Below are 144,179 nucleotides of genomic sequence, written 5' to 3' on the forward strand. Positions count from 1 at the left end.
TTTTGGATTTGAAGCAACACACAAAGAGAAACCATAGCCCTAAGTCGATCCAAGATCTCAGAGGCCCAAATTAGGCTCTGACACGTGTACCGACATCTCGGATTTTTGTCAGACATAAAAAAAATCATAAAAATCTGAGAAAATCATATTAAAAACTAGACATTCTCCCGAGTTCAAAACATCTTTCGGATCGAAAATCGGATCTCCCATGAGGGATATCTCGATTTTACAAGTCGGAAAATGATTTTCAAAACGTATCCCGGGTAACAAAACCCGACTTGCCATTTTGAATGTTTACCGCAGTAAACAAATTCAAATGCCTCCTAATTTTTGGCAACATTTCAGGGACACCTAAGGGCGCATTCCGTGATTTTTTTGGGATTTTTAATAAAAAACAAATGCATGAAATGACGTGTGGACTGACTGACAAAAACAGAGACTTACTGAAAATAAGCAGAATTGAAATAAAGGCTAAATTAATCCTAATTAATTCATGAAATGTACTAAATGAATGAAATAAAATGCAAATTAAACCTAGCTAACTATATGAATGTTAAAATCATCAAGGAAGCATAATGAAACATTTTTATGTATGTCGTTTTATGAGAATAGCTCAATCCATCCCTCGGATGAGCTCTTTCTTCAAACGACCCCCGATTCGAATTATGGAATCCAATCAATGGGAAAAGAAGTGCACCTTGCTTCGTTACGCAGCGTAGGAGCTCTTGAAAGGGGCAGCTATCACGAGCTTCCTTCGTCCTTCGCTCCGAGCTTCGGATGGTCCACCAAAATCGACCTCTGTTGGAATTGAATTGGCCACAGCACGAGCTCTACTCCACCTTCTTCAATGCGCCAAAGGGGGCACGATTTCCAAGGTTCAAAATCTGATTCTAGGAAGGCTAGGTCGGATTTTCCAAGTTCACAAGAGCTAAAAAAAAAATGATCCCCCTTAGGCTGGACATGGAGCCTTGTTTTTATAGATTTTCTGAAAAAAATTTGAATTTCAAACAGGCTGGATCTGAGCCCTCCATGTGGCGCCATCTCAGGGGGTGCCATCTGAGGGGTTTGAAATTCGAATTTGTCTTCTGCAGGGAGCCCTCAGGTGGCGCCACCTCAAAAGGCTATTTTGATTTTTTGAGAAAAATAAAAAAATGGAAATTTGTGGGTGAGACACCTCAGCAGGGGGAATTTGGAATTTTTCAAAAGTTTGCTTGATTCTCTCTGCAGGGAGCTCCCAGAAGGCGCCACTTGAGGACTCCCTACAAAAGGTGAGTTTGAATTTCAAATTCCAAGAGAGCTATATATATATATATATATATATATATATAGAGAGAGAGAGAGAGAGAGAGAGGATGGCCAGCCTGTGTAAATGGGACTTAGGCCCGGCAAGTCAAATCATTCAACTGGCATGCTGCACCACCAATCGCTGAAAAAATAAAACTAAAGAGCTTCGCATGATATTCAAAATCAAACTAAGAAGATTCACGTGATATTTGTGCAAACTTGTTGATAGTCGCACAAATATCTTGCAAACCTCTAAAAGATTAAATTAAAATTAAGAAAATTCACGACATGACTGACATTCACACAAATATCTTGCGAACCTACAAATGATAAAAAACAGACTTAGGCGACTCGGCATGATATCTGCATAGACCTATTGATATTGGTATAAATATCTTGTGAACTTTCAAAATTGTCAAAATTGCAAACTAAAGAAATTTACAAAATATTTGTGCAAATCTTTTTTTATGCTAGTCTTACCGGAGGTTTGCAAGTATTTTGTTTGAATGTTAGCAAGTCTGCTCACATGTCATGCAAATCTCTTTAATTTGATTTTCATCGTTCGAAGGTTTGCAAGATATTTTGTATGAATGTCAATAAGTTCCTACATATCATGCAAATCTCGTTTCTTTGATTTTAATCTTTTGAAGGTTTGAAAGATATTTGTGTAAATGTCAACAGGGTTACACATATCAAGCCAATCTCTTTAGTTTAATTTTAATCTCCAGAGTTTGAAAAATAAATCACCAAATAGGTGAGAGAATTTCAAAAGGACAATTTCTTCAAGATTTTCAAATTTTTTAATTTCAAAAATGAGATTTTCTGACTTTCTTTCAAGGGTTTTCTTTTGCAAAAAAACATTTTTCCCAAGGAGTAAGGAGGCACACAATTAAAACAAAGGGATCCACGATGAAATCGTGAAGAATCAAGAGCAAGCGATCTCAAAAAGGTATGTAACAAGCAAAACTCTCAAAAAGGGAAAAAATAAGATTTATTTTCATAAAATTCACCTTGTTCCTCTTAAATTCTCAAAATAAATGCCAATTTTCCAAATCACCCAAACTTTTTCAAAAAGCCTAACATCTTTAAAGGGGTTTGGCTAACGCCCCCGCTATTATTTCCAAAACTCGTCAATTTGATGGTTATCAAAAACCTTTGGTCCAATATTTAAAAAAAATAGATTTCCAAATATCCCAAAAGTTTTTCAAAAATCATGAAAGTTTTCCATATATTCCAGGAGTTTGGAAATCCCTCCGAACAATTTCATCCTTTTATTCATGGTTCCAATGAATATAAAGGAAAATCATTTAAATCAAATCATCAAAAATTGGCTCTCAAATGTCTGCCGGCGTCATGGTTTTCGGAAAAACACTCCGACACCCAGTGACACCCATCTCCCAAACATAAGCTTAGTTTCATGGAAAAGACATTTCAAATGGAGTTTTGTTAAACCATGAAATAACAAGGGATCTCGAGGTCAAGACCCATGAACGGTTTGAGCTTGACAAGAAAGACAATATATTCACGCTGTTAGGGAGGCAAAGGCCAAGAATAGCCTGATGCCTTCTCTCTCTCTCTCTACCGTGATTTTGTAAGTTGGGAGCATCAAACTGGTTTTCTATTTACAACCACTTATCATCCCCCCAGTAACCCAAACGGAAAATTTACAAAAAGGCACAGAAATAAAAAAAAATATAAAGAATAAAAAGAATACAGATTCCTGAAAATTTTCGTTTATATACCAAGAAGACTGACTGAATAAATTGAGGGATCACCGGTGCACATCTTTGTGACTTTCTCTTCCTCCCTTGAGATCTTTTCCTTCAAGCTGAGGGCAGTGCCTGGGCATAGACAACCCCTTTTTAATTGCTTGTGGTATTTCAAAAGATATTTTTAGTCAAAGTTTCCTGTGGACTCACTTGCAGACTTTTTTAGTCTTTGCTTCCGACTGCATACACGAGTATAATGAAAATGCTGTAAGTTAGCAAAGGAATCAGGTATCAGTCCAAGATACAGAAAAAAGCTTCAAATATAGTTCTTTTCAGAAGGCTTATTAAGGCAACCTATTCTGGTTCGTCAATGCAGCTTCTTAGCATTCTTTAGGAGCCATGATCGTTTCATTATAGCCAGAGATTCCTCTCTCTCTCTTTCTCCCCAAAACACTAGCTTCACACACATTTCTAATGTTATTTGGAAGATATAGTATTATTTAACTCAAAAGACCATATGAATTCAGGGATACTTCCATTAAGTGCTGGAAGATCCATGACTTCCTTTTCTCTTTCTTCTGAACTTTTTTCAACAAGTGCACTTTTTAAGCTCTAGTTGGGAGCCAGGGTTTGGAGGGAGTTGGGGCACTGGGAAAATAGAATCCCACTGATTCTGACATCTACGTATACCATCTCTATGAGATGGTACTTGCCAACTCAGACTTTTGTGCACAAAGGAGTAAACGCCACACCTACCACCTCAATCACAAACATCTCGTCTTTTTTCTAAACGACCACTGTCGAGTTTGACCCAACTCTAACAAAAAATCGGAGTCCTGCCTGAACTACCAGCAACTAAAAAAGCATGAGAGAAAAAAAGAGGCAGATTCAAAAGGTAAAAGGAAAGAAGGGAATTTGGGCTATTACGATTAGATTTAACGAATTCAACTAACACGCAGTAGAAATACCAGAAAATCCAATAAAAAAGAAAAAGGAAAAAAATACCAGAGCATGAGCTCCATCCTTTCGCATGCGATGACTCATCTCAGATGAATGGCCCATATGGACAGGATAGGACAACCGTGCAAGAAATTCCAACAGATGATTGTAGATGCTGCCAATTTTCATGACATGATAAAGCATCAGTTAATAACAAACATGCAGTTCGTCATACCTTGTATGGTAAATGGTATTTCAAATTAATCACATTCAAACAAAAGAAAACAACAAGGATCCATTTGCACATAGTAAAATGAAAAAAGTCATTAACGAATGTCAGCATCTTTACCACAGAATTAGTTAGACAATACTTGCTATGTAAGAACCATTTTTCACTAGCTATGTTGGCGCTGAGGTTTTATTTTACTTCCATTGGCACCTTGGAATAATCAAACTAAAAACTTAAAAAGATTCAAACTCAAATATCTTGTAAGATGCATATAATTTTAACAGGAAGAACAATTATTACAAGATGCCACCTTTTAACTTACCAAAAAATGCAACCATATATGCATGCTACGGTACTAAATAATCAGCATTATGCCTCACTTATATAATGATGATGAAGCCCACAATATCCTGAAATGGATTTTATTTAGTCCAAATCTCCAACTCAATCTGCATCCGAGTAGCCAATGATATGGTGGCTAGATAATATTTTTTGAATCATTTTTACAATAACCATGGTCTAAAGTCCCTTTAACATACCTCAATCAATTTCAAGGCCTCCAGATGGACTTCAATTGCAGAATGCATGAATTGGCAAAACTGATAAACTGCATATAAGATATCTGGCCTAGTTATCATCAGGTACTATGATGCACCTGCCACGCTTAGAGACTTCTTTGGTTCAGTCAATAACATTCCTTCATTCATCAATAACTTCTTATTTATGCAAAATGGAGTATCCATGGTCTTGCAGCCATGTATATTAGATTTGTGCAGTATATCATAGACATACTTTTGCTGAGATAACCTTGGCTGCTCCCTAATCTTGTACACTTCTATTCCCTTGAAAATTTTCAATGTCCAAGATTCATTCTAATCCACCATGTAGAAAATTCCTTATATCTTCAATTAAAAACTTCTGAATTTCCTGCAATGATATATCATCCTCATATAGAAGAATAACCATCACACCATTAGTGTGTCATATAACCAAAGAATTGTCAATAGCAACCTTAACAAATCATCTTCCCTCAATAGCACTATAAAACAAGGTTGTAAGTATCGTATTGTTACCCGTATCGGTCGGGCCAAAAGTAATACCGTATCATATCGTATTGTATCGTATCATAAAATATCATAAATTTTTAATACAATTTTTTGAAAAATTCAAAAAAAAAATAAAAAAATCAGAAAAAATAGCAAAAATTATAAAAAAATCATTTCATATGAAACAATGATGAATTGCACAAAATACAACCATAAAATCACATATGAAGCATTTATGTCTCCATGAGCTGCCATAAATGGCATGCATATCTCATAAGAAAAATGTAAATTGTGAAATAATAAACAACACTAAGCTAACAAGTCATAAGATCCATAACAGTGCATGTTTACATAAACAAAAACAAAATCCCCAAGTGTTTCTCAATACTTAAAAATTTCACATAACGAAATTCTTTTAAGTTCAAACAAAAATGAGGACTTTTTCTTCTTGCAAGAAATCAAGCCCTAAATCACTCTCAAGTTCTTTAGAAGTGGACACAAACTCACCTTAAGGAGTCTTCTTATATATTTCAAAAAAAAAAAAATGAATTGAGTGCAACATAAAATGCACTAATTGTGTATCGTAAGATACACCTTGTATCGGGATGTATCATACGATACACCTGATACAAGTACGATACACACCCGTATCTCGTATCAATTAGGCCCAAAGTAACGATACTTACAACACTACTATAGAAGATTTCAAACCATGTTTTTGACATCTACTCAAGTTCATAAATTGAACGGTTAAGCTTGCATACATACCTCTTTGGATGTGCCTGTAAAAAACTTTCAAACCACATTTTCTATATCTGCTTAGGTCCATAAATTAAACATTTAACCTTGGATACATACCTCTTTGGATATGCCGGAAATGCCAACCAAAAGACAAAGTGATAAAATTGTTAAAATGTAAAACTGTACATATATGTATATATAATAATATTATATTATTATATATATATATATAAATACATTTTTAATTTCTTTCTTTTCTGTATTTTTTTTCCTTTATTTTTATTTTTTGTCTTTATGTCATCTAGTTCAGTTTGAACTAGAATGACTGTTGCTAGTCAAGTCCTGTCCAGACTTGACTAGCAATAGAGCTGTTGGACTGACACAGTCCAACAGCTCTTAATAGAGCTGTTGGACTGACACATTCCAACAGCTCTAAATAGAGCTGTTGGACTGTGCCCAACAGCTCTATTGAGTCCTCTTTCAGCTATGTATATAAAGGGGTGCAGCCCCTCTTGTATTTTTCTCCAATGCTTCTTAAGCAATTGGTTTTTCATATCAATAAAGAATACATTTTTATTTTTATTTTGTTTCCAGTTATACCCTTTTTAAGGGTTATGCTTTAGTGTCATTCTTGACACTTGCTCTTGTTAATCAAAGCTCGTGTTTCGAAGATCCCCATTTCATTTCATGGTATCAGAGCCGCGGAAGTACTAAATCTTGAGGAAAAGCTGCCTCGGTTTCCGTGCCCGTTTGCAAAAGTGTTCGCCACTTGAAGAGAAGTGTTTTATCACTTCATTGGAGAAGATTTCACATCTTGTTGTATTGTTTTTTTTTCTTTCTTTCTCATTTTCCTTCTTGTTTCTCTTCTATCCCTATTCTTTCTCTCCTTGTAATCGATGGATGACAATGATAAAGTCACCATCATGCCTATGAAACTAAGCGATACGAACTATGTAACATGGGCTTCAATCATGAAGCACCATATATGGGGAAAAGGCTTATGGGGGATTGTGGATGGTTCCGATTCGGAACCTAAGCTATCTCTTACTAAAAAGGAGGGAGATAAAGACGTCCCTCTATCGGAAGAAGAGAAAATCAAGGCTATTGCCTCATACGAGAAGAAATGGAAAGAATGGAGAATATCTCATGCGAAGATAATGTCATGGCTTATCAATAGCGTTGACATTAAAAAATGCTCAAGTCTTGCCAAATTTGATCATGCCGATAAGGCATGGGAATACCTTAAGAATATGTATTCCCTTAAAGATATTGCACACGTGTGCAACCTCCAAGAAAAAGTTCGAATGATGACACAAGGAGACAAAACTATTCGTGAATATTACAATGGGTTGTCCGAACTTTGGGAAGAACTTTCCCTTTTAGAACCAAAGTGGCATTGTGCCGAAGACATCGAGCTTCGTCAGAAACAACTCGATGTTGAACATTTTTACCAGTTTATCACTGGATTAAGGCCGGAATTTGAAACCACTAAATCGGCCCTACTTCACCGGGGAAAAATTCCTTCTATTGTTGAAACTATTGAAGAGTTAACAATGGAAGAAAATCGTCTCCAGAAAGGTTCTTTAAAAATTGAAGATGATTCCATTTTAGCCGTGTCTAGACCAGGGAATCATGTTCGATCATATAGGCCTCCTCACTTTAACCGACAAAATGGTGACTATGATAAGAAGAAAGTTATTTGTCATCACTGTCATGAACCGGGACACTATAGGCCACAATGTCCCAAACTTAAGGAGCTGAGAGAAAAAAGAGCTGCAATTGCTGGATCAGAGCCTAAAGATCAGGATGCAACAGTTTCCCTGGCCCAACTAATGGAGATCCTTCAGCCCCTCATCAAAGGTGCCTCTTCCTCATCTGAAGCTTCAACCGGCGCAGCAGCCTCATCTTTTTCTGATTTAGGTAAAATTTCTTGGCTTCTTGACTCTGGTGCATCTTTTCATATGACCCCAAATAATCAAAGTCTATCCAAATGTGTTAAAAATAAAACAAGTGTGTCAAAGGTCTTTACTGCTGATGGGACTTCTCTTGAAATAGAAGGAATAGGAGATTTTGAAAAAATTTATAAAACAAAAAAATTTTTTATTCCAGAAATTAGACATGTTCCCAAATTAAATTTAAATCTTTTATCTGTATCTCAAATTTCTGATTATGGGTGTAATATTTCTTTTTCTTCTCATGGTTGTTGGGTACAGGATCGCCAGTCAGGCAAGCTGATTGGGGAAGGCCATAGAGAAGGAGGACTCTATTACATGGATTTTTTGGAAATGCCGAAGAAAGCTTTTTGTTATAATATTCAAAAAATAGAGTTGGAACTGTGGCATAAGAGACTTGGTCACCCACATATAGCCAAAATCCAACATTTTCCAAATCTAGGGAAATTTTGTAACTCTGAATCATTTGATTGTAAAGATTGTATTCTCGGCAAAATGAAAAGATTACCATTTCAGAACAGAACCTTTTTCTCTTCAAGACCACTTGAATTAATACACTCGGATGTTTGGGGTCCTGCACCAGTAATTTCTAAAGGAGGATTTGTTTACTATGTTATTTTTGTCGATGATTTCTCCCGACATACGTGGATGTACTTTCTCAAACATAAGTCTGAAGTATTTTCATACTTTCAAACTTTTCATAATATGGTTAAAAACAAATTTCAAAATGATATTACTATTTTTCGCACAGATTCAGGGGGAGAGTTTTTATCCACAGATTTTCAAAATTATCTTAAATTGCATGGCATCACACATCAAAGATCTTGTCCTTATACACCTCAACAAAATGGACTGGCAGAACGAAAACATCGCCATATTATAGAAACCACTAGAACTTTATTAATAGCAAATCAAGTCCCTAAAGACTTTTGGGCAGAAGCTGCCTTAACTGCCACCTATCTCATTAATAGGATGCCATCTTCTTCGTTACAAAATATCACTCCCATTGAAAAACTTATGAACATTTCTCCAGACTACTCTAGATTAAGAATATTTGGGTGCAAATGTTTCATATTTACTGACAAAAATGATAAACTTTCCCCTCGTGCGATTCCCTGTGCCTTTTTAGGATATGCTGAAAACCAGAAAGGTTATAGATGTTTTGACTTCAAAAATAATAAACTATATGTGTCTAGAAATGTTTCCTTTCTTGAAAAGGAGAGCTTCTTTGATTTTAGAAAATTAAAAGACGTCACTGAGTACTCCTTTTTGCTAGATCTAACATCAACATCTGATGAATATGACCTTGATTGTAACTTTGATGATGATCCAAGAATTATTGATCTTAATGTTGAAAATGAAGAAGTTCATAGAGATACTAGTATTCAATATTCCAGGCGACAAGAGTCTAATACTCCATGTGCACTTGAGAAATATTCTAACATTCCTACTAGACAATCATCCCGAATCTCGAGGCCTCCAGAAAAGTTTGTATCATACGAGTCTTTCTCACCCACATATAGGGCAGTTATTGCATTAATTCACTCATATGAAGAACCATCCACATATTTTCAAGCAAAAAATGATATCAAATGGATAGAAGCCATGAAAGTTGAATTAGATGCACTTGAAAAGGCTTCTACATGGAATATTCAAGATCTTCCTCTAGGGAAGAAAACTATAGGATGTCGATGGGTTTATAAAATTAAAACCAAGAGTGATGGTACTTTTGAAAGATATAAAGCCCGTTTAGTAGCCAAAGGTTATGCTCAAGAATATGGGATTGATTATGAAGAAACCTTTGCTCCGGTGGCTCGTATGACTACTGTCCGAACCTTAATTGCCTTAGCTTCTATCAAAAAATGGTCTATTTTTCAAATGGATGTCAAAAATGCTTTTTTAAATGGAAAGCTAGTTGAAGAAGTATATATGGAACCCCCTCCTGGTCTAAGTATTCCTAAGGGTAAAGTCCTTCGCTTAGAAAAAGCTCTTTATGGACTTAAACAAGCACCAAAAGCTTGGTATGATAGGTTTAGTCGTGTTATGATTGATATTGGTTTTCAATTCTGTTTAACTGACACTGCTTTGTTTATTAATAATTCTGATGCAGGGATCATTGTGCTTCTTCTCTATGTGGATGATATGATCATCACCGGAAGCGATAAACAGGGAGTTGAAACAATCAAAACACTTCTTAAATCTCATTTTGAAATGACTGATTTGGGCTTGTTGAGATATTTTTTAGGCATTGAAGTTGCTTATTCTCCTAGAGGATATTTATTATCTCAGACTAAATTTGCTTTTGATATTGTTTTCAGGTCTGGTATTACTGATGATAAGAAAGTTGACACTCCAGAAGTTGTTAATGTTAAAATGAAGATCGATGATGGAGAACTTCTTGCAGACCCTACTCCTTACAGACAGCTTGTCGGGGCACTTTCCTATCTATCCATTACCAGACCAGATATAGCACATGCTGTTCATACAGCAAGTCAATTTCAACATGCTCCTACTTCTGTTCATATGGGAGCAGTCATGCGTATTATCAGATACATCAAGTCCTCTCTTTCACGAGGACTTTTCTTATCTTCCTCCTCTTCTCTTGATTTAATTGCATATACTGATGCTGATTGGGGAGGTGATCCCAATAACAGACACTCAACCACTGGCTTTTGTGTCTTTTTAGGGGAATCATTAATCTCGTGGAGGTGTAAAAAGCAGCAGAAGGTATCTCTCTCATCCACCGAAGCTGAATACAGAGCCATGGCAACCACGACCATGGAAGTAGTTTGGCTCCGACGACTGCTTGCTGACATGGGAGTTGAAGCAACAAAGGCTTCACAAATATGTTGTGACAACAAAAGTGCGATCTACATTGCCAGTAACAGAACATTCCACGAACGCACCAAACACATCGAAATGGATTGTCACTACGTCAGAGAGGAATATCTACACGGGATAATTGATCTGCCATATGTCACTTCAGAATATCAGTTAGCAGACCTCTTTACAAAGCCTCTCGCTGCTCCCCGATTTCACTTTCTCTTAGACAAACTTTCGCTCATTGTACCGTAAGTTTGAGGGGGAGTGTTAAAATGTAAAACTGTACATATATGTATATATAATAATATTATATTATTATATATATATATATAAATATATTTTTAATTTCTTTCTTTTCTGTATTTTTTTTCCTTTATTTTTATTTTTTGTCTTTATGTCATCTAGTTCAGTTTGAACTAGAATGACTGTTGCTAGTCAAGTCCTGTCCAGACTTGACTAGCAATAGAGCTGTTGGACTGACACAGTCCAACAGCTCTTAATAGAGCTGTTGGACTGACACATTCCAACAGCTCTAAATAGAGCTGTTGGACTGTGCCCAACAGCTCTATTGAGTCCTCTTTCAGCTGTGTATATAAAGGGGTGCAGCCCCTCTTGTATTTTTCTCCAATGCTTCTTAAGCAATTGGTTTTTCATATCAATAAAGAATACATTTTTATTTTTATTTTGTTTCCAGTTATACCCTTTTTAAGGGTTATGCTTTAGTGTCATTCTTGACACTTGCTCTTGTTAATCAAAGCTCGTGTTTCGAAGATCCCCATTTCATTTCAAAAATAATTCTAACAATTATAATTTCGCGATGAGGTTGCATGTCCTCATAATCAAATTGATGTTGCTGATTGTAATCTTTTGCAACTAATTATACTTTAAACCTCTCAATACTCCTACCTGACTTATATTCCACTTTCTACACCCACACTGTATTTATTGGATAGACTTTCTAAAGGGTTCAGGCATCATCCTAATATATTGCTTCAGTCTCATCTCTCATAGCTTTTGTCCATCTCTTGTCCTTCACTACTGGGTTAATTTTGAAGACTACTAACGAATACCTGAAAATCAGATGTAAAATTTTCATATAAAACAACCCTCTCAATGGGATTATAATCGATCTTCTTAGTCCTATGTCTTGCTGATTATCATGCTGCAAAAAAACAGATTTGAAGCTGAAGCTTCCTCATTATATGGCTGAAATTCTATGTACAAGGGCACTATCATTTGCATTAAGTTTTCTCCTTTTGTAGACATTAATACCTTCCCATCGCTGTTTATTGTCATTTTGTGTTGCAGATTCATTCACTTGTATTATTTGTGTATGTTCAGCTGGATGACCTCCTTTCTTATGCTGCACATTGGTTTGTGTACCATCCAGTTGATTGCTACTACTATTACCATAATCGAAAATTTGCAAGAACTCACCACCAGGGCGATTTGGCTCATAAACAACAGCATTTCTACTGTTCAGTATCAAAGCACTAGAGTTCCAACAATGAGATATAGCAAAGAAGATGAGAAGAGAAACTTCATTAGCCTCCAAAATGAATAGAATACAATCATAAAAGGGGACTTCCCTTCAGCCTCACTACATGACAAAAATAGTTTACTTTAACCTACATTAAAAAGTTCTAAAATACCCAAAGAAAGAATGACATATACATGCATGTACATAGAGGGAAATCACACTAAAAGGTAATATACATATGATACAATTTTTAACACTCACCCTCAAACTTGAGATGATGCAAGAGGAATCATCCCAAGTTTGAAAATGAATGAACTGAAATGTAAAGGAGCAAAACTCTTAGTAAACAAATCTGCAATCTGATCCTTGGAGTCCACATGCTCAAGAGATATGACTCTTCTATCTCAATATGCTTTGTTTTTTCGTAAAACACTGAATTCTTTGCAATATGAATAGTGTTGTCACAATACAAGGAAGTCCGACCATCAATAGGCATCTCATAGAGCTATTGGAGGCCACTTTATGACCGTTGGGGAGCTCCCAACAGCTCTATGGGATCTCCCCCTTGGTCTCTCTTTGTGTATAAATAGAGGGTATTAGACCCCCTTCTATTCTATGCTTTTTAGCTCTCTCTCTTTCTTAATAAATACATTATTTATTTTTATGTCCTGTGTTATGATCGTGCTTAAGCCCTTAGTTGGTTCTTTGTATTTTTCCCATTAGTGGCTTTACATTTGTGTAATTGTGCACTCTTCGTAGCCCTTTGTGGCATCTCCCTTGTGCACTTAAGGTTTCATTACAGGGTCATCCTTGAACCAACAATTCGCTTTGATATAGTTTGGTTTCTTGCATATGAAGCAAGTAGGAATAGGGTGTTGCCCCTGAGCAACACTATTAGGAGTGGCAACAGTATTATGAGAGATATTTGGAGTTGGTAGAATACCTCGGCCTCCCTTATTGCCTCTACGACCACGTCCCTTACCTCCTCTAAATTATTCATCTCTTTCACGGCCTCGTGAGACATTAGTGACCAGAACTTCTTGGGTATCATTGGAAGCATCAGCATTAGCAGTAAGGGTCATCTCATAATGTAACAATTTGGCCCTTAAATTTTCGAATGTGGGAAGCAAATCTGAGTATTATAACGTGGTAGTCAAGGTCGAAACCGTTGAGAGCCTGTTGAACCATATCCTTACCTGAAACTTCATAGCCCACCATAACAAGCTGATCAGTGATGTTCTTCATCTTATTAAGATATTCCATGATCGACATGGAACCTTTGTTCAAATTCTGAAACTCTTTCTTCAAAAACATCACCCTGGATTCTAAAATCGAAGAATATGTTTGGACTAATCTAGTCCAGAGTTGGAGAGCTCAGACACCCCAATGAGAACCTCCTGTGACAAGGTGGAGATGATGTAGGCAACCAATGCTTGATCTCTCTTCATCCATTAAACGAAATATGGATTTCTGACATGAACAAAAGAAATTACAACCCTTTTGTCATCCTTTTCGTCTTTGATGACATACTTTGGTGGAGGGACGATGGACCCATCAAGGTGTTCAGAGACTTCTTGACTCCTAATAAAAGAAATTATTTGCCTCTTCCAGGTCAAAAAATTGGAATTATTTAATTTTTAATAAACTAATTGGGGCAAAAAAGTAAAAGACAGGGACAACTGAGGGTTTGAATCCATGAATAAGAAGGTTAACAAGAATAATAGAAATAATGGAATAAATTGTAAACAGGGATATTAAGCCTATCATGTCAATATAAAAAACACAAGCTTAAATTTTTGCCGACCTTTGTTTTCTTTTTTTTTTGGTCGGTATACCACACAATTAAGCACAAAAATACGAAAAGAGAACTGATCAGAAACTTGTAGTTTCTTACCTAATAAAATATTTTGATATGATATCAAAATAGGTGACATGATGTAGAGAAATAATAAAGAAAATTTCTACAAAGTTGAGTGTGCAGATAAAGAAGGCTGAATAATAATTGTTAGATTTTAGATTTTAACAGGGTGAAAACAAAAGGATATTTGACGTTAAGATCAAGAAAGAAAGAAGAAGAAAAAGAAAGTTTTGGAATTGACGTCAAGTGTGAAAAGAGGGAGAAAAATAGCAAAACAACAAAACACATTATGTTGTGATATTTCTTTGAGAGAAAAAAACGGTACTAGCAAAAACACAATATGTAGGGATTTTCTCTTTAGATGAATCAGACCACAACAGCAAGGATTGCGAACAACGACAAAGAGGATGTTGGAACTGATTTTTCAAAGAAGAAAAGAGGAAGAAGAAGAAGAAGATGAGGAGAATCAATGAATAGAGGTTAAAGAGTCCTGAAAAGAGGCAACTAGGTAAGATAAAAATCCAAGATCTCTTAGAACTTACCTCGACAGATGCAACCAGACGCATTCCTGCTCTGATACCATGTAAGAACAGGTACCTATGTATGTGAATTCAAAGCAGTTATGATGGATAGACGATGTTTCTGTAGCTGTATTCCTTCAATTCCTACGATTCCCAATGGGGATATCGTGTGTGGTGTTTCATTATTTATAGAACATGTACAATCCTTCCCAAATACAACAACCCTCTTAATAAGATAGACATACACAAATAAGAAACCATACAAATAGAAACACATACATAAATAGGACACCAAGTTGTTAAAAGGTGAACTCCAGATTTACCTGCGCAAGGAGGAAAACGAGTGATAGAGAAAGAGGGTTGCAGAAGGTCACGGCTGAAATCATTCATACGTGACTGATCTATTCAGTAATACGTATATAAGAGATTACAAAAATTAGGGTACAAAAATACCCTTTAATGAACAGTTATAATTACAACATAACATGGCTTTTATATGGATCCGTAAACGAGTTCTTTTCACCCTCCCTCAAGTTGTACATGATCTTGGATCATGAACAACTTGCCTTTTAACATCCAAAACATGTCCTTTGTTAATCCTTTTGTGAATATGTCTGCAACTTGCTCTTCTGTTCGGACAAAATTGGGCTCAATTTCTTTTTATTCGACCTTTTTCCTTACAAAGTGTTGGTCTATTTCAATGTGTCTTGCTCGACTATGATAAATAGGATTGAAGGACATATTGATGGCACTTTGGTTGTCACATAGTAAGAGTGATCGAGCAATCGATTCTCCTATCTCTGTGAGGAGATGTCTTATCCATGTAGCCTCTGCAGTCACGGGAGCCATCGATCTGTATTCAGCCTCTGTGATCGATCTAGCTATGGCTTTCTGCTTTCTACTGCTCCAGGAAACTAGGTTTGACCCAAGAAAACTGCAATAACCAGATACCGATCGGTGTTCATCTGGATCCCCTACCCAATCAGCGTCAACATAGATAATGATCTCATGTGCGCCTTGATTCAGCCCACTTTTTTTGTACACAAGTCCATCGCCGACAGTGCCTTTTAGATATCTTAGTATTCTCTTAACTGCCTCCATATGTGATGTACGAGGTTCATGCATAAATTGAGATACCTGATTGACAGAATACACTATGTCAAGTCGAGTGAATGTTAGGTATTGTAACATACCTACTATGTTGTGGTATCTAGTAGGATCTTCATACAAGTCTCCCTCTTTAGAGCTTAGTTTTTTATGTATGACACTTGGGGTTGCCAAGGGTTTGCAATTCATCATACCCGCTCTATTGAGAATATCCATTGTGTACTTGTGTTGAGTGAGAGTAAGAGTATTGCATGTCTTGTCGACTTCCACCCCAAGGAAATATCGTAGATCTCTCAGAACCTTCATTTTAAATCTCTGATTCAATAATTTCTTTATTTCCTCAATATGAGTTTCGCAGTTACTTGTAATGATGATGTCATCTACATATATCAGTAAGAGTGTGGTCACACTCTGCTTCTTGTAGATGAATAATGAATGATCAAGAAGAGACCTAGAGAAGCCATGTCTCTGTATTTCAAGTGAAACCAAGAACGAGATGCCTGCTTCAAACCATATATTGCTCGTTTTAATTTACACACGTATTGATTAGCATATTGTTCTGCATATCCTGCGGGCTGCTCCATATAAACTCCCTCCTTTAGATCTCCATGCAGGAAGGCATTCTTAACATTTAGCTGACTTAATGTCCATCCATGTTCAACAGCTAGACCTAACACAATTCGAATAGTCCCCATTTTCACAACAGAACTAAAAGTTTCATCAAAATCCTGCCCTTACTCTTGTGTGAATCCTTTGGCAATGAGTCTAGCTTTGTACCTTTCAATACTCCCATCAGGTTTATATTTAATCTTGTACACCCATTTCGATCCAACTACATTTCTATTGGGTGGTCGGGGAACAACCTCCCAAGTACCACATTCATGTAGGGCTTCCATTTCTTCATTCATCGCTTCAATCCACTTCTTTGAGTTGGCAGCTTGATAAAATGTGAGAGGTTCATCTTCTTTGTTTATGACTGTCAAAAACAATTGAAAATCCAGTGAAATTTTTTTGTAGCTGACCCATTTGTCAAGCGGGTGTCGAGCCCGAGTAGACCTCCTGACACCCAACGTCTGTGAGGAAGTAGGAGGCACATTAAGGTCCGAACAGGAAGTAAAGACAGGTGGAAGTTCCTTTTCACGTCAAGTGTAGACGATGCCCTTATACCTTCATGTTTCCAAGGGTTGTCCAACAACCTCTTCTGATTGTGATGCATCTTCTGACTCCTCACATGCTTCCTTCTGACTACAGTTCAGAGGGCATTCATTATTAATGTTGGAAAAGAGTTCGGAGCTTAGCTATGGATAATATACCTCAACATTGGATCCTGAGCTGGAGGAGTTAGTTGGTTGATTATCAAAGTTCATCTCATCAAAAATAACATTTCTCGACACTTTGATGCGTTTACTCGAAGGATCATAGCACCTGTACCCCTTATAGTCATTCGCATACCCCACAAATCTACACTTCAAGGCTTTGTCTTGAAACTTATGCCTCAATGAGTTGTCAATGTGCACATAACAATCAGATCCAAAAACACGTAATTCATGGTAATCAGGATGAATGCCAAAAAGTGTAAAGTATGGTGATTTGTTTTCCAACAGTACCATAGGCAGGCGGTTTATCGCATGCACTGTAGAGTGAAAAGCCTTTGTCCATAAAGTAATAGGGAGATTACTATCATGCATCATGCTCATTGCACTCTCAACAATATGTCGATGCTTCCTCTCAGCAATCTCATTTTGCTGAGGTGTGTGTGGGCAAGACACTCTCCTCCTTATTCCATTATGCTGGAGAAATTCAATAAAATCACTAGAGGAGAACTCTCCCCTTCCATCACATTGAAAATGTAGAATGTTTTCAGAGAAATGGTTTTTGATAAAGGAATAGAACTTTCGAAATAATCCAAAGACTTTTGATTTATGCTTCATGAAGAATATCCAAGTATAACGTGAATTCAACAAAGATAAGATAATATCTACTTCCAGAACCAGAAGCAATTGAGGCAGGGACCCAGACATCAGAACATATGATCTCAAAAGGTCTTGAAGCTCTTTTATTGATTGAATTGAAGGGTAAAGCATGACTCTTACATAAATGACAACTCGAACATTTTATTTCATTTGCATCTGAACCCAGACTAGACTTAAGAATCAAATTATTTGAGACAAGTTTTTCAATAAAATGGCGACCACAATGACCCAATCGACTGTGCCAAAGAATTGGCTTATTATATTCAGAAATAACGAACACAGACTCAGAAGAAACTAATGATGGATGCTAATAGAGCTTCAAGGATGAACAAGTGGAATGAACTATGAAGGAGGGATCTTCTTGAAAAATGTACATATTGCCTCGCCTTTTCCTTCAGCGAATGTCGCCCTCGTGCAAAGATCCTTGACATAGACAAAAGAGGGAGTAAATTCAACTGAGGCATTAATATCATCAACAAGTTTTGAGACGGAAACAATATTTTTCTGAATATTTGGTGCATGAAGAACATTTGAAAGTTCGAGGGAAGACTTAGACATGGGTATAACAACATTTCCAATGTGTGAGATGGAGTGGTGAGTTTCATCTCCTGTGACTATACTATTTCTAACAACATAAGGAATAAGGTTTAGGAGTTTACCCGCATCACCTGAAACGTGAGTTGCTGCCCCTTAGTCAACATACCAAGTGTCCTTATCATTTTGCTTCATATTCAGTGCTGCCAATAGTAACTCCTTTATTTCTTCTCCAGCCTTTAAGTTTTCTGTGTCTTTCTTGGCTTCTGGTTGCAAAGATTTCCCTTTATTTTGGGGATTGAACCAACAATTTGCTTTAATATGTCCCCTTTTGTTACATAAAAAACATGTAAGAATGGGCCTTTGACCTTGCTGATTGGAAGAAAGATTGGGCGTTGGAAGTAGCCCACGATCCCCAAAGCCAGGTCTTCCCTGTCCACTCCTGCCTAGAAAGGCACCACCTCCTCTTCCTCTGCCATAAGTCAGCCATGTAGCAAGAACTTCTTGAGTCCCAGATTGCACATGATTTTCTTCAGAGAAACCCTTCAGACTCATTTCATATTCTAACAATTTTGCACGTAGATCTTCGAACTTAGGAAGCTCTGGGAGACACAATAAAAATGTTGTTAGAACATGATAATCTGGCCTCAGCCCGCTTAGAATTTGTTGTACTTTATCTTTATCATTAACCACACATCCCACGACAGCCAGCTGATCCGTGATGCTCTTCATTCTATTTAAGTATTCCATGATAGATATGGAATCTTTCCTCAATATCTGGAATTCTCGCTTAAGAAACACAACTCTAGCCTCGGATATTTGTGAATATGTCTGAAGTAACTTGTCCCACAACTCCCTGGCTGAACAATCATCAGGAATGGCTATAAGAACCTCTTGCGACAATATAGAGGTGATGTATGCCACCAATGCTTGGTCTCTCTTCATCCAAGCGATGTAATCCGGATTTCTGAGAAGCACAATAGAAGATGCCCCTTTATCATCTTCCTTTTCCTGTGAGATAAACTCTGGAGGGGTTGGAATTGACCCATCCAGATGTCCACAGAGATCTTGACTCCTTATAAAAGGAACGGCCTGTCTTTTCCAAGTCAAGAAATTGGTATTATTTAACTTCTCAGAGATGAGTTGACTAAGAAAATTAGAAGAAAGAGCCGTTTGTGAGAATGAGGAATCCATTGAGGAAAACACAGGAAATTGGTGTTAAAAGGAAAAGGAGAATTTCTGGACCAGATTCAGTCGATTGATAAAAAATCAGCCACTTTTAATATTCTGCCTCTTTTTTTTTCAGAAGTTTAACCAGGAAAATTATATCCTGTCGTGGCCAGCGAACATGACAGGTCTGATGGTGTCAATGCTGAATCGGTTCCAGATCGATAAAAGTCCCTTGTTAAAAGAATATAACTAGTCTCCAACAGATTCTGTAGTCTCCAATAATAAGAATGATATATATAAAGCAAAAATATTTCAAATAAACCAGATTAGCAGAGAGGATCCTGTCGATGATCCCTTTTTAAAAAAGCGAAGATTGTTGGCAACAGAAGGAGATAAGAGTCGATATTTCGACGTGGAGAGACGTTCCTGATTTTAGAGAAAGGAGTTTCAGAAGTGGGCGATTGAAGGAACAGAAAGACGCTGATTAACGAACACAAAAACCTTATAGGTCGAAACACAAATTTTAAGAAGGATGCATGAATTCAGAAAAGACGCAGATATAAGTTTAGAAAAGACGTTGATTGGAAGAACGCAGATTTAAGGAAAGAAGGAAGAAGACGCTGATTTAAAGAAAAGAACGCAAATTTAAAAGAAGGGAGAAGACGCTGATTTAAAGAAAAGAAGAACTAACGCAGATTACCAGGGTTTAGAAAAGAGAACGCAGATTGAAGAAAAACGCAGTTTTGGATTTAGAGAAGACGTAGATTGAAACTCACAGATTTCTCGGCTTGGAACTTAAGATCTCTTTGGACAATCCCTTTGGAGAAGCAATCCCAGGCCCAGCTTTCTACTGCTCTGATACCATGTTAAAAGGTGAACTCCAGATTTATCTGCGCAAGGAGGAAAACGAGTGATAGAGAAAGAGGGCTGCAGAAGGTCACGACTGAAATCATTCATACGTGACTGATCTATTCAGTAATACGTATATAAGAGATTACAAAAATTAGGGTACAGAAATACCCTTTAATGAACAGTTATAATTACAACATAACATGGCTTTTACATGGATATGGGTCTGGATTGAATCCAAATCCATAAACGACTTCTTTTCACAAGTAACGTCAGTTCCTTGATGCTGGATCTGGATCCAATTAACATTAGCTCTTAATAATGTGATCTGTAGCCCTAGAATCTATGATTCAAGGAGCAACAGTATCAATACTTGTGTGTGATTTGACCATAGAGTTAGATCCAACATCTTTTGTAGGCTCAGTGGGTTTCACTTGTAGCTCCTCAATCATCTTATTCAACCTAGCAATTTCACAATCCTTGGGATCTTCTCGTTTTCTCATTTGCAGCCACATGAGCTTGATTCTCATGACATAATGGTCTCCCAACAAGGTCTCAATATTGCTTCTTTGTGTATCCAAATTTTCTACAATGAGTACACTGAAGTCTATCTTTATCATTGCCACTATGTTGGAGGCCTCTCCCACGACCCCGTGAATATGTACTTGATTTTCCTCTACCCTGAACGCTTCCATATCTTGGTAAATGATTTTCTCCAAGGCAGACCTCTTTATATGTAACGACCCCAACTGACTCTCGAAAATAGTGATTTTTTTTTAAACAATCGAGGAAACTCCCAAGGATCCGGAGTACATCACATATTTAATATAACAAAACCACAAACCATTCCATGCATTGAATCAACTTGAAGTAATCGAATAAACTTCGTTAATTTAACCAATAAGTCAAAATGTCTAAGAACGCAAAAATTGACTATAGAAAATTCATATCATCTGTCAGAACCCAAAATACCATCACAAGTCTCGTAGCCTCCAGCTAGCTGGTCCAAGACATCATTGAGCATTTGTACCTGTAAAACAGTTTGAAGAAAACGGGTAAGAACCGAAGTCCTCGTACGAATTCCTCTAAAAAATCAAATAGTAAAGAAAATAGCATAAACCAATTCATGCATAAATTTCAGAGGAATATCATAAGAAATAACTTACCACAAGTACTTTATCATTCAGGCATTCAACCAAATATCATATAGAATCAAATAAGTTAAGATGCATGAACTAATGTTAAATAGTAAAATATGCATGATTCAATGCACACACATGAATGACTTATTAAGTTATTTATCAGAGTTGTTTTTGCGTGCATGTCCATATTAAATACACACAAGTTTAATTTTCACTTTTCCTTAAACCCGCGGATACTCTAAACGGGCATTATTCCCGAAATTCAAGTTAGGTTCTCAGTCATAACTTAACACACAATTTGTATTTTATTACTCGGTTTCACACTTGTTTCTCGACCGAAATCAGGAATCATCACCTTCTATCGAAACATTAGGAATCATCACCTAATGTCGGAACATCAATAAAAATCTCCAACCATTGATGTCATTTTCTTTGTATACCAATAACTACAGTTGAGTCAACAACAACACCCCCTTGGCAAAGTGGCTAAAAGCTCCTTAAAACCGTGGTTGTGAGGTAAACCACCACATCGGGTTTTAGAGCACGATCGCACACAGAGTTTTAGTATCTTCACGGTCTCTCACGATCGTCATCCAAGATTCTCATACTATGGAAGGGACATCAAGAGATTAATTACAATATTTGGTCTATTTTACCAATTTCAAATCAATTTCAAGTTCTTTATGCAAGAACCGTTTTGCAAATCCATATGCAAAAACAAATTTAGGCTTTGATCCTCACAATTTAACAATGTAATTAAATTTGAAAAACCAATAATTTTTAAAAATAAATTTTGCAATGCATAAATAAAAGCAACAATATTTGAGCAACACATGATCCTGGCCTACACGGCTAGCAGTGGTTCACATCTGACCACCAACATATCTCAAAAGTGATTTATGCAAATTGCAAAATTTCAGTGAACATGCAACATACACAGTTTTCAAACATGTTTACAATGCACATTCAAGACACAGAAGAATAAGCCAAGTATGTACGAATGTGAATACAATGCTTGCAGGCGATACCATTCATGATCAATTCCATACATGTAATCAACCAAGCATGCATGTGATCAAAGTCATGCAAACATCAAATTATTTTTAGATTCATGTGTATGATATGCACAATTGCAAACTGATCAATTTAGGATCAGATTTATATATCAACTCAGAAAAAACATATTTCATTCAGAATCCTGTACGGAAATCGGCTATGCAAAAAAATTTCAAATGTCGATCAGATTTGTGTACATCCTCAAATCATGTGCAGAAATCGGCAACACAGAAATTATCAATATGCTGGTCAGATTCATGTACATGATCAAATTCATGTACATGTATCGACCATCAGAAAACTAGCCACAACTAGTCTAATTCATATACATGATCAGAATCATGTACATGTATCGACCAGTCCCAAATATCATTTCATATACATAAACAAGTTCATGTACATGAATCGGCTAGCTATGCATTTACAGCAACCGGTCTAATCCATATACATGATCAGACTCATGTATATGGATCGGCCAGACAAGAAATAAACATGAAAACAACATACTGGTTGGGCTGGCCATACCTAAAATAAACATGTATACAACATGCTGGCTGATCCATGTACATGATCAGAATCATGTACATGGGTCAGACAGGCCTGAAATAAACATGTATACAACATGTTGGATGATCCATGTACATGATCAAACTCATGTAAATGGTGTTAGAAAGTGACTTTGTATATATTAGGTTCAATAATGAACCCATACACATGCACATGAATTGCGAATAAACCCACTCAATGGAACAACACAAGCACATCATGTGCTAATACATAAACCCATAAAAGGGGTAAATATGACTTAAAGTCATAAGTTGAATATTATTGAGGAAAAAGGAAGAAGAAGAGTAAAAACCCTATACAATGGAGCAAATGCTCCTACAAGGAGTACCAAACACAAGGGGGAAAGACCCCTATTTATAAGCCTTAAAGAGACCACCTTGGGGGATCCCAAAGGAGACGTTGGAGAGCTCCCAACGGTCACATTTGTGACCGTTGGGGGCTCCCAACGTCTCTATTGGGAGGCCCCCAATATGGTACGAAAATGAAAAAATAAAAAAAGAAAAAAAAATATTACAATGCATATTCCAATTGGAATATGTGTAAAATGACAAATTACAGAAATACCCTTGAGGGTATTTTAGGAAGAAAAAATATATATATTAATATATATATATATATAAATAGAGATACGTATACATATATATATGTATACGTATCTTTATATATATATATATAAATATATATATGTACATTTAAGGATTATATTTCAACATACATATATTTGTACTCATACACATATTTTAACACCCCCCCTCAAACTTTGCGGGGAAACGAAAAGGTTGAAAAAGGCGCAAGACTCCAAGAGGCTTCGGTAAGGATGCTATTGAAACTTGTAAATGCCTTTCTTCAATTGCCTTCTAATGGTGAACATATGTCCCGATCCATCCGAGGTACTTCCTTTTATCCTATCTCCAAGATCCTGTGGAATAACAACAAAGAAACAAGTAAAAATATCTTTGCACGTTACTCAAATGGAACATTTCTAACAAGATTAATTGAAACCATATCGGATGACACATCCGCAAAACAATGGTGCAAAAATATAACTTATGCATAGAAATATGATAGGATAATTATTTTAGCATGAAAGGTAAATTTAGAAAACCAAAGTTTCAAAATCATACATCATATTAAAGAGTGAGCGGAAGCAAATTATGCGAAAATGAATTGCAAGAATGCATAATGCATTCATAAGGTCCAACATTGGACAAACATAACCCCATAATGGGGAATAACACAATGGTCCCCTAAGAGACACCACAGTAAGCCTACGAAGAGGCATAAATTACATATGCTTTATTGAATGAAAGCCTAAAAGGCCATAAAGAGCATATGCATATATTATCATGAAATGAATTAATACTTAAAGGAATCATTAATGAACATGCTCCAAACATGTAATGAAGTGTCAAACAAGAGAAACGAAGTCTCCAAGCATACTTTAGACAAAATAAACACAAGAGTTCACAAGGTTTTAAATCTATTTACGAGGCAAAACGAAGTGTGTTATTTGAGTAGAGAATCTTACCCATTTAGGAAAATCTCACTCAATTGACAAAAAACACATTTTGCATACAAAAGTGGCCAAAAAACCATAAGCACTTAATATATAGATTAAATACCAAAAAATCAATTTGATTTTAAAATATGCATATCAAAGATATGATTCATTTGAATATCTTAAAACACAAGTCATGAATGAAATTTTGCAAATTTCAACAATAGTTTATCCATTACAAGCAACTACCTTATTAATCCTCCAAAACCCATAAATCAAGTGTATAAGCTACTAGATCAAGAATATAAATATAATGTCATTAAAGGCCCAAGACACACATAAAGATGTACAAAAGAACCTCTTGTCTACATATAATAATACTTAAAATGAGTGCATCTACGACAAGAACAAGAGAATACACGCCAACATGGACCAAAAGCATCTCTTGTCTACGTAAAAATACACTCAAAACCAAGTATGTTCAGCTACTAGAACAAGAGTAACAAGTCAACCATGGGTTAAAACACAATGCATCTCTTGTCTACATAAGATGACACTTGAAATGAGTGAAATAAGCCAACCATGAGCATACATCTCAGCCACTAGAACAAGGACACAAATGCCAACATAGGCAAAAATCACACACCATGGTGTGAATCAACGTGCCTTGTCTACATATAAAAACACTTAAGACAAGTGTGTTCAACTACTAGACCAAGAGAGCAAAAGCCAACAAAGGGTTACCAACACACGAAGGTGTAATAAAATTCTTGTCTACATATGATGACACTTAGATAAGGGGAATAAAAAGAGAAGACTTTTGAGGCAATAAAACTTGTAATGACAAACATATAAATAAAACCTTGAAACAATATTCTTCAAAAAGAATACTCATAACAATATTATTTTGGAATAAATGTGTGAATATACACACACCAAGAACACTTGTGCACAAAAGCACAAAACATAAATGTGCAAATGCACTCATATGATTCATAAACAATAAAAGGTTGGGCAATAATCCCCAAAACCTTGATTTTAATATACCTTAAAACATTTAAGGTTTCAAACACCATATATCCATCACATTTACATGTAAATGAGAGCATCCATTAGATCAATGGCCAAAAGAGAAAAAATGAGTGACACACTCATAATTAGAGATCATATAACAAATCATTTTAGAGTCCCAAGGTGCCCATAACTCACCTCAACAACCATCTATAATATGGCAAGTGGACAATCTAGAATGATATAACACGAGGTGCCCATAACTCACCTCAACAAACATCTCTAATATAACAATAATAAGGCCAAACAAATGATGCATTAAATAACATGTGATTGGACAAATATAAATGCCACAAAAAGGCAATAAACACTTTAGGAATTAAAAAAGAGGACCGATTAAAAATTGAATCAAAGGTCCAATATAATCAATCACAATAATATGCTTTATAACAACAATTTTGCATAAACACGAATTATGCTTAATCTTCAAAAGAAGTCATTTATACAAAAAAAGACTTATTATGCAACTAACACAATTATGAAATATTAAGCAACATCATGTGTAAGAACCGATTTTGAATAATCAAAAAGTCAAAAAAAAACAAGCCTCAACTATGATAGATATAAAGTTCAATTTCATGCACACCAAATGATAATAGATGCACTTTTATGCAATGCAAGATTTTTAAATGATAATAATCTTGAATGAGCAAATAACAAACTTAGGCCAATATAGGCTTTCATAAAGATGGTGAAGTTTGAAAATCTTATGAAATCCACTTAAAAATGATGCTCACAACCAATCTCAAAAGATCCACAAAGGGTTATAAGTACTAATGAATCTTTGAAGGATATTATGCAAGAGAAAAGATACTCACAAACAATCTTCTCACAACAACCATGAAATCTTCATAAAAGAGTATATACTCACAAGAAGATTATAAGGACCGAAAGGCTCCTTAAAGAGAGTTCAAAAAACACACAAAATTCCCAAAGAAGGGGGAAACTCCACTAAAGTGGGAGAAATCCCAACAAAGAAGAATAATAGATTTATTAAAAAACCTTATGATAAAGTAAGATTGTACTATGGCATAAATCTATAAAATTAAACATTTATTGAGGAAAAATTCAAAAAACTCTTAAGTTTTATCAAAAAACATGACTTAATAGATTATTACCAACTCCTAATGCAATAAGTACACAACAAACATTCGTGAAGACCATAAATTTTATAATGAGACAAGCTCTTTAAATCAAATTGAAAAATCTTTTAAGAGTATAAAGATGCAAAGAAAATCACCATATTCCATAAGACTATTTTAAAACTTAATTCAACCGGAATTATAAAAAAAAACCTTCTTAATTAAATGTTGCTTATATAAAAAGGACACATTAGGTAAGTGAATCAAAACTTATTAAAGAATTTTTCATATATGTCAAGCATTTTTCAAAAAAACTACATCTCACAAACATTTTAATCTTAACATAGCTTTCTTTAAAGACTTACGATTCATATAAAAGGTATTCTTATAAACAAAGTTAGGTTTAAAATATAAATTCAAGGCTCCAATGGTCATAAATTTTTACCGACCCATTAAGTTTTGAGCAATCATATATCTAATTTTTCGCCAAACAAGTTATCATTTAAAAAGAAAAACATACGAAAAAGTATGTATACGAAAAAAGATTCAATAGAGTATCAAGTAACTCAAATTTTTATAAAAAGACATAATGACAAAGAGTGCACATAAAAAAGAACATATTAAATTCTTCATACAATACTTAAAGAAATAGAATGCATACCGAATATTCTTTAAGAAAGAAAAGAGAGAGAAATGAATACTTCACCATTTTTCTTTAAAAATTTCTTGAATACCACGCTTCCCGATGCACCAAAGAGCAACTTGATCTCAACCGAGCTCTGATACCATGTTAGAAAGTGACTTTGAATATATTAGGTTCAATAATGAACCCATACACATGCAAATGAAGTGCGAATAAACCCACTCAATGGAACAACACAAGTACATCATGTGCTAATACATAAACCCATAAAAGGGGTAAATATGACTTAAAGTCATAAGTTGAATATTATTGAGAAAAAAGGAAGAAGAAGGGTAAAAACCCTATACAATGGAGCAAATGCTCCTACAAGGAGTACCAAACACAAGGGGGAAAGACCCCTATTTATAAGCCTTAAAGGGACCACCTTGGGGGCTCCCAAAGGAGACGTTGGAAAGCCCCCAACGGTCACATTTGTGACCGTTGGGGGCTCCCAACGTCTTTATTGGGAGGCCCCCAATATGGTACGAAAATGAAAAAATAAAAAAATAAAAAAAAAATATTACAATGCATATTCCAATTGGAATATGCGTAAAATGACAAATTACAGAAATACCCTTGAGGGTATTTTAGGAAGAAAAAATATATATATTTATATATATATATATAAATAGAGATACGTATACATATATATATGTATACTTATCTTTATATATATATATATATAAATATATATGTACATTTAAGGATTATATTTCAACATACATATATGTGTACTCATACACATATTTTAACAAATGGGTCGGCCAGACTTGAAATAAACATGTATACAACATGTTGGCTGATCCATGTACATGATCAGACTCATGTACATGGGTCACCCAGGCCTAAAATAAACATTAATACAACATGCTGGTTCATCCATGTACATGATCAGAATCATGTACATGGGTCGGCCAGGCTGAATGCAAATGTATAGTATGTTGGCTGGTCCATGTACATGATCAGAATCATGTACATGAGTCGGTCAGGCTGAAATAAACATATATACAATATATTGGTTGATCCATGTACATGATCAGAATCATGTACATGGGTCGGTGAGGCTGAATTAAACATATATATAACAGCTGCATACATGATTCAAAAATCAGTCTAAGGTATAATCAGTAGGCTGAAAACACATATTTTGTTGAACAATGAAAACGACGATCAGAACCACATTTATTTTCAGAAACAAGCTTAAAGAAATCGATGAACATAAACTAAGTGCATATATTCAGATGCATGATCAAGAAAATCGATAATCTGATTTACATGTTTATTCTCAAATGCATGAGCATGAAAAAAATCGATAAACCTGAACTGCATGAAATTATTCAGATGTATGATCAAGAAAGTCGACAGATCTGAGTATATATATATATATATATATATATATATATTCAGTATGCATGAGCAATAAAAATCGATAATCTGACTACATGCATATTCTCATATGTAAATCAATAAAATCAACAAATCTGAATATGTATATGCCTATATGTATTCAGATGCATGAACAATAAAAGTCGGCAAATCTGAAATAAATGAACCTACTCAGATGCATGAACAGGGAAAATCGACAAATTTGAATATATTTCAGATTGTATGCACAGGGAAAATCGACAGTCAAATAAAATAAATCTATATATATAATCGGCATTATATATATATATATATATATATATATATATATATATATATATTTGAAATCAGATTTCCTTTTTTTCCTCTAAACCTATGCCCAAATCAGTTTATAAATATTACTTCCCGTGCGAATTGATAGAGGAACCCGTACCTTGAATCAAAGTTCGAAAAGGTTAAAAAAATCGATGGATGTATATTTTTTTCTTGTTCTCTTCTCCCTCTTCTTTCTTTTTTTCTCCTTTTTCTCTTTTTCTTTCTTTTTCCTTTCTCTGTAGCCCACATGACTCTCTCTCTCTAGAACACAAGTTCTTGAGAGGGAAAGGCTCTAACCCCCGTTTTATATTTTGTTTAAACCTTCTAGAGAGGGGGTGGCATCCCCTCTAGATGATCTCTATAATTGGGTAGAGTTCAATTAAATGTAGAACTCTACTCTCTTATGTTTCTAGATTTTATTTATTTTTAATATTTATTTTTAATATATTATCTAATATTCTCAAAGAATATTTCATGGGGGTGATGCCCCTTCTGGAAGGTCTCATGGGCCTCCTCCTTAGTCTATTTTAAAGTTGTTTTTAAAACTTTAAATTCAAAGTAGCTTTAAAATTGCCATGGATGGATTATAGATCCAGATTTGGATCCAGGATCCAAATCCATATGGATCCCAACCTGAACCAGATCCTATTCAATATGGATCCTGAATTGGGTCCAGATCCATACTAACTTGGATCAAACAGAGTGGATCCAGTCTGATCCAACCTAGAAAAAACTCAAAAAATAGAGGTCGGTCATTTTTTAAAAATGCATTTTTCGAGCCAACAGTAATCAGATTTCGAGAAAATAGATCTCCTATGAGATCTACATTCCGAGACAGATCTAATAGTGGTCATACCTCAATTTCGCTTCCAAATTTTGCCTAAATTTAACCTGAATTTTGCTCGAATTTTACTCGCATTTAAAGGTTAAAAACTAAAAATTTATCAAATTATACTTTGTAAGAAAGTGGTGGTGTTCCACCAAAGCACTTGAACCAACCAAACAAGTGTCTAGAAAGACACTTCACACAAAACCCGTAAAAGGGTAAAAATGGAAAACACAAAAATAAAAAAGGAATTTTTATTAAAATGTGAAATGCTTAAAAAGCATTTTCTACCGGTGTTGTACAATGGGGAATGCACCCCTATTTATATAATAGAGAGGAGAGGAGAGCTCATAAGGAGCTCTCCCTCTAGCCGTCGAAGCTAATCCAACGGCTAGAGTTTGGTCAAGTTCCAACCAGAACTTGACCAAAACCCTAACTATCTAGTTCCATTTGAACTAGATAGTTAAAATACAAAAAATAAGAAAAAAATAAAAAAATACAAAAAAAATATTTTACATTTTAACACTCCCCCTCAAACTTACGGTACAATGAGCGAAAGTTTGTTTAAGAGAAGTGAAATCGAGGTGTTGCAAGAGGCTTGGTGAAGAAGTCTGCTAACTGTTATTCTGATATAACATATGGCAGATCAATGGTTTCATTCAAGTACACCTTTCTGACATAGTGACAATCCATTTCAATCTATGTCACACGGACTCGGCTAGGGAGGTGCCGCACCCGAGTCGACACGCCCCGACACGGGTGCGGCTTCGGACTCTGTCAACGCCGAGTCGGACTCGGTCAACGAGTCAAGGCCGAGTCCGTCCACATTTTGGACTCGGTCAACTTTGACCGAGTCCAAAAATGTCCATTTTTAAGACAAAAAAAAACATTTTTTATATATCTTTTTTTTAATATATAACCAGACTGTGCAATGCAGTTGCACAGTCACAGACTGTGCAACTGCAACTGCACAGTCACTGCACACAGTCTGTGACTGTGCACAGTCTGTGTGACTGTGCACAGTCTGCACAGTCACAGACTGCATTGCACAGACTGTGTGCACAGTCTGTGTGACTGTTTCACAACTTATGTAAAAATATGTATAAAACACGATAAAAGGTAACCCAACCATTTGAGGTAGCTAAATAAATGCTTTTCCAGTTTAAAAAAATACTAGTTTCACAAGTATTAGAAAAGCTAGCTTAAGAACTACCATAAAGAAATGGGAGTGCCAAATTGAAACTTTCGAAAAAATTAAAGGTGCAACTAGTGCAATGGTAAGTTTGGGATTCAGACAAAGTTACTATGAGCCAAATTGCTACTTAATTTTACATTAGAGTATAGAACATACATGATCCATAAAGAAATGGGAGTGCCAAATTGCTACTTAATTTTAATTGTTTACTAGAATTATTGTTATATATATATATATATATAGCCGAGTCCCCGTGTCCAAAAATTTTGAAATTGCGCCGCACCCGTGTCGCACCCGCACCCATGTGACATAGATTTCAATGTGTTTGGTACGTTCATGGAACGTCCAGTTGCTTGCAATGTAGATTGCACTCTTGTTGTCACAACACATTCGTGAAGCATGTGTTGCTGCAGCTCCCATGTCCGCAAGCAGACGACGGAGCCATACAACCTCCATTGTGGTGGTTGCCATGGATCGATATTCGGCCTCAGTGGAGGATAGAGAAACCTTCTGCTGCTTCTTGCACCTCCACGATATGAGAGATTCACCTAAAAACATACAGAAACCAGTGGTTGAGTGCCTATTATTAGGATCACCTCCCCGGTCAGCATCAGTATAAGCAATTAAATTCAGTGATGATGAAGCAGACAAGAAGAGTCCTCGTGAAAGAGAACTTTTTAAAATCTAATAATACGTAAAACTGCTCCCATGTGAACAGAGGTGGGAGCATGCTGAAACTGGCTAGCTGTGTGTACGACATACGCAATGTCTGGCCTAGTGATGGAAAGATAAAAGAGTGCTCTAACAAACTGTCTGAAGGGGGTACGATCATCGAGACACTCTCCATCATCAATTTTCATTTTAGCATTGACTACTTCAGGAGTGTCCACCGTCTTTTCATCTATAATGCCAGACCTGAAAACAATATCAGAAACAAATTTAGATTGAGATATCAGATATCCCCGAGGAGAATAAGCAACTTTTATTCCTAAAAAATATCTCAAAAATCCTAAATCAGACATTTCAAAATGAGTTTTAAGAAGAGTTTTGATATCTGTCACTCCTTGTTTGTCGTCACCAATGATGATCATATCGTCCACATAGAGAAGAAGAATGATGATACCTGCATCAGATTTCTTAACAAACAAAGCAGTGTCAGTTAAATAAGAATGAAATCCAATATCTGTCATAACATGACTAAACATGTCATACCAGGCTTTCGATGCTTGTTTGAGACCATAGAGAGCCTTCTCAAGACGAAGAGTTTTACCCGTGGGAATACAAATACCAGGTGGAGGATCCATGTATACTTCTTCAACAAGCCTCCCATTTAAGAAAGTGTTTTTGACATCCATTTGAAAAATATGCCACATTTTAACAGAGGCCAAGGCGATCAGGGTTCTGACAGTAGTCATATGGGCTACAGGAGCGAAAGTTTCTTCATAGTCAATGTCATACTCTTGAGCATAACCTTTGGCTACGAGTCGTGCTTTATATATTTCTAGGGTCTCATCACTTTTGGTTTTGACTTTATAAACTCATCTACAGCCTATAGGTTTCTTTCCAAGAGAAAGGTCTTGAATGGACCAAGTCCTGGCCTTTTCTGAAGCATCCAAATTTCATTGGTTTCCAAATATTCTTAAAATTCATTTGACAGATATTCTCCATCGGAATCGGATCGAAGAATAGAGATATTAGTTGAAAATTGATTTTTGACAATCATATGAAATTTTTTAAAGAAATTAAAAACTTCGGATTTTAGATTGAAAAAATAGATCCACACATATCGAGTGAAATCATCAATGAAAGTAACATAATATGAGTATCCTCCTTTTGATATGACCGGAGAAGGACCCCAAACATCTGAATGAACTAATTCAAAGGGTCTTTTGGACACAAATGTTCTCTTTGGAAAGGGGGTGGATTTCATTTTTCCAAAAATACAACTCTTGCAAACAAAATGTTTCTCATTACAAAATTTCTTTCCAAAAGGAAAGGAGTACATTTTTGAGAAGCTTGGATGTCCAAGTCTTTGATGCCAAGTTTCTATATTTTTATCTTGGACATGATTACAAAATGAGTTAGTGGGAAGTTTCAAATTGTTCATGTAGTAGAGATCTCCCCTCCTATGGCCTTGCTCAATCCGCTTCCCGAACTGGAGATCCTGTATAGAGCAATCCTTGGTTGAGAAGGAGATTTCACATCCATGATCACATATTTGAGAGACAGATAAAAGATTTAAATTAAGTTGAGGTACTACTCTTACATTTGGCACAAAAAAATCTTTTGAAAAGTCTAAGGTTCCAAAACTTTTAACTTGTAAAGAGGTACCATCGGCGGTGGAAACAAAAGAATTTTTGGAGTTGCTACATACATTGGATGGTCCATTTTCAATAGGGGTCATATGAAAAGATGCTATAGAATCAAGAATCCAAGAAGGCGTACCTGGAGGAGAAGAAGAGGCAATGGCGGCTCCCGAAGTTGACGGCGATTTGAGTAGAATTTGAAGTGCTTCGGATAGTTGAGCAAGGGAAAATGACTCTTTCCCTTTCATTGGCTCCTCCTTCTTTTGTGGGATTTCTTCAATAATAGCAACTTTACCTTTTGGAGGTTCATTTATCTTTGGACAATTAGGTCTTATATGACCCGGTTCTTGACAATGATGGCAAATGGCTTTCCTATAATTGCCATTATAGTTATTTTGCCTCCCAAAGTGTGGAGGCTTATATGCTTTCATATGATTGCCGGGTTTAGCCACGGCAAGAACTTCATCTCCTCCTTTAATCATGTCAAGACGCGTTTCTTCTTGGCATATTTCGGCTATGGCATCTTCCAATGGAAGCGGTTTTGATCTATGAAGAAGGGAGGACCTAACTTGTTCATATTCGGGCCTAAGCCCATGTAAAAATTGGAAAAAGTGTTCTTTCTCCATTTGTTCTCTTCTCATTTCCACATCTTCACTTGATACCCATTTGGGTTCAAGAAGGGATAGCTCATCCCATAAAGGTCCAAGAGTGCTATAGTAATCTCTTACACTCATTTCACCTTGCTTAATGGTACGGATTTTTTCTTGGATAAAAAATTGACGAGCAAGGTCTTTTTGGGTATACATACCTTTCATAAAGAACCATGCTTCATTTGCTAGGCGGAATTTAGCAATGTTGGCGCAAATCTTTAGCTCCACGTTGTTCATGAACCATGCAAGAATTTTTGCATGCTTACTTTCCCAATCTTCTACCTTGGATTGGTGATCTTCAATAGCCTTCATGCGAGCATTTCCTTCTAGAGCTTTTTATTGATCACCATCAATTTTCGTAAGTTGAAGTTGAGGTTCCCTAATGGTGCCCATAACATATCCCCAAAGCTTTTTACCTTTGAGGTTGTTCTCCATGGCGGCGGCCCACATCATGTAGTTAGTACCATTAAGCTTGAAGGAGAGATCAATCTTTTGTTCTCCTTCTATTATATAATCAAGAATGGAGGACAAACAAACAGAGAGATAAAACTAGACAACTAGCTATATGAATCAAGAGCACAACCAAGGCTCTGATACCATGTAATGAAATATGCGGAAAAGAAATGTATGTCCTACAATGGACATTCACACATAGAAATCAAAGAACAAGTCCAAAAGAGGACATACACAAAAGCCAATAATGGCGAGAAAGCATAAAATCTTATAAAGGCACTAAAGGGCTTGAAGAAGCCACACATTACAAAGGGGGAGACCCCACTTATTTATAGGCAAGAGAGGAGTGAGGGAGAGTTAGAGAAAAGCAAGAGAGAGGGACCATTGGGAGTCCCAACAAGGAGTCGTTGGGCTCCCAATGGCTGTGCATTAAATGCACAAAAGAAACAAAAAAGACAAAAAAAGAAATAAGAAAAAATAGAAAAAGAAAAAGGAAAAAGGAAGAAAAGGAAAAAGTCTAAAATGCCCCTATTGGGCGAGTTTACAAAACTATCCCTTATCGGGTAGTGACTGATAAATATATTTATGTATATATATATATATATATATATATATATTACATATATTTTAACAATAACAACCAAGCCATGACTAGATAGCTCTCATTTTCCCATTCTGCCTAGTTTGGATCCCCTTCTTTTGCCTTAGTAATCTCCAAGTGTTTCCCTAGCTCCTCAGGTCAATCACTCTTTAGCCGGCTGATGTTATCATCCTCAGAGCTAGAGATTTTTCCAAGTATCTAAAGTCAAGCTCTGATACCATGGCCCAAGTTCACATCACCCTTTATTAAGGAAGAAGGAAAAAGATAAAAGATAGAATGAGAGAGAGAGAGAAGAAAGAAATGAGATAGGGAAGAATGAGACGGGGTCACCATTTGGCCCCTTATCTTTTCTATTCTCTTCAAAGTGGGTACAAGACAAATTACTCCTGTATCAAAAAATACACCACTCGTGTACATTGATAGTCAAACATATAGAAGTATGTATAAGGAAAAAAGAATAGACTGAATAGAACTTCTATATCATAACAGTCATCTTAATTTGCTTCTTCTGCACTAAATCTCCAGCAGTATGATGGAACTTATAATTGACTGATGTTGTAGAAAATATGATCATGATGAACATACTTTCTATTTTTTGGATTGGTTGCACATACATTTTATTTAGTTAGAAGAACTAATGGTTTCCAAGGCTAGAGCCTAGATCAAATGGTGGAGATTTGAAGATATGAACCTTTTCATGGTGGTTGGAGTACTTGATATACTGACCACTGTGACTATTCTGAACTTCAGGTCTACAAGGTCATATAAATGAATGACAGTGAGAAATTTAGAAACAAATCCTGAAGAATAATTTATGATCCCTGTGTTGGTAGCCAAAATCTTAATGAACCACTGTCTTCACTTTTTCACCAATAAAGGATTTAATTGCCAAGTCTTTAAATTGTTGGTGAAGCTTAATAGCATAAAAAACGACTGATCCTTTCCACTAATCTTTTGATATTCATGGAATAAATCAAATTTTAGTATGCATCCATCATCAATAGACAGTATCAAACTACATAATCTAATATAAGTGCAAGTAAGGAGTTAGAACTCCCTAATAAACATGAAACCAAGAATTTACCTTAAACGATGTCTATTACAGAGTGTACAGAAGGCCATAAAAACTTTCAATATGCTTTGGATTGCGCGAAAAACCTGGAAGTAGTACAAGTTACATTGGTGAAGGAAATATATGTAATACAAGTCAATATCCTACCCTTACAAACCTGTGAGAAAAGGTCATTCCACATTGAACGCAATATTGAAATGTCAGACCCTCTTGGTGTTTGTTGCAGAGTTGAAGTAACATGGAGGATTCTTCTTGTTGCTACCCAACACTCTCGAAGGAAACTAAAAATGTTGTAGCATAGCAGAGATATAAAGCTTGACAATGCAATAATCATGCGTAAGGGAGCAAATAGTACAAACCACAGTGTCCAAAATATAGGGTATATTACACATGTTGCTGCAAAGAAGAAGAAAAATACAATATCACTTTCAGAACAAGTAGATTAGTAGAAAGTATATTCCATAATGTATAAATATATGTGAAGAAATAGTTTGTTACACTCATACCAGTGTACCAGATAGTAGAAAGTATGAAATGCATGGGCCACAGTAAAAATTGCACAATATTCAAGGTGGTGCTGCAAGTTGACTCTAGAATAGTCCAAATGGCAAAGCAGACGCTCCATATTGTTTGGAAGCACACATTCCATATGGGAAGAATAAATCCAAATAGTTCAACAAGTGGATCTACAATTGGAGTGACCAGAACAGAAAACAGTGATCTGATAGCACGTGCAAGCAGAAGAAGCCATCTGACAACCTTCTCAAAGTTGTGTAAGAAAAGCATGGTACCCAAGTACTTAATCCTGGATACCATTTCCAAGGATTCTATCCAGTCAAAAAATGGCCCACATAACCGTGATGCAGCCAACTTCAGAACTGGTACATTCTTGTATAAATCATAAAATCCAACCAGGACTGTAATAATAGAAATCATAATATAAAAAGTTCTTGCTAATGGTCTCATCCATGGGCGATAGAACTGGCAAAATACTGGATATGACTGAAGAAATATAGCCCAAGATGGAAGGCCCGACTCCAATAAAGTAAGAAGCCGTAAATCAGACATAATTATTTGGCGCAGACTGAATGGAAGATTGCAATCATTAAACCTGAATAAAATGAAAGTATCCTTATATAGAGTAGCATCGAAAGCTAAAAAAAATTCATTCTCATGGCTAGTAGAATTAGTAAATTCATCAGATTTCCACAATGGGTCGCCAAGCATATCTTCAGTACCATAGTTTGCACTTTTTGTTATTTTTCTTCTTTTGCAAGGACTTGAAGAAGGCGTCATGAACAGATTATTACTATATGCCAACCCAACATTGTCGTCTCTGACACCACCAAAAAGATTTTCCACCACAGAGTCTTGTCCATCATAAGAGGTTTCATCATCATTGCTAGAACTTCCAACTGGAAGAACATCATGAGCATCATAAAAAACCTCTTTTTCAAAAGCCTCAATTAATAACTCATCCTGAAAAGTTGATTCATGGCTCAAACTAGGAGTTTCATGATCAGTAATAATATGTAAATTCAACATATCATTCAGATAATTTTTCAAAAGAATGATCTCAAATAATGTGCCAGAGAACCAGGAAGAAATGAAGTTACAAGCTTGTTCCACACTATCAAATTCCCACTTCTTCATGTAGCAAACCTCCAAAGCAAGAGATGTATTAGTCTGGATAGAAAAGAATATCACTTAGAATAATTGTAAAGCCACATATGATGAAAGATGTAGATTTGTTAAGGATGAGAAAAACCTGAAGCTCATTCAAATAGTTAATGCCACGCACATTCTTCCATTCTACTTCAAATAATATAAAGCCATAAAGTGTTTGGTGCAACTGATTCACTGGAAGCAAGGTATTTTTATGATTAACTGCAGCATAAATTAGAGAAAACCATCTTTTCAATTTCACTTCCTTGCTAGAGCTGGGTTTGGAGCTACCCCTCAAGTGAGGCTTTCTTCCAAAATCCTTCCTCTCCCTCCTTGCTCGGGTATTAGCAAAGGGAGATGACCTTGACTGTACATTAATGTTTAATAAAAATTGACATTCAGTGTCGTGATAACCAAAAGCATTGTATGCTTAAAAGTTTGATTTACCTTTGTAACCATTAATTGCCATAATTGTGCATGTTTTGGATGCTTTTTCATCAACCATGGCCGATTGTCCACTAGGATAAAAAGCTTTTCACTTTCAGGTGCTAAGAACAAAGTGAGAGTCGAAAGGTAAGACTGTAAATCCCTGGAAAATACAACACATATTCAGGGAATAAATCATCTTCGCCTCAGATGTTCAATTTTCTGATGATATAACTGATGCATCTGATATCGCAAATGACATAAAATATCATGTCTCGGTATGTGTCTAGATCTCTGTATAGATGAAGCAAAAGCTTAGCCAGTGGAAGAAGAATGGAACGGAACAAGCACTTTAAAAGCATGAAGGGTGAAAATCCAAGCACTCAGTAATGAGGAACTATTTCCAACTCATATTTCAACTAGAACACAAGCTTACAAGTAATACATTGCTAATGCCTAAAAGATAAGTTCAAGAATCATACATTGGTAAGTGATACTCAAAGTTCTTTCATAATGTGGTATCATCCAGGAAAAAGTGTAACAAGATCCAGTGCCTAACGTATATTGGCTCTCCATGTTCAGCATAACCTAAAAGTGGCAAACTTGAAGCACCATGAACATTTTGAAGTTTGGCAAGGGACAAAAACCAGTCATAATGAGCTATTTTACTTCTTTTAACAATTCAGCCTTATGGATGAAGAGGAAAGTAAATTGCATTTAAATAACTCAAAGAGAATAAGGCTTTCAAGTTTTACAAATTGTACTTAATAATCTCTTGGTATTATGATCCACAAAGAATTCAATGCTAGGGAAATTGCTCCATTCATGTGATTTCCGTTAGCCATTCTGCACAAGGTTATTACAAAAGTACTAGCTGAAAGACCAAAGAGAGCTCCAACAAAAATAATCTTTAGGCAGCATTTGATACACTGAACACATGGGATGGGACACACTCGTTTGAACAAGTATCTCGAACAAATGAGTCGCAACACCTAGGGGTACGACTCTATTGTCCCGAACAGCAAGGAGTCAAGTACGGCAGAAGAGGCCTAATAGTCCCTTCCATTTTTGTGAAGTATTTGCTCCCACCAAGGAGCCCACATGGAAAGGGACGCAACAGTCTGCACTGACTGTTGCTTCCTTTGATTCAAATGTCCCTTAATGAACAAGGTGCTTTTCTTGATGGATGAAACATTATGGAGGATATGGTGGCACTACTCAAAACCTTGTAAAATAAACAGAAATAAGAATCCTTCAATCGATATTAAAAAATCAGTGGAGAGACACATAATTAGCAGGATTTTTTCACGTCAATATGATGTGTTTGAAGTGGCAAGGTGTTCCACTCTTGCCTGCCTATTATAAAAAGATGATCTTCTTGCTTCCCCAATGGAATTACATTGTGGCTTGCTCTCTCCCACCGATACAGGGTTTTTCCCAGCATGTTGACCTGGAAAATCCAAGTTGGTGGTGGTTATTCCTGTCAGATTGACTGCTCCATGTGCTACCTACTTTGTAGTTGGGACAAGTAGTCTATCTTTGTGGTTGAAAGAGTCACTCGCCTCTTGATGGATCTCAGTTTGTTCCTACAATGTCAGTAATGGAGGGGTCAGAAATAGAAGTGTGCCGCTGATGGTGGTGCAGTTGGTACCAGCACTGCTGATCATGGAAGCAATGATACTGAGACTACTTGGTATTGGGCACAGACCATGGGCTGTCCCATATTGTCTGTTGCAAATCCAGATTTTCCTCCTCTGGACGATAACGGGAGAAAGTCCATCTTTATTCCTAAGCAGTTTTATGAAGAGAGGATGAAACGTTTTTCTCATTCTCTGGTGTGCAAATTGGATACAAGGCCCATGGAAGGGATTAGTATGTTAGTAAACTTATCAAATATTGGAAGATTGCTTGTAAGCCTAATTTTGCTACTTTAATCAACAGTGATTTCTTGGTGAGATCCTTACTTGTGGACAGAGACTTTCCATACTGCGGTGTATGTGATAAATAGGCTGCCTATGTGTATTCTTCGGAACAAGTCTCCCTATTATGTGTTGTTTGGAGAGCGTCCTGATTATGATGCTTTAAAGGCATATGGGTGTACAAGTTATGTCAACGTGGATAAGAGTCTTAGAAGTAAATTTGATGATAAAGCCATAGCATGCAGATTTGTTGGATATGCTGATAGTTATGATGGTTATAGATGTAATGATCCCTTAAAGAGATGCATTTGTATTTCTAGAAATGTAGTGTTTGATGAAAATTTTTTCCAGAATGTTTCTTTGGATACAATGCAGGAAAAATGACTGACAGGATCGAAGTTTACCAACCATGGCTGAGTGTTGAGTTGTTTCCTAGCATTCCTTCTTCATATGATGTTCGAGACTTCACCCATAATCAGCATGTTCCTTCAGTGGAACAACTAAGGCAAGATGAAGTCACAGCCTCTATTGTGGGGCACAGAGATATACTAATTAGGGAGGCTCCAGGGATGTGACAACAACATTCATGATGGACAACAACAAAATAAAGATTTGAATGAACAATCAGATGTTGATGGACAGATTTTGAGAAAGACCACAAGAATCCATCATCCGATTGACAGATGGGTCAGTTATGAGAGTTTAGTCGAGATCACGGAGTCTTTATTGTGGAAATTGAGAAGCATCAAGAACCGAGATCTTTTGTAGACGCATGTAAAAATAATAGATGGGTAGAGGCCATGAATGAGGAAATGAAAGCTTTGAATGAGTGTCAAACATGGGAAATTGTGAAGAGATCAAAGGATAAAAATGTTGTCGGATCGAAATGGGTATTCAAGATTAAATACAAACCAGATTGAAGCATTAAAAGATATAAGGCACGACTCGTAGCAAAAAGCTTCACTCAGGAGTATGGATTGGATTTTAAGAAAATCTTTAGCCCTATAGTGAAGATGAAAACCATAAGAACCATATTGTCTATTGCCCCTAAATTATGACCGGTCGTTGAATCAACTAGATGTGAAGAATGTTTTTCTTCATGGTCTTCTTAAATAAGTGTATATGGAGTGGCCACCCAGTTTCAATGAAAAGGATCCTGCATCACACTTATACAAGCTAAAACAAGCACCAAGGTTTTTGTTTGAAAGTTTCTTTGATGCAATTTAAAGGCATGGTTTTAAAAGGTCAGCGTTGGATGACTCATTATTTATATACAGAGATGTGGACAGGATTACTTTGTTGTTTATTTATGTGGATGATCATAGTCACATGGAGTTGTGAAAAGCATATTTAGGAAATCAAACTTCTTGGCCGAAGGTTTCAAATGAACTATTTAGGCAGATTGAAGTATTTTATTGGTATAGAGGTTAATCATAGAGGAAACACGCTTATTCTGACACAGCATAAATATACTAGATTTATTGACTAAGACAAGAATAAAGGAGTGTAAGCCTTCACCAACTCTTACCTCTTAACTGAAAGTTAAGCACAAATATGGAGAGATTTTATGAGGATACCTCTAGATACAAGCATATAGTAGGTATACTGCAATATCTCACTTTTACCAGTCTTACTACTGTTTATGCAGTAAATCAGGTTTCCCAATTTATGCAAGAACCTCGAACGGAACACATGGAAACAGTCAAAAGGGATCCTTAAGTATTTGAAAGGAACAGTTGGAGATAGGTTGGTATATATTAAAAAGTCTCAAAATAAATATGTGCTTTCTGTTATGGAATTTTCTAATGCAAATTGGGTAGGAGATTTTAATGAAAGAAAATTAGTTTTAGGCTATTGTGTGTATATTGGTGAAAATGTGGTCTTGAGCAGTAAAAAAAACAAAAGGTTGTAGCTAGATCTGTAATGAAATATGCAAAAATACAAAATAAGGGCTTACAATATCATAAGCACAAAGTGCACATGCACCTACATAAGTCCAACTAAGGGACAATACAAGAGCACAAAGGCAATACACAAGCACTAAGTGCATTCAAGACAACAAAAAATTTAAAAGAGAAACACAAGAACATAAAAGATATATATTTTATTAAGCATAAATGCTTAAGAGAAGCATTAAAGAACAAGAGAGGGGTTCACCCCTTATTTATACACAAGAGGTAGTCTCAAATAGAGTTGTTGGACTGTTCCAACAACTATAAATATAGTTGTCGGACTGTTTCCAACAGCTCTATTGACTAGTCCAAAAAGAACCCAACAACTCTATTTGGTCAAAGACCAAATAGTCCCTATAAAAATAGAAAAGGGCAGAAAGAACAAAATAAAGTAAAAGTACTAATGAGCACAACCTATTATAAGGACTGAAATAACCAAAATATCCCTAATGGGTATTTACCTATTGTTAAATTATGTAATCAACCATGTAATCTAATATATATATATTTGATATATATAAGGTAATACATATACATATATTAATATATATGTATATGTATCTACTTATTATATATATCAAATATATATTTTTTCATATTGTTTAGCCGTAGGGGTAGTTTAGTCTTTTTACACATTCGTTTTGGAATATGTTTTGTAATTATTTTTTTCTTTTTCTTTTTAATTTATTTATTATTTCTTTTATTATTTCTTTTTGTAAAAGGTAGGATGTACCTTGGAGGGGCCCACCATCTAGTCGTTGGGCCCCTTCCAACGGTCACATTTGTGACCATTGGAGGGGCTCCAACGACTAGAAGTGGAGCCCCTCCAAGGCCTCCACCTCCTCTATTTAAAGGAGCTCTCCCCTTGTGTATTCTTAAGGCTTTGGGAATATTGCCCAAGCTTATTTTCTTAATGCTTATGATTCTTGTGTATGCATTTGCGCATTTGTGAGTTTGTATTGTGCTTGTGTGCACAAGTGTCTCAAGTGTTCTTATTGTGCTTATGTGCACGTATTTATTTCCAAGAATATTGTAATATTGATCCTCGTATCTTGTTGGAGATACTTTTACATGATATCAGAGCCTCGTTGAAGAAGGAGAATCGTGTGTATCCTCATTTTTTAGTGTCTCGGAAATCGTGCCTTCAAGATTTTGAAGATTGAAGTAAATCATCCTTCTTGGGCAATATTTTAGAAGCTTCTCTTGTCAAGAAAGACGTGAAAAACTTTTGAGGTACGTGGTTTTTCCTCATCTTCTATCCTCTCTAATGGGCGAAAAAGACTCACTTCTCCCTTGGTTTTAAACTTAGTGGTTCGAACTATCATGTTTCGGCCGGCAATATGAAAGCTCGTATCAAAGGAAAGGGCCTTTGGGGTTATGTTCAAGGTTCAATACCGGAACCTGAACCCAAACTTACAATCATTGAAAAAGGGGATATTAAGATTCTTGAAGGGGAAGATAGACAAAAAACCCTAGAAGATTATTCAAAAAAGCATGATGAGTGGGAGATGAAGAACTTCAAAATCTTGTCTTGGATTTTTTCATCCGTAGAAACCAAGATCAACGCCAACATCATTAAGTTTAAAAAGGCCTCTGAAGCTTGGTTGTACCTTGAAAAAATTTATACTTCAAGGGATTTATCACACAAGTATTACCTTCAAAAGAGAGCATTGACCCTTCAACAAAACGATATATCTATTCAGGAATATTTTGTCGAACTACCTTCTATTTGGGACGAGCTAGCTATGCTCGAACCAAAATAGAGCGGAGAAGCAATCGAATTAAGACACAAACAACTAGAAGAAGATCGATTCTTCAATTTTCTAAATGGACTTAGACCCGAATTTGAACAAATTCAGTCCTCTCTTCTATCCGCCTTCACATCTACATCTCCCTCTATTGAAAATATAATCACTAAGCTAAGTGGTAAGGAAACCCGTATGGGGATTAGTAAGAACAATCCTAGCATCCTTGCTACCTCTTCTTCTCAAGATGATTGTGAAGGGGTAAATGTCGTGTCAAGACCTGAGAATAATATGAAGGCCTACAAACCTCCTCATTTCAAAAATCAAGGTCAAGGAGGAAATGATCGATATGGCAAAAGAGACTATAGCAAATTAACTTGTCATTTTTGTAAAGAACCCGGGCATATCAAACCCATTTGCCCCAAATGGAAGAAAATACTTGCTGCAGCTATGGCATCCCAACCAGAGGAACGACCATCTTCATCAAATGGGCCTCTTTCCCTTCAACAAATTGTGGATGCTCTACAAACTCTTCTCAAGGCAGGCATTTCCGGAGCCGCTATGTCATCCTCTTCATCTCCCGGTAAGACATCTTGGCTCCTAGATTCTGGTGCATCTTTTCACATGACTCCAAGTGTTTGTTCCCTTTCCGATTTTTCTAAAAATTCTCTTCCATCTTTTGTCTCAACGGCGGATGGAACACCTCTTGAAATTAAAGGAATAGGCAATTTTGAAAAACAAGATTTCTTTGTTCCAAAAATTCGTCTTATACCAAAACTAAACTTAAATTTACTTTCGGTCTCTCAACTCTCGGACTATGGTTGCGATATAAAATTCTCTTCTAATAAATGTTGGATACAGGATCGTCAGTCCGAGAAGTTGATTGGGGAAGGCTCTAGGAGAGGAGACCTCTACTATGTTGATTTTCTCCAAATTCCCAAGAACCAATTGTGTAATGTTGCTCAAAACAAAGATATTCATGTATGGCATAAGAGACTGGGGCATCCCAACATTGTTAAAATCTCTTATTTGCCTTTTATTAAGCATCTTTGTAATGAGAATTTTGTATGTAATGAATGTATTCTTGGGAAAATGAAAAGTCTACCGTTTACTCAAAGATCCATGTTTACAACAAAATCTTTTGAAATTGTTCACTCCGATGTATGGGGACCGGATCCTGTGATATCTAAAGGAAGATTCTCATACTATGTTATTTTTGTGGACGATTACACTAGATTTTGTTGGATATATTTTCTTAAATATAAACATGAAGTTTTTTCAATTTTTAAAACATTTCATATACAACAACAACAACAACAACTACTACGCCTTCATCCCAAAACAATTGGGGTCAGCGATATGAACCAAAAAAGAAATTCATTTTGGGTCTTCCACATGAATCCTTTTCCTCCAATCATTTCTATCCAACGCCATGTCCTCGGTGAGGTTCAAAGCATTCATATCCTTTCCTATCATCTCCATCCAAGTCTTCCTAGGCCTACCCCGACCTCTTTTAACTAATATATTTTCCCATTTCTCCATCCTTCTAACTGGAGCATCATTAGGCCTTCGCCGAATATGTCCAAACCACCGTAAACGATTCTCTCGCATCTTATTTTCAATGGGTGCAACACCTACCTTCTTACGTATCTCTTCGTTCCGAATCTTATCTTTTATTGTATTTCCACACATCCATCTAAGCATCCGCATCTCAGCTACACTCATTTTTTGAATATGATGTCTCTTGGCAGCCCAACATTCCGTACCATATAGTAAAGCGGGTCTAATAGTCGTCCTATAAAACTTTCCCTTCAACCGCAATGGCATTCTACGATCGCACAGCACTCCAGTAGCACTTTTCCATTTCATCCACCCAACCTTTATCCTATGATTTACATCTCCATCAATTTCTCCATACTTTTGAATGATGGATCCCAAATATTTGAAATAATCATTCACCGGTATATCTTGCTCACCAAGCTTCACTACACTCCCATCACTACTTCGTTGCTTACTAAACCGACATTCCATATATTCAGTCTTACTCTTACTCAACTTAAAACCTCTAGCTTCCAATGTCTGTCTCCATAATTCTAACTTAGCATTAACCCCAGCTCTAGACTCATCAATCAAAACAATATCATCAGCAAACAACATACACCACGGTACATTTTCTTGAATTGATCTCGTAAGCTCATCCATCACTATTGCAAATAGGAAAGGGCTTAAAGCAGATCCTTGATGTAACCCAACCGTTATCGGGAAATTGGTTGTCACCCCTCCACAAGTGCGGACATTGGTTACTACTCCTTCATACATATCTTTAATTATACTAATGTACTTGAGAGAAACACCTTTCTTCATCATTGTCCACCAGAGAACGTCCCTAGGTACTCTATCGTATGCCTTCTCTAAATCAATAAAAACCATATGCAAATCTTTGTTCCTCTCTCTATATCTTTCAATAAGTTGTCTAAGAAGATGTATAGCTTCCATAGTTGATCTTCCAGGCATAAAACCAAATTGATTCTCCGATATCATGACAACCTTCCTCAACCTAGACTCAATCACCCTCTCCCAAAGTTTCATAGTATGACTCATGAGTTTTATACCACGATAGTTTGTGCAATCTTGTATATCACCCTTATTCTTATATAAAGGCACCAAAGTACTCTTCCTCCACTCATTAGGCATCTTATTTGTTCGCCAAATCAAGTTAAAAAGATTTGTCAACCATTCTAAACCTTTCTCTCCCAAGCATTTCCAAGCCTCGATAGGTATACCATCTGGGCCAACTGCCCTTCTTGATTTCATTTTCTTCAAAGCCTCTGCAATTTCTTTCTTTTGAATCTTGCGCATGAAGTCACGATTTATCTCATGAAAAGGAATGGAGAAGTCTCCAAGATCTTGAGCATGACTATCATTAAATAGCTTATCAAAATAATCTTTCCATCTCTCCTTAATCTCCTCATCTTTGACTAAAACCCTTTGCGTTTCATCTTTGATACATCTAACCATACCCAAATCCTTCGATTTCCTATCTCTCATCTTTGCAAGCCTATAAATATCCTTCTCGCCTTCTTTGGTATCCAACTTGTCATAAACCTCCTTATATACCTTAGCCCTCGCGTTTCGAACAACGTTTTTAGCTTCCTTCTTTGCTATCATATACTTCTCCAAATTCTCATTATCACGACTCTTACTTAGATTTCTATAACACTCTCTTTTAACCTTAATAGCTAATTTGACATCCTCGTTCCACCATGATGTATCCTTACCTAGTGGTGCACCGCCTTTAGACTCACCCAATACCTCCTTAGCTACTTTTCTCATACCACCCGCTATCTTATTCCACATTGATTCTGAATCCTCCTCGAGACACCAATCAACTTCCTTAACTACCTGCTCTACAAACATTCCTTGTTTAGCTCCTTTCAGTGCCCACCACTTAATTCTAGGATCTATCCTATGTCTATCCCTTTTGCGGCATTGTCTAATTCTAAGATCTAAAATTAAGACTCTATGTTGTGTAGCTACACTTTCTCCTGGTATAACCTTACAATCGATGCAACAACCCCTATCTCTCTTTCTAAGTAGGAAAAAATCTATCTGACTCGTATTAACCCCACTTTTAAATGTTACTAGGTGAGACTCCCTCTTCCTAAACCAAGTGTTTGCTAAGATCATATCATAGGACAAACAAAAATCTAAAATCCTTTCTCCACTTTCATTTCTTTCTCCTATACCATAGCCTCCATGGATATTCTCAAATCCATCCCTACTAATGCCTACATGTCCATTAAGGTCACCGCCGATGAAAAGTTTTTCTCCATAAGATGTCTCTTGTACTACTCCATCTAAATCTTCCCAAAATTGATGCTTAAAGGAATCATCTAAACCTACTTGAGGTGCATAAACACTAATAATATTAATAATATCCGTACCTAATACTAATTTAATAAGTAAAATTCTATCACCCTTCCTACGGACCTCAACTACATTATCTATAAACTGACGACTCATAACAATCCCTACTCCATTCCTATTCCTATTTATTCCTGTATACCAAATCTTATATCCCCAAGGTTCTATCACTTTAGCTTTCTCACCTACCCATTTGGTCTCTTGAAGACATAAAATATCAATCTTTCTCCTACACATAACATCTACTAACTCTACCAACTTACCAGTTAAAGACCCTATGTTCCAAGTGGCTAACCTAATTTTATGGTCTTGGACTAACTTCTTTACCCCCACCCGTCCAACAAAGTGAGGGAACCCTTGCCTATTTGACACCACACCCGGGCGCCGGTGTGACGCGTCGCTTCTGGGCGACGACCTAGCAACCCTTGCACATTTATCACTGCCTCCGGGCCTAGAGAGTACAGCGCGTCGCTCAGTAGGGAACGCCCCAACGAAATTCTCATATTGGTTCATTTTCATAGGATATGACAAAGTTTTTATGCTGGCTGTCACAGGCCTACCGCAACCCTCCTCCTTTATCCGGGCTTGGGACCGGCAGTGTATAACTACACAGGCGGAGTTTTTAAAAAACATTTCATATAATGGTTTTAAATCAATTCAATGGAAGTTTAAAAATTCTTAGAACTGACTCCGGTGGCGAATATCTTTCAAATGAATTCAAAAGTCATCTTGAAAGTCATGGTATTCTTCATAAAAAATCTTGTCCAAAAACCCCATAACAGAATGGGTTGGCTGAGCGAAAGCACAGGCATATCATTGAAACAACTAGAACCTTGCTCATTTCGCAGAATATTCCAAAAAGACTCTGGGTTGAGGCGGCCCTTACATCGGTCTATCTCATAAATAGACTCCCGTCAAAAAATTTGAACAAGATTTCCCCATTTGAACGATTGTATGAGAAAGAACCTGATTATAGCAGGTTAAGGGTCTTTGGATGTAAATGTTTTGTCCTTACTGATGAAAATGGCAAACTCTCTACAAAGGCCATTTCTTGTGCCTTTCTTGGTTATTCTGAAACTCAAAAGGGTTTTCGATGTTATGACATTAAAAATGATAAACTATATGTTTCCAGAAATGTAAGATTTTTGGAAAATCTCAGTGGTTTTGAAAATCTTAAATCTATTAACGAGAATATAGACTATTCTTTTCTATTTGATCTTTTAACTGAAAGTGATGAGTCAAATCAGAATGACTCAAGTGATAATGAAACCAGGGAAATCAGTTTTGTGTCCTCTCCTTTTCATCAACCTGTCGATGAGAAACCGCATAGAGATCCTATAACCTATACTTATAGAGATAAAAATACTTTCAGAAGTGCCCTTGAAAGATATGATGATGCTGGTGGGACTGCTCCTCAAAGTGAGGAGAACCTTCGTAGGACCGAAAGACATAGGAAAACTCCTTCTAGGTTCATCTCATGAGTCTTTTTCACCTAAACATAGAGCATGTCTAAGCGTCATCATTCATTCTTACGTAGAACCTAGAAACTTCGAGGAAGCACGGAAATGTCCTGAATGGATAGCCGCAATGGATAATGAACTCGGAGCTCTGAGAAGAGCCAAGACATGGGAATTTCAAGACCTTCCTAAAGGTAAGAAAGCAATAGGGTGTAGATGGGTATTTAAGGTGAAAACTAAGAGTGATGGGTCCCTCGAGAGATATAAGGCCCGTCTGGTTGCAAAGGGGTATAGTCAAGAATATGGGATTGATTATGAAGAGACCTTTGCCCCGGTGGCTCGAATGGTCATTGTTTGATGTCTTATAATTGTTGCCTCAATCAACAAGTAGACCATCTATCAAATAGATGTTAAGAATGCATTTCTAAACGGAGATCTAAATGAAGAAGTGTATATGGATGCTCCTCCTGGAATGGAGACTCCTAAAGGAAAGGTGCTTCGCCTTCGAAAAGCACTTTATGGTTTAAAACAAGCCCCCAAGGCTTGGCATGATAGGTTTAATTCCGTAATGATAGAAAATGGTTTTTCATCCTGTTTTACTGATACTACTTTGTTTGTTAGAAAATCCAATGCAAGAATTGTCATCTTACTGTTGTATGTGGATGATATGCTCATAACTGGCAGTGACTCTAAAGGGGTTAAGAGCATAAAATCAATTTTAAAGGATAAGTTTGAAATGTCTGATCTGGGTTTTCTAACTTATTTTTTGGGTATTAAAGTTGCATACTCTCATAGAGGATATTTCTTATCTCAAACTAAGCTTGCTTCTGAGATCATTGACAGGTCAGGTATTACAGATGAAAAGGTTTGTGAAACTCCTGCTATAGTAGGAGCTAAAATGAAGATTGATGATGATGTTCCCCTTTTGGACCCAACTCCCTACAGACAGCTTGTCCGATCATTGATGTATCTGAGTATCACCAGACCAGATATCTCTCATGCAGTCCATACTGCAAGCCAGTTTCAGCATACACCAACATCGGTCCACATGAGTGTCATCTTACGAGTCGTAAGATACATAAAGGGTACTCTAAATAAGGGAGTTTTTCTGTCATCTTCTTCTAATTTAAAATTAATTGTTTATACTGACTCTGATTGGGGAGGTGACCCAAATAACCGTCACTCCACCACTGGTCTTTGTGTGTTCTTAGGAGACTCACTAATTTCGTGGAGATGTAAGAAGCAACAAAAAAGTTTCTTTATCCTCGACTGAAACTGAATATCGTGTCATGGCAACTACTACCATGGAAATTGTATGGATTCATCAGTTGCTAGAAGACGTGGGGATCACAATAGAAGGGTCCACCAAGTTGTGCTGTGACAACAAAAGTGCAATTTATATTGCGAAAAATCACACTTTTAATATGCGGACTAAACACATCGAGATGGACTGTCACTATGTTCGTGAGGTGTATCTCAAATGAGTCATTGACCTTCCATATGTCACGTCAGAATATCAGTTGGCAGATTTCTTCACTAAAGCTTTGTGTGCTCCGCACTTCAACTTCCTCCTTAGCAAACTCTCGGTCATCCTGCCCTAAGTTTGAGGGGGGGGGGGTTAAATTATGTAATCAACCATGTAATCTAATATATATATATATATTTGATATAAATAAGGTAATATATATACATATATTAATATATATGTATATGTATCTACTTATTATATATATCAAATATATATTTTTTCATATTGTTTAGCCGTATGGGTAGTTTAGTCTTTTTACACATTCTTTTTGGAATATGTTTTGTAATTATTTTTTCTTTTTCTTTTTAATTTATTTATTATTTCTTTTTATAAAAGGTAGGATGTACCTTGGAGGGGCCCACCATCTAGTCGTTGGGCCCCTTCCAACGGTCACATTTATGACCGTTGGAGGGGCTCCAACGACTAGAAGTGGAGCCCCTCCAAGGCCTCCACCTCCTCTATTTAAAGGGGCTCTCCCCTTGTGTATTCTTAAGGCTTTGGGAATATTGCCCAAGCTTATTTTCTTAATGCTTATGATTCTTGTGTATGCATTTGCGCATTTGTGAGTTTGTATTGTGCTTGTGTGCACAAGTGTCTCAAGTGTTCTTGTTGTGCTTATGTGCACGTATTTATTTCCAAGAATATTGTAATCTTGTTGGAGATACTTTTACACCTATATATATATATACAACTTAACACTCCCTCTCAAATTTATGGTGTGATATGCCGAAAGTTTAGAAATACAAAAAAAAATCAATGGGAAGGATCCAAGTCTTTAAGTGTCTTCAATGAAAATCTTCATCTTTATGAGATATAAGAGAATTTTGCAAATACAGGTCTTCAAATGTCTTTATTGATAATCATCCTCAAACGCCTTCATCGGCTATCTTCATCTTCATGATGCATCAAAGATATTTCTTTCTCAATCTATTGCATCTTTAAGAACTTGTAAAGAGAACAAAACAAAGGCCCCAACAATACAAAAGAATATATTTTAACCAAATAGTTGTGAAGTTTCAAAACAAATATATATATATTTTGAACAAGAATAACACTAAGTAGAATTTTTCTAAACAAAGTAGCAATAATTTTTAAACAACCATTAAGAAAGATAAGATGAGCATACCTCAAAGAGAAATTTTTATTAAATCAATTTTAGACAATCATAAACCCAAAATCAACATATTTTTTAAGAAAACATAAATATTGATCATAAAGGAATTTAATCACTAAAGAACGTATAAATTATCAAGAAGAGATAAACAATCATATATTAATAATATACCAATTTTTTAGAAAAACAATTCAAATAAAACAAATCATCAATTTATACTAAAAAAACGTGCATATAAAGTATAACATTTCAAAAAAAAAACTCAAAAAATAGGAGTTAATTAAATTTATGTATACAACAATGTGAACAAGATAATCGATATGAAACATATATATACGCAATATTTTGAATGCACATAATAATGAATGAGAGCAATCTCATAAATCACAACCCATTAGAAGTTACTCACACAACCAAGAATGGGTTTAAATACAAGGAACGAAATAATAATCTTTAAAACATATATATATATATATGTTATCAATGAAATGCATGAAATTTTATCAATAAACATTTTTTCATACAAGAAAAAAACAAGTAGTAAAAGTTTAGAAATTATATAAAGAAATTTTTAAAATCCCACAAATATCAAGAAATGATATTTTACAAATCTCAACAATAGTTCGACCACCACACGCAATAACCTCACAAGACCTCCAAATCTCAAAATTCAAGTGTATCAGCTACTAAAACAAGAGCACCATCAAAATGCCACTTATAGGCTTAACACAAAAAAATGTAAATAACCAATGAATACACATAACTCACCACATTAACAAAACAACATCTCTTGTCTACATAAAATGACATTTAAATAAGAGACAAACCTCAATATTCAAGTGTATCAACTACTAGAACAAGAGTATAGTACAAAGTACAAACACACAAAAAGTATGAATAACCAATGGGTGCACATAACTCACCACAAAATAACATTTAGAACAAGAAAATAATACAAACACACAAAAAGTGTGAATAACCAATGAGTGCACATAACTCAACACAAAATAACATATCTTGTCTACATAAAATGACACTTAAATAAGAGGCATAATAGGAAAGAACACACGAGGTAAGAGAGCTTATAATGAAAATAAACTAATGTCACTAAGAAGAATAAGGATATTAATTTTAACAATCTTTCGAAACACCATGGTTTAAAAAACAGATAGTCATCCCATATAATGGCCAAATAAACAAATGAGTGACATAACACACTCATAGAACCAAAGATCAAACAATCGTCAGTTAGAGCCAAACTATAAGTTAGCAATCTAAACTGACAAAAAACGAGGTGCACACAACTCACCCCAACAAACATCTCTCGTTCAACAAAGCCAACATGGATCCAGAGGTCAATCAACTATCAATCAGACCTAAGACAAGTGACAACACATCACTCATAACCCTTGGGAATTTAAACTGATAAGATTGTGAAAATATCTCAAAAAGAGATAATGTGTATTGCAAACACCAACTCCACAAAGGGATACGTGCACGAAGGCACAAGAACACTTGAAAGAAAGTATATAAAGGTACAAAGAATAGCCAAAATGAAAAATATATTGAATCTATAATGAACAAGTTGGAGAAATCAAGCTCCAAGCTTTTTAATAATAAACAAGGGGGTCTTCACCCCTATTTATACACATAGAGGAGACCTTGGAGGGGCTCCACTAGACGTTGGAGCCCCTCCAACGGTTAGATTTCTAACCGTTGGAGGGGTCTAGCGTCTAGTGTTGGACCCCCTCCAAGGTGTTGACTAAGTCAACAATAAAGAAAAAAGAAAAGGGAGAAAAAAGTAAAAAAGGAAAAGAAAAAAGAAAAAGAAAAGAAATAAATGGAAAAAGAATTACAAACATATTCACTAATGTGAATATGCGTAAAAGGTAAAAAAGACAAAAATACCCTTGGGGGTTACATGATATGGAAAATGAATATATATTTATATATATATATATATATATATATGTATACAAAAAAGAGATACAATTTAACACCCTCCCTCAAACTTAGGGTGCAATGACCGAGAGTTTGCCAAGAAGAAAGTTGAATCTAGGAGAGCAGAGCGCCTTGGTGAAGAAATCTGCCAACTGATATTCTGAGGTCATGTACGGAAGATCTATAACTTTTTGCAAATATGATTCTCTAACGTAGTGGCAGTCTATCTCAATATGCTTTATGTGTTCATGAAATGTGTGATTTTTAGCAATGTAGATTGCACTCTTGTTATCACAACATAACTTTGTGGGTCCTTAAATCTGAATCTCCATGTCTTGTAGCAACTGATGAATCCCCACAATTCCAATTGTTGTGAAAGTCATGGCTCGATATTTTGTTTCTGTGGATAATAGAGACACCTTCGGTTGTTTCTTGCATCTCCATGAGACCATAGATTCACCTAAAAAAAATGCAAAAACCTTTAGTGGAGTGACGGTTATTTAGGTCATCTCCCCAATCAGAGTCAGTATATGCAATTAAATTTAACTCAAAAGATGAGGAAAGAAAAACTCCCTTGTTTATAGTTCCCCTTATATATCTGACAACTCGGAGAACGACGCCCATATGGACGGAAGTGTGCACGACATGTGACATGTCTGGCCTTATGATGCTAAGATACATTAGAGAACCTACAAGTTGTCGGTAGGGGGTAGGATCCTCCAAAGGTATCCCATCATCGATCTTCATTTTTGACCCCACAATTTCAGGGGTCTTATAGATTTTATCGTCAGTAATACCTGATCTGTCAAGAATCTCACATGCAAGTTTAGTTTGAAACAAAAAATAACCTCTATGAGAGTAGGTGTAAAGTCCAAAAAAAAAAAAAATGATGATGACGTTGACACGTGTCAGACACGCGCTAGGCGCGTGTCGGACACGTGCCTCGGTTAGCCAGCTGGCTCAGATCCAAGCCCCAGTTGCCTCGGATCCAAGCCCCCCGGCTGCCCCGGATCCGCGCCCTCAGCTGGCTCTGATCCGAGCTCGAGTTGGACCCGGATCAGAGACTGGGCATGACTCAGATCCGAGCCCTCGCCCAGATCGGGCTTCTCGAAGAATCGAGAAGCCCGTGCCTTGTAAAAAGGCACGGGTGCCTTGGGCGAGGGGCTAATGCCCTCGCCCATTCTCTCTCTCCTCTCTGTGTTCCCCACCGCCCTCCTCTCGCTTTCCGTGGCCGTAGTTGTCGGCGAGCGACGTCGCCGACCACCTCTCGCCTCTCGTATCCGTGGCTGCCAGCGAGCGACGCCAACGACCACCTGTTTTTCCCTTGCTGTGTGGGTGCCAGCGACCCACCACCGTCCTTTATTATTTCGGTCGACACCTCCGGCGTCTCCACGCCTTTGTCTTTTCGCATTCGCCGGCGACATCGGGATCATCGCCGGTGGCCTCCCTTGTAAGACCCTCCTCTCCCTCTTGTCTGCCGTGTTGACAGGGGGGCTCCGCCCCCCTGTCCCTTGTTTTCCGGCAGGGGGCGGAGCCCCCTGCCACTGTTGTTTTGACAGGGGGCTCCGCCCCCCTGTCCCTTGTTTTCCGGCAGGGGGCGGAGCCCCCTGCCACCGTTGTTTTGACAGGGGGCTCCGCCCCCTGTCCCTCGTTGTCCGGCAGGGGGCGGAGCCCCCTGCCACTGTTGTTTTGACAGGGGGCTCCGCCCCCCTGTCCCTTGTTTTCCAGCAGGGGGCGGAGCCCCCTGCCACCGTTGTTTCAACAGGGGGCTCCGCCCCCTGTCCCTCGTTGTCCGGCAGGGGGCGGAGCCCCCTGCCACTGTTGTTTTGACAGGGGGCTCCGTCCCCTGTCCCTCGTTGTCCGGCAGGGGGCGGAGCCCCCTGCCACTGTTGTTTTTACAGGGGGCTCCGCCCCCCTGTCCCTCGTTTTCCGGCAGGGGCCGGAGCCCCCTGCCACTGTTGTTTCGACAGGGGCGGAGCCCCTGCCATCTGCCTAGCCGACATGGAGCGAAGCTCCTGTCACCTGCTTTATTGTTCGACAGGGACTGTTTTCCAATCCCTCTTTTGTAGCTAGGTCTTTGCCTCATCTTTGTTCTTGCACACTTACTCTTAACGCTTGCAGGTTGCACGACGGAGCGCACACGTGTTTTGTGGCCTGATACCGTTCGTACATACGCCCGCAGGCGTTTGGGAGACCGCAACCCCCCAAGGTAGGGGAAAGTTGCGTGGAAGGACTTACGAATGAACAAAACTAAAACTAAAGAAAAGATAATCAAGCAAGAGAACAATTATATACGTATATATATAAGTTATATATGTATGTTCTTTTAATTCAAGGACGCGGTTTCGCGATCCTTGTCCTGTTTACGTTTTTGCACTTTATTTTTGTTGCCCCGCGCTCTATGCGTCTTGGTCTTGTGTTTGACCCAGAGTTACCGGAAGCGCCTAGCTAAAAGGGGAAGCGCACTTCCCCGAAGCGCGCTTCCCCGAAGCGCGCTTCGGAAGCGCGAAACGTCGCGCTTCCGAAGCGTGGGGGGAAGCGTCCCTCTTTTTTGGGAAGCGCGTTTCCCTTTAATGGGGGACGCGTTTCCCTTTAATGGGGGACGCGCTTCCCTTTAATGGGAAGCGCGCTTCCCATCACGCTTCCCCCTCGCTTCCCCTGTTTTTTTCAATTTTTTGTATTTTTTATTTTTTATTTTTATTTTTTTCGCTTCCCCCTCGCTTCCTAGGTCGCTTCCGAGACGCTTCCTAGGTCGCTTCCGAGACACTTCCCAAATCGCTCCTAAGTGGTCCCACGCTTCCCCGCTTCCTAAAATTTTGAAAGTGCCTCGCTTCCGGCTCCCGCTTCCCGTATCGCTTCCCGCTCCTGCTTCCTCAACTGGCAACCATGGTTTGACCTGCTTGTTGTTTATAGTCTTACTGCCTTACCTCTTGCCTGCGTTATATAAATTGCGATCATGCTATTGTTGTATTTCGCAGGTATCTTTAGAGATTGCTGGCAGTTTTTGAGCTTGTTTTGAGTGCTTCCTTGTGGTCCGTGGCTATCAGCCTGGCCGCATCTCTTGGCAATAATATGTGATGCTACGATGAGTAGCACAAGATGGATATGCTTTATGGTGTGCGAGAAAGCATAATTGTGGACATTGCATTAAATGATAATCATACGCCTTCACAGGCAAGATGCTCGAGTGGGTCGAATCGATCAGAGCATGTAGAGCAAGGCGATGATGAAGAAAAACTCCTCATCGTGCTTGTTCGGGGATGGTTCATCAAGAGAGAGGATGGATGGTACAAAACCTCCGATGGACAGGCCATTAATGGCTATTACGGGCAAAGGTCCGACCTCCCCAGTCATCGGAGTTAGGAGAAATGGTGTTACCATAAGTATCCTAGGTGGTAGTCGCCCGGCACTTCTGCAGAAGTTGGATGCATCCTTGGGCCCTGTTTTGCCTTTGGGAACTTACTCTCTTGACCACTGGTCGTTCCCTTAGGAGCGGACTCAGTCAGTCCTTCGGGGTATGATAAAAGACATAGCATAATAAACCCCCGAATGGATTTTGACTGTTTCTACGTTTTATACATTGTGCGTACCCACAATGATCAGATAATAATCCGAACACAATATGGCATGCTCACAGTTGTTCTTCGTTCTTGCTTTTGACTGCCTGATTTACCTTGCCACTAGCTTGCTTGAGCTCATGATGATATACTGATTGGTTTTGCTTTTCACCTGTTTGCTGCCTGTTGTATCAGTTTCTATCTGCTTAGATTTGAGCATGCTTTAGCTTAGTTGTTGTTCATTTTATTTTTTTCGCACACCTACCAGTTTTTAGGACTGACCCCATTTTTATGGGTGTAGGTGACAGGTAGGCTCTCCTGACAGGCGGCGGTGCAATGCTACATGATCCAAGCTTCACCTCTCTCGGCGTTCTGGCTGCTTATCTTTTGGGGGTTTTTGTACTTACGTTGATAAGGGTGGATGATTCCCCCTATTTTGTACAAACTAAACCTTTTTGTAAATAAAATCTTTTCTATCTTTTATTAATTGCTTGGTTCAGTTAGGGAATGGGTTTTATTGGGTTCCTTGCTAACGTGCTCAAAAGAATTGACTTATGCGTGTAACTAAAAACAATTGGTATCCTTAAAAATATTTGTTGCAAACTCTGACTTTCAAAGGAAAATATTATGTAAATCTTCGTTTTCTAAGTCAAACTTTTGGGGCGTTACAACTTTTGGTATCAGAGCCAGAACGAGAAAGGTTGAGCTTCGATCATCAGGCGTTTCACCGCATTGTAAGTAGACCTTTGTTATCTTTTAATTTTTAAAGTTGATAAAATAATGTATTGTTTTTTTTTCTTAATCTGTGTTGTTGTGTGATGGACCCGTCAGCTGGTCCTAGTGGTTGTCATGGTAGAGGTGCACGTAGAATGCGTGCACGTTCGGTTAGAGGTAGTGGCCTCTTTATAGGAAGAGGAGGACGTAGGGGGTCCTGGGAAGATTGTTGGGCTAACCGCCCACCCCCACCGACCTTCACGGACGAGGCTGGTTGTCCGTTGTCGCCAGACTTTCAGATACCATTAGCAGCAACATGGTCTTCGGTTTATGTTCGGATGGGTGGGTGTATACCTACGCAAGTTCGAGTGAATCGTCAGGCTACGCCAGAAGCATTCGAGAGCGATAATCCTATTGAGGTCCCGATAGTGTCTTCTGTGGGGATTTGGGGCACACTTTAGACTCCTGTCTCCTTAAGGTGGAGCACGATATGGCTTTTGCGGCTCAGGCTCGCTAGACTATACGCCTTCGACACCGATGTACGAAGTGGAGGTTCCCTCCGATGAGCCATTCCCTTTCACACCTCGACGCAGGTTTAGGCGCATAGGCAATAAGGGGGAATACCTTCGACAATTCGATCGTCCCTAGAGGGCGGTGATGTTTGCATAATTTTGTTAAATCTTGTAAGGGAGTCTACGAACTCCCAGTGCGGATTTATAAAGTATTCTGTTTTTCTTAATATTTTTAGTGCATTCTGACTCGTACTTTTTGTTTATTGTTAAGGATGGCGCGACAACCGAGCGAGGATTCGATTGGAGATGGGCTCGAGCGCAGGGGATTCATTATGGATTCCCTCAATGCGTTAGCAGAGGCAATCCGAAGTCAGGGTACTGCGCAGCGAGAGCAGGCTCCTCCAGAGAAGAGGGTTACCTTTGAGAAATTCTTGAAGTTGGATCCTCCAACTTTCTCCAGTGGTGTAGACCCCGACGCAGTAGAGTACTGGGTCAGTGAGATAGAGCGAGTTTTTGAGGTCCTTTCAGTCCCCGATGAGAAGAAGACTTTGTTCGGGTCTTTTCGACTAAAGGATGAGGCACGTATTTGGTGGGACACCACTAGAAAGTTGCGATTCCTGAGTTTGGGTGTAGTGCCTTGGGAGACTTTCAAAAAGGCATTTCTCGATAACTATTTTCCCCCGCATATGAGGGAGAAAAAGAAGATTGAGTTCTTGGAGCTTTGTCAGGGCAACCTAACCTTGAGCGAGTACGTGGTGAAATTTCAGCAGTTGGAGCGTCACTGCCCCAACCTGTTTGAAGATGAGCGTGAACGCGCGCGGAAGTTCATTAGAGGTCTGAAGGAAGGGCTCAGACCTAAGGTTCTCACCAGTATGCCTCCAACCTTCTCTGCGGCTGTAGAAACAGCCGCCTTTCTCAATGAGGACTGGGAGCGTACCAGGAGCACTCAGCCCAAGAGGCCACCTGTAGCAGGTGTCGATCGGAAGAAGGTTCAGCCCCACACTCAATTTAAGCAACCGTTCCTACCTGTCAAGATCGAAGAAAGTCAGCAACCGGTTTTGCCCGTTAAGATCGATGAGGCGAAGCAGTCGGGCCCTCCAGCCAAGAGGCAGCGAAACCAGTATCGTCCACCGCCACGACAGCCTCCCAGAGGCACCTGCAGAAGGTGTGGCGGATCGCATGTTGGTCAGCCCTGTCCCCGTGAGACAGGTGGCTGTTTATATTGTGGCAAGATGGGCCACTATATCCGAGACTGTCGCAAGAAAGCGGCAGACGACTTTAGGCAGGCCAGTAGTGCGCCCCAGCTTCCCCAATTGCAGCAACAGACACCGCAGCTGACGCAATCAGAGCAACCACAGACTAGTGGTGCAAAGAGAGCACCGGGACGAGTCTATGCTGCCACTGTGGAGCAATTGACGAAGGGGGATCTCGTGCAAGGTACGATTTTAGTTGCTGATCGCGCAGCTTTTGTTCTTTTTTATTGTGGTGCCACTCATACGTTTATATCTACAAGTTTTGCTGCACAATTGCGATTACCTGTGTCTCGGTTAAACTCTGCCTTAGACGTATACAATCCCATTGGGAAAAATACGGTTTGCGCCACCTACTTGCCAGAATTAGACGTGATTATTGCAGAGCAACACTTACCTGCTTGTGCTATTTTACTCGATATGTCTGAGTTCGACGTTGTTCTGGGCATGGATTGGTTGCACAAGTACCATGCCAAGGTTTTGTGTCGCGAAGGTAGAATTGTTTTGTCTCCTCCGGGCGTTCCAAGGGTGGAATTTCGAATTCCGCGATCGGTACGCGAGACCAAGATGATTTCAGCGCTTAAGGCGCAGAGTTTCCTACGAAAGGGATGTTCTGCTTTTCTAGTAAGTCTTATGCAATCTGTTAAGGCACCGGCTTCCCTTGGCGAGTTGGATGTGGTATGTGACTACCCAGACGTTTTTCCCCAAGAGTTGCCTGGTCTTCCTCCGCCTCGAGAGGTGGAGTTTTGTATTGATCTATTGTCTGGTACTGCACCTATCTCGAAAGCTCCATATCGTATGGCGCCAGCGGAACTCGAGGAGCTCAAGAAGCAACTTCAGGAGCTTACGATTCAGGGGTTCATTCGCCCTAGTGTATCACCTTGGGGAGCTCCTGTTTTATTTGTCAAGAAGAAGGATGGGTCCTTGCGGTTGTGCATCGACTATCGGTTGCTCAACCAGGTTACTATCAAGAATAAATATCCGCTACCACGTATTGAGGATCTATTCGACCAACTGCAGAAAGCTAAGGTCTTTTCAAAGATCGATCTTAGATCTGGATATCATCAGCTCCGGATCAAGGAGGGCGATGTTTCGAAAACGGCTTTTCGTACTCGGTACGGGCATTATGAGTTCACTGTTATGCATTTTGGACTCACTAATGCCCCAGCGGCTTTTATGGACCTTATGAATAGGGTGTTCAGACCTTTCTTTGACACTTTTGTGATTGTGTTCATTGACGACATCCTGGTGTACTCGGAGAGTTGGGAGCAGCATCGAGAACATCTGAGCATTGTCTTAGAAACCTTGCGAAGGGAGCGCTTGTTTGCCAAGTACTCCAAATGCGAGTTTTGGCTCGAGGAAGTGATGTTTCTGGGGCACGTCATTTCGAAGGAAGGGGTGTCCGTAGATCCTGCGAAGGTTGATGCTGTGTTGAATTGGCAACAACCGAAAAATGTGCGCGACATTCGAAGTTTTCTTGGGTTAGCTGGGTATTACCGAAGGTTTATCCAAGATTTCTCCAAGATTGCTCAGCCTATGACCAAGTTGTTGAAGAAGGAGACCAAGTTCGTTTGGGACGATAGTTGCGAGGCAAGTTTTCAGTCCTTGAAGGAGCGGTTTACTACTGCGCCTATCTTGGCCTTGCCTTCTGGTCAGGAAGGATTGGTGATTTATACGGATGCCTCAGGTACGGGCCTCGGTGGTGTCCTTATGCAAAATGGTCGGGTGATTGCGTATGCCTCTCGTCAGCTCAAACCGCACGAGAAAAATTATCCGACTCATGATTTAGAATTGGCTGCCGTAGTCTTTGCATTGAAAATATGGCGGCATTACCTATATGGTGTGCAGTTCGAGGCTTTCACTGACCATCAGAGCCTCAAATACCTTTTCTCTCAAAAGGAGCTAAATATGCGTCAACGACGATGGCTCGAATTTCTTAAGGACTACGATTTCTCTCTCTCCTACCATCCGGGAAAGGCGAATATTGTCGCAGATGCTCTTAGCCGCAAGTCTTCAGGGGCCTTGGTCAACACGTTAGCTGCTGTTTGGAGGATGATCGAGGCCTTTGTCTCGTGGAAACCTTTCGTTTCCTCCGCAGGTTCGTTATGTCTGTCTAATCTCGTGGTTCAACCTATTTTGTCCGCCAGGATTATTGCCAGACAGAGGGATGATCGACTCTATGAAAGGCTGAAGGCAAGAGCGACTCGGAATGATACTCCTTTTCGTCTGAGGGAAGATGGTAGTATTTGGTTCAAAAACCGTCTTTGGGTCCCTAGTGACCCTGTGTTGAAGAAAGAGATCTTGACCGAAGCACACGGGTCTAGGTATACCATCCATCCAGGTGGTACAAAAATGTTCAAGGATTTGCAGCGGAATTACTGGTGGAGCGGCATGAAGCGGGAGGTAGCGGAGTTTGTTTCCAGATGTTTGACTTGCCAGCAGGTCAAGATCGAGCACCAACGGCCAGGTGGGGTCATGCAGCAGATCGAGATCCCGCTATGGAAGTGGGAAGATATTACTATGGATTTCATTGTCGGTCTACCGAGGACCAGGAGAAAGCACGACGCGATTTGGGTGATTGTGGATCGTCTCACCAAATCGGCGCATTTTTTTGCCTTATCGTTTAGGTCAGTCAGTGGACAACCTAGCGGATTTGTATATCCGCGAGATCGTACGATTGCACGGTGTGCCAGCTTCTATTATATCCGATCGTGATCCAAGGTTCACCTCGAGATTTTGGGGACAACTTCAGCAAGCTTTGGGCACCAAGCTAAAGTTTAGCACTGCCTTCCATCCTCAGACTGATGGGCAATCTGAGCGCACAATCCAGACTCTAGAAGACATGTTGCGAGCCTGTATGATAGACTGGAAAGGGGAATGGGATTCCCACCTCAGTTTAGCGGAATTTGCGTATAGCAATAGCTTCCACGCCAGTATCGGCATGGCTCCTTACGAAGCCTTGTATGGAAGGCCTTGTCGAGCACCAGTGTACTGGGATGAGGTGGGTGAGCGAAAGCTTGATTCAGCCATCGTGCTTCAGCACTATACGCAACAGATACATCGAATTCGGGAACGGCTTCGCACAGCGCAGAGTCGACAGAAGAGTTATGCTGATCGTCGTCGTCGCGAACTTTCTTTCGCTGTTGGAGATATGGTGTTTGTTAAAGTATCTCCGACAAAGAGTGTTTTTCGATTTGGGAAGAAGGGAAAGCTAAGTCCCAGATATGTTGGGCCTTTTGAGATTTTGGGACGGGTTGGTGAGGCAGCCTATTGTGTGGCATTACCACCTCAATATGCCCAGATTCACAACGTTTTTCATGTGTCCATGCTGAAGAAGTACGTCCATGATCCATCCCACGTCATTTGTTTTGACGACGTTGATATTCGCGATGACCTGACCTTCGAGGAAAGGCCGATAGAGATTGTTGATCGTCGTGAGCGAGTGACGAGATCAAGGACGATAACGTTTGTTAAGGTTCGATGGCAACACCATGGCATTGAGGAATGTAGTTGGGAACCCGAGGCTGATATCAGGGAGCGATACCCTGAATTGTATTCCTAGTTTTGATCGCAATAAAATTTCGAGGACGAAATTCTTTTAAGGTGGGAAGGATGTAAAGTCCAAAAAAAAAAATGATGATGACGTTGACACGTGTCAGACACGCGCTAGGCGCGTGTCGGACACGTGCCTCGGTTAGCCAGCTGGCTCAGATCCAAGCCCCAGTTGCCTCGGATCCAAGCCCCCCGGCTGCCCCGGATCCGCGCCCTAAGCTGGCTCGGATCCGAGCTCGAGTTGGACCCGGATTCGAGACTGGGCATGACTCAGATCCGAGCCCTCGCCCAGATCGGGCTTCTCGAAGAATCGAGAAGCCCGTGCCTTGTAAAAAGGCCCGGGTGCCTTGGGCGAGGGGCTAATGCCCTCGCCCATTCTCTCTCTCCTCTCTGTGTTCCCCACCGCCCTCCTCTCGCTTTCCGTGGCCGTAGTTGTCGGCGAGCGACGTCGCCGACCACCTCTCGCCACTCGTATCCGTGGCTGCCAGCGAGCGACGCCAACGACCACCTGTTTTTCCCTTGCTGTGTGGGTGCCAGCGACCCACCACCGTCCCACCACCGTCCTTTTTTATTTCGGTCGACACCTCCGGCATCTCCACGCCTTTGTCTTTTCGCATTCGCCGACGACATCGGGATCATCGCCGGTGGCCTCCCTGGTAAGACCCTCCTCTCCCTCTTGTCTGCCGTGTTGACAGGGGAGCTCCGCCCCCCTGTCCCTTGTTTTCCGGCAGGGGGCGGAGCCCCCAGCCACCGTTGTTTCGACAGGGAGCTCCGCCCCCTGTCCCTCGTTGTCCGGCAGGGGGCGGAGCCCCCTGCCACTGTTGTTTTGACAGGGGGATCTGCCCCCCTGTCCCTTGTTTTCCGGCAGGGGGCGGAGCCCCCTGCCACCGTTGTTTTGACAGGGGGCTCCGCCCCCTGTCCCTCGTTGTCCGGCAGGGGGCGAAGCCCCCTGCCACTGTTGTTTTGACAGGGGGCTCCGCCCCCTGTCCCTTGTTTTCCGGCAGGGGGCGGAGCCCCCTGCCACTGTTGTTTTGACAGGGGCTCCGCCCCCCTGTCCCTTGTTTTCCGGCAGGGGGCGGAGCCCCCTGCCACCGTTGATTCGACAGGGGGCTCCGCCCCCTGTCCCTCGTTGTCCGGCAGGGGGCGGATCCCCCTGCCACTGTTGTTTTGACAGGGGGCTCCGCCCCCCTGTCCCTTGTTTTCCGGCAAGGGGCGGAGCCCCCTGCCACTGTTGTTTTGACAGGGGGCTCCGCCCCCCTGTCCCTTGTTTTCCGGCAGGGGGCGGAGCCCCCTGCCACCGTTGTTTTGACAGGGGGCTCCGCCCCGTGTCCCTCGTTGTCCGGCAGGGGGCGAAGCCCCCTGCCACCGTTGTTTCGACAGGGGGCTCCGCCCCCTATCCCTCGTTGTCCGGCAGGGGGCGGAGCCCCCTGCCACTGTTGTTTCGACAGGGGGCTCCGCCCCCTGTCCCTCGTTGTTCGGCAGGGGGCGGAGCCCCCTGCCACTGTTGTTTTGACAGGGGGCTCCGCCCCCCTGTCCCTTGTTTTCCGGCAAGGGGCGGAGCCCCCTGCCATTGTTGTTTTGACGGGGGGCTCCGCCCCCCCTGTCCCTTGTTTTCCGGCAGGGGGCGGAGCCCCCTGCCACCGTTGTTTCGACAGGGGGCTCCGCCCCCTGTCCCTCCTTGTCCGGCAGGGGGCGGAGCCCCCTGCCACTGTTGTTTTTACAGGGGGCTCCGCCCCCCTGTCCCTCGTTTTCCGGCAGGGGCCGGAGCCCCCTGCCACTGTTGTTTCGACAGGGGCAGAGCCCCTGCCATCTGCCTAGCCGACATGGAGCGAAGCTCCTATCACCTGCTTTATTGTTCGACAGGGACTGTTTTCCAATCCCTCTTTTGTAGCTAGGTCTTTGCCTCATCTTTGTTCTTGCACACTTACTCTTAACGCTTGCAGGTTGCACAACGGAGCGCACACGTGTTTCGTGGCCTGATACCGTTCGTACATACGCCCGCAGGCGTTTGGGAGACCGCAACCCCCCAAGGTAGGGGAAAGTTGCGTGGAAGGACTTACGAATGAACAAAACTAAAACTAAAGAAAAGATAATCAAGCAAGAGAACAATTATATACGTATATATATAAGTTATATATGTATGTTCTTTTAATTCAAGGACGCGGTTTCGCGATCCTTGTCCTGTTTACGTTTTTGCACTTTATTTTTGTTGCCCCGCGCTCTATGCGTCTTGGTCTTGTGTTTGACCTGCTTGTTGTTTATACTCTTACTGCCTTACTTCTTGCCTGCGTTATATAAATTGCGATCATGCTATTGTTCTATTTCGCAGGTATCTTTAGAGATTGCTGGCAGTTTTTTAGCTTGTTTTGAGTGCTTCCTTGTGGTCCGTGGCTATCAGCCTGGCCGCATCTCTTGGCAATAATATGTGATGCTACGATGAGTAGCACAAGATGGATATGCTTTATGGTGTGCGAGAAAGCATAATTGTGGACATTGCATTAAATGATAATCATACGCCTTCACAAGCAAGATGCTCGAGTGGGTCGAATCGATCAGAGCATGTAGAGCAAGGCGATGATGAAGAAAAACTCCTCATCGTGCTTGTTCGGGACGGTTCATCAAGAGAGAGGATGGATGGTACAAAACCTCCGATGGACAGGCCATTAATGGCTATTACGGGCAAAGGTCCGACCTCCCCAGTCATCGGAGTTAGGGGAAATGGCGTTACCATAAGTATCCTAGGTGGTAGTCGCCCGGCACTTCTGCAGAAGTTGGATGCATCCTTGGGCCCTGTTTTGCCTTTGGGAACTTACTCTCTTGGCCACTGGTCGTACCCTTAGGAGCGGACTCAGTCAGTCCTTCGGGGTATGATAAAAGACATAGCATAATAAACCCCCGAATGGATTTTGACTGTTTCTACGTTTGATACATTGTGCGTACCCACAATGATCAGATAATAATCAGAACACAATATGGCATGCTCACAGCTGTTCTTCGTTCTTGCTTTTGACTGCCTGATTTACCTTGCCACTAGCTTGCTTGAGCTCATGATGATATACTGATTGGTTTTGCTTTTCACCTGTTTGTTGCCTGTTGTATCAGTTTCTATCTGCTTAGATTTGAGCATGCTTTAGCTTAGTTGTTGTTCATTTTATTCTTTTCGCGCACCTACCAGTTTTCAGGACTGACCCCATTTTTATGGGTGTAGGTGACAGGTAGGCTCTCCTGTTAGGCGGCGGTGCAATGCTACATGATCCAAGCTTCACCTCTCTCGGCGTTCTGGATGCTTATCTTTTGGGGGTTTTTGTACTTACGTTGATAAGGGTGGATGATTCCGTAAGGTTCTTATAGTTTCTATTATATATCTATGTTTTCGTTCGGCTAATCCATTTTGTTGTGGTGTTTTAGGGCAAGACCTTTGATGAACAATCCCACTATTTTCAATATAACTTTTGAAATCATTTGAAAGGTATTCTCCCCTGGAATCGGTTCTAAGAATTTGTAATTTACTATTGAATTGATTTTGTATCATCATATGAAAAACCTTAAAAGTAGAGAAAACCTCATGTTTATATTCGAGGAAGTATATCTAACTATATCTTGAGAAATCATCAACATAAATAACATAATACGAAAACCCTCTCTTAGACACTACGGGTGCCGGTCCCCATGCATCCGAATGCACAATTTCAAAAGGCTTAGTTGAAAACATAGTTCTTTGTCCAAAAGTAAGCTTCTCATTTTACCAAGAATACAATCATTACAATTGAAGTTGTCTTTACATAAAGTTTTAGCAAAATATAAATAAGAAAGCTTGACAATATTTGGATGTCCAAGACGTTTATGCCAAACATTTATATCTTTATGTTGGGCAACATTACAAAAAGTGTGTTTTGAAATTTTAAGAAACTTCATAAAGTATAGATCTCCCTTCCTAGCGCCTTCCCAATCAACTTTCCAGACCGGCGATCCTGTATTTATTTGATGACAATTTGATATCACACCCATGATCCGATAGTTGAGAGACAGAAAGCAAATTTAAATTTAGTTTGGGGATAAATCTAACTTTAGAAATAAAAAAATCTTGTCTTTCAAAATCTCTAATTCCTTTTATTTCAAGAGAAGCTCCATCCGCGGTAGAGACAAAAGAGGGTGACAAATTTTTTGAGTATTGTGCAAAAACATTTGGAGTCATATGAAAGGATGCACCCGAGTCTAAGAGCCAAAGAGTCTTACCGGGAGGAGAGAAGGTTGTCATGGCGGCTCCGAAAATGGATCCCTTGAGGAGAGGTTGAAGAGCTTCCATGATTTGATTTAGAGACAAAGTAGTATTGTTGGAAGTTGATGGTCATTCCTCCTTGTTTGGTTGGAAAGTTGTAGACATAATCACCATATTTTTCCATTTGGGACAAACCGGTTTAATGTGTCCCAGTTCTTTGCAAAAGTGGCATATGATTTTACTATAATCTCTTCTTCCATATTGCCCACCATTTTCTCTTCCTCCTTGATTTTTGTTGAAATGAGGGGGTTTATATGTTTTGACATTATTCCCCGGTCTTGAAACGGCATAAGCACCTCATCCTTAGAGGGAACGGCCAACACACTTTGATTGGTTTTATTCATCCCCAATCTAGTTTCTTCTCCACTTAGTTTGGCAAGCACATCTTCCAACGGAAGAGAAGAAAAAGAAGACAAAAGAGAGGATCTAGTTTGTTCAAACTCGGGTCTAAGCCCATTTAAAAAGTTAAGAAATTATCCTCTTCTAATTGTTTGACCCTCAATTCAATTGTCTCTCCACTCCATTTAGGTTCTTGGAGAGCAAGTTCATCCCAAATAGTGGATAGTTCGGCAAAATATTCTCTAACGGACATTTCCCCTTGTTGAAGAGTTAATGCCTTCTTTTGGAGATAATATTTATGGGACAAATCTCTTGAAGTATACATTCTTTCAAGATACTCTCATACTTGAAAAGCTTTCTTGAACTTCAATATATTTGCATTTATTCTTGTTTCAACAGAAGAGAAAAACCATGAAAGAATTTTGTAGTTTTTCATCTCCCATTCTTCATACCTTTTGTTGTATTCTTCAAAGGCTTTTTTTCTCTCTTCACCATCAAGAACCTTTATTTCACCCTTCTCAACAATGGTGATCTTAGGTTCGGGTTCGGGTTCGAGAACGGTTCCTTTGACATAACCCCAAAGACCTTTCCCTTTAATGTGAGTCTCCATATTACCGGCTCAAACATGGTAGTTGGAGTCATTTAATTTAAAACCAAGTGAAAAGTGGGACTCTTTTTCACCCATTAAAGAGGGAAGAATTTATACATACCACAATAAGACTTTTAAATCTTACTTGTTGTAATATCCTTCTAAAAAATTGAGGGAAAAGAAGTCCCCACTTCAATCACCAAGAAGCCAAAGGCACGCTTTTCGAGGCACCCACAAATAAAAAGAATCACACGATCTTCAATCTTTAACCTTGCTCTGATACCATGTGAAAATATCTCAAAAAGAGATAATGTTAATTGCAAACACCAACTCCACAAAGGGATACGTGCACGAAGGCACAAGAACACTTGAAAGAAAGTATACAAAGGTACAAAGAATAGCCAAAATGCAAAATATATTGAATCTATAATGAATAAGTTGGAGAAATCAAGCTCCAAGCTTTTTAATAATAAACAAGGGGCTCTTCACCCCTATTTATACACATAGAGGAGACCTTGGAGGGGCTCCACTAGACGTTGGAGCCCCTCCAACAGTTAGATTTCTAACCGTTGGAGGGGTCTAGCGTTTAGTGTTGGACCCCCTCCAAGGTGTTGACTAAGTAAACAATAAAGAAAAAAGAAAAGGGAGAAAAAAGGAAAAAAGGAAAAGAGAAAAGAAAAAGAAAAGAAAGAAATGGAAAAAGAATTACAAACATATTCACTAATGTGAATATGCGTAAAAGGTAAAAAAAGACAGAAATACCCCTGGGGGTTAAATGATGTGGAAAATGAATATATATACAAAAAAGAGATACAATTTAACAAAGATGACATGAGGTGCACACATAACTCACCTCAATGGCTAACCCTGATCCAATAACAAGGCCAAAAAGAAATGAAATTTGTGATGGACAAAACAAATGACATAAGAAGGCAATACATACTCACGAAAATCAATTTCTAAATAATTGAGTTCATATATAGGAACAAATTTGAAAAAACAATTTTTTCAAAACAAAACCAATAAAGGTAGAGATGTCAATTGATACAATCATATGCATGGTGAATACAAGCAAGTCTACTATGAGACAACAAAGACATACAACATTAAAGAGGGCCAAAACATATATAGAGATTCTCAAAGAACCATATAAGAAACTAAGAGCATACACAAGTACAATTAATTATGGATACTCATAAAGAGATCAAAATTCATATATATGCAATAATCTTAATAACTTAAAGCAATATATCCTATATAAAAGCTATAAAGAATCAAATAAGATATGTATAAGAACACATTTAAGCATATATGCAAGTAATAGATTACTCTAATGCAAGATATATATGAAAAGTAACATATGATACGTGACATAATTATTCACAAGAGATGATTACAAGGGCCACAAAAGAAGGACCAACAATAACATAACTATTTTTAATAATTTTAAAAATATTCACAAAAGTGAATAACTCTCATAAGAAGAATCCATGCTCAATACCTTATATATATATGGATCATATATCAATATATAAAAAAAAATTATTCAAATTTAAAAAATAACAAAGTATCCATGATCACTAAGATCCTAACCAATAATTTTTTTTTAATATTTCATAAAATATTCACATAATAATACATCAAAGCAAAATCCCATAAAACATACTTGTGAATGACACACCAAACCATTTTAAAATAAATATTTTAAAGTATTTGAATTTTTTTCAAAAACAAAAAAATTTCAATATAACAATAAGTACGAACATGATTTGACATTTATAACCATGAAGTGTTTGAATAAAGCATCTAAATGCCAACAACACATGCTTAAGAACAGTGTTATAAGTATCGTACCATATCGTATGATACATATCATTACTTTGGGGGGGAAACGATACGATACACGTATTGTACCTGTATCTGTTGTATCGTACGATACATTTTTTTTAATCGTATTTCATAAACTTGGTTTTTTTTTTTTTGTTTACATAACCAAGTATGAGTCTTGTGGCATTGTTCTTATGAGATATGCATGCAATATTATCTATGATTCTATATTAGTTGATGTTTGATGATGTCTTATGTAGCTCATAGAGACATAAATGATTATGGTTGTATTTTGTCCAATTCATCATTGTTTTATGTGTTATGATTGTTTTAGAATTTTTGTTAATTTTTTCTGATTTTTTTTTATTTTTTTGAATTTATTTGAAATTTTTTATTAAAATTTAATGATACATTTATGATATAATATGACACGATGTTACTTTGGGCCCAACCAATACGGGTAACGATACGATACTTACAACCTTACTTAAGAATACTAGATCATATACATACATATAAAACAAGTTCAAAAATCTAAAATTCAAACTAGATCTCATAAAAGCATACACATGTATCATTTCACAAGATCAAATAAATTTTATAAACCTTATAAAACATTTAATAAGAATAAATCCAACAATAATTTTGAAAAACATTTAAAGATTTTAGTTTTTAACACAAGTAACCAATAACTTTTCAAAGATAAGAAAAATGAGTGTTTTCTCATGCATAATGCATGAGATAGATAACTCAGGCAACACAAAGATTTAAGATATATACCGAGTCAAGATTTCCCTTTAATCCAAGCCACGCAATAATCACGAACCTTCACGAAGCATGAACTTGAACCAAAGAATCCCAAAACAGCACAGTCTTTAGATATATTTTTTTAAAAATATATATACATATATATACCCGTGTCCCGGTGTCCAAAATTTTTGAAATTGAGCCGCACCCGCACCCATGTGACATAGGGCCCCATTTCTCATTCTTCCTTGTTCAGCCCTATAGGTTTTAAGTGTTTTATGATAGATCTGAACCATTAGATGTGCTTAACATGATCCATTTAGTGGGAATCAACTCTTGGATCATGTTTTTTCAATGAAAAAATATGATTCTATGAGCCAGGAAAAACTGGTACCTTCATAGCCATTCATTTTGGATCACCAGAAATACTTGTATACCGGTCAAATTCCGGTGATCCAAAAGTTGGTTCCCACTAAACAAAGCTTATAGATCACATCTACGGTGTTAAGACGTGAGAAAAAATCATGGTTGCCAGTTGAGGAAGCGGGAGCGGGAAGCGATACGGGAAGCGGGAGCGGGAAGCGAGGCACTTTCAAAATTTTAGGAAGCGGGGAAGCGGGGGACCACTTAGGAGCGATTCGGGAAGTGTCTCGGAAGTGACCTAGGAAGCGTCTCGGAAGCGACATAGGAAGCGTCTCGGAAGCGAGGGGGAAGCGAAAAAAATAAAAATAAAAAATAAAAAATACAAAAAAATTGAAAAAAACAGGGGAAGCGTGGGGGAAGCGAGGGGGAAGCGTGCTTCCCATTAAAGGGAAGCGTGTCCCCCATTAAAGGGAAACGCGTCCGCCATTAAAGGGAAGCGCGCTTCCCAAAAAAGGGGGACGCTTCCCCCCACGCTTCGGAAGCGCGACGTTCCGCGCTTCCGAAGCGCGCTTCGGGGAAGCGCGCTTCCCCTTTTAGCTAGGCGCTTCCGGTAACTCTGGAAAAAATACTTAAAACTACTAATTTTGAAGGGGCCGAGCCTAACGAATGCATTAATCCTATTTCATAAACTTGGTTATTTTGTTTTTGTTTACATAATATGAAAGTATGAGTCTTGTGGCATTGTTCTTATGAGATATGCATGCAATATTATTTATGATTCTATATTAGTTGATGTTTGATGATGTCTTATGTAGCTCATAGAGACATAAATGATTATGGTTGTATTTTGTCCAATTCATCATTGTTTTATGTGTTATGATTGTTTTAAAATTTTTGTTAATTTTTCTGTTTTTTTTTTATTTATTTGAAATTTTTTATTAAAATTTTACAATACATTTATGATATAATACGACACGATGTTACTTTGGGCCCAACCGATACCGGTAACGCTACGATACTTACACCTTACTTAAGAATACTAGATCATATACAGAAATATAAAACAAGTTCAAAAATCTAAGATTCAAACTAGATCTCATAAAAGCATACACATATATCATTTCACAAGATAAAATAAATTTTACAAACCTTATAAAACATTTAATAAGAATAAATCCAACAATAATTTTAAAAAACATTTAAAGATTTTAGTTTCTGGTCATTCTCAAACTATTCAACCGGTTGTAATCGACCATTGTTTCCCCAGTCTCGGTTTTTCTTTGTTGTTGTTTTCCAATATTTCTACCACGACATTAAATTACATAATTCGCAATCCATCGACTTGAACAGATGCTGCACTAGATTGACAGATAGAAACAACCAGAAGAAGATGAGGAAAGGGGAGGTGTTGCAGGTTACCCTATCTGTAGACTCGTGAGGGGGAAGAAATGGAGATCGGCGGTGCTCCCCATGGAAAGTCTTTACTTGACCTGCACGCATAAATTCATCCTACGCAAATAAACATATATATATATCTCTGCATAAGGAGAGGGGGGTAGGTAGGAATTAGAAGCAAATCAGAGGAAGAAGAGGGAAGGTACCCCTTTATTCCATGAAAAGCTGGTGAAGACAAGACACCGCCGACCGCCAACCCCGGCATCAACGAAATGCGTGCGACCACCTTAAGCAGTGGCTGACCCACGCGAAGCGACGCAACGCAACCCTTTCTCCTGATCCTCTCTCTTCACCCTTCGGTTTGATTGCAAGGAACCTTTCGAGTTCAGTTCTAGGGAACGACCAACCAGCCGAGAAGAAGAAGAAGAAGCTTGACTTTGTATGCTCCTCCCCCCGGCCCCACACAGTCGCCCCCCGGCCCCACACAGTCTCACACTGTTCTTGACATTTTGCTATGCTATGCTTCCAATGGACCGCCTGCAAGGAACGGTGTTGCGCTGATCTGGTTATAACGTAACGTAATAATGAAGGAAATGGGATCGCCCGCATCTCCTTCTTGGCACTAGTTTGTTCTTGGTTCGCTTTCATGTTATAAGAGGCCAGACGTGCAAGGGGGGAGGCGTGGGGCCCCTCCCAAAAAACATCGCCGCATATCCAGTGATCAGACACGACACGAGTTCTTTGCAAAATACTTAGAAACCCAAAACACGACACGTTCAGGGCAAATCGGTCCCATTCATAGCCTATGCCATCACTATCTTCTTTTTTCTATCAGATCTGACTTCATAGACGTGATCTAAGTCATTCATTAATGAAGATCGATATTTAAATCACTTAAATTCAGGATTTTTTGGATATTTAAAAATCAATGGTTGACATAATGGGGAGACCCGTGTTGACAGATTTAAAAATCATGTGTATATTCTGTATGGAAAAAGTTCAAGTTTTTTTTTAAAGGCAGATATCTTTTAAGTCCCATGTGGCAGAGGAATTCGAACTTGGGTTTTCAGCTTGGCATAGGACCCCACTTACCACATGGGATACCACTTAGGTGAAGTTCAAGAATTATTGCTTGAACGACAAGAGTGAAACTTGATGGTGGAATGGTATGTCGAATCAATTATGTTGCTAAGCAAGTGTTTGGATGCATAATGAAACTTGGCGATGAAATGAAAATAATTCAAAAATCAATTATAAATAATAATGTTTTATTTAAATAATGGCAAAAAAAAACATTGATGAATTGAAAAAAATATCTTGTCTTGACGAATCATGTGCTTTAAATAAAATAATTATGCTTTTATACCTTTTTGCACCATTGTTTTTTGAATGAATCATCTCATATGGTTTTTAGTGATTCATCTTGTTTGGAATATTCCACTTGATTAAAGTGCAAAGATATATTTTACTTAGACCTTTTCTTGGTTTTTTTCAAAGGATCTTGAAGACGAGATGAAAAGAAGTACCTTGGATAGATCATGAAAGGTACTCACCATTAAAGACAATTGGAGGAAGGCATTTGCAAATTTCAATGGCATCCTTACTGAAAACTCTTGGAACCTTGAGATTTTTCATCTTGTATTCTTCAATATTTTTGTTCCCCCACGCAAAGTTTGAGGGGGGTGTTAAAATGTATTCTTCAATCATTGTAATCATATATATATTTTATATATATAAAGGATGACACATATACATATATACTATATTTGTATATGTATCTTCCTAATTATATATATAAAATATATATTTCTCTATTCTTAACCGTAGGGGTAGTTTAGTCATTTCACTTATTTTATGCATATTCCATTTGGAATATGATTGTAAAAAAAAATTTATTTTATTTTTTGTGGTTTGCGCCACCTAGGGAGGCTCCCCAAAAGAGTCGTTGGGGGCTCCCAACGACTCCTTTGGGAGCCCCCTATGTGGCACCTCTAAGGTGTTATAAGTAGGGGTCTCCCCCTTGTATTTTGATCATTCTTGAGGGAGCTTTAGCTCCATTGTAAAAAGGTTTATACCCTATTATTCATAATAAAGAAATATTCTTTTAGCCTTTTGGCTTAACCCCTTTGTGGGTTTATGGGTTTAGCACTTTATGTGCTTTTGGTTGCCCCTTAATGGGTTTGTGTATTTGCACCTTAAGTGTGCATTTATGGGTTCATTATCGAACCCTTTGTTTTCTAACAGGTGACACCCTCTAAAATATTCTTAGAATAAATTATTTAATAATTAATAAAATATAATAATTAAATAAATTTTGAATTTATTTAATAGATAAGGTAGAGTTCTACATGAAGTAGAACTCTACCTAAATGGGTTCTCTAGAGGGGTTGTCCCCCTCTAGATAAACCTTTAATAAAAGGAAATTAAATAATATAAAAAAAATAAGATAATGAGAGGATAACTTCTAGAAGAGATAGAGTTCTACCTTTGGTAGAACTCTATTCTCTAAAGGAGAATCCGCTAGAGGGGACGTCACCCTCTAGAGGAGTCTTTTAGATAAAAACAAAAAAATAAGAAAAACAAAATTTTAGAAAGAATATAGAAAGGGGGCTGGATTCCCCCCTCTTTAGAATCGTGATTATAGAGAGAGGGGGAGCCCAACTCATGGGAGAGAGAGAGAGAGAAAGAGAGAGAGAGAGAAGAAAGAAAGAAAGAAAGAAGAAGAGGAAGGAGAGGAAGAAATTCAGATTTCTCCTCGAACATACATCCTTTTTTCGGTCTCTTTACACTTCCAAACTAAGGTACAAGTTTCTCTCTAAGTCCTACGAGAAGAAATTGGTGTGAATTTGATTTGATGTATACATAATAGAGGAAAAAAGGGAAATATGAAATTTAATACAAATCTATATATATATATATATAATGTCGATTATATACATATATATGTTAATTTCTTAGTGATAATCAATTTTCCTGTGTACAAATCTGGAAATACATGTAAACATATTTCCAGATTTGTCGATACTTATGATTTTATTTTCATATGAGAAAAAGAAAAAAAAGCATGTAGATAAATTTTTGATATTTTTGTTCATGCTCATGAGAATATGCATGTAAATCATGTAGTTGCCGAGTTAGTGTTTATGCATCGAAAGCAAGCTTTGCGATTTTTTGTTTTAGCATATACATGGTTGCTGCCTTCATTAAAAAAAATCTGATTATGTCTTGATGACTGTTTAGCATATACGCATTACATCGGCGCCCGGGTGTGGTGTCAAATAGGCAAGGGTTCCCTCACTTTGTTGGATGGGTGGGGGTAAAGAAGTTAGTCCAAGACCATAAAATTAGGTTAGCCACTTGGAACATAGGGCCTTTAACTGGTAAGTTGGTAGAGTTAGTGTATGTTATGTGTAGGAGAAAGATTGATATTTTATGTCTACAAGAGACCAAATGGGTAGGTGAGAAAGCAAAAGTGATAGAACTTTGGGGATATAAGATTTGGTATACAGGAATAAATACGAATAGGAATGGAGTAGGGATTGTTATGAGTCCTGAGTTTATAGATAATGTAGTTGAGGTCCGTAGGAAGGGTGATAGGATTTTACTTATTAAATTAGTATTAGGTACGAATATTATTAATATTATTAGTGTTTATGCACCTCAAGTAGGTTTAGATGATTCCATTAAACGTCAATTTTGGGAAGATTTAGATAGAGTAGTACAAGGGATATCTTATGGAGAAAAGTTTTTCATCGGTGGTGACCTTAATGGACATGTAGGCATTAGTAGGGATGGATTTGAGAGTATCCATGGAGGCTATGGTATAGGAGAAAGAAACGAAAGTGGAGAACAGATTTTAGATTTTGGTTTATCCTATGATATGATCTTAGCAAACACTTGGTTTAGGAAGAGGGAGTCTCACCTAGTAGCATTTAAAAGTGGGGTTAATAAAAGTCAGATAGATTTTTTCCTACTTAGAAAGAGAGATAAAGGTTGTTGCATCGACTGTAAGGTTATACAGGAAGAAAGTGTAGCTACACAACATAGAGTCTTAATTTTAGATCTTAGAATTAGACAATGCCGCAAAAGGGATAGACATAGGATAGATCCTAGAATTAAGTGGTGGGCATTGAAAGGAGCTAAACAAGGAATGTTTGTAGAGCAGGTAGTTAAGGAAGCTGATTGGTGTCTCGAGGATGATTCAGAATTAATGTGGAATAAGATAGCGGGTGGCATGAGAAAGGTGGCTAAGGAGGTATTGGGTGAGTCTAAAAGCGGTACATCGCTAGGCAAGGATACATCATGGTGGAACGAAGATGTCAAATTAGCTATTAAGGTTAAAATAGAGTGTTATAGAAATCTAAGTAAGAGTCGTGATAATAAGAATTTGAAGAAGTATATGATAACAAAGAAGGAAGCTAAAAAAGTAGTTCGAAACGCGAGGGATAAGGTATATAAGGAGGTTTATGACAAGTTGGATACCAAAGAGGGCGAGAAGGATATTTATAGGCTTGCAAAGATGAGAGATAGGAAATCGAAGGATCTGGGTATGGTTAGATGTATCAAAGATGAAATACAAAGGGTTTTAGTCAAAGATAAGGAGATTAAGGAGAGATGAAAAGATTATTTTGATAAGCTATTTAATGGAAGTCATGCTCAGGATCTTGGAGACTTCTCCATTCCTTTTCATGAGATGAATCATGACTTCATGTGCAAGATTCAAAAGAAAGAAATTGCAGAGGATTTGAAGAAAATGAAATCAAGAAGGGCAGTCGGCCCATATGGTATACCTATCGAGGCTTGGAAATGCTTGGGAGAGAAAGGTTTAGAATGGTTGAAAAATCTTTTTAACAAGATTTGGCGGACAAATAAGATGCCTAATGAGTGGAGGAAGAGTACTTTGGTGCCTCTATATAAAAATAAGGGTGATATACAAGATTACACAAACTATCGTGGTATAAAACTCATGAGTCATACTATGAAACTTTGGGAGAGGGTGATTGAGTCTAGGTTAGGAAGGTTGTCATCATATTGGAGAATCAATTTGGTTTTATGCCTAGAAGATCAACTATGGAAGCTATACATCTTCTTAGACAACTTATTGAGAGATATAGAGAGAGGAACAAAGATTTGCATATGGTTTTTATTGATTTGGAGAAGGCATACGATAGAGTACCTAGGGACGTTCTCTGGTGGACAATGATGAAGAAAGGTGTTTCTCTCAAGTACATTAGTATAATTAAAGATATGTATGAAGTAATAGTAACCAATGTCCGCACTTGTGGAGGGGTGACAACCAATTTTCCTATAACGGTTGGGTGACATCAAGGATCTGCTTTAAGCCCTTTCCTATTTGCTATAGTGATGGATGAGCTTACGAGATCAATTCAAGAAAATGTGCCATGGTGTATGTTGTTTGTTGGTGATATTGTTTTGATTGATGAGTCTAGAGCTGGGGTTAATGCTAAGTTAGAATTATGGAGACAGACATTGGAAGCAAGAGGTTTTAAGTTAAGTAAGAGTAAGACAGAATATATGGAATGTCGGTTTAGTAAGCAACGAAGTAGTGATGGGAGTGTAGTGAAGCTTGGTGAGCAAGAAATACTGGTGGATGATTGTTTCAAATATTTGGGATCTATCATTCAAAAGTATGGAGAAATTGATGGAGATGTAAATCATAGGATAAAGGTTGGTGGATGAAATGGAAAAGTGCAACTGGAGTGTTGTGCGATCGTAGAATGCTATCGCAGTTGAAGGAAAAGTTTTATAGGACGACTATTAGGCCCGCTTTACTATATGGTACAGAATGTTGGGCTGCCAAGAGACATCATATTCAAAAAATGAGTGTAGCTGAGATGCGTATGCTTAGATGGATGTGTGGAAATACAATAAAAGATAAGATTCAGAACGAGGCGATACGTAAGAAGGTAGGTGTTGCACCCATTAAAAATAAGATGAGAGAGAATCGTTTACGGTGGTTTGGACATATTCGACGAAGGCCTAATGATGATCCAGTTAGAAGGATGGAAAAATGGGAAAATATATTAGTTAAAAGAGGTCGGGGTAGGCCTAAGAAGACTTGGATGAAGATGATAGGAAAGGATATGAATGCTTTGAACCTCACTGAGGACATGGCATTGGATAGAAATGATTAGAGGAGAAGGATTCATGTGGAAGACCCAGAATGATTTTCTTTTTTGGTTCATATCACTGACCCCAATTGTTTTGGGATGAAGGCGTAGTTGTTGTTGTTGTTGTTGTCTTAATGACTGTCATCATATTTTACTCTGTGTCATGCTAGTATGTTGATCAGATTCGAATCGTGTGGCAGATGTAAATATGTTTTTTTATGATGATTATCATAATTGTTTACATGCTGAATTTATGAGTTATAAAAAGAATTGGATTTACCTGTACTGTTATTAGTCATGTTTTCGTGTTTTCAAAACTGATATTATGATGGTTGTTAGCAGGCTGAGTGTACATTGTCTTAATGTTGTTATGCAAATCAAAACTGTTTTTTATGCTCTTATGCATGTCAAAACTATTTTGATGTTGTTGAATCTATTTTGAGGCTTACTAGGTTTGATGTCAAAACTGTTTTGATACTTTCAAAACTATTTTGATGCGGTTATGATATCAAAAGTGTCTTGAGGTTGTCGATTTATATCAAATTTGATTCCAAAATAAATTTGCTCCCTTGTTTTACTGTGGACTATTAGCAAACAAGATCTTTTTCCAGTCATATTGTGACTGTTAGCAATTTGAATTTGCCTTATAAAAGTCTGTTTTTGACACTAGTATGTTGACTGTCATAAACTCTTATTTTTTTATGTAATGTCAATTGTTAACAAACTTGAGTATACTTTACTATGTTGGTTGTTCGGATGAGTTCTATATACATGGTTGATGGAAATCAGTAAATCTGAATTTTTTTGTCATGTTATAGACTGCTATTGATTGCTTGTAGCTCATTTTTGGTGAGCTGTTATGAGCAGATGTGCAACCACATCACGCTTTTCACAGCACTTTGTTGTGTGTGTCCCACAACAACAACATGAAGCTGCACTAGTGCAGCAGTGACATGCGGTTGACATGTCATTGTGCAGGATGATACAAAAAATATATATCAGTTTTTGCCACTATTTGCGGGTGTACCATCTGACCGGACTCGTGCACTGCTTGTGCACATGTAATCTAAGCAGATTTGACACTGATTACACATGTAATCCGATCAGATTTGTCAAATGGTAATTTTTGTGCAATCTGATCAGGTTTTCATGGTTTGTAGCACACGAATTTTGATTAGATTGGCAGTGTTTTGTATGTTACTTTTTTGAACAGTGTAGCTATGTTCAAATATGTAATCATACAGGCTGCAGGGATACCTATCGGATGTGGTTTATTTGTGCATGTTTGTGTATTCAAGTATTATATTGCAAATGTGCATATCATATGCATGAAAATTCTGAAATTATTTGGTGTCTGCATAAATATGACCATGTGCATGTTTAGGAGTTTATGCATGAATTCGATCATGATAATGTGTGTTGCAAGCATCTGTTCGCATGCGTATACAAATTGGTTTCATGTGCATTCTTGTTGTGTGATTGAATGTGCATTGTGGATATGTTTTGAAACAAGTGTACTGCATGTTCATTGAGATTTTGCAAAAAGATACATAAATCACTTGAGAGACTTTTGTGGTCAGATGTGAACCACTACGGGCCATGTGGGCCAGAAGCATTTGTTGCTCTTTATGCATTGCAAATTTTGTTTTTAGAATTATTGGTTTTCCAAAATTAAATGCACTGTTATATTGTGCGGGCCAGGACCCGAAATTGGTTTTGCATGTTGATTTGCAAAACGGTTCTTATATGAAGAACTTGAATTTGTTTAAAAAAGGTAAAAGAGACCAAACAATATAATTAATATCTTCCTTGATGTCCCTTCACAATGTGAGAATCTTGGATGACGGTTTTGGGAAAACCGTGAGAATACTAAAACTTCTTGTACGATTGTGCCCCTGAACCCGGTATGGTGGTTCATCTTCCGGCCATAGTTTCAGAGAGATTCAACTACTTTGCTTGGAGGTGTTGTTGATTCAGTTGTAGTTATTGATATAATAAGAAAGTGACGTCATTGGATGCTGATTTTTCTGATGTCCCGACATTAGATGTTAATTTCTAATGTTTCGATGGATGGTGCTGATTCTTGATATCGGTCGAGGAACAAGTGTGGAACCTAGTAATAAAATACAAATTGTGTGTTAAGCTACAACTGAGAACCTAACTTGGACTTCGAGAATTATTGTGCCCGTTTTGAGTATCCACGAGTTTAGGGAAAAGTGAAAATTAAAATTATGTGCATTTAATAGGGACATGCATACAAAAGTAACTTTGATAAATAACTTAATAAGTTATTCATGCATGTGCATTAAATCATGCATCTTTACTGTTGTGTATTAGTTCATGCATTTATACTTATTCTGTCTCATATGATATTTGTTATTGCATGATACTTGTTTAAATGCTTGAATGGTAAGTTGATTATGAAAATTGTTATATTCTTCTGAAATTATGCATGAATTTGGTTTATGTCGCTTCCTTTATATTTGGATTTTTAGAGGAATTTGTACAAAGGACTCTGGTTCTTACCCCATCTTTCAAAATTGTTTTTCAGGACTGGGTACACAATGATGTGATGCCTTGTTATATGGAGCTGACATGTTTGGGTTCTGAATAGAGTGACTTTTTGTTACAGACGATTTTATTATTTTAGTTTACTTGACATTCATATTAATTATTGATTAATAAAGTGATTATTCTTCATTGATTCAATGCACTATCTCTTGTGGTTTGGTATATATTAAATTTGTGAGACCTCAAATCCTTGGGATTTGTTTTTCGCAATTGTTTAAAAAAAAAATTTAGTTTTTACGAGGATAAGTTGGGGTCGTTACATATAGTCAAAAGCGCTAGGCGGTGTCTAGTCAATAGACTCCTAAAAAGACTAGTTGGAGACCGGGTGGGACTAGAAGAACTAGTTACTACCTTAATTAAGAAAACAAAAAATATGTCCCTTCCAAAGTGTGAGAATCTTGGATGACGGTTTTGGGGAAACCGTGAGAATACTAAAACTTCGTGTACGATTGTGCTCCTGAACCCGGTATGGTGGTTCATCTTCCGACCATAGTTTCAGAGAGATTCAACTACTTTGCCTGGAGGTGTTGTTGATTCAGTTGTAGTTATTGATATAATAAGAAAGTGGCGTCATTGAATGCTGATTTTCCTGATGTCCCGACATTAGATGTTGATTTCTAATGTTTCGATGGATGATGTTGATTCCTGATATTGGTCGAGGAACATGTGTGAAACCCAGTAATAAAATACAAATTATGTGTTAAGCTACAACTGAGAACCTAACTTGAACTTCGAGAATTATTGTGCCCATTTTGAGTATCCGCGGGTTTAAGGAAAAGTGAAAACTAAAATTATGTGCATTTAATAGGGAGCATACAAAAGTAACTTTAATAAATAACTTAATAAGTTATTCATGTATGTGCATTAAATCATGCATCTTTACTGTTGTGTATTTGTTCATGCATTTATACTTATTCTGTCTCATATGATATTTGTTATTGCATGATACTTGTTTAAATGCTTGAATGATAAGTTGATTATGAAAATTGTTGTTATATTCTTCTAAAATTATGCATGAATTTAGTTTATGCCGCTTCCTTTCTTTTTGGATTTTTAGAGGAATTTGTACAAAGGACTCTGGTTCTTACCCCATCTTTCAAAATTGTTTTTCAGGACTGGGTACACAATGATGTGATGCCTTGCTATATGGAGCTGACATGTTTGGGTTCTGGATAGAGTGACTTTTTGTTGCAAATGATTTTATTATTTTAGTTTACTTGACATTCATATTAATTATTGATTAATAAAGTGATTATTCTTCGTTGATTCAATGCACTATCTCTTGTGGTTTGGTATATATTAAATATGTGAGACCTCAAATCCTTGGGATTTGTTTTTCGCAATTGTTTAATTTTTTTTTTACTTTTTACGAGGATAAGTTGGGGTCGTTACATATATTCAAAAGCGCTAGGCGGTGTCTAGTCAATGGACTCCTAAAAAGACTAGTTGGAGACCAGGTGGGACTAGGAGGACTAGTCACTACCTTAATTAAAAAAACAAAAAATGTGCAAATGAACTGCTAAAATTAGTAACAAACACGTATGCAACATAAAATCAATCTTCAATAAGTAAAAGATAAAAAAAAACATGTTGATCATTACAAAACCTGCCCAAATATAAAAAACAACTGAATAAGAAAAGGAAACAACTATAAAAATACCAAATAATTCAAAAAAAATCTAAATTAAAATAAAATGCTAAAACTAACAACGAACATGTATCCAACATAAAATTAATCAACAACAAATTCACAAAGCATAAGATATTGCTATTGTCAAGCATAGTAAACATTCAAATGTATTTAAATGAAAGACCAAAAGAATAAAATGTACATAATGTATAATTGTATATAAATGAAATAATCAAAGAACCAAAAATATATTAGAATAAGAAAACCACATATATATATATTGCATTTATATATGATATACAATTAACAATTATACATACATATACAATAAAAGAATCAAACAAGTACACAATTACATAATTTACATATACACACATAACTAATATATATAATGAGTAATACTAAACTCACTCACCTAGATAAAAAAAGTTTTAATAAAATACACAATTTAGAAGAAAAAATAAAAAAAATATACATATTACATGGATACTAAATTACTAGTAATAAGTAAATAAGTAAATAAGTTCGATCAACACTCTCACAAAATCAACAATACCAAAAAATAGGGACAAAGCAATTACAACAATTACAAAACTAGGGAGAAATTAAAGCAATTACAACAGAAAAATAGTGACAGGTCACAAAGCAATTACAACTACAAGTGCAATTACAACAAAAAATAAAAAGAGAAGAAGAAGAAGAAGTGCCAGAGCAAGGGGGAGAGAGATAGAGAGACAAAGAGAGGAGATGGTGAAGAAGAAGAGGCGGAGGAAGGGGGAGAGAAGAAGAGGCAGAAGAACGGGGAGTGAGACTGAGAGAGAAAAATAATAATAATAATAATAATAATAATAATAATAATAATAATAATAATAATAATAATAATAATAATAATAAGATGTAGAGGAAGCAGGAGTGTAACGCCCCAAAATTTTAAACTTGGCAACCTTTCAGAAAACAGGCAAGAGACTAAAAAGATCTCTTACTTTTAAGAGTTTGTTTATGAAATCAGCGGAAGATAATTCTTTTGTTGAATTTAGAAAGGCAAGCTGACAACTTTGGGCACGTTAGCTAAAAGAACCAAAACTTACAATCCATATAACTTGCAAAACACTTGGAAAAACCACTCTCATTAAAAGAAGTTCTCAACTGGTACAAACTTCGGATATCCAAAGAAAAATCCGTGACAAAACCAAAAAATATCCAAGACGCGAGCTAAGAGCAGGAAAAAAGGAATCTTGAAGCCATCGCGCCATCGTCCGTGGTGTACCTAATCATCACCTGTACCCATAGAATGGGTTAGTTTCGCGAAAAACTATTAGGTGCACAAAAGAGACTACAGGAAACTGAATTAAGAGCATTTAATTCAGCATGCTAAGCAGTTTAAAGCAGATAAGCATTTAAACAGGTATGTAGTACAAAGCAGGTAAGCAGTTCAAAGTAAGTAAGCAGTGCAACTGTCAAACACAACATGACAGTCCATTTGATCATAAGCTATGAACTACCACGCAACTAGCAAGTCTTATGACCCATCAACCAGTGTGAACAGACTTTATGTTTCGATATTACTGGCCTACGGGTACGCGCAGACAAAATATAGAAACAACTGAGACTAGTTAGGGCGTCTATTATTCTATGTATTTTCAATAACCCGAATAGCTAGTTGAGTCCGCTCCTAAGGGGATGACTTTAGCCGAGAGAGGATTCCCCAAAGGCAGGTACTTGGCGATGGTTGCATCCAACTTCTGCAGAAGTCCATGGGATCTACCACCTAGGATAATGTCTGGTAGTCTCTTCCTCTGACTCCAATGACTAGGGAGGTCAGATCTTTGCCCGTGGGGTGGTTGTTAACAACCTGTCCATTGGAGTTTTTGTACCACTTTGTTCTCTCCCTTGACAGACAACAAAAAACGAATGAGTGCGTTAGGTGTTGCTTAACTAACGACCCACTCTAATGTTGTGGTCTTTCAACCACTCGAGCATCTTGCCTGTGAAGGCGATCATGCACCATTTTATGTAATTACAACATTGTGCATTTAACACTATTCGAGGTCGCACGACCGTCTCATCCAATCATCACAGTACTAGCGTGTAGTGCACAACTATAAGTACTATAGGATGAAAGGGGTATAGTTCCTCAATAGGAGCCTCAACAAAAGTGTTTCACAAATATGTAATGTTTCTTTAACTCTACTTTGCAGGGCTGCTCACTCGAAAAGCTAGGATCCTTGCTAGGGATCTCTCTCCTAAGACGATGATGTATCGTTAAGCCCCCGACTCAACTCTAATCGCAAGAGAGAGAGAGAGAGCTGTAAATGCCCCTTGCATCCTCCACGAGGATGCCTGATAGAACATGCAATGAGCGAAGATTTGAGCTTCATCTGCAATGGCAAGGCATTAACGAAACATTTGCAAAAGTAAGAGCCTGGGCGCAAAGCGCGACGACAAAGTAAAGACTGTAAGCAAAAGTGCAAATGGAAAGTCTGGGCGCAAAGCGCGACGACAAAGAAAAGACCAAAAGCAAGAATGCGTAAGCGAAGCCTAGGCAGAAAGTGCGGCGACAAAGGAAAGACATGATAGAAAGTAAAGGACAAGGATCGCGAAACCATATCCTTGAGTTAATTGTGTAATCGTATAAATATATATTTGTATATATATTTATTTAATTATCCTTTTTAGTTAATTGAACTCAATTCAATTGTCCAAGTCCTCCGTGCAATCTTTCCCTACCTTGGGGAGTTGCGAGCTTGCTGACATCTGCGAGTGTAGGCAATTGACGGTTCGGGCCGCGGAGCCCAAGCGAGATCCGTCGTACGAGCTGCAAAAGTGACATCTTTAGCAATCTAACACCAAAAATAGGAGGTCAGAGGCACTGTCGCTGTCCTGACATGAAGGAAGCAGAGGCAGGGGCATTGTGCCCCTGCGCACCTGTTATAAGCGCAAGAAGCAGGGGTAGGGGCCACGAGCCTCTACTGACCTGCTGTCAGCAAACAATGGGTAGGTAGGGGGTTATACCCCTGCCCTCAGAAAACGGGGGTAGGCAGGGTTGCGTCCCTGCCTGACAAAGTAAAAGAGAGGCAGGGGTAAAGCCCCTGCTTTTCAACAACGAAGGGGAGGCAGGAGGCGCCCCTGCTTGACGAACATGCAAAGAGGCAGGGGCTTGGGTTTGGCCTCTGCCTGAGGAATACGCAAAGAGGGAGCGAGAGGGTATAGGGAAGCAGGGAAGCAGGGAGGGGGTTGACCCCTTCCCTGCACAACAGACAAGCAGGGAGGGGTTCAAACCTTCCCCCTATGTAAAGGACAAGCAGGGAGGGACTTGACCCCTCCCCTAACATTAAAGGGACCGAGGAGGGGGCTTGACCCCTCCTTCTGCGTACTACGAAGGTAGGGAGGGTCGAACCCTCCCCTGTGTAGCTCGAAGGCAGGGAGGGCTCGAGCCCTCCCCTGCGACAAACAGAGGCAGGGAGGGTCGAACCCTCCCCTGCGCATCTAGACAGGGAGGGGGTTTGACCCTCCCTAGTGAAAGAAAAGGCAGGCAGAGGCCCCAAAACCCCTACCAGAACCTTTCTTACAGGTGACAGGGGTTTTACCCTTGCTGACCTGTCGACAAAGTGGCAGGGGTTAAGCCCCTGTCGTAACGGACCGACAGGCAAGGGCTTTTGCCCCTGTCGGTTGACGGAAGGAAGAAGAAAAGAAAAAGGGGGAAGAAGAAAAAGGGGAGAGAGAGACAGAAGGAAAAGGAGAAGAAGTTAGTGCGTACCTGAAGGTGGTCGACGATGGCGGTGTCGATCGAAACAAAAGGGAGGGGATGGCACTGGGGTTGCATCCGCCCGCAGGGAGCCGTCGGTGTTCGGGGAAGGCTGGACGTGAGGGCGGCTCAGACTTGCTCCATCGAATCGAGGGAGACGAGGGAGAGCGAGAGGGGAAGGCGGTGAGGTTGTCGGCACAGGGTGAAAGGGGAGAGGAAGTCGCAGGTATCGAGAGAGAGAGAGACAAGAGAGCAAGAGTGCAGAGAGAACGAGAGAGCAGGAGAGGGGTTTCGTATTTGAAACCCCTGCCTCGCTGTCTTTAGAAGGCGCGAGGGAGGTGGTGGCCTCGGTTCAGGTTCGAGTTCACGTCCGGATCCGACACGAATCCCTTTTTTTTGGGTTTTACAAGGAGAGAGACACAGAGATAAAAGAAGAAGAGGCGGAGGAAGGGGGAGAAGAAGATGAGCATGGGAGAGAAAGAAAGACAAAGATAGAGGAGAAGAAAAAGAAGAGGCGAAGAAGAAGAAGGAGAATAAGATGTGAGGGGAGCGAGAAAGAGAGACAAGGAGAGAAAAGAGAAGAAAAAAAGATGCGGAGGAGAAGAAGAAGAAGAAGAGGAACGGGGGGAGAGAAAGGGAGACAAAGGGAGAGAAGAAGAAGAAGAAGAAGAAGAAGAAGAAGAGGTTGAGGAAGAAAAGAAGAAGAAATGGAGGAAGGAGGAGAGAAGAAGAAAAGGCAGAGGAAGGGGGAGAGAAGAGGCAAAGAAGAAGAAGAAGAAGCATATTCGGAGGCTAAGGGTGACGACGGTGCGATGAGGGTGCACGAGGGCAGGCGAGGACGACGGACGATCTGTGAGAGTGAGCGAGAGAGAAGAGAAAGCAAAGGGAAAAAGAGAGATTAAGAGAGAGGGAAAAAGGGTTTTATAACCCTCCCCTCTCCTCTCCTCTCGTCTTTTCATATTAAAAAAAAAAACATTACTTTCTTGCCCTCGCGCCTAGGCGAGGGCAAGTTAGGCATCGGCTAGGCACCTAGTTGGAAAAAAGGTCCCTTGGTTTTTGGAACCTAGGAATCTGGCCGATTCTTAGTTTCCCTACCGACTAGGCACCTAGTCGGTGCTTTTGACTATGTGCGCACACACATGTGTATGTATATATCTATGTATTTATGCACAGTACATGCAGGCCTGTTTGAGGGCAGAGAGAGAGGCCATTTTACCCGTGATCCATAGCATTTTGAGCATTCAACAGGCCCAATGTGAACAAAGGAAAAAAAGCTCAATAAGACTGAATCTTTTAGAACTTTGGAGAAAATTGTAATTTTTATTTTTGGAATTGGTGATTTTTAAACATGTTATGAACTAGTAGAATGAAGGATAAACTGCCGAATTTGAAGAGGCCGTGGGAATTCCTAGATAATTGTGATCATCTTTATAATTGTTTATGATTACTAATAGTGCCGTACCCCCAGCTTTCTTGCAAGAAAAATAAGGAAAGTTTAGTTTAATTTTAGTAGTGTACCTGGTCTGTGTTTAGATACAAATTAAGGAAATGTCATTCATTTATTCATTGCAATTAGTTCAATTAAAACCTAAGTAATTGAGCATGCCATGCACTGGTGTTGATAGTTCTATTTTCATGTCCTAATGCTACAGAAAAATTTGAACCTCTTAAGCGTGAATGTTGCCATGGCAGGGACTGGTCTTTATCAACTTTCTCGTAAAATTCGGTAATTGAATTTCTTATACTATTTCAATCAATCTTGTAGTAAATTATTGTGGATAATTCTTTCTGATTAAGCTTTCATAAAGTTGTAATTTTTTGTATGGAATGAACAAAATTCTTTCCTTTGTTCGACTGCTTCAACTGTTACGTTACTTATGAGTCATCTGATTGTGTTTGCTCCTTTCAATCCTAAGGACTCAAATTTGATAATCATAAGGTTTTAAATAATGAAAGTTGAACATTTGATAGATCTTTGACTCATATTATCTGCTAGCAACACTTATTCTAAGAAGACAGCTAATTTCTCCCTTTTCTGGACTAAAATAAAAATGAGCTTTTATCTAAGATCATACTATCAGTTGAACCTGCAACGTCCCACCACAAGGAGACGTTTACTGACAGCTCCTACCAACCACGCAGAGCCCCGTTGGTAAACTGGTGGGGGACTGGTGGGGGTCTGCCTAACCCTAGCTTGCCTTTCAAAAGAAAAGTTTACCTCCAATGTATTTTTGTTAGTTTATTGACATGTTTTGCCATAAGAGCACTTTTATTTGGTCTATAAATCACTCACTTTATCTTGTGCATGAAGGAGGTTTATAGTTATTTTCAGATAGGTTGTATAAGTTGGTACTTTTTTCAGTCAGTTTCTTTGTGGGTTCAGTTATTTAAATTGCGTCAAGTAAACTAAATTGAATCAGCACAATAAAAATTCAGAAAAGCATATTAGCAAAATTTACAGATGTTAAAAATCAAGGAAAAATTCCAGTGTTTTAACCATAGTTTAAAAGCTTGCCGGGTTGACCCGGTGACTCGATTGACTTGGCCCGGATCGCCCAGTCACTAGGTCAAAAAATGTGTTTAACTCATTTTTTACAAAACTTGGCCGAGTCATGGGCTGACTCGGACGAGTCATGGGCGAGTCATGCATATATTTTATTATATAATTACATATATTATATAAAATATAATATAAATAAAATCTATATTATATATAAAACAATGGTTATACATGTATTAATAAAATTATACATTAAATCTATTATAAAAAATATCATATAATGCATATTATATATAATGTATTGGTAAAATACTATAAAATATAGATAGTATATACATATATATTTATATATTTTATATAAAATATAAAGTTAACATGACCCGGCCGAGTCACTGAGTTGACCTGACCGAGTCACGAGTCAAGAGTCACTCAAAGACGAGCTGAGTGACGAGTCACTGGGTTTTAAAAACCATGGTTTTAACTATATCATCTATGAAAATATCTCATCAAACTAATGGATTAATCCCTCAAAAAAATCAATCTAATGGGTCTACAGAGTTCATAATTCAATTATGTGCATAATCAAAGAATACAAAAACTGAAGTTTTGGATCTTCCAATTGCATAATTCAGAGCTGAATAACATAGTTGGACTGGCCTCAGATTGCACCATCCTAGCCAAGGAATGCAAGATTTGAGCTATCCCCGCTTGGCTATCAGAAGCAAGATTTTATTCCTAGTAATGCATAAAATGAACTTTTAAAATTGATCGGGGAAGAAGCCCAAAGGGTAAATGGCTTCCAGTCAAGGGTTCTAAAGGATTTCATGGATAAGCATAAAACATAAGAGAAAACCTGGTCAAACCATCTATCAGTTGAAGGTTTGCAATCATAGAGGAATTGCAAGTGCATGTATAAAATAGAAAATTTGGGTTACAGAAAAACAATGTGCCCTGGGAATGTTGTTTCTATTTCTTTTCTTAAAATTGGTTCAATAAATTCAAGAGTCAAGTCAGGCACAATTCAGAGATTCAAAACTGAACTGGTAGTTTGGGCTAATACCAATGCTTCCTTTGGTTGGTTTTTATGCTATGCATACATTGTGTAAATTATCAATAAACTATACATAATGCAAAAACCTCTATTGTGAACCTCTGGATGAACAATGTTTAATAGTAGATCTAGATGAAAGCTAATAGTATTGAAGATCATAACCTTTTGCATATTTGTAACTGTCATAGGAAATGATTCATCAAGAACTTTCGGATTGGATCTAATAGAACCAAAAGCAGTATATATTTGAGTTTAGAACTAAGAAATGCAATATGTACCATCACAAAATGGATACAACAATGATGGTACAGCAAGTGCGAGTCAAACTTTTGAAGCAAATCTGAATGATGCAAATAATAAAATCTGTTCTTTTTGCGAAAATAGTGAGTAGGTTGTGTCTTAAGGGCATAGTCGGTATTTTGATATTTGATGTCTTTTATGTACATAATTTTTATTGTTTCTTATCTTTCTTAGAGGTATTTCAGTCTTTGTGATGCTTCCTTGTAATGTAAGCCCAATAAAGAGGGTAGACTCTTGTATATCTTTTCTCCTTCCACGTAAACTACATGAATCAAATCAAGACTGACATCAGTTGGCCGCACTTGGTTCTTTTATTAGTGATGACGACGTTCATTCAAACTTTGAAAGGCTTGAGTGATATGATGTTCACAATGCTATTGGGAGAGTGCATTGTTTGTCTTGTGAAGAGTTGCATAGTATGTTTGATTATGGGGGACTCTTTGTAATATCATGTGTTTTTCTACTATGTTAAATTCTAAGGTTTCATAAAGTTTGGCTAAGTGTTGTAGTAAAATTGATAAATCCTCGATTTAAGGTGGCGTCAGCTAAGTCTGGGCTTGGCCCAAGTCTCATTAACAAGATCTAAACGAGCCAATTAAGTTTTGGGTAAAACTTTTTATTTTTGACATTTAAAATCAAGTGAAATTCAGTTTAAATTCAGCCAAAATTTAGAGGCGAAATTTAGACATTATATCATTAGATGCATCTCAAAATTATGAAAACATTGATATTTTGTTTTTCTAAACTCGGGATACGGTTGGCCCGAAAATCACATTTTTAAAAAAATGACCCACCTCGATGTGGCCAGTTTTGGATTGGATCAGATCAGATCTGATTCGTTTGATCCAAGTTAATATAGATTTGGACCCAGTCCAAGACCCATATTAATTAGAATCTGGTCCAATTTGAGATCTATGCAGGTATTATATATAGATTTTGGATCTGAATCCGAATCCAAGTCCAACTAATTTAAAGTTTTAAATTTAATATATATAAGTTAAATTGAATGAAATTCAAAATTGAAAAGACTCTCAGACGGGTGAGATACCCTCTAGAACTTTTTGGACAGTTATTATTTAATAAATAATTATTAAATATTTAATTAACTAATAACAATTAATTAATTCTAAAAATCTATTTTTATATGGCAGAGTTCTACATTTGTGGAACTCTACCTAAAATATAGGGATTCTAGAGGGGCGTCCGCCTCTAGAAGAGCTCAAATATAGTTAAAAGTAAAAATAATAAAATTTCTAATTTGTTGAAAAAGTAGAAAGGAGGTTAGAGATAGATTACTACACTAGTAGAACTCTATCTCCAAGCCAAATGGGGATTCTAGAGAGGCGTCATCCTCTAGAGGAGCCCAATTCCTATATAAACTATAAAAAAAAGTAGAAGAAAGAAAGAAAGAGAGAAAGCGAGAGAGAGAAAATTGTGAGAGGAGAGAGAAAGAGAAAAGAGGAAGGAAAGTAGGAAGAAGAAGAAGAAGAAGAAGAAGAAGGAGAGGGATCTCCTTTCGTTTGGATCGTCTGACGTATATTTCTGATCTTTTCCATCTCCGATCAAAGGTACGGGGTTCCTCTCTTAATTCGAACGAGTAGAAATAGTCTAAATCAGATTTATGTGGGGATTCTAGATGGAAAATATTAAATTTGATTTTTCTAGGCATGTTCAATCACATGCCTTGATGCATGAGGGTATGAACCTTGATTTTTGATGTATACATGGCTTGTTTTTTGTTTATTCATGTTCAAACTGTTGATTTTATAACAATAACATGCTTTATATATATATATATATATATATATATATATTTATTTGTTTATAAGGATCGACCCCTATATATCGTAGCCATGGTTTGGGATCATATGTGACCCAAACCAGGTCTGTTGCAGGACCCTATATATATATATATATATATATATATATATATATATATATATATATATATATATATATATATATATATATATGCGTGGGACTGACTGTACATTCGGCTGACCCATCAAGTCCGATTTTGGATTAGATATGATCCAAAACTAGACTTGTTGCAAGGCCCCAACATGATGCTTTTTTATATATAGCTGCTGATATGAATATGCTTGTAAAGCTGATTTATTTTACATTTTTAATAACATTGAAAATAAGTTGGCTGTACCATAAAGTGGTGTTGATTTTTTGTCATAGTAGGCATCAATATGGAGTTAGTTTCCAGCTGTCGCGGGCTTATTTTTTTTGATAAGCCAGTGCGGCGCGACGGTCCTTCCTTACCGCCGTAAGCCTATTTATCGCTCTGTCATGGGCATAGAATGCTTCACAAACTTGTGACGGGCCAAGTTGCCTAAGTTGGCCAGCCTAACGGCCAAAGGCCACGTACCAACACGTTTTCATGTGTTGAATCATTTTCATTGGCCCTGCGCACCACCTCGTGCGCAGCTGCCTAGCGGAAGTTGATCAAGCGCATTTCCAAATATGTATTCCATATAGTCCATGCCGCTTAGTGCATAGCTGTCCCATACCAGCTATCACTTCCGAAAGATGCACAAACTTTGCCTTAGCCTTGCGTGTCATGAAGTGTATTGCAACTCCATACGCACGACATAGCAAAACCTCATGACTGAAGGAACAAGGCCTTGCGGCCCCCAGTCCAAAGACTAGTTGATGATTGAACACCATAGCGAAGAGCACCACCCAAACTCATTCGTCGGCGCCTAGGCATTCACTCGCTTAGCTCTGAGTCACCATACTCGGTTCGAACCACCTAAGGTGATTCCTGGGGGAATTAACCCTAACCCACACGCACCTCTGTGCGTCCAATTGCTACGCGTGAGAAACTCTTGCAAGCTGAGAGGTCCTTAACCAAATCTCCAAAGGCAACATCCTCTGATCTGCTGACACTGCTAAACCGAACAACGCTCCACGTCTGTGCCGCCATACAACGATGCACTAGCGACGATACTGATGCCTATCGCATGCCATGCTACCATCGCACGTCACCGATCAAGCAAACACATACAGTGCATTCCTACACTCGATGCATTTTTCACTCAATAGAGCTCCACACTGTATATGTCCCATTCTGAAAGATCGACCCAATACATTCTCCTCTACCCAAAATCATTGTCATCCTCGACAATGCTGGTGTAGGTAAGAACACAGTCTTCACTGATATGTCAGTTTTCTTTTATACTTATCTTTGGTTTACTCTTTCTCTTCATCCTACTAAACTTGTTTTGGTTTACATCCACCATCACCGTAATCTTTAACACGCCAAGTCTCATACCTTTAGCGCATCTCCGATCACTTAGACAACAGTCTTCTGCTTTATCAACATCGAGCATTCTTTGCTTGTGAGACCCCAGTGCAGTCTCAAACACAAACGGATCATCCTCGCCCGCATGACAAACTTGTCGTCTTGATGCTCATGGCTCGGGTGCCTTCCAACCCCAGCAAGGGCAATTCCAAGCCCTTCGTGGTCCTCACAAAGAAAGACGACCACCAATGCATGCCGCAGGAATATCAACTCCCTTAAGCACCAACTTACGGTTTTTCAATGGTCTAAAGTAGTCCTCAAGTGGGGGACACCTACTTACGTATCACCCCAATGCGGTCATCCAAAGTGTCTTCCTGGGCACTCGTCCTCACAAGGGCAGTTTGCCCCAATGTTGCATTCCTCTCCCGAAGCCAGCACACTGTACTCTCTCTCACAGTTAGCAAAATGTTCCCGCAAGAACCTATTAAAATACGGAATGGATATGAATCCAGTAAAGGATCCATATCCGATACAACACCCACATGTTTATATTTTAATGTAATATGTATTACTAATACAGGGAAATTTTATCCATGTAAAAAATATTGTAACCCTATTAAGCTTAATGATATATTAGTGCAAAAAAGAAGAATTAGAGTGGATGCCGATTCTCCAGAAAAGTTTGTTCTCTCTCCTCACTCCTTTATCATTTTCTTCACAAAATATACCAGTTCATTGGCAGTTTTCACATGGTATCAAAGCAGCAACATCTCTGGGCATAAATAGGTCACTTTCATTAACTCTGTCTTTTCGTTTTTCTCCATTTTAAAAAAAAAAGAAACTGAGTTCTTCCCCATTGCAGTTCTGCATCTCTCATTCTTTTTTTTTCTCTTCTTGTTTCACGCAAAAGTTGAAGTCGAGTTCTAACTTTTCACGTGATCTGCCCTAGTCACGTGAATATGGTTCTTCTCACTTTTCACGTGATCTGCCCTAGTCACGTGAATCTAGTTCTTCTCCTCTTGTTTCTTTTCTCCACCTGTATAACGCAAAAGCTGAGTTCATCCTTTTTCTCTCTTCTTGTTTCCTGCAAAAGCCGAGTTTCCCCTTTTCATTCTAATATCACATTTTTTTTTTAATCTTTGGTCTGGAATCTGCTGGTCACACCTACTCCTTTCTTGTTCTTTTTGCCTGCACGAGCTCCGCCATTCGTCTCACATATCTGAATATTATTTCAGATCTACTGTGCGCCTTACACAATTCTGGACTAATATCTAAAATCAGTTGCTTACGTCTTCCTTTCATTTCTGTCAAGTTTTTTAAACAAAAAAAATCTCTTGTCGTGACATTGCTTTCTCTGTGCCGATTTCTGTCATAAGTCATAAAGCTCTGTCAGTTTATGATAACAATCCAGTTTCAACCACTATTGTCTTTCTGTCGTAAACTCAATTTCTGTCACAAGTCTACAAATGGATACTTCAGCCAATTCTGGTCTTTCTTCCAATTTCCTGGGGAAGCTAGTTTTGGAAAAGCTAAAAAACAAACAACTATTTGACTTGGAAAAGGCAAATTACCCCTTTTATTCAAAGTCAAGATCTTTCAGGTCACTTGGATGGCTCCACTCCAATGCCTCCGGAATTTATCCCAACAGAAGCAAAAGAGGACGAAGGATTGTCAAACATCATTCGCAACCCTGCATTTGTTACTTGGATGAAACACGATCAGGCCCTCGTCGCGTACATCACTTCCACATTGTCACAAGAAGTATTGATTTCTATTCCTGATGATTGCATATCTAAAGTTTTGTGGGAGAATTTGGCCCAGACCTACTCTCAGATATCAGAGGCTAAAGTATTCTTTCTTAAGCATGAATTTCAGCTTTTAAAAAAGGGAGCAATGACAATTATTGAATTCTTAAACCAAGTCAAAAGCATCACAGATCAATTAGCTATTGTTGGATATCCAGTGTCAGATAAAGAAAAGGTGTAGCAGACATTGAATGCCCTGAGATTAGAGTATCATGTTCTTGTCACCTCTTTATTATGCTTGCCTACATTGCCTAGTTTTGAGGAATTATGTGCCAAACTCTTCCAGTATGAGATGTCTTTGAAAAGCATGTCTAATGCTTTAGCAGGACAATCGTCTACACATGAGGTTCTTACCACAGGAATGATCGCTGATCGTGCACGAGGAGGGCGTGGCAGAGGCAGCGGAGCTCCAATCCAGGGTGGACGTGGGTTACTACCTACACCAAATTCCACTGCCAGTTTTTCAAAGAATGTTCCCACATGCTACCAGTGTAACAAACGAGGTCACATCAAAGCCAACTGCTGGTTCAACCCACAAAATCAGAATAGAACACAAAACAATAGAAATGTTGCTATATCAGGAACTGCAGGTACATTTCGGGTCAGTGATAATGCTAAGCATCTTCTCTTATCTGCTATGACCAACTTGAATCAGAAACAGAATGATGATGGAATATGGTATGTAGACTCTGGGGCATCAGCTCATGTCACCGGCAATGCTGGTAAGTTCTCTACTTTGACTCCCTATTTTGGTAAATCTAATATTGTAACCAGAAATGGGACTCACCACCCTATTTCAAACGTAGGCAACGTCCTCATTTCTTTGTCTGAGTCATCAATTCCTTTATCTGATGTTGTTCATGCACCAAATATAAAGAAAAATATTGTCTCTGTTTCAAAGCTTGTTGACTCTACAAATTCATCTGTGGAATTTACTCCTACTTCTGTTTTTGTCAAGGATCTTCAAACAAAGGAGATGTTCGCTAAAGGAGAGCGACGTGGAAACATGTATATCTTCAATGAAGATCAGTATTGGGATTCGGGTTACGGTTTGGAAATGGGCACACTGTTAACATAGACTTAGATCTCTGGAAATTTTGGATATTAGAATCTGTCAGACAGAAAAGATAAATCCGGGAAAAATACTGGGATAATCCTAAAAATCCCTAAATTTTGGTAAATGACATAGTAATGGGTTTTGAACAACTTTTATATTGAAAGTTTTGACATTCGAGCTACGGGTTGAGCGGACACAGCACATTAGGGTCTGTCTGTACCCTGACAAGGAAAAATTGAGATTTTCTCAAGGGTCTGAGAAAATCAATTTTTAACAAAGGTCAAATCTACTTGTAAAGATCCCAAAATTTTCAGACAATTAGTAGATTCCACCGTGAATCTACTGTAAATTTTAGGGGAAGATTCAGATCTCCCATCTAGGAGATCTCGGGCCAGCAAGTCTGCTAAAATAGAACTTGGAAATTCTGGAAATGTGAAATCCCAGTTTGGGATTCAGTTTATTTGAGAAGGTTCTGAAACCCAAATATAACCATTTTTTTGGCAGGAAAACAAAAACCGATGACTAATATTATCATGCATTTTTTTGGATTTTTTAATGAAAAATTTCACATAAAATCATAACTGAATCATATGTCTAAGTGAAAAACTTAGGAAATAACCATTAGATATTAATAAGATTGGAAATGAACATATGACTAAGAGATAAATCTAAATGCAATGTGAAATATGAAACCTATAAGATGATGCTAATAAAAAAAATGAAAAAAAACATTAGGGAGGCATGAAATCGATTGATATTGGCTACTAACATGAGAGATTTGATCCATCTACCAGATGGATCATCTCACATATGTTGCATTAATATAGTAAAATGGACATGCTTATAATACAATGAGATTACTTTGAAGAAAAAAAAAACAGTAAAATAGGAGAGGCTTACCTTGGATTTGGGTAGGAATCGGCTGCAATGGAGGGGATGCTGAAGCACCTTCGAAGCGAACTCGATGTCTTGCTGCACTGGTACAAGTGGCTTAGCCGTATGGTATGGTGTTGAAGTGGAGGTAGGCTGGAGCTGAGGATTGTAGCTGGCTGGAGATCCAGCTGGTGGTGGCGCCTTGCTGGGAAGGATGTTGAAGATGGTGTGGAGGAGACTGCAGCAATGGCAGCAAGAGAGAGAGCTTGAGAGGCCAAGGGAAAGAGAGAGATGGGTTGTGCCTCCAAAAGCACCAGCCGTGTGTTCCTTTTCTTCTTCTTCTTTTCTTTTAAATAGAATCTCCAACTTAGGTTTTGATCATCCCCTAGACTTAGGGTTGAGAGGCTTAATGAAAAGGAAGCCCCCCTTTTGGTTTACGTGAATGAGCTGGAGTAAGTAGGGAAAGGAAAAGTGGAGGGCAAAGAGGAAGGAAAGAAAGGGAAGAAAAAGAAAGGAAAGATGTCTCTAAAAGCATTCTAAGTATATCCAAATGTTATAAGCCAGATCTTTGGCATTCTCGTCTTGGTCATTGTAGTCAAGTCTTTATTGAAAAATTAGTGTTCAATGGTTTCCTTTCAGAGTTTGTTTCACCTTTGTTAAAAGACAAAGTGTGTCTCAGTTGTCAGGTCTGCAAAAGTCATGTACTTCATTTTCATCAAATAAATAAAAGAGCTTCCATGCCTTTTGAGATAGTATGTTCCGATGTTTGGGGCCCAACCCCCAATCCTTCCTCTTCTGAAAGTAAATATTATGTATCCTTTATTGACAATTTTTCTTGTTTTACTTGGATATTCTTTATGAAGCACAAATCAGAGGTTTTTCTTATTTTCCGTCGCTTTCATGCCTACGTTAAAACTCAATTCTCTCAAAATATTCAAACTCTCCAATGTGATGGAGGTGGTGAGTATTCCTCCAAAGAATTTTTAGATTTTCTCCAAGATAATGGGATACATCGCAGAGTTTCTTGCCCGTACACTCTACAACAAAATGGAATTGCTGAACACAAACATAGACATATTATGAAAAATGCAATGAGTATGATGCATGGTTGTAAGTTGTCTATTAGTCTTTGGACAAAAGCTTTTCATACTGCCACTCATGTGATAAATCGTCTCCCTATGCATATTCTTGAAAACCAGTCTCCCTATTATGTTCTCTTTGGTGTACATCCCGATTATGATGAGTTACGAGTTTTTGGATGCACATGTTATGTACATATCGATAAATTCATGAGAACTAAATTTCAAAACAAAGCCTCTATATGCCAATTTGTAGGTTATGTAGATGAACACAAGGGTTACAGGTGCTATGATCCTGCCAGTAAGAAGATCAGAATCTCCAAAAATATTGTCTTTGATGAAAATAGTTTTCTGGGGAATAAAGCAAACAATCGTGAACATATTGACACAATTGCTAATTGGTATGATCAATGGCTCAGTGCTGGACTTATTTCACATGCTGCAAAACATACTAATTTGGCTGCTGAAGGCATACATGATGAGACGACATCAAATAAGGTATCGGAAACAGAATGTCTGAGATACAAAAGAAATGTCTATACCAGGAGATCCAGAGAGCAAACAGATGTACCTACTGGAGAACACGTGGCATTGCCCAACGACAGAGAAGCACCAAGAAGATCAGGCAGGATAAGGCATCCTATTGAAAAATGGGTGAGTTATGATAACTTTTCTATGGATTTTCAACTCTTTCTATCCAAGATTGAAAAACACGAGGAACCACTTGGGTTTTGTCAAGCTATTCAATCTAACAAATGGATTGAAGCGATGAATGAGGAGATCAAGGCACTTCATGAGTGTCAATTATGGGAGATAGTTGGTCGCCCCTAGATAAAAATGTTGTTGGCTCAAAATGGGTATATAAAATTAAATATAAACCAGCTGGTAGCATCAAACGATACAAGACACATCTTGTTGCCAAAGGTTTTACTCAAGAATATGGTTAAGATTATGATGAGACATTCAACCCAGTGGTGAAAATGAGAACTATTCGTATTATTTTTGGCCTCACTATTGAACATGGGTGGACCCTTAGTCAACTTGATGTTAAAAATGCATTCCTTTATGGGGATCTAAAAGAAGAGGTCTACATGAAGCAACCTCAAGGTTATGCAGAGGTAGACCCAAAAAAATATTTATGCAAATTAACCAGAGCATTGTATGGTTTAAAACAAGCCTCTAGGTCATGGTTTGAAAGCTTCTCCTTAGAGATTCAGAACCACGGTTTCTTTCGCTTCCAGCTGGATCATTCTCTATTCATATACAGGGATGGAACCACTATGGTTTTCTTATATATGTTGATGATATCGTAATCACTGGTAATGCTCCAGACCATATTCAATGAATTAAAGCTTTACTAAGTATGCAGTTTAAGATGAAAGATCTTGGGGAACTGAGATATTTTCTTGGTGTAGAGGTGGACAAACAGGATGGAAAAATGTTATTAACTCAACACAAATACACTCTTGACCTTCTGGCCAAAGCAGGAATAACATATTGCAAACCTCTGCCAACACCCGTCAATAAAAAATTCAGTCTTTGTGATGGTGAATTATATCTTGATGCAGGCAAGTATCGCAGTTTAGTGGGCATGTTACAGTACCTCACTTTTACTAGACAAGACATTGTATATTTTGTAAATCAAGTATTTCAGTTCATGCATGAACCAAAAACTGGTCATATGGATCCCGTCAAACGCATTCTTCGTTACTTAAAAGGCATGGTGGGTGATGGATTCACATATGTACAATCTTCATGGGAAACACCAAACCATGACATATTGGCCTATACAGATGCAGACTGGGCAGAGGACCCAGATGAGAGGAGGTCTGTTTCAGGATACTGTGTTTTTATTGGTGGAAACCTTGTTTCATGGAGTAGCAGAAAACAAAAGGCCGTGGCGAGATCTAGCACAGAGGCAAAGTATAGATCTATGGCAGCTACCACAGCAGAAGTGACCTGGATTAGGCATTTACTTACAGAGATGGGAGAGAATATCTCAAATTTGACTCTTATGTGTGATAATAGAAGTGCTATACAAATTGCGTTCAATCCTGATCATCATAGTCGGACTAAGCATATTGAGATTGACCAACATTTCATCAGACAAAAGATAGCGGACAAAGAGATTAAACCGGTTTATGTGTCTTCAGAAGACCAAGTCGATGACATGTTCACAAAAGGTCTCACAAGTAACCGTTTCTGGTATCCGAAGAACAAGTTACATATGGTTCAACCCCATGCACAACTTGAGGGAGGGTATTAGAATACAGAATGGATATGGATCCAGTAAAGGATCCATATTCGATACAGGACCCACATGTTTATATTTTAATGTAATATGTATTACTAATACATGGCAATTTTGTCCATGTAAAAAATATTGAGAGATATAGAAGCTATACATCTTCTTAGACAACTTATTACTAGATAGTGTTGACCTTTTTATTTATTGTTTTGAGTGAAAGTAGAGAGGACAGTTCTATAACTTCAGGTTTGGGACACTGTCCTCTATTTTAATGGATCCCATTGCACGTGCGGTGCGGTCAACTTGTGTTTTTCACACTCTTCTTTTTATTCATCCAACCAATTCATGTAAATAAATAAATATATGCACACACACTCAATATATATATATATATATATATATATATATATATATATATATATATATATATATATATATATATATATATCCCTTTAAGTCATAAGTCACTTTAGGATGTGAATCAATCAATTCTGAGTGTGTGCATGTAAAACCCACACACAAAAAAAAAATATTGGACCCGGGCCGGGCCGGGTCGGGTCCTGACCCGACACGGGCCCGCCATCGATAGGGTTTTAAAATAACCCGACTCGAGAAGGGGATTTTGAGAGAACCCCCTTCCCGAGCGCCGCTCCCCGCCTACGAAATCGGGCGGATTAGGGAAACCCACCAAGGGTTTCCCCATTCATCGTCCCCCCCTGAAGCTTTTAAAAGCACTGCAAGAGGGCAAAGGGAGGCACAACCCTGCCCCCCCCCCCTCCTCCTTCTCTGCGCACGCCACCAACGCCGGCCACAGCCTCCCAGGTACGCCGTTCTCCTCCCTCTTCTCTTCCTTACACCCCCCCTCTCTGTCACCCCGCCGGGAGGCCGACAGGTGGCTCGCAGCCCCTGCCACGGCCTCCCACCTCCCCTGTCCCCATCGAGGGCGCGACAGGTGGCCTATGAGGCCCCTATCGTTCCCTTTTCCCTCTGGAAATTCGGCGGAGTGCCGACAGGGGACCGAGGCCCTTGCGACCCCCCCCCCCCCCTTCACCTCTGTGAGTAATAGGGAAACTGACGGGAGGTCGGTTGCCCTCCCTGTCACCCCCGCCCCGGTCTCTCTTTCTGGCAGGGGTCAGTCCCCCTGCCACCTCTCGATCACCTATAGGCAGGGGCAATGCCCCTGTCGCTTCATGTTTCCCGGCAGGTAGGGGCTCGCCCCGCTGCCTCTAGGGTTTTGGCGCGTAGGGGTAGTGCACATGCCGCCTTCCTGTCTCGGCTGGCAGGGGCAATGCCCCTGTCGCCCTTTGTTTTGTTGGGCTGACAGGGGCTCACCCCCTGCCGCCTCTTGGCTTCTGGGAGGGCAGGGGATAACCCCACTGCTGCCCCTTGATTCTCAGCACGCAGGGGCTTGTCCATCTGTCACCCCCCGTCCCGAGCTCTCTCCCTCTCTCTGTCGGTAGGGGTTGGCCCTGTGCCGCCTCTCGACTGTCGGCAGGGGCTGGCCCCTGCCTCCTTGTTGCTGTCGGCAGGGGCTAGCCATGTCGTCTCTTGGCTGTCGGCAGGGCTCAGCCCCTGCCGCTTCATGGTTGTCGGCAGAGGCTGTCTCCCCTGCCATATCGATGCTGCCGGCAGGGGCTGGTCCCCTACCGTCTCGTGTTGTCAGCAGGGGCTGGCCCCCCTGCCGCTTCGTGGTTGTCGGCAGGGGCTCAGCCCCTGCTGTTTCATTGCGGTCGGCAGGGGCTCAGCCCCTGCAGCCTCACTGCTGTCGGCAAGGGCTCAGCCCCTGCCGCTTCGCTACTGTCGGCAGGGGCTCAGCCTCTGCCGCTTCGCTGCTGTCGGCAGAGGCTTAGCCCCTACCGCCTCGTTGCTGTCGGCAGGGGCAAGCCCTCTGCCGCCTCGTTGTTGTCGGCAGGGGCTGGCCCCCTTGCCGCCTCGCTGTTTTTCGACATGGCTCATCCCCTGTCGCCCCGCTGTTGTCGGCAGGCAGGGGCTCGCTCCCCTGTCACTTGTCTGTTTTCGGACAGCAGGGGCACACCCCTGCTGCCTCTTTCTTTTCCAATCGACAAGCCTGTTTTTCTATTTCGCTGCATGATAAATAGAGTAGCGATGAATTCTCATAGTTTTGCAGACATCATATCGAACCTCGCTCTGGCTCCGCGGCCTGAGCCTCGTATCATCTACACGCGTAGACGCACACAGCTGCACGACATTCCGAGATAGGGGAAAGTCGCACGAAGAGTTTGTATGAACAAAATAAAATAAGACTTCTGAGATAGAATAGTTATTTTACATACCTGCTTATCTGAAGAATTATTGGCTGGTCAGAGTTTTACTCATTTTGATTCTTTTGAAATTGCATGCTTAATGTAAATTCTTTGGGTAGACTCATTCTAGAAAGAATCAAGTAGTTTAATTGGCATACCTGTTTACCTGTAGGATTACTTAACTCGTGATTATCTGCTCTACATGCTTATTCTTTTGAAACAACATACTTAAGGTTGACTTTGTGAATAGACTCACTTTTGGAGAGAAAACCATTGCAATTGCTATTGTAACCGAACCTTAAAGCATGTACGGTATGAATTTTATGTGAGGTCATGGAGTATCTTGAAGTGGAAAATCAACACCTTATTGATTTTGATGTGATAATATCGGCCTCCACAGACCAATTTGCTCAAAAGAGTAATATATGTCATGTATGAACCAAAAGAATCATAAAACATTATATGTTGCACTCTCATCGTAGTCGTACCTCTAGAAAGGTACAACCGTGCTTTTTGGACAAGTACGTCCCATGTGAGATTCGATGGTTGGAGGATGAGGTTGTAGCAACCTCGATGCGTGCAATTAGCATAATGTTCGGGGGGGTCTAATAGACCAGAGCATGTAGGATGGGGCGGCGGTTAAGAAACCCCTGTCGTACCCATTCGACCTTCACGGTTCATCAAGGGAGAGGATGGATGGTACAAAAACTCTGATGGACAGGTTGTTAACAACCACCCCACGGGCAAAAGACTCGGCTTCCCAAGTCATCAGAGTTAGGGGAATTGAGATTACCATAAATTATCCTAGGTGGTAACTTCTAGGTACTTCTGCAGAAGTTGGATGCATCCATGGGCCACGAATGCCTTTGGAGATTTAGTCTCTTGGTCACTGACCGTCCCCTTAGGAGCGGAATCAGTCAGCCATCCGAGTTAATGAAAACACCTAACATAATAAACCCCCGGATCGGTCTCGACTGTTTCTACGTTTCGCGTTTGTGCGTACCCACAGGCCAGTTAATATCAGAACTTAAAGAATATCTTCTTGAATACTTGTAGATGATTGAGACTTACACTGCTTGAAATGTTTCAACTAACAGCTCTTTGTACCTATTACACTTGTTAAAATAGATTATAATTGTATTGATTGTTTAAATATTATAACTGCTTATCTCATAAATGTCCTGCTTTATTTTCATTCTACTTATCTGTTCATGCACCTACTGGTTTGTTATGAAACTGACCCATTTCATGGGCAGGTGAGGAGTAGGACTTCACAGGCTGCCGATGGCGTGGTGCAATATGGATCAAGATTTATCTTCTTTCTGTTGGCGGCTTGGCCATGAGTCTTTTTGAGTTTTCTTTAGATTATTAAACTTTGGAACAAAACACTCATTTTGTAATAAATTGCAGATTTTTAATCTATTGCCTTATTTCCTCAATTCCTTTAAGTTGTTCATGTGAATGATGATTTTTCAGCTAACGTACCGAGGATTGTTGACTTGCGCTCCTTTCTAAATATCTTCCGCTGTTGTTTTTAAAAGTTAAAACTTTAAATCTTTGAAAGGTTTTTCGATAAGGTTTTCGAAATCACAAGTCAAAATTTTGAGGCGTTTCAACTTGGTATCAGATCCAGATCAGAAAGAGGTGAATCTTGACTATTGAGCATCCCATCGCACGTAAGTAAGTCTTTGATATTTTATAGCATGTTTAGACTAAATTATATTTTTGTTGTATTCATAGTACCGTCAGATAGATGGATTCGTTTGCTGGTTCTAGTGGTAGTCACGGTAAGGGCACGCGTAGGGTGCATGGCCGTTTCATAAGGGAGAGGGACGAACATGGGATGTTCAAGGCTGGTTACTGGGCTAACCGCCCTCCTCTACCCATTTTTACGGATGAGCAAGGCTTCCCACTACCGATCGCCTACCAAATACCCTTGGCAGCAACGTGGGCTGAGGTGTATGCTCGAGAAGGTGGTTTCGCGCCTTCACACGTTCGGGTGCACCATCCGACACCACAGGAGTCATTGGGAGATTTTGTTTCCCCTGAGTTAGCAAAGGAGTGTGTTTTCTGTGGAAAATCAGGGCACACCATGGATGCTTGCCTTGATGCTTGCCTCCACAAGGCCAAGCATGATGGCAAGATCACAATTTTGACTGCAGGTGAGCAACCACCACCTCCAGCAGACCTAGTGGGCGGTGTATCACCCACATACACACTTGCGACGAATTCTTAAAGTTATAGTCTTGGCTCACCGGAATATACTCCGGCGATGCCCCTTTGCGGACAGGAGACCTCCTACGGGGAGCCACTTCCCTTCACCCCTAAGCGCAGATTCAGGCGCACAGGCAATAGAAGGGAATATCTTAGGAAGTACTCTAGTCGTCCCTAAGGGGAGGTAGCACCTACCGACTTTTGTTGGAGTTTGTGAACTCATTTATAATTACATAATGAAACTTTTGCTTGTGTACCAGCACGGCCGAATTCATTTTAAATGACTTTCATAATAAAAATCTATATTTTGCCTTTGCTCCTATACTTAGGTCTTCTTGTGCTTCTTCAGTATTTCTTAACTCTTAACCTTGGTTGCTTTTTAAGGATGGCAGGAAACTCAAGCAACAACATGACTGATGAGTTGCGTGAGCAGAGGGGATTCATGATGGATACCCTCAACTCCTTGGCAGAGGCAATTCGTAACCAAGGTCGCTCCCAGCAGAATCCGGGTTCTCTTGTTGGGAATACACCAACCGCCACATATGAAAAATTTCTGAAGCTTGACCCTCCGACCTTCTCTGGCAAGGTTGACCCTGACTTGGCGGAGAGTTGGGTCAAAGAGGTGGAATGGGTGTTCCAAGTGTTGTCCGTCCCTGACGATAAGAAGAGAATGTTAGGGTCCTTTTGATTGAAGGACGACGCTCGCGAGTGGTGGGACACTACCCGGGAGGTGCAGTTTCCAGGCGCAGAGGTGATTCCTTGGTAGGGCTTTCGGAGGGTTTTTCTCGGAAACTATTTCCCTCCTCATGCGAGGGAAAAGAAGAAGGTGAAATTTCTGGAGCTGTGCCAAGGCAGCTTAAGTCTGAATGAATATATTGCCAAATTTCAGCGGTTGGAGTGCTACTGTCCTCACCTATTCGAGGATGATCACGAGCGGGCTGGAAAGTTCATTCGCGGACTAAAGGAAGGACTCAGGCATAGGGTTCTCACCAGCATGCCCGCGACTTTTTCTGCAGTGGTAGCAGCAGCCACCCTACTGAACGAGGATTGGGAGCGTTCAAAAGGTGTGCAAGCCAAAAAGTCACCCGCGTCAGGTGGTGATCAGAAGAAGACCTATGCCGGCGGCCCAGGGCAGCGACCACCATTACCAGTTGTGATCATCGCAAATTTTTTTCTCTCGTAATATTCTCTCTCTTCCTTCTCTTTTCCTTTCCAACCTCTATTTCTTTCTTTTGAAGAGAGAAAATGAAAGACAGAAAGAAAGAGAGAAGAAAAAAGAAGAGAAAAGAGGAGAAGAGGAATTCTTTTGTGGGGTCTCACTTGACCTTAATTTTGAAAATATTTAAGAAAATAACTCGCCTCCGTTTTGAAATATTTGCGGGAAAACTGGGAGACGGGATTCGCTCGTCGGTACGAGGTTCGACCGTTCCTGGCACCTTTACCAAGGGTAATCGAACCAAGGGTCGAATTCATGCCTTTTGCTTTGCTAAGAAATTATCTAAGAATTTATCCTAAGTCTAAAATGCACAAAGAATCATGCTTGTGCAGTGCAAAGATGTATGCTCTCTTTTGAAATTTTCCAAGTGTTTCTGAGATGAAGATAGAGTGAAGAAATGGTTTTTAACTCAAAACTTAAGATTTAAAGTTCTAAGTTTTTGGAGTAATCAAGAGCTTGGGGAGATAAATCTGAACTTTGAAAGAGATGATTTTGAAGTTTGAGATAAAAGGGGAAGAGAAGAAATTTCAAAGTCTTAAATGGACTTTGAGTCAGAAAAAATGGAATTGAATTCTAACTTTGGAGTTTTGAAATCAAAATGAAATGTGGGAAATCTAAATAGAATTTTGAGAAATAGAATTTGATTTGGAAGTTGATTTTCAAGATGGAATTTGAATCCAAAGCCTGGATTTTAATTTGAGATCAAAATTGAATTCTGGATTTAGGATCCGAAATGGGAACTTGATTTGAAATCTGGAATGAAATGAAATTGATTTTAAGAATTAGAATCAAGATGGAATTTGGATCTGAAATTTTGAATGGAATTGGATTCAAGATTTGGAATCCAAGATGGAATTTGGATCTGAAGTCTAAGATCCAAGGTGAAGTTGGATTCTAGATCTTAAGATGGAATTGGATCTGAAGTCTGAGATCCAAGGTAGAATTGAGTCCTGGATCCTAGAATGGAATTGGATTTGAGGTCTGAGATCCAAAGTAGAATTGAAATCTAGATCCTAAAATGGAATTGGATCTGAAGTCTGAGATCCAAAGTGAAGTTGGATTCTGGATCCTAGAATGAAATTGGATCTGAAGTCTGAGATCCAAAGGAGAATCGGGTTCTGGATCCTAGAATGGAATTGGATTTGAAGTCTGAGATCCAAGATAGAATCGGGTTCTGGATCCTAGAATGAAATTTAGATCTGTAATATGAGATCCAATGTAGAATGGGGATCTAGATCCTAAGTGAAATTTGGATCTGTAATCTGAGATCCAATGTAGAATGGGGATCTGGATCCTAGAATGGATTTTGGATCTTAAATCTGAGATCCAAGGTGAAGTTGGATTCATACTTGGAAATCTGGATTCAAGTTGAGATTAGGATCTAACTATGGATTTTGAAATTTCAAAATTGATTTGAGGATGAATTTCAAAGTCAAATGGGATTTTGAAAAAAACTTGAATTTGGATTTTTAGAAAATGAATCAAGAATTTCAAAGTTAAATTGAATTTTGAATTTGATTGGAGTTTTTGAATATAAAATGAACTTGGAATTTCAAAGTTTTAATTGAACTTTGAAATCTGATTAGAATTTTTAAATATAAAATGAACTTTTTTTTTTGAAGTCTCAAAGTCAAATTTGACTTTGAGATTGAAAATAAAAATGAAGAGATGAATAGGATTTTACAAGAATTGAAGATTGATTGAAGAAGAGGTTAACATTCACTTGGAGTTTTGAAAAAGGAATTTTGAAAACATGATGTAATTCTACCCTAAATGATGAATGAATTTGAATAATTTTGAAATTGGATTTTGAAAAGCTATTCCATTTTTTAAATGAATTAAAAATGAGGTTGAATATATAATATATCCCTGACTATGGTCATTGGATATATTATATAATAACCATATTTAAATTCAAGTGAAGAATAAAATACATTTTTGGTGCTTTTATAGAATTTAAAATGAAATTAACTCTCAATATACCCTGACTATGGCCATTGGTATATATATTGAGTTAATTTTAGATTAAATTCTGATAAAAGAGAAAAATATTTAAAGAAAATACGATGATTTTGAAAAAGGATTGTGAACACCCCAAATTTTTCAAAATCTTTTAAATATTCCCTTTTTGCCCCTAATATCATTTTCTTAGCAAAAGGGTCATTTCAAATCTAAATTCAAGTTCATTTCTCTAGTTATATTGAAATTAAATTCATTTCGTATGTTTAAATTGATTTTGGATCTGGATCCATTGTCCAGATCCAAGTCTGAATCTCCTTATTCAAATTTTAAATTAAAATTATAGAAAATACCAAAAATAGTTTTAAATAGCTCGGACAGTCCATCCGACATCCGTTTGGATCCATTACATTGTATTTCTCGATTCGAGTGTCAAAACTCGAACATTTTCTCAAAACCTGGGTCAAGAATCATTTTTTTTTGAAGAAATTCTCTCGAAATGGACTAAAATTCTCAGAAAAATACTTTTATAAATATTCCTCAGAAAAATACAAAAATTTAGTGTTTAAAACTTTGTTTTCTTTAAAATCTTAGTTTTCTACTACAAAAAATACCAAAAAAATGGAAAAAGCAATATAAAAATCAAAAATTGAGGAAAAAGCAAATGGTTTTAAAACTTGAAAAATGGAATTTTTGCCAAAAACCTCATTTTGAGCCATTTTACAAAAATCTTAAAAAGAGGGAATCCTTCTTTTGGAAATTTGGAAAATCTCCAACGGCCATCTCTCGCACGCTCCTCCCTCTCATTCTTACCCTCCATCTTCAACAACTTCTTCATCCCTCAGCCCTCCATCTCCAACAAATCCTCTCTCTCGAAGGCTCTTCTTCACTCTTAAAAAGAGGATCACGCAGAGGGAGCAAGGATCCGTCTTCTGCCTCCCCATGTGCTCTTCTCATTGCCCTTTTCACATGGTCATCTTCTACCCCGCCACCTGATTCTTCTCTTACGAATCACCTCTTCTCCTTCACGATCTGCTCCTCCTTTTCTTCTTCTTCCTCTCTCGCCTTTTTCTTTGCTTTCCTTCGATCTTCTTCCCAATCGACCAAAAGGGATCTATCCTCCCGCAGGAACTTCAAGTATTCTGGTAAGTAATAATCATCTTCTCTTTTAGTTTCTCTTAAGAATATTGTTTTATCGCATTCCTTTTATTCATAGTTTTTTTTTTATATAAAGCCCCAAAAGGCATGATCGACCTGCATATAGCAGGATCGATCTGCCTATAGGCTACATCAATGGAATTTCAAATTCCAACATCTTTTCCCTTTTAATTCCTTCAGTTTGATCCTTTGTTTCATTTTACATGTTGCACTGAATTTTACTAACCTCGGTTCCTCCTATGTTCCATTTTTTTTCTTTTTTTTTTCTCTACTTTATGTATATGTGCTCTTGTAATGCTTTTGATTTGCTTATCATTCAAGTATGTCGTTGGCAATTTTGCTAAAATACTTCATCATCACCGATCGCATCATGACATTGATATAGATTAACGTTAGATACATCTCTTTCACATCGGTTTCCCCTCTTGATTGCATAATGCCGGATTCCTTGGGGGCTTTACCAGGTTTCTGTAGGATGCACCAAGGCATCACGCTCTTGGTCGTCTGTTGTGAACATCTCTGATGGTTTCACGATGGAAATGGGAACCAACGTATGCTCCTGCTAGGCTGAGAGTATCCCTTTGAGAATGCCCATGAAAAGTTGAATGTCCATGTTGGATCTGGAATAGACTCCATACACGAGTCATGGTGAAACCCCTCTCACTTCACTAAGAGATCCCCCTGTATATATCACTTCTTCCTTTTTTTTTTTTTGTTTCTTCATAGTTTGTCATCCTATCATTAGTATGGTCATGCATTATGTCTGGTGGGTCTCTTACAGTAGCCATAACAGAATACCCAATGTGAATTCCTGTAACCACCTCAACACTCGTTGAGTTTCCCCTTAATTTACTAAGTTTACTTGGATCTGGTAGCATTATCTTATGCTAAGTTGGTGGATTATGTTATTTTAAGAAACACCATATTAGCAGAATTAGGCTCACAGGGAGTAATTCATAAGGGGTGGCTAGAATAATTCGTTCCTTAAGACTTTCCAGAATTTTGGGTCCTGCTGCCAACATTAGCATTTGGTCTCTTGAAATATAAGAAGCTAACTGGCGCATTTTGAGAGGCAATTGTGAGCAGGAAGCTCATACCACAACCTGCAAAATCAACGAAATTCAAAGATAGTTACATGATTTTCTCCAGACAACTTGCTAACAGGCACATTGATCCAGCTGACTGGCACATTTCACTACAACAAGGTGTTCTTGGAATTAAGGTCAGGATCATGTTGGGTTGGGATCCAAAGGGGCAGGTAAGTCCATACAACCCTCCCCCTCCACGACCTTGTCATCACTCAAGGAGGATGAACTGGGGTTCGATGTTAGAATATGAATGCTTTACCTGTATAATCAGATTCTAGTTATGGTGTTCTGCAAATCTTACTATATCATGAGGATTGGAATGCACTGTTCTATTATCTTTATTTTTTATTTTTTTGTAATGCTGAATCAATGTTATATTAATGCAGTTCATTTACCACATCGGTTTTTGCATTTATCTTGATTGTTCCTCTGCAATAGCCTCAACATTTTCTATCAACCCAAAACATTTTGATTTTCCATCAGCTTCCTCTTTTCTCATTCAAAATTTTCCTTAGATGGTGGGGCTAATCTGAATGATTATGCTCAGAATCCATGTAATGAATTCTGTATATCATGTTCAGCATTTTTTTTTTATCACTTAGCATGTTATGTCTTCATAGGTCTGTTAGCTGCAAGATCTGATAAGCCTCGTAGCTTAACATCAGTCATCACCCCATCTCATTGCATCATATTTTTTTTCCTGTATATAGTGGCATCTGACTCACATGGTTCTACTTTTGTGGCACCTGTCTTGCTTTGCATCCATGATTGGGCCATGCTGCTGGAGTTATCTATGATCAAGATCATCTCAAGAATATAGTGAAGTTGTACAGTGAGAGCTCGGATGGTCATTAATAGCACCAACTCGGCAGCCACACCCGCTGCATTTGTTATGGGTTGAATTTTCTGGTGGATATTTCTGATGGTACTGAAAACAAGGATAATTTTTTTGGGCAAGGTTGAAGCTGTCAGATGTGGGATCTATGTGCCTCATTCCTGCTAAAGGATTTCAACCAGGTTGTCAAGCCCATTACTGGTCTAACTTAACAACACCCCCAAGAGTCGGGTGCATAGCAGGGGGAGAGAAAGAGAGAGATTACCCCTCCAAGCATGAGAGTTATGAAATCTTGATTGTCATCATTGTTGTCAAGGTTTGCTTCTATCAGTTTACACAGATCTGCAAGGTTTGATTCATTGAAATACCTTTAGTTTTGGTATAAATTTCCCAAATTTCTCTGTTACTTCCCATTTGACATAAACACTTTTATCGTTGAAGGGCTGGTTTTCCTTCAATTCATCTGGTGCTAGGAATCTGTCTCTTCTTATATAGTAGACCCTCCATAACCTGCTGCCACATTCTTACCTTTTCACAAAATTCTAAGTGCCGATAAAAGCATAACTCTAGGTCCTACAGTGAGAAGACTGAATCTTTCCAGAGTTTCTGTAGGTTAAATCAGGTTTCAAAAAGATTACAAACATATACCAGATTTTGCACCAAATAAAATCAAGCTTCCTTCTCAATTCACTTTTAAGTGCTAATGAGAAGATATAGGTTTATAGCCTAAAACTTCAGCTGGAAATGATTGAAGAATTAAAGCTAAGATAAATGACCCCATAATAGGATTTTATACCAGTGAGGCCCTGTGCAGAATATATATATACAACATATACATATATATATGTATATATATATATACATATATTTCTATGTTTTATGAATATAGATGTGCACCATTAATACATCATGTAGATCGTTAATTTTGGTCTTCATATGCATCTATATGCGTCCCTTATCAGCCAATTCATTTAGTTTTAGTTCAAAAACCTAACCTTTCTCTTTTATGTTAGATTGTTTTGTTTTATAGCTAACTCAATTCTTGCAGGAAATATATAGAAATGCCATTCTCTTTCCTTAGCTTAGAGATTACAATTTCAAACTCAATTCAAATTGTAATAATTAGATCATAATGAGAATTTTACATTTCCAGCCTTAGATTAGAATGGATGAGCATGTAAATACCATTTGTTTCATTATTCTCCTTTATTTCTGAAAATTCACAAATGGGAAAACATGAATGGCACGTGCACCATTTCATAAGAGGTAAACTAGTCGTAAGTTGATGATTTACAGCAACGGCCATAGTCGGGATGTAAACAAGACTTAGGATTTTTACCTTTTATAAAATAACATTGGATCCACACTGGATCCTCTTCAAAAAATCATCATATTTTCAAATATTTCCTTCTTTTATTAGAGTTTAACTTAGAATTAATTCAATATATATACCAATGGCCATAGTCAGGGTATATTGAGAGTTAATTTCATTTTAAACTCTATAAAAGCACCAAAATGTATTTTATTCTTCACTTAAATCTAAATATAGATTATTATATAATACATCCAATGACCATAGTCAAGGATGTATTATATCTTCAATCTTATTTTAATTCATCTAAAGAATGAAATAGCTTTTCAAAATCCAAATTTCAAAAATTCAAATTCATTCATCATTTAGGATAGAACTGCATCATATTTTCAAAATTCCTTTTTCAAAAACCCCAAGTGATGTAAATATCTTCCTCAATCTATCTTCAATTCTTATAAAATCCAATTCATCCTTTCATTTTCAAATTCAATTTCATTTTCCATCTCAAAAGTTCAATTTAACTTTGAGACTTCAAAGTCATTGTTATATTCAAATTCAAATCAGATTTCAAAATTCAATTTGACTTTGAAATTCCAAATTCATTTTATATTCAAAACTCTAATCAAAACTCAAAGTTCAAATTTTTAACTTTGAGATTCTTGATTCCTCTTATAAATTCCAAATTCAAGCCCCAAAATTCAAAGTCCAATTTGACTTTGAAATTCATTTGTATATTCAAAATTCTAAATTTGGAAGTTCTTAATTCATCTTCTGAATTTAACAAATCCAAATCCATTTTTGAATCCAGGATTCAACATTCATATTGGATCTCAGACTTCAGATCCAATTCCCCTTTAGGATCCAGAATCCGAATTCTACCTTTGGATCTCAGACTTCAGATCCAAGAACCATCTTAGGGTCCAGAGTCCAACTCTACATTGGATCATAGACTTCAGATCCAATTCCATTTTAGAATCCGGAATCCAACTACATTTGGATCTCAGACTTCAGATCCAACTCCACTTTAGGATCCAGCATCCAACTTCACTTTGGATCTCAGACTTCAGATCCAAATCTATTTTAGGATCCAGAACCCAATTCTACATTTGGATCTCAGACTTCAGAGCCACTCCATTTTAGGATCCAGAACCCAAGTCCATCTTGGATTCCAAATCTCGGATCCCATTCTGTTTAGGATCCGGAATCCAATTCCATTCCCAATTCTAGATTTCAAATCCAATTCCCTTTTCAAATCTCATCTGAATTTCCTAAATCCACACCTATTTTAAATCCATTTTAAAGATCCAATTCCATTTCATTTCCAGATTTCAAATCTAAATTCACTTACAGATCATATCTGGATTTCTTAAATTCATTTCTACACCATTTAGATTTTTCAGATCCATTCTAAATTTAAGATTTCCAATTTCAAAATCTAAATTCAATTCCATCTCAAGTATTCATTTCCTTTCCTAAATTCAAGTTCAAATTCAAAGTTCATTTCCGACTTTGAAACTTCATTTCCTTTCATTTCAAAGCTTTAAATCATTCTTTCTCAAAGGCAAAAGATTTATTTTTCCAACTCTGATTTACTTCAAAAACTTAGAACTTCTCTGATCTATCTCAAGTTCTAAGTTAGATTCAAACATTTCTTCACTCCTTTACCAAGTTCATCTTAGAATACTTGGAAATTTCTAAATCAATTTTCAAAAGAGCATACATCCTTGCATTTGCACAAGCATGATTCTTTGTGCATTTAGATTTTTAGAATAGATTCTTAGATTATATTTAGGCAAAGCAAAATGCATAGATTCGATCCTTGGTTCGATTACCCCTGGTAAAGGCGCTAGGAACGGTCGAACCTCATACCGACGAGCGAATCCCTTCTCTCCATTTTTCCCGCAATATTTTCAAAACGGAGGCAAGTTATTTGCTAAATATTTTTAAATCAAGGTCAAGTGAGACTGCGCAAAATAGTTCATCTTCTCTCTTTCTTTTCTCTTCTCTCTTTCTTTTCTGTCTTCTATTTCTCTCCCTTCAACAAGAAGGAAAATAGAGGCTGGAAAAGGAAAAGAGAAGGAAGAGAGAGAAACCAAAGGACAAAGGAAAATTTTTGCGATGATCACAGTTTTGGCGACCGTGATGGGACTTGTCTTCGTCTGATCGAATTTGTGCCTTTGCTTTGCTTTTATATAATCTAAGTCTTTATTCTTCATATGTCAGCTTCATTTCCATGCAAACCTTAGGAGCCTAGACTCTGTCCTAAAGCTGACATCATTGCATATAGGATCTAAGTATGGTTTGGTAGGACCATATTGAGGAGATTATATCCATGTTCACATTAGATTTAGGTTGAAATACAACTCTCCTCAATTCTAGGGATTGAATGCAAAACAATGTATGCAAGTGTATGCTTATGTTCATTTAAATTCTATCTCTTTAGGACTTGCATTAGAGCCTTCTGATTTTATTGCATATTGATCATATTTTGAAAACATCCCTACCTATATTGTCCCGGTCTTCACGTTGCTGGGCTGTCTCACTGAATCATAGTTCGGGAGAGAGCCTCACAACTAGACCACTTATTTGGGTTCCCTACCACGTACCTAAGGGCCATAGTCCGAGGTATATCGGTAGGTGCTCAAGGATGTTGGGAAGCCTTTACCTTAGAACCGGAGAGATATCTTATATGCCACGTACTTCGAGCTTCGGCTTGAGTATATCGGCGTACCTTGATTGGAATCAGATGATATAAATCTTAGAGTTAGGATTAAGGTCCTATCAGCCATTTCAAATATTGCATATAGAGTCAGCTTTAGGGAGTGCTATTTGTGCATCCTTGCTTGTATATCTGTGATTGTATGATATTTTATATATATATCTTCCTTATATTTTCCAAAACCCTGGGTATATACTTCAAAATTTTCTCTTTTGTTTCTAAAACCCAGGTGTATTTTTCTTCTTCTTCTACATTTCTTCAAAAAATTCTTCTGATCCTGCCTGCAAGTTCTTCAAATTTTAAATCTTTACTATTTCCTCTCAAAATTCCATTTCCTCTTATTTTCTTCTGATTTTATATTCATGTTTATATTTTCATAAAAATCTCTTTCCGTCAAGAGATCTCCTTTTCAAAATAATATTTTCTTTTTTCATATTGGTTACCCCTCCTCGTAGGGTAAACAACTCAATTGTCACAAATTTTGTGGCGACTCAATCCCTAGTAATGGGATACAATTTTTAGATTTCAACCTAAATCCTTCCTTTCGTCAAAACTTCTCCAAAAGAGTTTCTTTGGTATAAAAACCTCCCCTTTCCTCTACAGAGAGAGCACTGATATTAAAAAATGGTTAGGACAAGAGCGGGAAAAGAAACAGTTCCTCAACTTAGCGACAGTGAGGCGGAGGAGATAAGCTCTCCTAAATCAGTCCGGGGACAGAGTCAGAACAAGAAAGATGACATCGACCCCGCTATGTATGATATGTTCCAAAAAATGATGGCAAGGATGATGTCAGAGCAAGCCGAGGCCAAGCTGAAAGAGGCAGTTCCTAAAAGCAAGCTAAGGAAGAAGCCTGTAAAGAAGCAAGTCAGAATCATCAGAAAGAAGGTGCAGCCAGACACTGCTTCTGAGGAATCAGAGTCGGTCGAGGAAGAGTCAGAAGAGGAAGAGCAGATTGTCTACAAACAGAATCCTCCAAGGTAGTCCGTAAAAATAGCTGCAGAAGAGCCTGAATCCGTCAACAAGCCCAAGTCTGGGGCTCCAGCAGAGGACCTGATGAGCAAGCAGATGAAGGAGATGAATCGAGCAATCAAGGATATTCAAGCCAAGGGTAAGGGCAAGCAGACCTACACTGGCAAAGATTTTTATGATGGTCTAGATGGGGATGAGAACCTGGAGAATCTTCCCCGCAAGTTTCTCAAATTTGATGGGACTGGCAACCCTAAAGCCCATTTAGCCAACTTCTATGCAGAGTGCAACTGTTTCAGAAAAGACAACAGGGCTCTGTTCATTTACTTTCCCCGCAGTCTGGAGGGTATAGCAGCCAGGTGGTATGCCGACCACATCAATCCTATCAAACTACGAGAGTTCGATAAGGTAGTAAATCTGTTCATTGAGCGTTTTCTATTCAACACTGAGGTTTCACCTACGCTCAATCACCTTTACAACCTAAAGCAGAATGAGACTGAAAGAGCAGGAGAATTCATCCACAGGTGGAGAAGCACCTGCAATAAGATGAAAGTTCCCATTCCAAAGGAGCATGCATTGCAAATAATCCTCAGCAATTTCTCTCAGCCCCTGAGAAGCCTCATTGCCACTTCTCCAGCAAAATCCTTTATCAAATTGATTGAGCGAGCCGAATGGCTCGAGGCAGGAATAGAAAGTGGGCTTTACGAGGGCATGCCTCTGACCAAAAATATCCAAGATCAGAAAAAGAAAGCGCAGTTCACTCATGCAGCTGATACCTCTAGCAATAATCTTGATAACAGCAGAAGAAACAGAAATGACAACAAGAATGGTCAGAACCACGGCGCAGCTCAAAGAGAAAAGTCTTCCAAGCAGAATAACAAGCCGTCTCAGTCTAACTTGCCGCAGAAAGAAAAGATAAAGCGCGAAGGTTGGAGTAATGATCGTGAGTTCACTCCTCTGAAGCAAACGCTCGAAGAAGCCCTTGAATTCATGCTGGCCAAAGGATTGGTTAAACTCCCAAAAGTCGTGGATCCTCCCACGATCATGGGAAGGTTCACAAATCAGTTCTGCAAGTTCCATCGAGCAGTGGGGCATGACACCGATCACTGCTTCGTCTTCAAAAATATTATTCAGGATTGCGTCGACAAGAGTCTCTTTGTTGAAGACGAAGAGGAAAATGACCTAGCCGTCATGACCAAATCTCTCCTCGGCTACTCAGAAGACTGAAGATGTCAGAATTCTTCTACTTTTTCCCTTTTTGCCAAGTCACCTTGTAGGGGGCCAGTCAGTCCAGTCCTTTTGTGACCTTTTGGTCAAAATACTTGTAAATATTTCAGTTCTTTGTTATCAGTTTTGCTCGTCAATGAAATGTCAATTTTCCTTTATATCTCTAATATCACAATACTTTCTTCCTCTGCCACATAGGGGCATTTGCTTTTGAAAATGTATATTTCAAAAAGCTCTTCATCGACTTCTATTAAAACCACATTTAAATTCCTGTTCTTTTCAGAATGCGGGACCAATCCTGACATCATTCATGAGAGAAATGATATTACCTATGAGGGCCTTTTCAAAAATCATGAAATTTTAAAAAGTCTTCGTTATGACCAAAGAGTTCAAATATTCTTCGGTCCAAGCTTTGTCAAAAATCAACCCTCGTGTTGATCATGTTTTCAAAAATAGTTTCTTCGAACCATTGCATTGAAAAATCAACCCTCGTGTTGATCATGTTTTCCAAAAATAGGTTTTGAACCATTACATTGAAGGATCAACCCTTGTGTTAGTCTTATCTTCCAAAATAGGTCTCAAATCTTGTGTTGATCATATTTTCCAAAAAGTGGTTTTTCAAAACATTATATTCAGAGATCAATCCTGGCATTGGTCTCATCTTCCAAAAATTGATTTTAAATCATTATAGTCAAAGATCAACCCCTGTGTTGGTCTTGTCTTCCAAGTTTTGTTTTTCAAACCGTCATATTCAACGATCAATCCTTGCATTGATCTTATCTTCCAAAATGGGTTATAAATCATCATATTCAAAGATCAATCATTACATTGGTCTTATCTTCCAAAAATGGGTTTTTAATCATTATATTCAAAGATCAACCCTTGTATTGATCTTATTATCAATTTCGAACTGTTATTTTTAGAAATAAGATCTATTGTTGATCTTCTTCTTCAAAATTAGGTATTCAAAACCATTGCCTTCGAAAATTAACCCTCATGATGATCTCTCATGTTTGATTTAAAGGATCAGATCTCGCGCTGATCATTCTTCTTGTGGTGGATTTTCTTCCCCCAAAATGATTTCTCATTTATCTTTTAAATAAACATTTTCCTTCCAAGATTCCATATGCAGGCAGGATCAGAAAAACTCTTTTTTCTCAAATCTTATAAATCTTCAGTTAATTTTGATATCTTTATCAGTTACATTCATTTTATTCATATTTTTATCAAGTTTACGTCGATTTTATCAAGTTTTATCAAATTTTCCTCAAATTTTATCAAACCTCATACCCTTTCAGGTTAAGGGATAAACCTGATGCCTCTTTCCCATGAGGTATTTTCTAAATATTCTTTGTAGCCCCTTTTAGGTTAAGGGATAAACCTGACCCTCGTTGTCCGAGGTGTTCCCACTCAGGTTAAGGGATAAACCTGACCCTCGTTGTCCGAGGTGCTCCCATTTAGGATAAGGGAAAATCCTGAGACCCCTTGTAGGAGCAATGACGCTACCTATGAGGATTCTTTTGTAAATACAAGTTTTATCAATCTTTATTGAGTTTCTAGATTTATATCAATTTCCCTTCGTTAAATTTTCTTAAATTTTATTCTTGTACCCACTCAGGATAAGGAAAAATCCTGAGACCCCTCATAGGAGCAACAGTGCTACCTGTGATGATTCTTTTCCAAAATAAATTCTCAAATAAATTTCTTTTCTCCTTCTCCATTTTTTATAAATTTTATTCTTTTTTCCCTTTCAGGTTAAGGGGTAAACCTGAATCATTCCTTTCTAAATTCTCATCAAAATGTCTATTCCACTTCCCCTTCAGGATAAGAAAAAATCCTGAAAACGCCGACAATCATTCCTGCTCAAATCTCAAGTATCTTAAAGAATGTCGGTGTCCCCTTTTTTCTTCAAATCTCCATCAGAAAACCCAATACTTACACTGGGGCATTTTTTGAAAAATTCAGTACTCATACAGGTAAACCTAGCACTCATGCTAGTGTCTGGCTGACCGATCAGTTAGCCCTCAGGTCACAATCTTTCCTCAATTTTCCTCAAATTCGGTCAATCTTCCATCTATTTCTATCCCTTCTCATCAATTCTCCTTTGAGATTCGAGTTTCGACTCGAACTTCCAATTCTTTCTCTGAGATTCGAGCCCTGACTCAAATTTTCCAGCTTTCCTTTAAAGATTTGGGTCTTAACTTGAGTTTTCTTTCCTTCAAAATCTAAACTTTCAAGTTTTCCTTTCAGATTCGAGCCCTGACTCGAATTTTCCTACTCTCTTTCAAAAAAAATTTGAGTTTTGTCTCAAGTTTTCTTGCCTTCAATAAATGAACTTTCAAGTTTTCCTTCGAGATTCAAGCCCTAACTCGAATTTTTCTGTTTCCCTTCGAAAATTTGAGTTTTATCTCGATTTTTCTTGCCTTCAATAAATTTCCAAGTTTTTCCTTCAAGATTCGAGCTTTAACTCGAACTTTCCTACTTCCCTTCAAAAATTTGAGTTTTGTCTCAAGTTTTCTTGCCTTCAATAAATGAACTTTCAAGTTTTCCTTCAAGATTCGGGCCCTGACTCGAACCTTCCTGCTGCCCTTCGAAAATTCGAGTTTTATCTCGAGTTTTCCTTGCCCTCAATAAATGAATTTTCAAGTTTTCCCTTGAGATTCGAGCCCCGACTCGAACCTCCCAGTTTTCCTTTGAAAACTCAAAATTTTCCCTATTTTCCTTGTATAATCCGAGTCCTGATTCGGATACTCTTTCAAAAGCTTACCTTCAAAATCTAGTTTTATGTCAAGCTTACCTTCAGAACTTTAAATTCACATTTACCTTCAGAATTCAGCCTCATGTTGGATTCTTCCCCGGAATCCCACTGATATGTCAAAATTCGATGTTAAGCTAAGGTTTCGTCATCAAGGATTTCAGGAATATATTGCCAAATTGCCATAAGATAGTTGTTGATCTCAAACTTTTATTACATAAAGAATTTCTTCAAATCTCCTTAGTATTCCTTCCAAAAGGGTGAAACTTCTGTGAAGAAAGGTTCAAACTTCAAATTTTCTGTTGGTCAACCAAGAGGATGAAGAAAAAATCTTCGACATGACCGGTAAAATGAAATATTCAATGATGCTGAAAAGCCATAAATGAGTTGATATTGATCATAGCTATGGCACATTCTTAAAGGTTATTCTCTGGCAGTAAGACAGTGAAAATATCCTGGGCAGTCAGAAAAGAACCTACCTAATTCATGTCTCCTCAAGTCAGCTAAGCTGCAAATCAAATATCCGCAAAAGGGATCTCTCAATTGTCGTCAAGATGAAGGCGAATTAAGCGAGTAGACCCCCGGGGCCAAAGAAGATTTGAAACATCTCCAAGATGACGGAGTTTGTGATGGATCCTTCCAGGGAAAGTTCGGATCACCGTCGAGATGAAGGTGGGTGTGATGGACCTACCGATAAACCCTAAAAGATATTTGATTCCAGCTATCATCTAAAGACCTTTGAGCCAATACCATCATATATAATCTCTGAGAGAAATGAAGGATCAGAGCATCTCCAAGATGAAGGAGTTTGTGATGTACCCTTCCCCGAAAAAGAGAGAAAAGTCAGGACATCTCCAAAATGAAGGATGATGTAAAAGCCCAAGAAAGCCCCATGACTCAAAAGAGTGCAAAAAGGTCATCATGGAAAAAATGCTCAGGATATCAAACTGCCCAAACTGCCAAGAATCTTCTTTATCTATGTAAAATTCTTCTATCAATATCTTTTCATCCAATTTCTTTTATGAAGCTAAGAAAATTTCCTCTCCTTTCATATCAAGGAAATTGATAGCATCCTTGAAGAAAACCAACAACAATTTGACTTTGATTCTGGACTCTATAGAGTTAACCTAGTTGGGGGTAATACTCTAGGTGGAAGAGGGAACATCTTTCAAAAGTGCTCACTCTAAAAATTACCTTGAAACAACTATAAATTTTATCATTTTGGCAAAATTTTCTAGCTTTCCTGATAAAGAAATAAGAACTTGACATCTGTTTTGATACATCTTGGTATTGCCTTCCCCGTCTTTTGCTTTGTCTAGAGACTCGCCTTCTTCTTGATAAAAGGATCGCCTTCCTCGTCTTTCGCTTTGTCGAGAGACTTGCCTTCTCCTTGATAAAAGGATTGCCTTCCTCGTCTTTCGCTTTGTCGAGAGACTCGCCTTCTCCTTGATAAAAGGATTGCCTTCTCCGTCTCTCGCTTTGTCGAGAGACTCGCCTTCTCCTTGATGAAAGGATTGTCTTCCTCGTCTTTCGCTTTGTCGAGAAACTCGCCTTCTCCTTGATAAAAGGATCGCCTTCCCCGTCTTTTGCGTTGTCGAAAGATTTGCCTTTCTCCTTGATAAAAGGATTGCCTTCTCCGTCTTTCGCTTTGTCGAGAGACTCGTCTTCTCCTTGATAAAAGGATTGCCTTCTCCGTCTTTCGCTTTGTCGAAAGACTCGCCTTCTCCTTAATAAAAGGATTGCCTTCTCCATCTTTCGCTTTGTCGAGAGACTCACCTTCTCCTTGATAAAAGGATTGCCTTCTTCGTCTTTTCGCTCTGTCGAAAGACTCGCCTTCTCCTTGATAAAAGGATTGCCTTCTTCATCTTTCGCTTTGTCGAGAGACTCGCCTTCTCCCTGATAAAAGGATTGCCTTCCTTGTCTTTCGCTTTGATCGAAAGACTCGCCTTCTCCTTGATAAAAGGATTGCCTTCCTCGTCTTTCGCTTTGATCGAAAGACTCGCCTTCTCCTTGATAAAAGGATTGTCTTCCCTGTCTTTTTGCGTTATCAAAAGATTTGCCTTTCTCCTTGATTAGATGATTGCCTTCCTTGTCTTTCGCTTTGTCGAGAGACTCGCCTTCTCCTTGTTAAAAGCATTGCCTTCTTCATATCTTACATTTTACCTTCTCCTTGTTAAAAGCATTGCCTTCTTCATATCTTACATTTTACCTCCTCCCTGTTAAAAGGATTGCCTTCTTCATATCTTACATTTTGCCTTCTCCTTGTTAAAAGGATTACCTTCTTCATATTTCACATTTCGCCTTCTCCTTACTATTGCCATCTTCATATCTTCATATTTTACCTTCTCCTTGCTAAAAGGATTGCCATCTTCATCGCCATCTTCATACTTTTCGCTCTCACCTTCTCCTGTCCAAAGGATTTGTCTTGTTCCATCTTTTCAAGAGATTCGTCTCCTTGATAAGAGGTTCGCCTTATTCTTTTACCCCATCGAAAGATTCGCCTCCTGTTACCTTATTCATTTTGTCTCACATCTCCTCATTTTTTTCCTCAGAAGAGCTGCCTCATTCAGCTAAAGCATCTCTCCTGTCTCATCACGGTTTCGAGGATCCCGTATGGTCGTTCCCACTCAGGTTAAGGGTCAAAACCTGTATTTTTCGCGAGAGGTCATTAAATTCAAAAGTTGATATAGTCTCAGCAATGAGACATCCAAGTTCATCCCTTTTTCAAGCTTTAGGGAACCCCATTTCTTTCCTCCTTTCGCAAAACCCCTTTCGGATTTATTCGTCCAAACTCCTAAGGTCCCATCATGGTCTCTTCACCCGAGGATTCCGTATGGTCGTCTCCTTCAGGTTAAGGGTTAAGCCTGAACCTCGCCCCTCGAGGTATCTTCCTTTTCAGGTTTTGGTTAAACCTGAATCTCGTTCCAACGAGTTTTTCCTCATTTTGACGAGGTGTTTTCCTTCCAAGTCCCATCATGGTTCTTCCCATCAAGGAATCCATGCTTTGTATATCCCTCCAGAATAAAATCCTACTTGAGCTTCATCTCATGAAACATTTGCCAAAATGTCCCATCAAGGTCCTCGCATATTCCTTTTCCCATTCATATTATCTTGATATATCTTCGTCCCATCCAGGCTAAGGGCTAAACCTGCGTCATTCTGAAAAGCTGATCTTGTCTCACCCATGAGGCTTGATCAAAATTCTTACCTTTCATCATTTCAGGATCTTCACCCAAAGTTCCATCACGATTTCCTTATCTCTATCATCCAGTCATGTCATTGTCAATGATTTCGTCCCCCCAAGCCATTCAGGACAAGGCTTTAAGCCTGAAAAGCCATAATTCTTCCACATCCAGTTCAAGTCTGCTGACTAGGACATTTTTTTCAAAATTTGGAGTATTTTTCTTTGCCACTAAGCTCGTCTTTCAACCGGCTTAGTAGCAAAGAGGGGCATTTGTGAACACCCCAAATTTTTCAAAATCTTTTAAATATTCCTTTTTTGCCCCTAATATCATTTTCTGAGCAAAAGGGTCATTTCAAATCTAAATTCCAGTTCATTTCTCTAGTTTTATTGAAATTAAATTCATTTCGTATGTTTAAATTGATTTTGGATCTGGATCCATTGTCCAGATCCAAGTCTGAATCTCCTTGTTCAAATTTTAAATTAAAATTATAGAAAATACCAAAAATAGTTTTAAATAGCTCGGACAGTCCATCCGACATCCGTTTGGATCCATTGCGTTGTATTTCTCGATTCGAGTGTCAAAACTCGAACATTTTCTCAAAACTTGGGTCAAGAATCCTTTTTTTCTGAAGAAATTCTCTCGAAATGAACTAAAATTCTTAGAAAAATACTTTTGTAAATATTCCTCAGAAAAATACAAAAATTTAGTGTTTAAAACTTTGTTTTTTTTAAAATCTTAGTTTTCTACTACAAAAAATACAAAAAATGGAAAAAGCAATATAAAAATCAAAAATTGAGGAAAAAGCAAATGGTTTTAAAACTTGAAAAATGGAAATTTTGCCAAAAACCTCATTTTGAGCCATTTTACAAAAATCTTAAAAAGAGGGAATCCTTCTTTTGGAAATTTGGAAAATCTCCAACGGCCATCTCTCGCACGCTCCTCCCTCTCGTTCTTACCCTCCATCTTCAACAACTTCTTCATCCCTCAGCCCTCCATCTCCAACAAATCCTCTCTCTCGAAGGCTCTTCTTCACTCTTAAAAAGAGGATCACGCAGAGGGAGCAAGGATCCGTCTTCTGCCTCCCCATGTGCTCTTCTCATTGCCCTCTTCACATGGTCATCTTCTACCCCGCCACCTGATTCTTCTCTTACGAATCACCTCTTCTCCTTCACGATCTGCTCCTCCTTTTCTTCTTCTTCCTCTCTCACCTTTTTCTTTGCTTTCCTTCGATCTTCTTCCCAATCGACCAAAAGGGATCTATCCTCCCGCAGGAACTTCAAGTATCCTGGTAAGTAATAATCATCTTCTCTTTTAGTTTCTCTTAAGAATATTGTTTTATCGCATTCCTTTTATTCATAGTTTTTTTTTTATATAAAGCCCCAAAAGGCATGATCGACCTGCATATAGCAGGATCGATCTGCCTATAGGCTACATCAATGGAATTTCAAATTCCAACATCTTTTCCCTTTTAATTCCTTCAGTTTGATCCTTTGTTTCATTTTACATGTTGCACTGAATTTTACTAACCTCGGTTCCTCCTATGTTCCATTTTGTTTCTTTTTTTTTTCTCTACTTTATGTATATGTGCTCCTGTAATGCTTTTGATTTGCTTATCATTCAAGTATGTCGTTGGCAATTTTGCTAAAATACTTCATCATCACCGATCGCATCATGACATTGATATAGATTAACGTTAGATACATCTATTTCACATCGGTTTCCCCTTTTGATTGCATAATGCCGGATTCCTTGGGGGCTTTACCAGGTTTCTGTAGGATGCACCAAGGCATCACGCTCTTGGTCGTCTGTTGTGAACATCTCTGATGGTTTCACGATGGAAATGGGAACCAACGTATGCTCCTGCTAGGCTGAGAGTATCCCTTTGAGAATGCCCATGAAAAGTTGAATGTCCATGTTGGATCTGGAATAGACTCCATACACGAGTCATGGTGAAACCCCTCTCACTTCACTAAGAGATCCCCCTGTATATATCACTTCTTCCTTCTTTTTTTTTTCTTCATAGTTTGTCATCCTATCATTAGTATGGTCATGCATTATGTCTGGTGGGTCTCTTACGGTAGCCATAAGAGAATACCCAATGTGAATTTCTGTAACCACCTCAACACTCGTTGAGTTTCCCCTCAATTTACTAAGTTTACTTGGATCTGGTAGCATTATCTTATGCTAAGTTGGTGGATTATGTTATTTTAAGAAACACCAGATTAGCAGAATTAGGCTCACAGAGAGTAATTCATAAGGGGTGGCTAGAATAATTCGTTCCTTAAGACTTTCCAGAATTTTGGGTCCTGCTGCCAACATTAGCATTTGGTCTCTTGAAATATAAGAAGCTAACTGGCGCATTTTGAGAGGCAATTGTGAGCAGGAAGCTCATACCACAACCTGCAAAATCAACGAAATTCAAAGATAGTTACATGATTTTCTCCAGACAACTTGCTAACAGGCACATTGATCCAGCTGACTGGCGCATTTCACTACAGCAAGGTGTTCTTGGAATTAAGGTCAGGATCATGTTGGGTTGGGATCCAAAGGGGCAGGTAAGTCCATACAACCCTCCCCCTCCACGACCTTGTCATCACTCAAGGAGGATGAACTGGGGTTCGATGTTAGAATATGAATGCTTTACCTGTATAATCAGATTCTAGTTATGGTGTTCTGCAAATCTTACTATATCATGAGGATTGGAATGCACAGTTCTATTATCTTTATTTTTTATTTTTTTGTAATGTTGAATCAATGTTATATCAATGCAGTTCATTTACCACATCGGTTTTTGCATTTATCTTGATTGTTCCTCTGCAGTAGCCTCAACATTTTCTATCAGCCCAAAACATTTTGATTTTCCATCAGCTTCCTCTTTTCTCATTCAAAATTTTCCTTAGATGGTGGGGCTAATCTGAATGATTATGCTAAGAATCCATGTAATGAATTCTGTATATCATGTTCAGCATTTTTTTTATCACTTAGCATGTTATGTCTTCATAGGTCTGTTAGCTGCAAGATCTGATAAGCCTCGTAGCATAACATCAGTCATCACCCCATCTCATTGCATCATATTTTTTTTTCCTGTATATAGTGGCATCTGACTCACATGGTTCTACTTTTGTGGCACCTGTCTTGCTTTGCATCCATGATTGGGCCATGCTGCTGGAGTTATCTATGATCAAGATCATCTCAAGAATATAGTGAAGCTGTACAGTGAGAGCTCGGATGGTCATTAATAGCACCAACTCGGCAGCCACACCCGCTGCATTTGTTATGAGTTGAATTTTCTGGTGGATATTTCTGATGGTACTGAAAACAAGGATAATTTTTTTGGGCAAGGTTGAAGCTGTCAGATGTGGGATCTATGTGCCTCATTCCTGCTAAAGGATTTCAACCAGGTTGTCAAGCCCATTACTGGTCTAACTTAACAACACCCCCAAGAGTCGGGTGCATAGCAGGGGGAGAGAAAGAGAGAGATTACCCCTCCAAGCATGAGAGTTATGAAATCTTGATTGTCATCATTGTTGTCAAGGTTTGCTTCTATCAGTTTACACAGATCTGCAAGGTTTGATTCATTGAAATACCTTTAGTTTTGGTATAAATTTCCCAAATTTCTCTGTTGTTTCCCATTTGACATAAACACTTTTATCGTTGAAGGGCTGGTTTTCCTTCAATTCATCTGGTGCTAGGAATCTGTCTCTTCTTATATAGTAGACCCTCCATAACCTGCTGCCACATTCTTACCTTTTCACAAAATTCTAAGTGCCGATAAAAGCATAACTCTAGGTCCTACAGTGAGAAGACTGAATCTTTCCAGAGTTTCTGTAGGTTAAATCAGGTTTCAAAAAGATTACAAACATATACCAGATTTTGCACCAAATAAAATCAAGCTTCCTTCTCAATTCACTTTTAAGTGCTAATGAGAAGATATAGGTTTATAGCCTAAAACTTCAGCTGGAAATGATTGAAGAATTAAAGCTAAGATAAATGACCCCATAATAGGATTTTATACCAGTGAGGCCCTGTGCAGAATATATATATACAACATATACATATATATATCTATATATATATATACATATATTTCTATGTTTTATGAATATAGATGTGCACCATTAATACATCATGTAGATCGTTAATTTTGGTCTTCATATGCATCTATATGCGTCCCTTATCAGCCAACTCATTTAGTTTTAGTTCAAAAACCTAACCTTTCTCTTTTATGTTAGATTGTTTTGTTTTATAGCTAACTCAATTCTTGCAGGAAATATATAGAAATGCCATTCTCTTTCCTTAGCTTAGAGATTACAATTTCAAACTCAATTCAAATTGTAATAATTAGATCATAATGAGAATTTTACATTTCCAGCCTTAGATTAGAATGGATGAGCATGTAAATACCATTTGTTTCATTATTCTCCTTTATTTCTGAAAATTCACAAATGGGAAAACATGAATGGCACGTGCACCATTTCATAAGAGGTAAACTAGTCCTAAGTTGATGATTTACAGCAACGGCCATAGTCGGGATGTAAACAAGACTTAGGATTTTTACCTTTTATAAAATAACATTGGATCCACACTGGATCCTCTTCAAAAAATCATCATATTTTCAAATATTTCCTTCTTTTATTAGAGTTTAACTTAGAATTAATTCAATATATATACCAATGGCCATAGTCAGGGTATATTGAGAGTTAATTTCATTTTAAACTCTATAAAAGCACCAAAATGTATTTTATTCTTCACTTAAATCTAAATATAGATTATTATATAATACATCCAATGACCATAGTCAAGGATGTATTATATCTTCAATCTTATTTTAATTCATCTAAAGAATGAAATAGCTTTTCAAAATCCAAATTTCAAAAATTCAAATTCATTCATCATTTAGGATAGAACTGCATCATATTTTCAAAATTCCTTTTTCAAAAACCCCAAGTGATGTAAATATCTTCCTCAATCTATCTTCAATTCTTATAAAATCCAATTCATCCTTTCATTTTCAAATTCAATTTCATTTTCCATCTCAAAAGTTCAATTTAACTTTGAGACTTCAAAGTCATTGTTATATTCAAATTCAAATCAGATTTCAAAATTCAATTTGACTTTGAAATTCCAAATTCATTTTATATTCAAAACTCTAATCAAAACTCAAAGTTCAAATTTTTAACTTTGAGATTCTTGATTCCTCTTATAAATTCCAAATTCAAGCCCCAAAATTCAAAGTCCAATTTGACTTTGAAATTCATTTGTATATTCAAAATTCTAAATTTGGAAGTTCTTAATTCATCTTCTGAATTTAACAAATCCAAATCCATTTTTGAATCCAGGATTCAACATTCATATTGGATCTCAGACTTCAGATCCAATTCCCCTTTAGGATCCAGAATCCGAATTCTACCTTTGGATCTCAGACTTCAGATCCAAGAACCATCTTAGGGTCCAGAGTCCAACTCTACATTGGATCATAGACTTCAGATCCAATTCCATTTTAGAATCCGGAATCCAACTACATTTGGATCTCAGACTTCAGATCCAACTCCACTTTAGGATCCAGCATCCAACTTCACTTTGGATCTCAGACTTCAGATCCAAATCTATTTTAGGATCCAGAACCCAATTCTACATTTGGATCTCAGACTTCAGAGCCACTCCATTTTAGGATCCAGAACCCAAGTCCATCTTGGATTCCAAATCTCGGATCCCATTCTGTTTAGGATCCGGAATCCAATTCCATTCCCAATTCTAGATTTCAAATCCAATTCCCTTTTCAAATCTCATCTGAATTTCCTAAATCCACACCTATTTTAAATCCATTTTAAAGATCCAATTCCATTTCATTTCCAGATTTCAAATCTAAATCTACTTACAGATCATATCTGGATTTCTTAAATTCATTTCTATACCATTTAGATTTTTCAGATCCATTCTAAATTTAAGATTTCCAATTTCAAAATCTAAATTCAATTTCATCTCAAGTATTCATTTCCTTTCCTAAATTCAAGTTCAAATTCAAAGTTTATTTCCGACTTTGAAACTTCATTTCCTTTCATTTCAAAGCTTTAAATCATTCTTTCTCAAAGTCAAAAGATTTATTTTTCCAACTCTAATTTACTTCAAAAACTTAGAACTTCTCTGATCTATCTCAAGTTCTAAGTTAGATTCAATCATTTCTTCACTCCTTTACCAAGTGCTTTGTATAACTAATAAGATGTATGCTTTGTATAATGGTGTCAGTGAGATAAACATGAGGAAAGTGAATACATAGTACTAATACAATGAAATCTGCTGAAGAGATGTAACTCCTGGATGCACTACTATATATACGGTATAGCAGTGACCATCTAATGAATGTATATAGCGCATGTGCAGTAATGGTGAAGGCTGGGGAAGTAAGGTGCCTGATAACAGGTTTTGGATGCTGCTACAATGCTGTTTGCAGCAGGACTACCTAGTTTGGGCAATGGTGTGGTGGATGGACATAGCCACAGGGTGGCTGTAGAGGTGTTGGTGACAAATGCTGTTGTATGATAGGTTGCAAAAGTGAAACGGCAGCACAGTGAATGAATTGTTAGTGAAACCACATTGATATGTTGAAATGTTAGATGATGATATAAATATAAGTAAAGAGATCAAATTCTGAAATCAGGGAAATCATATATTTCACTAGATGATAGAGGAGCCTTCCCCAGCAGATGCAGGAATCTGCGAAAACTAACACTCAGTAATTGCTGAATTAAACCCTCTTTTCTACAGGAACCTGGTTTGGGTGAGATCGAGATCCCTATATGAGTTTGCTGGGTAATAAGTATGAAATGATCTCACCTTGCCAAGCTTGGTATGTGCTTGAAACGTGTCCCTCCGAGAGATATAATCAATCGCCTCTCAAAGACAGTCATTGGTCGAGAGTAAGGCCAACAGAGGTTCTATGTCATCCTTTGGGGTTCTAAGAGTCACAGTATACTAGCTTGTTTTGAGACTCTTGTTCTATCAACATGAGCTGGCGTTGAGAATTCCCTCAAAAACATATACCCTCCCCAAGATGGGTCTTGGTGTATCCTGAAGTCAAGATTTAAGGGACATGAATCTAAGACCTACAAGGTATCTTACTGGAGAATGCAACCATTTATAATATACCCAGTTTTGTCTTAACCTTAATGATTTAGGAGACACAAAGAACGTCAATCCTGCAAAAATCATAAGGCAAAGAACCCAGCAAAGATGTCCACAATAATGCACAAGAACAAGGGATTAGGTACAACATCCAATAAGCAAGATCTAAAAATTACTAATGATCCAAATGTACAGGAAGATGTAATTGGAAACTACCAAATAATGGAAAATAAGGAAGCCATACCTGTCTCAGATTAATAGAATTCCAACTTCTTCTTTTTTTTTTTATTACACTGATACAGATCATCACTCACTTCTAATGTGATAAGCAGAACTACAAAACTGATCATCCCCAGTACTTAATGACACACAGTCATGGAATCCTGCATTGTCAATGGGATCGGGTGATATGCTGCTAGCATATCAATCGATCGATTATGGACATATCACAAGAGGCCCATCATTGCATTGGACATTGGTGCTTGCAAGTTTCTCAGACTTCTGACAGCATTCGAAAGTATAAGAAATAACAGGGGCCATGTTTTATGAGGACCAAACCAGCAAACATCGAAATGCAATCAGACTTAAACAGATTGTGAATGCTTTTGTAACTAACAATCATCATGAATGAGGAAATAGACAGAGGTATGATAAGAAAAGAAGTTCTAGGAAATTAAGAATCCAATTTCTACAATACCAAGAAAAAAAACATGATACAGGAGGCACAGGCTAACGTATATGTAAATGAAATGATACTCAGTAATACGGTGATCCATTAATCTAGTAACAGCACCACAACAGAAATTCCTATCCATGACACAATGAGAATAAAGTTAACACAGGTGCAGTGAAGTTCATTCAATCAACCAACTCGAGATCTATCTTTGTTAGGGCTCCTCTGGCTACTTGGAAATGGCTACTTGGAAACTAGACATCGGTATCCTTGACAGGTAAATGGTGGCCTGTCGATTAAGTAAAGGCCTCGCTGGAAGCTCTATGCCATTCAGAGTCATACCAATTAGATTTCTCCTTTATGAGAGAACCCCCCCCCCCTCTCTATCTTTTTTTTTTATAGGTCGTTGTTCCAATGTTACTTTCATTTTCCTTGCGTATGCACGGGCTCACTACAAAGATATCCTGCCCATTGAATCAAATGCTTAACGACCCAACTTCATATCCATTACTTACCTTCTGCGCCATTCTCATTAGCTACTTCTTTTAGCAAACGATTTCCATCCCTGCTCTTTTTTTTTTGACACCGTGGGCATATCACGATAGATATCTAGAATCTTTGTAAGATGTTGATGATAATATTATGTGCAAAATGCAGACAGAGAATTGGGATATAAATGAGAAGTAAAATTCATAAAAGAAATGTCAAGGCCAGAAGAAAATTGAAACAAACAGAAAACCAAAATCGGAGGGGAAATTCCAATACACATTATGACCAAGATGGACAGAAAAACATGGATCAGAATTAGCAAGATTGTGAGCAAATGGGAAATAAAAATATTGGAACATGATTCGTTCCCTTTGATATCGCACATACGTGGATTGGTTTTGCATATCAGCAAAGCAATTGCCACAAGGAGTGCTTTAATGGCATGTAGAATGATCAAAACTAAGGAAATCAGAAGAAAAGAAAAACAGAGAAGAGAAGAGTAGCTCTTACTGGATTACTGGAGGGTTAACTGATCGTGTCTCTTACGGATATTTTGAAGCTGGGGAATAATCCGGATGAGGCTTTAGCTACAAGTCTTCTTCAGAATCCGAGTGAAGAGGAGGGGGCGTGAAATGGGAAAAGGGGATGGGAAGAGAGAACTCGATCACCGATGAAGTTGCGCTTGGAACTCCTGCTTTCTGTAGAGAGGCGCTTCACTATGCCGATGATGAGGGGCGGAGAGTGGATGGATAATGCTCAAAAAGTGGTCGATATCAGGGAAAAAGAGGGATGCCTCCAGGGTTGCTGTATGGAAATTGATGGATAATCGATAAGAGGAAAACTCCCACGAAAGAAATGTCATTGGAAAACGGATGTCAAGAATGGATTCGCAGAAAAACTTTGATGACGATGGGTTTAATCGATGCTCCAGCAAAAAGACCGATAATGGATTGTAAGAGATGCCCTCGAGAAGTGGTGGAGGTCCCTTCTTAAAGGAGCCATGGAGGATTCGAGAGGGATGTTGTTGAGGATTGAGGGTGGAGGAACATGCAAGTTGTTGCAGATCAGACGACGGAGAGAGGAGAAGAAGGGAGTGCGGGGAGGAGTCCGTTGGAGCTTTTCCCTATTTCAAAAGGGTGGTTCTCTTTTAGGAAATTTTTTGAAAAATGGTTTGAATGTGAGGTTTTCAGAAAAATTATCTTAAAAGGTTTCAAAAGTTCAAAAATCATTCGTTTTTCTTGTAGCTTTTCTCAATATTTTGGTTTTTTGTGTTATTTTTCAATTTTTTTTGTATTTTTAGAATAAAATCCTAAAGTTTTACGAAAAATCAAAGGTTAAAACTATTTTTTTGGTGTTTTTGTAAAATATTTACAAAAGGGAGTTTTTCTGAGAATTAAAAGCTATTTTTGGGGAAATATCTTCAGAAAAATGCGTTTGGATCCAGATTTTGAAGAAATATGGTTTTAAAGCACTGGATTCAGATCCGAAATTGATTTTGAATATATCAATGTGAAATTTAATCCAGAAAATCTGAAGAATAATTGAAATTTAGTCTCAATTTTCTCAAAAATGGGACCGGGGGCAAAAGGGTCAATTTTACAAAACTTTGAAAAATTTGGGGTGTTCACACCAGTGAAGACTGATGGAGGGAAGAAGCAGTTCCCTCCGGCAAAGCGCCAACGACAGCAGGGCCATCCACCGCCCAGTCAGCCATCTGGAGATAACTGCCCCAAGTGCAAGAGACCTCACGTTGGACAATCTTGTCCGCGGGACACTGGCGGATGCCTGTACTGTGGCAAGATGGATCATTTCATACGCAACTGCCGCAAGAAAGCAACTGATGACCTCAAGCGAACCGACAACGCATCTCAGCCTCCTCAACCACCTCATCAGCAGCAACAACGAGCACAACTAAGCAGTGTCAGGGAGCCGAGTCGAGTTTATGCAACCACGATCGATCAATTGACAAAAGGGGATCTCGTTCAAGGTACCATTCTTGTTGCTGATCAAGCAGCTTTTGCACTCTTTGATTATGGTGCTACACACTCATTTGTTTTAGAAAAAATCGTAAAACAATTGCATATAACTGTAAAACCACTTGACAATGCTTTAGACGTGTATAACCCCGTTGAGAAGAACACAGTTTGCACTACTTACATACCTGAATTGGACGTAGTTGTGGCAGAGCGACATTTGCCTGCTTGTGCTATCTTGCTTGAGATGACAAAATTTGACGTCATCCTAGGCATGGATTGGTTGCACAAGTATCATGCCAAGATATTTTGCCGTGATGGCAAGATCGTTTTATCACCTCCAGGCTCTTCGAGAGTAGAATTCAGAATTCCCAGACCTGTTCGAGCAAGCCGGACGATCTCGGCGCTTAAGGCGCAGAACTTCTTGCGGAAGGGTGTGATCATCGCAAAATTTTTCCTCTCTTATGGTTTCTCTCTCTTCCTTCTCTTTTCCTTTTCTAACCTCTTATTTTTCTCCTTTTTGAAGGGAGAAGAATAAAAGACAGAAAAAGAAAAAGAGAAGAGAAAAGAAAGAAAGAAAGAGAGAAGATGAACTATTTTGCGCGGTCTCACTTGACCTTAATTTGAAAATATTTAGCAAATAACTCGCCTCCGTTTTGAAAATTTGCGGGAAAAAGATGGAGAGACGGGATTCGCTCGTCGGTACGAGGTTCGACCGTTCCTGGCGCCTTTACCAGGGGTAATCGAACCAAGGATCGAATCTATGCCTTTTGCTTTGCCTAAATATAATCTAAGAATTTATTGTAACTCTAAATGCACAAAGAATCATACTTGTGCAATGCAAAGATGTATGCTCTTTTGAAATTTGATTTAGAAATTTTCAAGTATTCTGAGATGAACTTGATAAAGGGGTGAAGAAATGATTGAATCTAACTAAGAACTTGAGATAGATCAGAGAAATTCTAAGTAAAATCAGAGTTTGGAAAGATAAATCTTGATTTTGAGAAAGAGTGATTTGAAGTTTTGAGATGAAAGGAAATGAAGTTCAAAGTCGAAAATAGACTTTGAATTCTGAACTTGAACTTAGAAAAGGAAATGAATATTTGAGATGGAATTGAATTTAGATTTTGAAGTTTGAATTTAGAATGGACTGAGGGAATCAAATGGTATTTAAGAATAAAAATGGATTTAAGAGATTCAGATTAGATCCGAAAATGGAACTGAAATCTAGAATCAGAATTGGATTCCGGATCCTAAACAGAATGGGATCCGAGACTTGGGTTCTAGATCCTAAAATGGAGTGGATCTGAAGTCTGAGATCCAAATATGGAATTGGGTTCTGGATCCTAGAATGGATTTGGATCTGAAGTCTAAGATCCAAAGTATAATTGGGTTCTGGATCCTAGAATGGATTTGGATCTGAAGTCTGAGATCCAAATGTGAAGTGGGATTCTGGATCCTAGAATGGATTTGGATCAGAAGTCTGAGATCCAAATGTAGAAATTGGGTTCTGGATCCTAGAATGGATTTGGATCTGAAGTCTGAGATCCAAATGTGAAGTTGGATTACGGATTCTAGAATCCTAAATGGAAATTGGATCCAAAAATCTGAAATCCAAGATGTAATTTGGATCTAACTTTGGAGTTTGGAGTTCCAGGCTTGATTTGAGAATAAATGAATTTTATAGTCAAATTGGACTTTGATTTTGGAGCTTTGAATTTGGAATCAAGAATCTCCGAGTTAGATTGAACTTTTGAATTTGATTGGAGTTTTGAATGCATTTTCAAAGTCGAATTTGAATTTTGAAATCTGATTTGAATTTTGATATAATAAAATGAATTTGAAATCTCAAAGTTAAATTGAACTTTGAGATTGAAAATGAAATAGAATTTGAAAAAAAATGAAAAGATGAATTGGATTTGATAAGGATTGAAGAAAGATTGAGGAAGATATTTACATTACTTGGAGTTTTGAAAAAGGAATTTTGGAAAATATGATGTAGTTCTATCCTAAGTGATGAATGAATTTAAATTTTTGAAATTGGATTTTGAAAAAGCTATTCCATTCTTTAAATGAATCAAGATAAGATTGAAAATATAATACATCCTTGACTATGGTCATTGAATGTATTATATAATAATCTATATTTAAATTCAAGTAAAGAATAAAATACATTTGGTGCTTTTATAGAATTTAAAATGAAATGAACTCTCAATATACCCTGACTATGGCCATTGGTATATAGTTTGAGTTAATTTTAAGTTAAATTCTGATAAAAGAAGAAAATATTTAGGGAAAATATGATGAATTTTGAAAACGGATCCAGTGTGGATCCAATGTTATTTTGTAAAAGATAAAAATACTAAGTTTTGTCCACACCCTGACTATGGCCATTGATGTGGATCATCAACTTAGGATTGATTTACCTCTTACGAAGTGGTGCACGTGCCATTCGTGTTTCACCAATGTGAGAATTTGAGAGAAAAAAAAAGAAAATGCATGAAAGTAAGCAATTTATGATATCTACAATACTCATTTATTCTATTTAAAAGCTGGAAATGTAAATTCTCATTAAGTTCTAACTATTACAATACATGAAATTTTTACAACTCCAAATAATGATATTTTCCACACGTTCTCTGCAAAACACTTGATTAGTATGAAAAATGGAAGAGAAATGACATATATCACATGGATTTCAGAGATGCAGGTGGTGGGATGTTTATATGCCATAATGTTCATGAGTTAGAATATAAGATGATGAGAGATAATGTATACTTACATACATATATATATATATGCATTCAATATATATATATATATATATATATATATATATATATATATATATATATATGTACATATATATAGGTATATATCATGTATATGACATAGGTGATACTAACACAGGTGATAGTATGTGGGCCTGAAAATATATGTAGGATGGAAGCATTGTTGTATAACAAATGGCTGAGTTGGTGAGTGTGAAGCACGCAGATGGGAAGTGGAATGCAGTGACAAAGTGCTATATGGATAGAATTATGGGCTATGCACAGGGAAAGTGCAGGAATACAGCCATGGCTGTATAGGTAGCATAGCTGCCAGAAGATGAATGTGATCATAACAATACAGCAGGGCATACATGTGAGTTTGGAGAGGCAACTGCAAGCTATGAAATGGAAGACTATAGGAAAAGAGAAGAAATAACTGGGATGCAGATCGATCCAAACATCACAGTTTTCCCCAATTAACTGAATCTTATCCCAGCTTTGTTGAGTCATGAAATATGAATGAAGCAGAAGGGGAGGGACATGATGGCTTCAGCAAGGCCCAACATTGCTGCAGGTAAACGAATATTGCAGCAATGCCTGGCATTGCTGTAAGTGTTTGTTGAGTTACAGGTTGACAATGAATGTTATGGCAGGTTTGCAAATGATAAACAGTTGACTTTTGCAAGATGTGCAAAAGAGGATGTGATGGAAGTTGCTACAGATATGCAGCAGGAGGCGATTAGTATAACTAGCTGTTATACTGGAGATGGGGTAATGACCTGGGTAGTAAGGTATAGGTAAACAGAGGATATCAATACTATGTAAAATATATATAGATGCTGAACATAGGAATGACAACATAGTGTATAGGTGACCTGCGAAAATGATGACATAGGTACTTAAGAGGTGGGTGCAACAACAAAGATATGTAAAGAGAAAGATGAATCTATAGGCATAGCAACATGAAATATGAATTCTGGTTGGAAGAGAGGAAGATTTGCAACAGTGGAAAGTGCTGTGAAAGTGTAGAGTAATGCGCTGGACTGTAGAGAGGAAAGAGCATGCCACAAGTGATGTGTATCAGCTGTGCACAAGGTAAGGCTGTGAAGACTGATGGGCGACAAGTTGGTGGTTGTATTATATGATGCATATTACACAGGTGAGATGAAAAGAGGAAATGTGTTGGGAAACTGGAAGTTGTAAAGGCAGGAGATGAGAGATCCTGCTGTAAGCAATATATGACAGGAGTGATGATTGAGTTTCTGCAGGAGGAGTGGCAGGATGCATGCATGTGAAGCAAAGGGCAAACACACGCCTTTTACATATCCCCTTCTGTATGCTTTTCATGGGTTATGGTGCTCAAATCATGACACCTTAAATGCCCTTAAGTCATGGGATTGCCACAACTTCAACTGGTATTAAAAACATCATTGATCCACCAACAACTTTTCATTTTATGGGAAATGACCAACTAGTTATTCATTAGGGGCAGATGACGTGGTTCTTTTCTATAGCAGAACAGGTGGGTGCATGATCATGAGTTAGGGTGAAAACCATTCAAGATGTTATGTAAGTGGACAAAGCAGTAAAGCTTAAAAAACAAGGAACTCAATGTGTAAAATGCAGTAGCATCATTTAGTTATCACAGAAGCAGTGCTTTGTGGATCATAAATGTTGTGGATACCTATGCTACATTAGTTATGACAATAATCAAATCTACATCCGAGTTTGGTTATCCAAAAAAAAACTTACAACTATATGCATATAGTATAATAAGAAGCTCTATATGTATATGGTTTTAATTCAGTTTGAAAAAGGTTGTATGCACAAGCTAAATAAGGAGAAACACAAAAAACATCTGCATATGTACGTGTGAATGGACTAGCATGAAGCCTACATACCTGCAACTCAGAATAAAATACTGCATATAATCCTACCACAATTTTTCATTTGGACTCTTCTTATAGGTTTGATGGTTCTGCAAAAAGAAATTTCTGAAGTAGTTGGACCATTGATGCAGTCACCGTGAGACTTTGACATGTTGCCCAGGTACCCAGCAGATTGACTCTGCTGATTAATTCTTGACAGGTTTTGCCTACCCTCAGTAACATTCATTCTCAGGATCATGATCGGAGGCATATTACAAATATAACAGATACAGAGCTAGAGATACAAATGAGGAATGAAACAGGAAACGAAACCCACATCAGGGACAATTGTATATGAGATCACGGTTTTCTGAACTGAATATTACCAGGTTTCCAAGAACTTATATTTTCAAGCTGATTCGTGCTCAATCAGATCCAAACCCAGTTCTAAAAAAAATTCTTTTGTTTATAATCAAGTGACTAAAGCCCTCACCATTGAAGGGACGTTTACTCAATTTTTTTTTCTGCAAAACAAAACAATCAATGTAAATCCCCAATTGTCATCTAAAATCTTGCAAACCAAATGAAAAATTATGATATTCCAGACAATAAAGGAATGGTAGATATATAGCATAAGAATTGAAAGACCAATGCACGTAATGGAAAAAAAAAGAAATGAAATTATTTTGAGCCTATTCATAATGGAATTCATGATTCATGCAGTGTAAGTAAATAAAACGAGTATAATCTCAATGTATGATGTACGGAAACTCTAAACATACTATGCTGCAGAGATGAATAACTAGTCAGAGAAAGAAAAAAAAAAAAAAGCTCATCATTAGTCATCGGCACCACAGTTTGGATCAAAGATACCGAGATCTGCCTATATCTGAATGAGTATATTTCCGCTGGAGAACAAGTTTCTTTGATTCATTCATTCACGTGCATAGAGAGGATTTGTGAATCTCTCATTTTGTCATTTAGGCACATTGTTAGGGAGGATACATGAATGTACCCTGATGTCAATTTCTTTCTAAATCGATGAGGGAACCAAGTAAAATCAGAGAGCTCACAGCACGGCATATGATGCTGCTAAAAAAAAAATGAACAAAGAGGCAATGTAGCAAAACAGGGAACGTGAATCATAAGAAACCTAAATCAAATACTGCAACCTGTGAAACCAATAAAATCACAAAATATTAGGTGACAAAGAGATGAGAAGAGATGGCGCTGGACCACAGTTCAGGAAGAAAATATCCCCTCGATAAATCAAACGTGAATCCAAAAAAAAAAAATAGTAGAAATCAGACCTAACGAAAAAAAAATAGTAATAAACTCTGTAGCAAAAGAGAAAAACAGTCATCAATAGGGAAGAAAGGATCGATTATTATATTGCCATATGTAGGTTGATGCTGTTATAGGCAGATCAACCTTACATATTTGGCCTTAATGTGGCAAAGGCATGAAGCCGATGCTATGGAAATCAGAAGAAGGGAATAATTAAAAAAAAAAGGTGAATGTAAAGGAGAAAAAGAAGAAATACAGGAAAAGAAGGGATGAAGAGGGGGAAGATCGGATACTTACCTGTAACTCTGCAAAGGTCCTAGATGAGAGGAGAGTTTGGTGAATTGCCGCAGTTATGAAGGAGGAAGCTGAGGCTCCTTTAACGGCTTAGAGAGAGGGGCTCTCAGGGAGAGCAGGAGGAAGAGGGGAAGAGAAGAGGGAAGGAAGAAAGCGTGAATGGAGGGGTGAAGAAGCGGTGGTGCGTGAAAGAGGAAGGAAGTGCTGGGGTGAGAACGGATCAAGAGTGAAGAAGCAATGGAGAGGTGAAGAAGCGGTCCTCAGGGTTTTCTTTTTGGTTTGTTAAATAGCGGAGAGAGAGGGATCGAGAAGGTGAGTTTGTTGAAGATGAGCGGGATGAGGGAGGAGAGGTTGGCGATCCAAGGTGGAGAATGGGGAAGTTGAAGATCCGGACATGGAGGAAAGAGATTTTTGGGAGATGTAGGGTTTCGTGAAGAAGAGCAATCGGGAGAAAGAGAGAGTGAAGAGAGAGAGGGCGACCACTGTTCTCCTCTTTTTCCTTTACGAAGGAAAACCCTAAAAGACAAATTTACGAAAGGGGCCCTTTGTTTTTAGGATTTTTACAAAGAGGGGGCTCCCTCAAAAAGAGATTTTCACAAAAGTGTTTTTTTCAAAAAGAAAACAAGGTTGTTAGTAAAAACTCATTTGTTTGTCTCGTGATTTTTCCAATTATTTTTCATTTTTTTGTATTTTTGGAAGAGAAATTTAAGACTTTACGAGAAAACAAAGATTGGACACTAATTTTTTTGTATTTTTGCAAAGTATTTACAAGAGAGAATTTTTCTGAGAGTTCAAGGCTATTTTGAGAAAATTTCTTCAGAAAATGGGTTTCGACCCAGGTTTCGAGAAAATGTCCGAGTTTTTGACACTCGAATCGAGAAATACAATGTGATGGATCCAAACGGATGTCGGATGGACTGTCCGAGCTATTTGAAAACTATTTTTGGTATTTTCTTAAAAATTGGACAATGAGACTCAATTTTGGATCTGGATAATGGATCCGGATCCAAAATCAATTTAAAATGAATTTAATTTCAGTAAAGCTTGAGAAAAGAACTGGAATTTAGATTTTTTGCTCAAAAAATGAATTTAGGGGCAAGAAGGGAATATTTAAAAGATTTTGAAAAATTTGGGGTGTTCACAGATGCCCCTCTTTGCTATTAAGCCGGTTGAAAGCTGAGCTTAGTGGCAAAGAAAACACTCCAAATTTTGAAAAATGCCCCAGTCAGCAGATCTGAACTGGGTGTGGAAGAATTGATTTAAAAGACATGGTTTTCAGGCTTAAAACCTTATCCTGAATGGATTTTGGGAAGACGAAATCCTCAAAAATGATATGACTAGATAATAGAAAGGAGGAAATCGTGGTGGGACTTCGGGTAAAGATCCCGAAATGATGAAATGGTTTCGATCAAGTCTCATGAATGAGGCGAGATCAGCTTTTTGGAATGACTCAGGCTTAGCCCTTAACCAGGATGTGACAAAGATATATCAAGATAACCTGAATGGGGAAGGGAATATATGATGACCTTGATGGGACATTTTTGGCAAATGTCTCATGAGTAGGATTTTATTCCGGATGGATATACAAAGCATGGATTCCTCGATGGGAAGAACCATGATGGGACTGGAGGAAAACACCTCGTCGAAACAAGGAAAACTCGTTGGAACGAGATTCAGGTTTAACCAGAACCTGAAGGGGACGACCATATGGAATCTCGAGTGAAGAGACCATGATGGGACCTTCGGAGTTTGGACGAACAAATCCGAAAGGGGTTTGCGAAAAGAGAAAGGAAATGGGGTTCCCTAAAGCTTGAAAAAGGGATGAACTTGGGCGTCTCATTGCTGAGACTGAATCAGTTTTTGAATTTAATGACCTCTCGCAGAAAATACAGGTTTTGACCCTTAACCTGAGTGGGAACGACCATACGGAATTCTCAAAACCGTGATGGGACAGGAGAGATACTTCAACTAAATGGGGTAACTTTTCTGGAAGATATAAGCAACGCTAGGTTGCACAAAAATGGATATTGAATATTTATTTCATTCTTAGAATATCTAAAAAATTTTGCCAATAAAATAAATTTATAGTTGACTTCAACGCTTGAAAATGTAAACATGTGTGCAAAGGTATTCCCTCTTTTAACTAGAGTATTTCTTCCAACGAGGTTAACTCCTCGGTCTTAAGAGTCAAATTCAAAATTTTAGCGCTGATGATTTTCTTCAAGGAAGCTATTCATTTCCTTGATATAAGAAGAGAAGAAATGTTCTCAATTTCATAAAAGCAAGTAGTGAAAAAGACATTGATAAAAGAATTTCGCATAAGAAAAGATGACTTCTAGCAATTTTGGCAGTTTGATATGTGGGTGTTTTCCCATGATGATCTTTTTACATTCTTTTCAATTCATTGGGCTTTTTTGGGCTCTTTACATCATCCTTCATTTTGGAGATGTGTCCTGACTTTTCTCCCTTTTTCAGGGAAGGGTACGTCACAAACTCCTTCATCTTAAAGATGTTCCGATCCTTCATTTTCTCAGGGATTATATATGATATTGGCTCAAAAGTCTTTAGATGATAGCTGGAATCAAATATCATTTAGGGTTTGTCGGTAGGTCCATCACACTCGCCTTCATCTCGACGGTGATCTGAACTTTCCCTGGAAGGATCCTTCACAAACTCCTTCATCTTGGTAGATGATCCAAATCTTCTTTGGCCCCGGGGGTCTACTCGCTTAATTCGCCTTCATCTTGACGACAATTGAGAGATCCCTTTTGCCGATATTTGATTGCAGCTTTAAACTGGATAAGGTGATATGGATTAAGTGGATTCTTTTATGGCTCAGGATATTTTCACTGTCTAATTGCCAGGAAATCGTCTTTAAACATGCATCATAGCTATGATCAATATCAATTCGCTTCCGGCTTTTCAATGTCATCAAATATTTATTTCACTAATCATACCGAGGATATTTCTTTCATCCTTTTGGTTGATCAACAAGAAAAAGATTTGAATTTTACCTCTCTTTCACAAAGAGTTTCACCTTTTATGAAGAAAATACTAGAGGTAATCTGAGGTAATTCTTTTGTGCAGTAAGATTTATTTGGAATCAACAAATATTTTTAGCAAATTGGCAAAGTTTTCATGACTTCTATGTGAAATATTTACTTAATATAGATTTTGATGCGACCTTTAGTTGTAATTTATGATTTTGGACTTTCTGACAAGTAAACTGGGATCTCTCATTTAGCGACCAGCGAAGGAGCTGGAACCTTTTATTTAATGACCAGTAAAACTGGGACCTTTCATTTAATGACCAGTAAAAACTGGGACCTTTCATTTAACGACCAGCGAAGTAGCTGGAACCTTTCATTTAATGACCAACGAAGTAGCTGGGACATTTCATTTAACGACCAGCGAAGTAGTTGGGACATTTCATTTAATGACCAGAAAAATCTGGGACCTTTCATTTAACGACCAACGAAGGAGTTGGAACATTTCATTTAGCGACAAACGAAGTAGCTGGAACATTTCATTTAGCGACCAGCGAAGTAGCTGTGACATTTCATTTAGCGACCAGCGAAGTAGCTGGGACATTTCATTTAACGACCAGCGAAGTAGCTGGGACATTTCATTTAGCGACCAGCGAAGTAGCTGGGACATTTCATTTAGCGAC

At 38.3% G+C, this 144,179-nt stretch overlaps 1 protein-coding gene across 9 annotated transcripts; it reads right to left on the reverse strand.

Annotated features, from left to right (window-relative positions):
• Positions 1–889: 889 nt before the first annotated feature.
• On the reverse strand, positions 890–73,430 carry LOC149813042 (uncharacterized). Of its 9 annotated transcripts, none has more exons than XM_089990821.1 (12): positions 73,098–73,285; positions 72,916–72,986; positions 38,209–38,350; positions 37,865–38,128; positions 36,603–37,782; positions 36,456–36,492; positions 36,254–36,377; positions 36,109–36,182; positions 3,999–4,107; positions 3,204–3,258; positions 3,027–3,125; positions 890–928 (listed from the first exon to the last, which is right to left on the reverse strand). In XM_089990821.1, the coding sequence occupies exons 2-12, from the start codon at positions 72,966–72,968 to the stop codon at positions 900–902; spliced, it is 2,166 nt and encodes a 721-aa protein (XP_089846947.1). In that variant the 5' UTR covers positions 72,969–72,986; positions 73,098–73,285; the 3' UTR covers positions 890–899. The 9 variants fall into 9 exon arrangements, with proteins under 9 accessions (XP_089846947.1, XP_089846945.1, XP_089846946.1 ...); XM_089990819.1 differs by adding an exon at positions 38,670–38,775 and having other exon boundaries at positions 36,254–36,492; XM_089990820.1 differs by adding an exon at positions 38,670–38,775 and having other exon boundaries at positions 36,254–36,492; positions 72,916–73,005.
• Between the last annotated feature and the right edge of the window lie 70,749 nt (positions 73,431–144,179).

Source organism: Nuphar pumila, chromosome 16, assembly GCF_984573655.1.
Source record: "Nuphar pumila chromosome 16, dmNupPumi1.hap1.1, whole genome shotgun sequence".
NCBI classification, from domain to species: Eukaryota; Viridiplantae; Streptophyta; class Magnoliopsida; order Nymphaeales; family Nymphaeaceae; genus Nuphar; species Nuphar pumila.

What these genes read in the sequence shown, in the direction of transcription:
- LOC149813042 (XM_089990816.1), bottom strand. Translation starts at nt 72,968, where the DNA reads ATGGGGAGCACCGCCGATCTCCATTTCTTCCCCCTCACGAGTCTACAG. An exon ending in GGAATGACCTTTTCTCACAG is followed by an intron (nt 36,183 to 36,253) that starts GTTTGTAAGGGT and finishes TACTACTTCCAG; the next exon opens with GTTTTTCGCGCAATCCAAAG. An exon ending in AAGACTAAAAAAGTCTGCAA is followed by an intron (nt 3,126 to 3,203) that starts GTGAGTCCACAG and finishes GTCTATGCCCAG; the next exon opens with GCACTGCCCTCAGCTTGAAG.